The 144179-nt window shown below is 45.7% G+C and overlaps 2 long non-coding RNA genes across 4 annotated transcripts; both read left to right on the top strand.

The window, feature by feature from the left end:
* The first annotated feature begins 54880 nt into the window (after positions 1 to 54880).
* Positions 54881 to 95203, top strand: LOC311603775. Its single transcript, XR_014781256.1, has 3 exons — positions 54881 to 55008; positions 86460 to 86650; positions 95118 to 95203. It is a non-coding gene; the product is annotated as an uncharacterized lncRNA (long non-coding RNA).
* Positions 95204 to 109362: 14159 nt separating this feature from the next.
* On the top strand, positions 109363 to 132539 carry LOC311603716. Of its 3 annotated transcripts, XR_014781226.1 has the most exons (6): positions 109363 to 109804; positions 116485 to 116666; positions 119489 to 119595; positions 120664 to 120870; positions 123552 to 123662; positions 131887 to 132539. It is a non-coding gene; the product is annotated as an uncharacterized lncRNA (long non-coding RNA). The 3 variants fall into 3 exon arrangements; XR_014781225.1 differs by lacking the exon at positions 116485 to 116666; XR_014781227.1 differs by lacking the exons at positions 116485 to 116666; positions 123552 to 123662; positions 131887 to 132539 and adding an exon at positions 121899 to 122694.
* Positions 132540 to 144179: the final 11640 nt, after the last annotated feature.

Below are 144179 nucleotides of genomic sequence, written 5' to 3'. Positions count from 1 at the left end.
TCAGGGGGCTGACGGATTCGGCCATGGGGCCCAACAACTAGGTTCACTTTAATCAGGATGTTTATATTGGAAACATGTTGAAACACTGCTTTCTTAAGATGTGTAAGGTTAACTTGCTGCTCTGAGTTCAGTGTGGCCTTTACAGCTAGCTCAGCTGTGTAGATTCTAACCCTGACTCAGCTGGGTCTTTAACAGTGTCCAGTTCTTTACTGGAGTTTTTAAAGTGGTGAAACATATTTAAACTTGTTCCTGAAATACAGACAAATGGTCAAATCCAAGGATCCTAGTGGTGTTCTGGCCTTTACTTCATTTTGCCTTTTCAATTAAGAAAATAAAACAGATGCTTGCATTTCACTTACTACAATCAACTGTCCTCTCTACAGTTGTGGAAAAGTGAGCAAATAGCTTGTTATACCCATCATAGAAGGACCACGGGCATGTGTGTGTGTGTGTCTGTGTGTGTGTGTGTGTGTGTGTCTGTGTGTGTCTGTGTGTCTGTGTCTCTGTGTGTGTGTCTGTCTGTCTGTGTGTGTCTATGTGTGTCCATGTGTCTATGTGTGTCCATGTGTCTGTGTGCGTCCATGCGTGTGTGTGTGTGTGTGTGTGTGTGTGTGTGTCCGTGTGTGTGTCTATATGTCTGTGTGTGTGTGTTTAAGAAATGTATCTGTGCCACATTGTGCTTAGCTGTGGTGGCAGGGCCGAGAACATAGGAAAGGATTGTAACCATTTGAGCCCTACTTCAGGAAAGGAACTGTTAAGTCAGTGCTCAGGGTCGGGCACAGGTTTCCTTATTTAAAAAGCAGGAAAGGAAATAACTAACCACTGGCTACAGAGAGAGTTTGCACAGAGGATATTTTGGTAAGCCAGTTAAAGAAAAGCAAAATAATTCTTTCTCTTATCAACTGAAACTTGCCCTTAAATTCCAACACCTTTGAATTTTACATATGTACTATATTTTAAATAAATTCACATTGGAATTATTGGGTAGCATATTTTTCCAATACAAAGCACTCCATCCTGGAAGCAAGCTCACCAAGAAACCAGGAAACACCAAATAAGGCACATTAAACAGGAAATAAACAAGTGTAAGTCTCAGGAAGTCCCCAAAGCCTTCAGATGCACAAGGCTTCTTTCCTCCCAAGGTTATTCAAACAGTAAGGGCTGCTGAGAAGAGACTCCATTTTGTCCAAGATGCTCAGGAAGTTCCAGGGCTCCAGCTTTTGTGGCTCATCACGTGCCCATGCTGGTGATGCTGGCCTGTGTGCCGCACCCACACCTTTGTGAGTAACTTCTCACCTGTGCCCCTGGGAGTCAAAGCCATAAACTTGTCCGGAGCCAGCCCAGGGTCATTCAAGGCTAAAAGAATCTACTGGCTGAGGCAAAATTCTGAAGCCCCATTCCAAAGCTAAACTTCCTTATTTCAGCCTCTGCATAACTTCCTTATTTCAGCCTCTGCATAACTTCCTCCTTTCGACCTCTGCATAACCTCCTCCTTTCGACCTCTGCAGATGTTGTTTAGCCGGGACTTTCCAAGAGATAGTTAGCTAAAGTAAGATAGGAATTGTTTCAAGATGAATCACAGGATGTTCCCCTGCTGAGATCACCTGGAGACATTCTCAGACCCCCTACTGCCTGGCTCCTGCTTCCACCCCATATAAGCTTTTGCTTTTGATTCAATAAAGAAGACCTTGATAGGAGTTCTACTTGGTCTCGGTCTCCTTCTTTCTCGTCCCATCTTTTCAGGTATGGCTCCCCTCGCGACCCCGTAATTACTGGTCCTGCTGGACGGGACACGTGGCGCCCAACGTGGCCACGAGGTACGAGCCCTCTACCACGACAGAGACCCTTCGTGGGAAATAATTCAGAAACGCCGCGGTCAAGTATCTCGCCGAGGTCAAAAGTACCTCCGATCGTCTCGGGTGTGGGCCTGCCGCTCACAGGATCTCTCCGCACTTTGGTAAGTGTTCATCTCTGTCAATAAGATGGGTTAAAGTCTCTCAAAGGAGGCGTAATTTATTCGCCACCTTAAAATTTTTCTCAGGGAAAGAGGAGTTAGAGTTTTAAAAGCCCTTGTATGCATTAGCTTTTCTTACAGAGATTCAAATAGTCCTTCAGGACACAGGGAACTCGGGTATTGCTTTATAATCGTCATGTCAAATTTTATGTCTATGTCTGTAAATTTGTTTACTTTTTAAAATACTGTTTCATTTTTCTATGTCTTGATAGAGGGCTAAGCTTTACTCGCTGCCCAATTTTCTAAAACAGTGCAGCACAACATGGCACACACAGCCTATGAGACAGTAAGAGTATTGCCTCTGAGGCAGGAGCAGACCTGCCCTTTCCAGGGCCTGAACCCAGGCACAGTGGCTGCCTGTGGTGCTTGCCTCTTACAGAACAGGCATGGCTGCAAACATGTGACAAGTTGAAAAAGCACAATCTAAGAAATAGAGTTTATTGCCTAAAACTTAGAATTTTCTTGCTTAATTTTTTTGCTTGTAAGTGACTAAGAGTTTTTCAAATTGGTCTAGCAAATAGAGTTAATTCCAAATTCCTTAGCTACAAGGTGTTTATAATTTTCTTGTTTATTTGCTTAATGTTTACTTGAAATATTTCTAAAAAATTTTAGGTGCTCAAATAAGAGATATAAACTAGTTTTGTCCTTGGAAACAAACATTTACAGCTGAGAGTTTCCAGCTTAGATCCAACTAACTAAACAAGTCCAGGGCTAATATTTCCTTGAGCCAGATAATTTTACAGAAACTGCTCCTAGTTATCTGTGGGCTTGACTCCTACAGAGCAGAGATGGCTACAGACACGTGGCTAGTTGGAGAGGCGGAACTAGGAGGCTGATAGATTTCTAAACTAGGCTAGGGAATGTAGTTAACTACCTAGGACTTAGAATTTTCTTGTTTTCCTGATTAATTTTTGTTTGAGATGTTTAATAATTTTTTACTAAAATTATAATAAAACAATTAAACAAGTTACGGTGCCACATGCCTTTAATCCCAGCACTCCGGAGACAGAGACAAGTGGATCTCTGTGACAAGGCATGGTGGTGCATACCTTTAATCCTAACACTTGGAGATTAACAGAGACAGAACTCTTAAATTTCAACCTGATCTCCACAGAGTGTGATCTGCTGATAAGCTAAGTTTCTTACAAAGATGTAAGTTTTTAAACTTATATTAGACTTAAGGATTGTTTTTTCACTGTATCCCCTGCACCCCAGACAGATAAGATCTCTTGGAGAAGTGATGCCCCTGTCTGGGTAGACCAGTGGCCCCTGACACCCCCTAAATTACAGGCTGCCCTAGCTCGCGTTGAGTCTGCCATTAACAACCAAACTATCTCCTTTTTTGACCCTACTAAACTCTTACAATTCATTGTCCTTCCCACCCCTTTTACGCCCATGGGGGTGTTTTGGCAGGGCGCCCCCCCTTACTGGGTACACCTCCCTTCGGAATCGTCTAAGGTTCTTGCCACCTACCCATCTCTGGTGGCCCAGCTCATAAAGGATGGCCGCTTACAATGGAGAAAAACCTTTGGAAAAGACCCCGACATTTTTATCCTCCCCTATACCCCAGCTCAGATTAATTGGCTATTTATCAATTCTGATATTTGGGCCATTAATTGCATAGATTTTCAAGGCAAAATCGATAACCATTATCCCCCCGATAGGTTGCTTCAATTCCTTTACAAAACGCCTATTATTTTCCCTAAAAGGACGAAATTGTCCCCTATCTCCCAGGCTAGTTTAGTTTTTACGGATGGTTCTTCTAATGGTATAGCAGCTTATTCCATTGATGGAGTAACCACTCGTGTGTCTTCCCCTTTTCTTTCGGCACAGCTAGTTGAGTTATATGCTATAATACAGGTATTTACAGCCCTCCCAGACCATTCCTTTAACCTATATACCGACAGCGCCTACATTGCCTGTTCGGTCCCCTTGCTAGAAACAGTGCCTCACATAAAACCTACCACTAATGCTGCCCCATTATTTGCGGCATTACAAAGCCTTATCCATCGGCGCACCAAACCCTTTTTTATTGGACATATTAGGGCTCATTCTGGACTCCCTGGACCTCTTGCCGAGGGAAACCGGTTAGTCGATGCCGCCACCCAGATGGTCGGGTCTATTCAGGTTCAAGATTATCCCTCTGATCTAATTTCCCAAGCACAGCAGGCCCACAAGCTCCACCATCTTAATGCCCACACCCTTAGGTTGCGGTTCAAAATTACCAGAGAACAGGCTAGACAGATAGTTCGTAATTGTAAGAGTTGTTTGACCTTTCTCCCCGAAGCCCACTTCGGGGTCAACCCTCGAGGACTGGTCCCAGGCGAATTGTGGCAGATGGACGTTACCCATGTTGCCTCTTTTGGAAAACAAAAATATGTCCATGTTACCATTGATACGTATAGTGGCTTTCTTTATGCCTCCCTTCAAACAGGAGAGGCCACTAAAAATGTCATCAACCATGTACTGACCTGCCTCTCTGTCATGGGACAGCCTAGAACTATCAAAACAGACAATGGACCTGGATATACCAGCACCAGTTTTAAACAATTTTGTGCCCAATTAAACATCAAACATATTACTGGCATTCCCTACAACCCGCAGGGACAGGGAATTGTCGAGCGAGCTCACCAAACGCTTAAAAATATGCTGCTGAAATTACAAGGTACAGGGGGAACACTCTTCCCCACATTGGGCAATAACAAAACCCTTCTGTGCCATGCACTTTTTGTCTTAAATTTCCTTACCCTAGACAAAAATCACAGATCAGCAGCGGATCGCTTATGGCACGCTACAACCTCTCAGACTTATGCTCAAGCCTTATGGAAAGATCCATTTACCTCCCGGTGGCAAGGTCCTGACCCTATCCTTATTTGGGGAAAGGGACATGCCTGTGTCTATGACTCAAAGGAAGGGAACGCCCGTTGGCTGCCTGAGCGCCTAATTAAACAGATCGATTCACCCAGGGAAGAACGCCCTGAGGAAATGCTTTAATTGTGCCTTGTTACAGAAACATGACTTCACTTAGTCTCTTCCTGCTCCTGGTCTGCCTCGGACGCACAGCCTCGGCTGCCTCATATCAGATGTACAACTATACCTGGGTAATTATGAATGGGGCAGGGGACATTGTTAACTCCTCTTCCTCTATCACTCATCAAACACCCTGGCTTACTTAGGAAGTGGACTTATGTATGCTGGCCTTGGGAGCCAGCGAGGCCTGGGGAACACCCTCCTATTATATGCCCCAAGATAAGCCACTGGATCTTCGGCCTGAGGGTGTCCAAGCAGGATGTGATGGACAAGTGCCCAGGTACTTTTTGGGAGAAAAACCCATTTATGTGTGTCCCGGGGGACACAGGGATCGCTCCCTTGGTCACAAATGCGGCTTCTCTAGTGACTTTTACTGTGCCGCTTGGGGATGTGAGACTACGGGAGATACCTATTGGAAACCTTCATCTTCTTGGGATTATATAACTGTTAAAAGAAAGGATCTCCCAGAGACAGTTGACCCCTCTGGCACACGTGACTGTAGTAATTGGTGCAACCCCCTTGTGATTACTTCCTCGATTAACAGTTTATTCTACAGACGAATTTCTCAACTTCTGGACTCCTCCGGGTACACCATCCAGAGTCAAACGCGAGCCCATTACAGCCGCAACCATCGCAGTTCTACTGGGGCTCGGGGCTGTCGGAGCCGGGACGGGCATTTCATCTTTAGTGATCTCCAATCAAAACTATCACCAGCTTAGTGCAGCCATAGATAAGGATATTGCTGAAATACAGGTTGCTATGGCAGCTTTAAAGGATTCGCTTTCCTCCCTTGCAGAAGTGGTACTGCAGAATAGGAGAGGGCTAGATTTGCTGTTTTTACAACAAGGGGGATTATGCGCAGCACTCAAAGAAGAATGCTGTTTCTATACCGATAAAACTGGGATCGTAGAAGATAGCATGAGGAAGGTCAGAGAAAGTCTAGAAAATCGCAAGCGGGAGCGAGATAGAGCTGAATCCTGGTATAAAAACTGGTTTTCTGCTTCCCCTCTTCTGACTACCCTCCTTCCTTCGCTGCTGGGACCTCTTATAGGGTTCTTGTTACTAATTTCTTTTGGACCATGGGCTTTCAGAAAGATTACTGACTTTGTCAAACGCCAAATAGATTCTGCCATACAGGGACCCACCCATGTGGAAGTTCATTACCACAGGCTCGAACCACCTGACCCCGAGGCAGAAGACTGTGCCGTCCTTGATAATGCGGCTAAAAGTGGCCTCGACTTCAACAAGCTGAAACCTAAGGGCTTGAGTCGATTGTTCGCTTGAGAGGGTGCGAGGCTAAGCACTGCAGGGAACCATGCCAGACACCTCGGTAGGTTCCTGAGGGGCACGCCTGACTGCATATAGGCTGACGCGCATAAAGGATGTTACTATCCTTTTCCTGTCCTCCGCAAACGCGTCTGGGAGGTTGGGGACATGTGTGACCTGAAAAAATGGCCATGCAGTGACCTCTTAACGCAACGCCCATCTTCAGGAGGGTCAGGCCTCTACTCCCCCCTCTCTCTCTCTCTCTCTGCTTCTATTTAATAAAGAAGGGGCAGATGTCCGGAGCCAGCCCAGGGTCATTCAAGGCTAAAAGAATCTACTGGCTGAGGCAAAATTCTGAAGCCCCATTCCAAAGCTAAACTTCCTTATTTCAGCCTCTGCATAACTTCCTTATTTCAGCCTCTGCATAACTTCCTCCTTTCGACCTCTGCATAACCTCCTCCTTTCGACCTCTGCAGATGTTGTTTAGCTGGGACTTTCCAAGAGATAGTTAGCTAAAGTAAGATAGGAATTGTTTCAAGATGAATCACAGGATGTTCCCCTGCTGAGATCACCTGGAGACATTCTCAGACCCCCTACTGCCTGGCTCCTGCTTCCACCCCATATAAGCTTTTGCTTTTGATTCAATAAAGAAGACCTTGATAGGAGTTCTACTTGGTCTCGGTCTCCTTCTTTCTCGTCCCATCTTTTCAGGTATGGCTCCCCTCGCGACCCCGTAATTACTGGTCCTGCTGGACGGGACATAAACTCATCGGTTAACTACACTTGGTATATGCCAATTTGGCCTGTCATTATTTCCTTGTGTGATGTAAGCAGATCTCCCCAAGGTCAGTGTCATATGATAGGATGAAAAAAAAACTTAGAGTCTCCTTTAAATGGGGAGAAGATAGAAGAAACTTAAATAAAGACAACTCAATTTGGAAAGGATTTGACTGAAAAGAGGACGAAGGGCAGAAAACTTAAATTTTTCTTGCCCCTTGTTTGTTTTCCTCCCTCATGTATAAATGATTTCTGAATTTGTAAATTCTGACTTGCAAATTGCTCTTTTGATGAGAAGTAAGTTTTTATACACAATCTCAGCAATCCAGCTTATTTAGGGTTTATCTAAGAATATTTTTATTTTGCTTTTTAAAGCTTTTGAAATAGCTACCTTGGAAAATTTAAAAAATTTTCCATATTATATTTTATCCAGGAACATGATTAACCTTTGATTTTGGCAAAGATCAATTTTGATGAGATCCTCCATGGGGAGAGTGTGAGGATTGAAATCCTGTGTGAGGACAGTGTGAAGACTAAGATCCTCTGTGAGGACAGTGTGAAGACTAAGACCCTGTGTGAGGACAATGTGAAGGCTGAGATCCTGTGTGAGGACAGTGTGAAGACTGAGATCCTGTGTGAGGTGAGTGTGAAGGCTGAGATCCTGTGTGAGGAGAGTGTGAAGACTGAGATCCTGTGTGAGGACAGTGTGAAGACTAAGACCCTGTGTGAGGACAGTGTGAAGGCTGAGATCCTGTGTGAGGACAGTGTGAAGACTAAGACCCTGTGTGAGGACAGTGTGAAGACTAAGACCCTGTGTGAGGACAATGTGAAGGCTGAGATCCTGTGTGAGGACAGTGTGAAGACTGAGATCCTGTGTGAGGTGAGTGTGAAGACTGAGATCCTGTGTGAGGACAGTGTGAAGGCTGAGATCCTGTGTGAGGAGAGTGTGAAGACTGAGATCCTGTGTGAGGACAGTGTGAAGACTAAGACCCTGTGTGAGGACAGTGTGAAGGCTGAGATCATGTGTGAGGACAGTGTGAAGGCTGAGATCCTGTGTGTGGAGAGTGTGAAGGCTGAGATCCTGTGTGAGGACAGTGTGAAGGCTGAGATCCTGTGTGAGGACAGTGTGAAGGCTGAGATCCTGTGTGAGGACAGTGTGAAGGCTGAGATCCTGTGTGAGGACAGTGTGAAGGCTGAGATCCTGTGTGAGGACAGTGTGAAGGCTGAGATCCTGTGTGAGGACAGTGTGAAGACTGACATCCTGTGTGAGGACAGTGTGAAGGCTGAGATCCTGTGTGAGGACAGTGTGAAGGCTGAGATCCTGTGTGAGAACAGTGTGAAGGCTGAGATCCTGTGTGAGGACAGTGTGAAGGCTGAGATCCTGTGTGAGGACAGTGTGAAGACTGAGATCCTGTGTGAGGACAGTGTGAAGGCTGAGATCCTGTGTGAGGACAGTGTGAAGGCTGAGATCCTCTGTGAGGACAGTGTGAAGACTAAGACCCTGTGTGAGGACAGTGTGAAGGCTGAGATCCTGTGTGAGGACAGTGTGAAGACTGAGATCCTGTGTGAGGACAGTGTGAAGGCTGAGATCCTGTGTGAGGAGAGTGTGAAGACTGAGATCCTGTGTGAGGACAGTGTGAAGACTAAGACCCTGTGTGAGGACAATGTGAAGGCTGAGATCATGTGTGAGGACAGTGTGAAGGCTGAGATCCTGTGTGTGGAGAGTGTGAAGGCTGAGATCCTGTGTGAGGTGAGTGTGAAGACTGAGATCCTCTATGAGGACAGTGTGAAGGCTGAGATCCTGTGTGAGGACAGTGTGAAGGCTGAGATCCTGTGTGAGGACAGTGTGAAGGCTGAGATCCTGTGTGAGGACAGTGTGAAGACTGACATCCTGTGTGAGGACAGTGTGAAGGCTGAGATCCTGTGTGAGGACAGTGTGAAGGCTGAGATCCTGTGTGAGGACAGTGTGAAGGCTGAGATCCTGTGTGAGGACAGTGTGAAGGCTGAGATCCTGTGTGAGGACAGTGTGAAGACTGAGATCCTGTGTGAGGACAGTGTGAAGGCTGAGATCCTGTGTGAGGACAGTGTGAAGGCTGAGATCCTCTGTGAGGACAGTGTGAAGACTAAGACCCTGTGTGAGGACAGTGTGAAGGCTGAGATCCTGTGTGAGGACAGTGTGAAGACTGAGATCCTGTGTGAGGACAGTGTGAAGGCTGAGATCCTGTGTGAGGAGAGTGTGAAGACTGAGATCCTGTGTGAGGACAGTGTGAAGACTAAGACCCTGTGTGAGGACAATGTGAAGGCTGAGATCATGTGTGAGGACAGTGTGAAGGCTGAGATCCTGTGTGTGGAGAGTGTGAAGGCTGAGATCCTGTGTGAGGTGAGTGTGAAGACTGAGATCCTCTATGAGGACAGTGTGAAGGCTGAGATCCTGTGTGAGGAGAGTGTGAAGGCTGAGATCCTGTGTGAGGACAGTATGAAGGCTGAGATCCTGTGTGAGGACAGTGTGAAGGCTGAGATCCTGTGTGAGGACAGTGTGAAGGCTGAGATCCTGTGTGAGGACAGTGTGAAGGCTGAGATCATGTGTGAGGACAGTGTGAAGACTGAGATCCTGTGTGAGGACAGTGTGAAGACTGAGATCCTGTGTGAGGACAGTGTGAAGGCTGAGATCCTGTGTGAGGAGAGTGTGAAGACTGAGATCCTCTGTGAGGACAGTGTGAAGGCTGAGATCCTGTGTGAGGAGAGTGTGAAGGCTGAGATCCTGTGTGAGGACAGTGTGAAGACTGAGATCCTCTGTGAAGACAGTGTGAAGGCTGAGATCCTGTGTGAGGAGAGTGTGAAGGCTGAGCTCCTGTGTGAAGAGAGTGTGAAGCCTGAGAGCCTCTGTGAGGAGAGTATCAAGGTTGAGCACAGTGACTGTGGCAGTGGATCTTTTCATAACCTCTATGCACAGTGATCTGTGGTTACTGTTAATATAAAAAAGCATATAACCTTTGACCTAGAAAATCCTTCTCTAAGAATTAGAGCTAGATATTTAATTTCTTCTCTGGGTAAAAATGTATGTTCCAATAATACCCAATGACTTGTCATTTGTAACAACACATTTCTCAATACATACGTGGCTTTTAAAGAATAGATCAAGTCTGTATTAGTTTCATATACAATACCTCTAAAATACTACAGGAAAAGCTGATACAGTATGTATAAATGAATCAGGAATTCAAGATGGGAGGGAAAGTGTTACCATATTGCTTTTGAGGCCTTTTGAACTTTATATTCTTACAATCTATTTACTATTCAAAATAAATTTTAAAAATTAATCCCATAAGAATCTTATATGAAAAATAAACCTGAAATAAACAGGGTTAGTTAATTTGTGCTCAATGATTTTATCAACCCAAGAATCAAAAGTCTAAATTACCTATTTCTGAATATAAACTTATCACAGGTTGGGGCTGGAGGGATGGCTCAGCGGTTAAGAGCACCTGTTCACTCTTCCAGAGGTCCTGGGTTTGGTTCCCAAAACCCACATACTAGGCAGCTCACAACCTCATATAATTCCAGTTCCAAGGGGGTTTTGTACAGTTTTCTGGCCTCTGAGGGTACTGAACACATGAGGTGCACATACAAGCACCGAGGCACATACAAATATATAAAATAAATAAATAAGCCTCTTTTTTAAAAAGTACTTGAGCCAGGTGTGGTGGCACACTCTTCAGTCCCAAGAACGGGGAAGCAGAGCCTGCTGAGTGAGCGTCTATGAGCCTGAGGCTAGCATGGTGTCATGGAGTGCCAGGCCAGTCAGGAAAGAATACAAAGTGAGACTCTTTCCAACACCAAACAACAGCAAACAGGAACAACTTATCACAGCTCAGTTTACCTTACCTGAACTGCTTGGGACTAGAGGTGGTTTGGATGTCAGAGTTTGAGACATGTGGGTGTACCAAGTGGGATGTCCTGGGGACCAGACCCAAGTCAAAACACAGGGTCATTCGTGTTTTCTGAATGCCTTCTTCACAGAGCCCAAAGGCCGCCATTTTGTAAAATAGTTATTACTGAGCCTGAACTATGATGTCTGCCCATCCCATGTGTCAGTTCCTACTCATGACGCCATGTTGACATTCCGAATTTTTGTGAATTTAAGCACACTTCTGATTTGTATCTTTTGGTCTAAGCTTGCTCAGTCCACTTATACAAAAGGCAAAGGTCTATGATCCTGGCCCACACAAACTCAAGGCCAGAAGGCTACTGCTTTTTTTAAAAATCACATATTAAAAACAAAACAAAACACTAAAACAGCCATTCCCCCCCCACCCCCCCCCACCCCCCCCACCCCGGTTAAAAGCATGTCTCTGTAAAGTTAGATGAAGGAAGCCTTGTGGCCATCGTTAAATGTCTTCACTATGAGATTTATTGCCATAATTGTGACAGAGCAAATGATTTTTTTTTTCCTGGCAGCAAAAATAGTTTTTAAAGAGACTAGGTATTTTTTTCTTTTCCCAGCAAAGTGTAGATACCCCCAAAATTACATGGTGTCACAGAGCATGCCATAGTTAGAAAAAAAATGATGCCCTGCCTTTCCAGTCTTATTAAGAAAATTACACACTTAACTCTTTGTGCCTTTGAAGGGCGCCTCTGTCTGATGAACTTTGTTATTAGAACAGCATTCAGCTGGAAATTGTGTATTCAAACCAACTCATTTCGGAGTTAGCAAAGCAAGTTCTAAAATAAAGCAAAAAGTGTCATAGCAATGGATACATACCGTGCAACAGGCCGAACACTCTGAGGCTGTAAAGACTTCTTTTTAGGTTTATCCATTCTGTTTTATGGACGTAACTATTTTGCATGTTTGGAAACATTCGCTCCACATGTATGCCCGGTGCCCTCAGTGGTCAGAGCATGGTGTTGGATCACCTGGAGCTGTTGCTTATGAACAGTCCTGAGCCACCATGTGCGTGCTAGGAATTGAACTTGTGTCCCCTGCAAGAGAGCAAATGCAATGGCTGAGCCATCTCTCCAGAACCACATTCCAAAACTTCTAACAGAGCTCACGGTACAGGGGAAGAACAGGAAATGCAGAGCTTTTGCTCTGTTCCATGTGTGTGCCACCTGTGGAGGCCGTGGCAGTTTCTGCATTGCCCTCTGCACGCCTGAGAGGTCCCGGCCACACGTGTTCTCATGTGTTTTTCTTTTCCTTCCATTCTTTTCTTATCCACTGCTTGTGTCACCAGCTCCTGGTCTCATTACAAGGCACTGGGAGATAAAATCATAAACGCTGTGCAGTTCTGTCCTCCAAGAATGTGGACGTTTGTAGAGGGAAGGTTGGAGGGTGGTGAGCACAGAAACACACTGAGGCAACGGCGTCTGTTAAGTAGGATGAAAGAATAAACAAAGCCCTTGCGGTCCGTATGGAGGGCACAGAACTCAGCCTGAAGTGTGCGTGGTCTGTGCGTCTAGGGGCGTGTGGAGAACCAAGACGCGTTTGCAAGGAGGAAGTGTAGCGCGGTGGCAGTGTTGCCTGCCTTGCGTAAGGTTCGCTCTTCAGCAGAAAGAAGGTACAATGGAAAGAGGGAAGAAAAAAGGAAGGAGGTGAGGACAGAAGAGAAGGGGGAGGCTCACCAGAGGCAATACAGTACCAGAAAGTAGAAAAGAATTTGATTTGTACAGTCTCCCTCTCTCTCTCTCTCTCTCTCCCCCTCTCTCCCTCCCTCCCCTCCTCCTCCTTCTTCTCCTTCTTCTTTTTCTTCTTCTTCTTCTTCTTCTTCTTCTTCTTCTTCTTCTTCTTCTTCTTCTTTTCTCTCTCTCTCTCTCTCTTTCTCTCTCTCTCTCTCTTTCTCTCTCTGTATATGTGTTCAATAGGGCTTGGGTAACAGTAAAATTCCACGTACAGAACACACTAACAAGCTGATATGAAGATGAGGAATAGCCCGGTGATGGTTGGCGAATGAGGTCAGTCAGCCTCTTAATGAAAGGCAGGAAAGAGGGGAAAGGCAAGACGACTGAGAAGCAGCACCCACACAGGGGATTCCCAGCAAATGCGTGAGCCGAGGCAGACTGTGAGAAGTGTGTAGCGCGAACCATAGCTCCTCCGCCTCAGGTGCTAGCGAGCGGCTGCACGCTGCACAGGACAGCCAGCACGGGAACCGGAACTGTGCTAGGATTCAGGTGGTTTTTGCAGAACCTAGCTTGCGCAGAGCTGTAAGCCGGCAAGGCCACATCTGCCAAACACAGCTCGTGGCAACATCACCAGCCTTCGGGAAGGCAGGGTTTGAAGTCCGAGGATGAGCACAGAGAGGGCTTCTTCTCTTTGGAAATACTTCCCAAATCTGAATTTTTTTCAAAATAAAATACATAGAATAGACTACTGAAATTAATTATCAATGCCTCATAGAGTAAAAGTGTAATCATAACTGTAAAGCCAGTAACTGTATGAAAGTAAAACAGCCGTGATAGGGCAGACTGTTGGTCAGCCTTTCTGCACTATGGCAAAATATCCAGACAAAGCGAAGAAGAAGGGTGGAGCCAGAAAGTCAGAAGTCTCATGCCATGGTCACCTGCCTGCCTTGCTTCTAGGCCTCTGCTGGGCAGCCAGAACATCATGAGGGTGAGCCTATGAGCAAAGCATGTAGGAGCAGAGGGACAGGGCATGATCAGAACAGGGGATGCCTTCCAACGCTCACCTCCCACCAGGTGCCGTGGTCCATAACCATCCATCAATGGCTTACGTCAGAGCCACCGGACTCAACCACCTTTCAGTGATTGGCAGCCAGCTGAGGACCAAGCCTTCAGCATATCATCCTTTTAGGGGACAATGTACATCCACACTGTGTAGACAGGATAAAGTGTCTTCAAGTAAAATATTAACAGTTTCTCTTCTTTCGATATACATTACATCTGCATTTGTCGTCTCACCATGACCACCTTCCGTTTCTAGAACGTTCACGGGCATCCCTGGCTGAAACTGTAGGTAGCCATTAAGAATAAATAATTCTCCGCTTGTCTCTGCCACCCCAGCAGCCAGTGGTCGACTTTTGTTCTCTGTGAATTTGACTATCTTAGGTCTCTCCTGTCAGCTTTTGTTTTCGTTTTTGTTTTATTAGTTTCAGTGTAACATTGGTAACTCACCTTTGTTTGTGAGCATCACTGAGAACCCACACACACGCTCATGACTAGATTTGGCTGGAGGATGTGAAACTGTTTCTTGGTCTTAAAGTTTGGGTCACAGAAAAGAAGCAGGTAGGTAAATTTCAAACTCAGCAACTCCGTATAACTTAGTTTCTGGGTGGATTTGGTCTGCCTGTGTGACCCATTGGTGTGCAAAAGCCTTTCCTGATGGACAGGAACCTGTGGCTTCCATTTTTTGATGTCTAGCCTTCCTGTTTGCAGGAAGGACAAAGTGGCCACTGTTGTATACACTACCTACCTCACTCCCAGGAAGTGAAGGGCCCATGAAAATTGGTAGTACACAGAGAAACAATTTCACAGCTATTTCTTTTATAGCATAAGCCGAGCGGCTTCAAGTCTTTACTGTCTCCAGCCAAATGACATTGCTACAATTACGTTACAACAACACAATGCCCCAGTTCTAAGGAAATGGGGGATCTAAGCTGCTGGTTGTATGTGCTTTCAATCTCTCTTCTTTTTGTGTGTAAGAATTACTTACCTGCTTGTGTTGTTAATTCAGTTCAGTTAAGCAGAAAGGAATCCTCTAGCACGGTTGTTGCCATTAGTCTAATTAATGTTTCGCCTCTGCATCATTGAGGGAAAAAGTCCTTTGATGTATTTCTTGTGGTTGAAAAATAATGCATGTAAATTATTTCAAGTACAGATATTTAAAGTAGAAAATTTAAAAATTATTCATAGAACATTACCACCAAGGGATAATGAATGCTGATTTTTGTGGCGTTTTCTTATAAGTATATATTAAATATGCACATGGATCCTTCTCTTTGTACTAAAATCTGTCACATTTTCCCAAGTCGCCCATTGTTTTTTACAAGTAAAACATTAACTGTAATAATGTTCTATAACGTGGTTTGTACTTTAGTTATTTCCCAATTTCTCCTGTCTTAAGGAGAAGTGGCTTGCCTCTGATGGTCCCGGGATAAATCCAAGCATCCTCCCTGCTTTCCACGGTTACTAAGATCTCAGGCAAGTCTACCGTTGTATATTGTTCAACACACTAAACCACAAACAAGATGCGGATCACTTCAGAGCGTCGTCTGGGGATCGGCGGCGAGTGTTCCTCAGCTCCGCGTTGCTATGGCGAAGTACCCGTGACAATGAGACTGTAAGGAGGGCCCATCTGAGTTTACTAACCTCACAGGTTCCGATCCGTGGTCACTTGGTACTATTCCTTTGGGCCTGGGGCGGCTCCTTCTGTCACATCACAAGCAACTGGCCGAGGAGGCTGCTCGCCTCAGGGTGCAGATGGAAAGGCGATGAGTCCAGTGTTCCCATCCAGGCTATGACCCCAGTGGCCCAACATCCATTCACTGGAGCTCACTACAGCGTGGCAACCCAGCCTTCGACACCCATGGCTCCGAGAGACACTTGCAAACTGTATCAGTGTGTATGAGTGTGAAATACACGGCAGCCGTGGACGTGAACGCGGATTTTTTTCTCCTTTATTAATTTATTCTTGTTACATCTCAATGGTTATCCCATCCCTTGTATCCTCCCATTCTTCCCTCCCTCCCATTTTCCCCTTATTCCCCTCCCCTATGACTGTTCCTGAGGGGGATTACCTCCCCCTGTATATGCTCATAGGTATCAAGTCTCTTCTTGGTAACCTGCTGTCCTTCCTCTGAGTGCCACCAGGTCTCCCCCTCCAGGGGACGTGGTCAAAGGTGAGGCACCAGAGTATGTGAGAAAGTCATATCCCACTCTCCACTCTACTGTGGAGAGTGTTCTGTCCATTGGCTAGATCGTGAACGCAGATTTTGATACAGTGTGAACTGGCATTAAGAAAAGAGTTCATCAATTCAATAAGAGGAAAGTAACCCATCTGAACCAGCCACTGCTTTCAGGCAAGGCAGTCCACAGCGGAGACCTTGAAACATGGCTCACCATTTTCCCAGAGTCACGCGCACAGGTACACACAGCGCGCAGGTGGCCTGCGCCGGAAGATCCAAGAGAGCTTTTTCCTGTGTTGTCCTCAGTGGAAACTTTGATTCTTAGTCTTCTGGCCCTGTGCAGAAGGATCTTCTCCTTCAGGGCCTCTATCTACAAATGCCCTCCCTTCTAGCATGGAGTTCTTCAGACCAACGTTAAGCTGCTCATGGGGGGATGGGGGGTGGAGGGGGAGGGGGCAGGAGAGGGGGAGCGGGCGGGGGAGGGACGTAGGGGAAGGGGAGGGGGCGGAGGAGGGGGCAGGGGCGGGGGCGGGCGCCTATCACTCCATGCTTCAGAATGCAGAGGGCAGAGGCAGAGTTTGCTGAGCGTTTGAGACAGGCCTGATCTACGTTAACCAGAGACCCTGCCTCAAACAAACAAGCCTGACAAACACTGAATGCTGGTGAGCGCATCCTGGAATACTTAAATGGCTCTAGTTAGCATGTATTACCTCGTGCGCTCCTCATGCGGCCTGTAAGGGGCAGTTTCGAGTCTCCTGAGCAAACTCCTTTTTGCCTGATAGTTACTGTGACTGAGCACGTATCACTGCTGGCTACACACTATCAGGGACCGCTTAAAACCCGCCGTTAATTTTCAATAACAATACACATTGTTGTCTGTAGTGTCCTTGCTGTAGATTGATCTGGGGTATAGTCCTCCTGCTTGTGTGGAATATTGTAGCCTTTAATCAGCTACACTTGGGTGCTATCACTGGCCAGAAGCAAGTCAGGAAGAAAGTCACCGTGGAGACAGCTTCCACCTCTCAGGAGAAGGGCGGCAGAAATTCATAGCGGTCTTCTGCCACCACAGTATCTGTGTTTAAAATGTTAAATCTGCATACTTAACCTCAAACCACAACAAAACCCCTTTTGTATTACAGCTGACAAGGGACCAATGGAAAGGAAGCAACCTGTTGCTAGGAACAGTCCCTGCCTGCCCTGCCAGCCACACAACTCTGTATCTGTCCCTGTCCAAGCTTCCTGAGAGGGGCTTTCTTTCCTCTCTGTTATCCGCCACTCACACAGCTGCTCTCCTTCTGTTTTCTGCTATAGTGACTGAGAGTAGGAAAATATTTCAACTCTATTAGCTGCCTAAAAATGTAAAAATATGTTCTGAAGCCTGTATTTTATTCAGTATTAATTTCTAAATCAAATTTTTTCATCTGGACATGGTGGTGCTTGCCTGTAATCCTAGCACTTGGGAGGCTGAGGCAGGAAGAGCAGCTGTCAGGGCCAGCCTCAGCTCAGGGCCAGCCTCAGCTACATGGAATTGAAGGCCAGTGTGAACTCTGTGAGACCTTGTCCCAAATAAATAAAGACACTAATAAAAAATATCTCTAAGTATTTGTAACCTAGTTTAGGATTAAGTTGCTTTGTGTATCTTTTACATAGTTATTTATCCAGAGTTAGGCCTGGCTGTTTACCAATGCACTACATCTGTAGAGGGCATAGGATCCCCTGGAATTGGAGTGACAGACACATGAGCCATCTGTGGGTGCTGGGAATTGAACCTGGGTCCTCCAGAAGAGCAAGCAACAAGTGCTCTTAACAGCTTGCCCATCTCTCCAGCCCTTTTATGAATCTTTTCAAAAATCTCTTGAGTCTACTCTGTTAGCAATGTTTATCAGAGCTGTGGTTCTCAAAGTTTTACATCAGCTAACATACCTCTACAATTTGTTGCATGTCATAATCTGCTATAGTGGTTTTTCTTTTCTTTTCTCTTGGCCATAGGTGTCAGCCTTAAGGAATAAGAACCTACTCAGGAAAAACACACAGGGTCTGATGCTTTAAACTTTTTCCTGATTGCCTTGTTACAATCACTCACCATCCAGATTTGTTTATTTACTTATTTATGTATATGTGTGTGGTTCATGTGTGTGTGTGTATGTGTGCATGTGTGTATGTGTTTGCATATGTGTGTATGTGGTGTGTAGTGCATGCAGGCGTGTGCCTGTGCATGTGCATGTGAGTGTATGTGGTATGTAGTGCAAGTCTGTGTGCGGTGTAGTGTGTGTGCTTGTGCGGGTGTGCATGTGTGTGTGTGTGCCTGTGTGTGTGTGTGTGTGTGTGTGTGTGTGTGTGTGTGTAAGAGAGCTTGCCTGATGTGCACAGAGGTCCCAGTCCATCATTGTCTGCCTTATTCCTTTGAGACAAGGGTATCTCGGGGAACCTGGAGCCTGCTGGATTTTAGCTAGGCTGGCTGGCTGCACTGGCTGGCTGCTAGCACTGGGATTCCAGGCTTATGGATCCAAACTACACTTGCACAGCAAACACTCTTACCAACTAAGCCATCTCTGCAGTCCTCTGGGGAGATTTTCATACTCATCTCTCTGGCTTTTGAGTGCAGGGCAATCATATTCTTGTTTGTCTGTCAGTAAATACTGAAAAAGAGAAGCCAGAGTGTTCTGGTTGCTGCCCCTTTTTGCATAGTCATTAGACCATTTCCTTCTTTTTCTTGAGTTTAGATTTTATAATTCAGTTTATTCAGAGGCACATTCCTTTGCTAATAATTTTGCCTCAATCCTGAACATTCAATGCTGAGCCATAATGTTTTAGGGAGTTTTTTTCTTCTTCTATTATTTCGTTGGTTGTTGTTTTACTCATTGCTCTGGTCTCTAAATTTGGGGACTACTACTTAGTTTGATCTCATGGGTAGTTCATCACATTTTTCTCTCCTCTCACTTCTTTGCACTTTAACATCCACAAAGTTTCCCCTGTGCGTCCCTCAGGGACAGAGGGGAGGTTTTACTATTCTTCTCCAATTAGTTATGTTATTAGATTAAAGGCTCAATTCATCATCATTTGCAGTCCAAACAGTTCCTGAAGCTTGTGTATGTTTGTGCGTCCACTTTTATTGTACATTTGCTTTCTAAAGTCTTTAGTACATTTTTAATGGGGTCTTCAGGCTGCTGTGGTTAAGGCATGTCAGGAGAGAGCCTCTTCTTGTGGGTGCCAATGTATTTGAGCATTTAAATTATGGCTTTTTCTGTCTTTGAAGTCCTTTTCTTTTCTGTTGTCCTGTAACTCCAGAGTCCTTCTTCTTTTATATTTAGAGTTGTTGTCATCATTCTCGTCGTCGTCGTCAAATCATGTGATGAAAGGTGCCCTGATGCATAGATAAGGCTGGGAGTTCTGACCACTGAACAACAAAACCAATGCCAAAGAAACGTAAAGATCTCTCTCTCTCTCTCTCTCTCTCTCTCTCTCTCTCTCTCTCTCTCTCTCTCCTTCCCTCTCCCTCCCTCCCCCCCTCTCTCTTAAAACATGTCTCCTGTGCTCTGTTCGTAGACAGACTTCAGTTGGTTCATGAAATACATCTACCCCTTGTTTTCTAGGGAAAAGAAATTCTTCCTATGACTTGCAGCTGAGGGTGTGAGCACCACCCCACTCACACTGGATAGTTTTCAAGATATTACGTTGTTTACATCCAACATCAGAGCACATTTACATTTTTTTGTGCATAATTTTCTTATTTTAGCATACACCTCTGTATTTAGATTTTCTCCCCTCAGTGTTTGTCATGTGTTTAGGAGAAACTGAGCTCTTCCATTTGCTATGATCAGGAAGAAATTTTTCTTCATGTGCCTCTTACTTGGAATTCCCAGAAGTGTCTTTTTTATGGCCAAGGGCATAGGCAAATAACCAAGTCAAAGGCTACTCAAGTCTAGAGACAGTCCTAGCGTTAGGGGGTCCGAGAGCATCCCTGATGCTCTTCCTGAACTTCCACGAACTGTGTTGTCCTCAGCTTTCACAATAAAGAAGTTGTGTGGTTTACTATTGGCAGCTCTCATTTTGAGAGATACTTTTTCTGTTTCCATTCACTGTGGGACCTGCACCTTAACAGAATGTCAAGCCAGGAGTAGAGCTGACATTCTTTTGTGGCTGTAGAAGAGCCTAGAAAAACCTACGTGACTGAAATAAGAGGCATGTAAATGTCCTCTGCCTATGTGCAGTAGCTCCCCTAAGAGGCAGAATGCTGCTCGCTGCTCCGGAGCAGAACAAAGCTGGGAAACAAGCCAGGATGGAGCATCTAGCTCAGTGGATTTATGCAAGCTAGCACACATGAGGGCCTGGCATGTATTCTCTATTAGAAACGTTACTCTGTTTTAACACTCAGATGACAACCGAAGCCCCAGGGCTCTGCCTCTAGACCTTGGGTGGAAAGAAGTTTAGGGAGCAAATCTTGAAGACAGGTGTGAGGCAGCACTCCTTGGTCGCCGTCACCTCATCTCTATGAGGCTTTCGAGATGCCTTGCTTCGAGCAGTGCAGCTTTCTACCCTGTGCCAAAGCGAAGTGAAGCCGCAGCAACAACAAAAAACCTGTTGCTCAAGGATATTCAAAAGAAATGTGTGCTTTGATTACTAAACGCCGATGTCAAAATTTGGGGCACATAATACTAAGCAAGGTCATGCCTAGTACCCCAATGCCTCAGACCCACAGGGATGACCAAACCTTCTTCCAGGCCAAGTACAAACGTTAGGAATGATCAACTTTTGCCTAACACAAGTGTTCGTCCTCCTCCCTGGTGTTTGAAACCTCAGACTTCCCCTACCCAGATTAGCCAAGCCAGCCTGCTCATTTGTCCGTGTAAGGTGAAACTAACCTTCTCCATTCAGTTGTATTAAAAATAAATAAATAAACAAACACACATAAATGCAGCAGTCATACACACATGAATGAATGCCTGAAGGTTCCTGGGCTGTTGCTGTGCTTGGCGGGGCTGGTGGAGGGTGCTGCTCTTCCACCATGATCACTGAGTCTCAAGGGTGTAGTTCAACGTCAGCGGCCTCTCTTCCAATTATGTGACAAGGCAATACTTCCCAAGCACGAGCAACAAGATGCAGAAGGGCAAAATATCTTCTCACTTTGGCAGAGCTCAAAAGCCCATGCAGCTGCAGACATCAGCTTAAAAACATCAGCCCTGAGAAGGTTCCAAGGAGTAGAATTTTTTTTTTTCTGAGACAGGGTCTTTCTGTGTTAGTCTTGGCTGTCCTGGACTCACTTTGTAGACCAGGCTGGCCTCGAACTCACAGCAATCCTCCTGCCTCTGCCTCCCGAGTGCTGGGATTAAAGGCGTGTGCCACCATGCCGGGCTCCCAAGGAGTAGAATTTTAACAAGAAGGAAGGGTAAGCAGAAATAGGAACTTAGCACGAAACCAGCATGCAGGGTGCTCGGGCTTTAACACTGGAAATGCCCTTTAAAGAGGAAAACTCCCTTGTCATTTGTATCAGAGTAGATGGAAGCAGTCTTTAAGAAATAGTTTAGGGCTGGAGAGATGGCTCAGAGGTTAAGAGCCCTGACTGTTCTTCCAGAGGTCCTGAGTTCAATTCCCAGCAACCACATGGTGGCTTAAAAAGTATCTATAATGTGATCTAATGTCCTCTTCTGGGGTGCAGGCAGAACACTGTATATGTAATAAATAAATCATCTTTAAAAAAAGAAAAATGAATAGTTGAAATGTTTAATTTTATTTACATGCATGGGTGTCCTGCTTGAATGTACGCCTGTGTACCATGTGTCTACCTGAGGCCCACAGAGGCCAGAAGAGGGCATCATGTCTCACTGGGACTCACGTTATAGATGGCTGTAAGCTATCCTGTGGGCACTGGAAATCGATTCCTAGATCTGTTGAAGGAGCAGCTAGTACTCTTAACTGCTGAGCCATCAGTCTAGCACAAATAAAGTGATTTTAACAAGGCAGAATCTCTCAAAATATGAGAATAAGGAGTGCTTTAACAAACGGCAGCCTGCAGGCACCCAGCTCCCGTTCCTGACACTGCCTGAGCTTGGCATGCAAACAGATCATCTCCTCCCCATTATTTCTCTAGGCTGCAAGCAGGTACAAATCTGATCATCTGTACGGTGCACAGTATTTTTGTAAGTCAGCTTCGCTTGATGTTTCGGCACAAACAACAAAGTGCCAACAGTCATGACTGAGTGGTGTTGGTCTCCACAGTCTGACCAGACAAGGAGCCTCCGGAAGGCCCATTTCCTCCCGCTGGGGTGGTTTAATCAAATAAGTGTCAAGGGAATTTAATGGATCATGTGCTGGCAAAAATCAGTTAAGTGAGTGAATCTTTTCTTGATGTCTCTGGTCCTAAGAGAATAGAGAATGTTGGATGCTTATGGATTTGGGTTAAGATATTAGGGCACGGGCTGGAGAAAAACTATTCTGTAAGAACGTAGTGGTTTTAGGGGTTGAAATTTTGAAACAAATATAGGCTTCGGTTCCTGAGCAAGTTCACAGAGCCATGCCCATATTCTTGGCTTCTTGGAGGGACAAGGGGCCTGCTCTGAGCTCTGGAAGGAATGTTTTGTAAGTAGGGATGAAGGGAGGAACAAAAGACTTAGATCCCAGGGCACCTGGCTCTGCCCATGTGTGATGCTTGCTTCAGGAGTGCTTCATCCAAGTGAACCCAGAAAGACCAAGTTGGGGTGCAGGGCTTACAAATGAGGTTTCCACATTTGGCCTTGCTGTCTTTGCTTCTGTTTTCTGTCCAGTCACCATGATAATCATCCTCAAAACAAAGCCCCTAACATTAGCCCCCCTGGATTTCAACGTTGACTTGCTGATCTTCTGCCATCCTCTGTAAAGTAAAGCTCCTGTTCCTTGCCATTTTGAAAGAGAAATCTTCAAAGAAGGAGTTGGTTTTTTAAAAAATGAGCATTTTTAGTAAAAGAAAAAAATACTTGCTATTCCTCTGTCATTGCCCAAGACAGGAAGATGCAGAGTCAATTTAGTGGCTTCAATGGTAACTGACTTTAGAAGGAATAACACACTCAGGTCTCTTTGGATGCATATTACATAGGGAGCTGGCATCAGGGCTGTGATTTTGCAGACTGCAGCCTGATCAGACTTCCCAACACAGACAACTCAGCCTTCACACAGGGAGAGAGAGGCAAGGCCCTGCATCCTGGTGGCCTTTAAGGGCTTCCCAGTTCATTTCTGTAATGTATCTGGGAGGTTTCCATTTCCCTAATCTTCTTGTCACTCTCGAGGACCAGAGCAGGTATACGAGGGCCCAGTTAAATGGCGAGCAAGTCTGGCTGCTGCCTTCACTGTGCAGGGGACTCCAGGGAAAAAGGACAGCTTCCAGTCCCTGGTGTCACCAGCGGACACCAGAAATGGCAGCTGGAAGCCTGACTTCCAGAAGCCATTGTTCTTGAAGTCACAAGGCAGGAAGGAGTTCCTGTCCCCAAATGAAGTGACTGAGGGGACAGGAGCACAAAAGTGCACAGCCTCTACAGTTTGTGCGGAGTAGGCCTTTGAGGATCCTAGCAACAGACTACAGGGAAAGCACCAAATGTGCCCAGTTAATATGAACATTAAGTTGGAAAAGTTTGCATTCCTGGCTTATTTATAAATGTGTTCACTAAGTATTTATTTAGCATATGGTATGGGCCAGGCACTGTGTAAGTGATCAAGTGATTGCACAAAACAAACAAACCAACATCAGCTAGAGGAGGTGGCATAGTCCTGAGCTGAAGACTGAGTTCAAGATCAGCCTGGGCAACTTAGTGAGAGAAGGTTCTGAAGTGAACACAAAAAAACAAGAGAGGTGAGGGTGCATCTCAACGGTCGGACACTCACTTAGAATGTGTGTGGTCCCAGGTTCAGTCCCCAGTCGCACCCAAATCACCAGTTCTATAGGACATAACAGGTGATGATATGTTCATTATCACACCATGTTAGATTCCACTCTTGGCCGGTGTTGGAAAAAATAAGAATGCTACGATAATGTCATGTAAAGTCTGGGTGTTAGTCATTGTCTGGAAAGCAATGGAAGGCCAGTTCCTCAAGGAAACAGAGAGCCCAGCGGACATCTAAAGTGCATGCTGCAATCATTTAGGTAAACAGGGGAAGAGCAAGAGCATTGTAGGCAGAAGAAAATGCATGTAAGAGACCCTCAGTGAGTTCCTTAAGCCATAGGTAGAACTGAGCGCTGTACGTATTGTGCATCTGTGTGCGCTGCATTTATATACACATATACATACTTTACATGCAATACCAGGAAAGCCAATCTAGTGTCTCAGATGGTGCTAAGTGACTGGTGGTGGATCGTGTAGGCAGTGTGGACCCACAGGACACTGAGAGCAACTGGCCCCGAGTGTGTCAAGGTAGCATGGAGCTCAACTCCAGATGGATACATTCTTTGTTTCTGGAATCCTCCGTGTAACATTGTAGACTGTAGCTGACTTCGGGTAACCAAAAGCATACAGAGAGAGCCTCAGCTATTGGGAACTACTGTGTGTGCACAAGCTACGTGAGGTCATCACACCGGAGGGGATGAAGGGGATGAGAGGCAGGATGGACAGCCTCGGGGAAAGCGGCTGGCAGAGCCGGTCCGAATCCTTCCAGCCTCATAAGCTGTTTTAATTATATTGTTTGCTCTGAGATTAATAGGAAGTCTTGACATAGTTTTGGCTTCTAGGAACTGACGGTGCCATAAGCCGCCAAGATGCTTTCACACTCACATCCCACAAAGCGCATTTCCAGGAGACGGGCTAGATTCTGTGGTCCTCTTCAGGAGCTGCAGCTGTGTTCCTGTGTGCTCATAGCACTCCCTGTTGTGACTCAATGGGCATTGGGAAACCTTGGCAGGGCTTGGGGGGTGCTGTTCATATCCTGTCGGGTCTCTAACCAGGTAAAGAGGTGATTTGTCTGCACATCTTGTTGCTGAGAAAGTTAACACTCCATTCCTAGGAGTGTGTGTGTGTGTGTGTGTGTGTGTGTGCGCGCGCGCATAACAAAAATATTCCAAAGCAGAGAGACCATGGATGTCCCACAGTTAATTCTTCTGTCCTTGGTACCATGAAGAGGTCAAGTAAACATCAGATCTAGAAAAACAGAGATTTTTTTTGTTCGTTTTTTGTTTTTGTTTTTTGTTTTTGTTTTTGTTTGTTTGGTTGGATTTTTTTTCAATAGGGTCTCTCTGTGTAGCCTTGGCTATCTTGAACTTACTTTGTAGACCAGGCTGGCCTCGAACTCACAGCAATCCACCTGCCTCTGCCTACCGGAGAGATGGCTCAGCCATTAAAGGCTAGGCTCACAACCAAAAATATAAGAAAAACAGAGATTTCATGCCTTACACTAGGCAGTGCCCTATTAATGTTTTTCTTTCTTTTAAAAACAAAACAAGTCATACTCACAGCTATTTTTTTCTCTCTTCCTGGGAAGTTTAAATTTTTAATTCAGCAGTAGTATTGAGTGATTGACTTGTTCGTTTGTCATAGGGAACCCACTTCTGATTTACAGTGGAAGCTGAGCTGGAGGCCGCCAGGGACAGAAGCTGCAGCTCCCAGTGTGAGTGCCCGTTTCCCACTGAGTGTCAGCTGACAGCAGCCTTGGCTTCCAAACTCTCAAGATGTCTGTGAGTGTAAGTAAGTGGCAATAAGAACAAATTAAAAGTGCCTTCCGTCACAAGAAGAGGTGAGTTGGTGGCCTTGGGACAGTTGAAAATGAAAAGGAACTCTCCAGACAGAAAGTGGGTGTTTCCTACCCAGCCCTCTGGAGGCTACAAACAGCCTAAATGTTTTTCTCGCAGTTCAGGAGGCCACAAGTTCCAGATGCTTCTGCAGACTTGGCTCCCTCAGAGGGCGGAGGAGAGAATCTGTCTCACCCTTTGCTCTTGTTCCTGGCCCGCCGCTAGTGGCACCACTGCAACCCCTGCCTCCGTTGTCACATGACATTCTCCGTGTGAATCCTCTGCATCTCTGCATTAAAAATCCTCCTCCCTTCTCTGACCAAGGCACCAGTCATTGCCTTCACACTTGCCCTAATACACTACGGTGTCATTTCATTGTGAAGACCCTATTTGTGAATACAACCACACACACAATCATTAGCTATATGCTATACGCACGCGCGAGCGTTGTCCCGGTTGCACCGACACATTGTGTGGAGCAAGGCCCTGGTTTTGGCAACACAGCCTCGCAGGAAGAGCCTCCCTTCCCTGTCAAGGGCCCTCTTCTCCAACTCGACTAATTTCAACATAGTCATAAAGGCTTGAGAACTTATACAGCAGTTACATTTTTAATTTAATTTTATGTGTGTGTATGATATTTACATGTATGTATTTGAGTGTAGACCACATATGGAAGCTCTGAAGATGCCCTTGAGTGTTGGTTCTTGACTTCCGTTGGGCTATCTGGACCCACGGGAAGTGCTAGGATGCCACATGTGGGTCCTAGTGCTCAGCTTTACGTGGGTTGTGGACGTCCCATCTCAGGTCCTTGTGCCTACGTGCAAACATATTTTTTACCTCCTGTGACATCTCGGCCCCTACAGAGTGAGTTTATCCATGAAAATGTCCTCCCCGTTCACTGCTAATGAGCAGAGAGGAAATGTAGCTGGCACGTGCACCGCAGGCCCACGGAACACCCCAGAAGGACATCGTCTCTTCCTTCCACTGTCAGGAGGTGAGTCTCAGAATGAACCTGCATCAAAGGGTGTTGGAGAAAACTGGCATCGAGTTTAGAATGCGTGTTCACTGCTGTCTGCTTGCTCCATGGTAGAGGCTTAAAGTCAACTTGGGGCCCCCTCTGTTGCTTCTCTCTTTATAAACAGCGACGTGTCAAAGAGAATGACTAGAATTCTTTAAACGGACACTCTGTGGTCTCCTTTCCTTTCCCCAGTGGGAAACAGAAAAATGGCATCCTGTCCCCAGCAGCTGAGCTCTCATGGTTGTCTCTTCCCCATAAACCATTAATCGTTTTTTGTTAGATCACATAATTTATAGTATCCGTTTTGAATGTATAATGTAATAGTGCGTACTGGAGGGTAGTTAGTCTTTCTTCAAGTAGGTTATGGAAAATGAAATAAATACCTAGATTAAATTACCATATGAGAGGGAGAAAAATGAAACAATTTGCTGACTTGCAAAAATATGTAATAGACATTGTAGAGATAATCTAAGTTTTAAAACATCACTCATTCTTCTACTTATTGCAGATGATCTCATTGTAAAAGGCAATTCATGAGAAAATTTTTGTAGCAGTGTTGACCAAAACAATTATTTCTAAGTAAAAAGACCTGATACAATCTATACAAATAGAAGTGAATTTTTTTGAGAAGTTACAATGTAACGTTTAAAAGTGGCCAGTTTATTTAAGTGTCTCTAATTTTGTGAATGAAGGCTTCAGAAAACCCTTAAAATATATTATCAGCAAGAAGCAATTTTTTCTATCCATCATATTTAGTGCTATGTTTTGTCTTAAGAAAAACTTACTAGAGGCGTATTTCTAAAAGTCAATTTACATCTTCAGAGATGAGTTTTAGGTGTTTGTAAAATAAGAAAATAAAAAATAAAAGTACAGTTCATGTTTGTTTCCTGTTAAAATCCTGTACTAAAATGACTGCATTTTTTTCTACACCACCATCTGTTCCTCCTGGTATGGATTATAAATCAATCACATTATTCTTGCTATTATTATTATCATATTTTTCATGGGTCCAAACCCCCTATTATTAAGCTTTTATCTTCCTGAGAAACTATCAAACTTCATCTGTGGGACTGAGTCCAAGACCCTGTGGGAATCCCAAATAGAATTTTAATTTTCTCTGGGCATTGGGCACCATTTGTTGTTTATGCCTCTGAAACGGTATCATTTTCATTGTGATAATAGGATTATGTTCGTTGGGATGTGTGGCCTGCTGTAGTACATGCCCACTTGTGTCCTTCTGCAAAGCAAGGGCTGTGGGATTAAAGGAGGGATGTGCACAGTGTGGAGCGGTGAAAGCAAAGCAGGGGACCAGTGTCATTGGGGTGCTTCAGATGCGACTATGCTGTGTGTCAGAATACTTGTGAAATAATAAGCTTGGGTATACATTAACCGTTCCATAGAATGTCTTTCCTTCTGAGACATTGACCTATGCAGAATTACTTAAAATATGTAATTTTTTCCTATTGTTTCACTATTTCTATTTAGCTGCGATGCTCTCGAGCGGAACACTCTATCCGGGTTATTGATTTAGCATAACTCGTTAAGAGCTGTCTATCACTAATTATTTGGAAGTTCAGGACTCCCCTGCTCTACTCTGGACAGCAGCAAGCAGTCATGATTCTTTAAGATGGGGCTCCAGTAAAAATTAAATGTTGAGTCCATATAACTTTTTAATTTCCTTCCTAAGTAGCAGGTTGATTTACAAAGCCTTGGTGATTTGCCGATGTTTCTCGTGCTTATAAAACTCATTCTAGCTCTAAATTTAGAAACCATTTGCTAATGTGATTAAAATGTTTCAGAGTCCTCAGCACCAGCGGTCTTATGCAGGTTGCGCCCAGGACCGGGCACTCCAGCCAGAGCAGCGCTACGGAGCCTTGATAAGCCTCATAATGCTAATGCTGTTTTGATAGAGAAAACCGCAAGGACAGCAAAAAGCAGCCTCCACTCTCCAGTACAGGTGTGTAATGAGCACGTGTAATTAAACCGAAGATACATAATGGTTTGTTGTTGGATACGCATTCACAGCAGCTGACTACCCTCTTAATGTGCGCTTCCTGAGTTAGGTAATTTTCTTCTGTCTCCACTCCTTGAACAGGATATTCCTCACGGACTCATATACGAAATGATCCTGCGCCTTTTACACAGCAGATTCCCACTGCTGCCTGTAATTTAGCATCTCTGCCATCTCAGCATTACCTAAAGATGATTAAAAAAGAGCATGTAAATTCACAAACAAGTCATTTTATTCTTCAGCTTAAATAATTTAGAAATGCCGCCCGAAAAGGAAAGTTATGAGAATGCAGGCCTTTCTCCATGGTTCTCATCCCAGGGGCATATATCAGCCTTGCATTTAATCACTGTTATGCATAAAATACGGCCCATGGCTCCGCTCTATATATCAAATAAACTTCTTTGTATATGATGGGTCTGAATCTTTTCAATGTTGTGAAGCAAACGTGAAAAGCTAAAGCTGCTCTTTAAAAATCTGTGCAGAAATAAGCAGTGACACCAGACTGTTTCTGGCAATTTCAAATTCTCTATTTCCACTGAGAAATATTTTTAATAATTCAACACACACACACACATATACATAAACATTGCTTTTTTAAAATGATGAATCTGCATAGATAGTATGTGGATTTCTTTATTTTAATCTCCTTGGTTCTTTTCCTTCCACTGTGACTCTGCGGTGCCATATTACTGTAGGAAATATGTTTCCATGTATGCAGTGGGGCTGGCCCTTCCCAAGTGTGGTTAGCAGGATCTACCTACTGAGGTTCATAATGTGAAAATAGATAATGTAAATTTGTTTTGTATTTTCTAGAAGTGGTAATATCTTATGCATGTATTGAATGACAGTGTGTAGTTAAAATGGTCATGATAACACCCAGGCTCAATAGCAGTTTTCCATAAATTACCGTATGGGAGCCATTAATCACTGCATTTGGGTGCTGGGCATCACCTGTTTAATTCAGCTGCTTCTTATTTATACTTCATTCTGAAGAATGCCACGGGAACAGAAATGAAAAGTTTCCACATTGGCTACACAACTCACCCAGCTACACCTCAGGCGGGAACTAAATAGTCAACTTCATTTACATGGGCAACTTTCAAAGCTTTGCTCGCCTCTGATTTTAGGGAAAGATTTTGTTTTAATTGCATCTCTCTCATGAACATAAAGGAATGGGACTCACTTTCCCCGCGTCCTCGTAGTTATGGCGGCATATTTTATTTTGGTTGCTCATAAGATGAATGAGCTTACTTCCTCATCACCTTCTTTCTTTTATGACCTTGAGTCAGTGTGATTGTAACTGGGCATGTTAGGTAGGGCAGGATGCTTTGTGTAGTGCATTTTGTTAGTAATTGTTGTGGGGTGTGTCTTTTAGAAAGAGAAGTCATCAAAGCGAGCTCATGAAGACCCACCTGCTGGTTTTTAAGCACGCATCTGTCTCTTTTCTGAGGTGCAAATTCACATTTTGCTTTTTTCCTCTCTGAGTGTCCTCCACCCTTCCTCTCTCCCTGCCCCCAGCCCCACCCTCTCTCCCTGCATCCAGCCCCACCCTCTCTCCCTGCATCCAGCCCCACCCTCTCTCCCTGCCCCCAGCCCCACCCTCTCTCCCTGCCCCCAGCCCCACCCTCTCTCCCTGCATCCAGCCCCACCCTCTCTCCCTGCCCCCAGCCCCACCCTCTCTCCCTGCATCCAGCCCCACCCTCTCTCCCTGCCCCCAGCCCCACCCTCTCTCCCTGCACCCAGCCCCACCCTCTCTCCCTGCACCCAGCCCCACCCTCTCTCCCTGCATCCAGCCCCATCCTCTCTCCCTGCCCCCAGCCCCACCCTCTCTCCCTGCACCCAGCCCCACCCTCTCTCCCTGCCCCCAGCCCCACCCTCTCTCCCTGCATCCAGCCCCACCCTCTCTCCCTGCCCCCAGCCCCACCCTCTCTCCCTGCATCCAGCCCCATCCTCTCTCCCTGCCCCCAGCCCCACCCTCTCTCCCTGCATCCAGCCCCAACCTCTCTCCCTGCCCCCAGCCCCACCCTCTCTCCCTGCACCCAGCCCCATCCTCTCTCCCTGCACCCAGCCCCACCCTCTCTCCCTGCATCCAGCCCCATCCTCTCTCCCTGCCCCCAGCCCCACCCTCTCTCCCTGCCCCCAGCCCCACCCTCTCTCCCTGCCCCCAGCCCCACCCTCTCTCCCTGCATCCAGCCCCAACCTCTCTCCCTGCCCCCAGCCCCACCCTCTCTCCCTGCCCCCAGCCCCACCCTCTCTCCCTGCACCCAGCACCACCCTCTCTCCCTGCACCCAGCCCCAACCTCTCTCCCTGCCCCCAGCCCCACCCTCTCTCCCTGCCCCCAGCCCCACCCTCTCTCCCTGCCCCCAGCCCCACCCTCTCTCCCTGCACCCAGCCCCATCCTCTCTCCCTGCACCCAGCCCCACCCTCTCTCCCAGCATCCAGTCCTATTCTCTCCCCTTTCACCCCCCTCTCTCTGCATCTTCTGCTGCCTTCTTCTAACTGAAGGACATCTCCCATAAAGTGTATCTTCCTCTCTTTCAGGCAGTGCTACTCCTTCATGGCAAAACATTTGAACCCCTGAGCCTATTCCTATTCAAACCACAGCTGAGAAAGGTGGAGTCTCCTTGTAAATTTTTCTTGAGTTACTAATTATTAAAATAGACTCAGAAAATATAAACCTTGTGCTTAGCTTGGTATGGAAGGTGCAACTGTTGAGAGCCAAGGCATCCTTTGGAGCTTGGAAGCCCCAACACAGTTCTTCTTAGCCTTTTCTTTAGTTTTGTATGCTACAGGCTGAATGCTCCTAATCTGAAAAAGCTGAAGCACTCTGAGATCCAACACTTTTTAGCAGTGGCTTGACTCCTCAAATAGGACATTTCATACCTGGTCTCCTATGACGGGTGCAGTTAAAAGGCAGGTGCAGTGAATATATTATGAAAAAATACAAAATATCAAACACAGTATGTGTGTAAGGTATAGTAAACACAGTATGTGTGTAAGGTATAGTAAACACAGTATGTGTGTAAGGTATAGTAAACACAGTATGTGTGTAAGGGATAGTAAACACAGTATGTGTGTAAGGTATAGTAAACACAGTACGTGTGTAAGGTATAGTAAACACAGTATGTGTGTAAGGGATAGTAAACACAGTATGTGTGTAAGGTATAGTAAACACAGTACGTGTGTAAGGTATAGTAAACACAGTATGTGTGTAAGGTATAGTAAACACAGTATGTGTGTAAGGTATAGTAAACACAGTATGTGTGTAAGGTATAGTAAACACAAGTGGATTTTGTGCTTAGACCTATGCTCCACCCGGTTATATAATTTTATGCATATGTAAATACTCTAAAATTTGTTTCTTATGTCCCAAATCTGAAACATTTCTCACCCTAAGCACTTCAGAAAGGAATATTCAACCTGGTTTTGATTGATATTAAGAACCATCACAGCCTTCCACTATCTTGATGTGGCAACCTCGTGACTTTTGGCTGAACTGCTTGTGACGAGGTTCTGATGAGAAGGAAGGAACTGCTTTGACTGCACCATGGTTTTCCGTATCTAGTGGCCGTCGGGTGTTGCACCTGTGCCCAGTGCTGCTGAGGAAAGAAATTGTAAGACAGCCAAAGAGTCCTTTTCTACATCAATGGCTTTAGAATTTGAAAGAACCAAACCAAAGTTATAGTTTATATTAGTTGATTTTTATAGTTACATCTGAACATACGTGTCTTATTTATTTATCATGAAGACAAATAAAATTATGAGGCCATCAACTAAGCTAACCGAAGAGAGAGAGTGGCAATTCAAATAATAAGATTAGAGATTGGGAGGGAGATATTATGTAAGATTCCAATAAAATCAAGAAAATAAGTGCATAGCTTAAAAATGTATATTCTACCAAATTGGGGGAAAATCTAAGATAAACTGATTAACTCATGGATATATATGACTTACCAAAGTTATAGCAAGATGAGATAAATAATTTAAACAGGTATATAACAACCAATGAGATTGAAAGTGTAATGAACGGGCTGGGGAGATGACTCAGAGGTTAAGAGCACTGTCTGATCTTCCAGAGGTCCTGAGTTCAACTCCCAGCAACCACATGGTGGCTCACAGCCATCTATAGTGAGATCTGCTGCCCTCTTCTGGCGTGCAGGGGAACAGACAGGTAAAAACACTGTATACATCATAAACAAATACATCTTTAAAAAAAAAAAAAGAAAGTATAATGAAAATGCTTAAAAAAAAAAAAAAGTCCGGGCTCAGATGCATTTACTGAAAAATCCTACCAATTCTTTAAAGGGGAACTCACATCAATCCTTTTCAAGTTAGTCCATGAAAAACAGTAATAAATGCTTCTAAATTCATTTTATGAAGCCAGAATTTCTCTGATACCAAAATGAGATAAAGACACAACAAAAACAAAAGAAAATTACAGACCAACCTCAACTAAACACTTGGAAAATGAGTTCTAAACATGTGGGGAAAAGCCACTCATATGATCAAGTTTGTATTATTCCGAAGATTCAGAGATAGTTCAATATATGAAAATCAACACATTTAATACAGTACACAAACGGACCCAAGGACAGACATTACACAGTGAGAAACTTTTGACAAAATCCAATATCCCTTCATGATAAAAGTTCTGAAGAGACTAGGACTGGAGGGAACATAATAATTAAAGAGAATAAAGGCTCTTTGTCAAACCTAAAACCAGCCTCATGCTAAATGAGAAAACCTCAAGGCGTATCCACCAAAATCCAGGACAAGACAAGGCTGTTCACTGTCTACACTCCCTTCAAGAGAGTCCTTGAAGTCTTCGCTAGAGCAATGGACAAGCTGAGAAAGCTAAAAGGACACAGGTAGGATAAGAAGTGAAAAGGTCCTTATTTGCAGAAGTCATGATCCAGTGTATGAGACCCTAAAGACCATCAGAAAACTCTGAGAGTTCATAAACGTTTTCAGCAAGGCGGTAAGACACAAAATTAGCACACAAAACTCAGCAACCTTCCTGTGTACGGATGACACACCCTGAGAAGTATCGTGGGAGACGGGACAGGAAGAATGTAAGATCAGAGCAAGGCGGGGAGTGGTGCGCAACGCTGACTTCCAGGCAAGACGTGGCTGCTACACTCTGGAACTCACAGTTGGCCCTGATTACCCGCACAAGTTCTGCACTTCATCGAAACAATGCCAAGGGAAATGAGGAGTTCATTGTTGGGGATTGGCCTGATATATTTTTATGCTAATTTTTTTCGAGACAGGGTTTCTCTGTGTATCCTTGGCTGTCCTGAACTCTCTTTGTAGACCAGGCTGGCCTCGAACTCACAGAGATCTGCCTGCCTCTGCCTCCCGAGTGCTGGGATTAAAGGCGTGCGCTGCCGCCGCCGCCGCCGCCGCCGCCGCCGCCGCCACCACCACCACCACCGCCTGGCTGATGCTATTTAATTAAAAAGCCGTCACACCTGGGCAGGACAAATGAGATCGGCGTGGCTAAGGTCCCCGGGGCATGGGGAGACAGAGAATCTTGGGGAGGAGAGAGACTGGAGGAGAAGGAAGGAGAAGGAAGAAGAAGGCGCTGCGCCACCATAGGTTAGGTGGAGGAGAAGCACATGGCCAGCATGGATGGAGGCTCGGCCCAGATGAAGAACATTAGCAAGTGTTTGGAATTATGAATGGGAGGTAGCTTGATAGAAGTTATTGGAAGCAGATGGCATGGGGTTGGGACAGGTATCTCATACCTGCCCCACTATGGGAAGTAGTTTAGGGGATTGATATTTGCCCTGCCCTAGGTTAACTAAGGATATTTTAAAATATAACAGGTGTCTGCATCTTGATTGGTTGCTAGCAGGTTATACTGCTGTAACAATAACAATAGGCCTGACAATAAGCATTATTAGGCCGTACTGGTAACTTAAAAACAACAGTTCGTAGAGTCCTTCCTCTCTCTCTCTGAGGATTTGACGGATTTAAAGAGGGAGCAACATTTTCTTCAGTGACGTAGCCACTTCACCCACACCTGTGAGCAAGCCTAATAAAGTTCACTGGGTAACAAGCCATCCGTCCACAAATAAATAGATAAATAATAGAAAAAAGACATAAAAGTAGAAAAGAGACTGACTGGGACGAGGAAAAGGATTGATGAACAGATGGGAGGGGACAGAGGTGATGAAGCGTGAATGTTTGAAATATAATATGAATATATTCTGTATATAAAACATTCTAATCCAATCCATTAGTGTACACAGCTAATAAGTGGCAGCGCAAATACTTAAAAGGAGCAAGCCACTTATTTCAGGGTATCCAATGCTCTGTATTATGGTCACACATGTACCACAGCACGCAGACTGCTTGTGCCTCCCTGAGCGTACTTTAGATTGCTTTGTCTGACATGAGCCACTGACGGGAGCTAGACTTGGTCACAGTGTTGATGTCTAAGAAACCTGGGCTTAGAGAGCCAAAGCCGGAGAACCATAAAGGGTTAAAGATCCTCCTTGAACATCTTGAAAGCCCAGGCACTAACCTGATGCCTCTCACTGCTCTTCTATGTGAAGAGGGAGAAGGAGCCTGTGACACAGCAGGGTTCTCTGTGTCCATCCCTTCCCCACGTTAAATGAACTTGACTCTACTTAATGAAATCTAATCAAAAGTCTTAGACATTCAGAGCTACTAAGAGTAGGCCAATGAAGGGTTATTACTGTTAGTTACTATTATTTTGCTACAAGGAAACACCACAGTCGCCAGTGAGCAGACTCGCCACCATCCTTTAGCAGAGTGAGTCTCTGACTCCATTTTGAGTTCAGTTTTCAATGGCTAAGTGATTTAGTTATTCTTGAAGAGAAGTGTCTTCCAGCTCTCTCTCTCTCTCTCTCTCTCTCTCTCTCTCTCTCTCTCTCTCTCTCTCTCTCTCTCTCTGTGTGTGTGTGTGTGTGTGTGTGTGTGTGTCTGTGCAAATACAATGCATATATAGTATATATATAAATATACATATATGCATAATATATAATGCATATATCTATATGAATGTGGCCGCCAGAGGACAACTTTGAGTGTGATCCCTCAGGTGACATCTACCTAATTTTGAGACATTATTGGTCTCATTGGTCTCACTGACCTGGATCTTAACAAACAGGTCTAGATGTCTGGCCAGGAATCCCTAGGAAACTCCTCTATATCATTACGGAAATAATGTAGAGTGTGCTGCATCTGCCGACGGTGAACTCCAGAAGCAAACAACAGGTTGCAACCATGGCTACCGATTATGATGCCTGCCTTACCTGCCAAGCTACGTGCCTACATCAGAGCCGTTTGTTGACACTCAAGTTGGTTTTGGAGGTTTTGTTTTGGGGAGATTTTATGGGGTAATGTTGAGTTGACTAAGGAACAGTTTCAGGATAGATTAGGTATGGGCGGGAGGATGTAAAGAATTCCAGAGCAAAACGGTATTGATTACGCTCCCTGGAACAGGTGAAGGCTTCTCAAGAGAGAAAGTTGCCTGTTTTTATGATTTTTAAGAGAAAGCTCTGGAAATAGAATTTTTGGCAGCTGAGAGGCTAAGTAAAAATGTTTAAAAGTAATAACACAACAAGGAAAAAACTAGCCAGAATTTGCTAGTTTAGCGTGGATACGGGCAGAGCTTTAGTTTGAACACAGCTGTGATTCTACCAGCTTTCTTCCAACCACAGCTGACGGTCTTTGTTTCCCCATCCAAGCAGACACACAGGTAGCTTTACTGTAGTTTCACTTTGGGTTGGTGGTAGGGTGTGAAACTTTCAAATGTTTTCAAAATCAAAATTCAATCTATCAAAAAAAAAGTATAGTCACACACACACATACACACACACACACACACACACACACACACACACACACACACACGCCAACATGACATATATACATACATGTCAAAATGAAACCCTGTACTTGCATGCTAATTAACTTTTTAAACCCTTAATTGGTTCTTTCTGATTTTCACATCATGCACCCCAATCCCTCTCATCTTCCCATCCCTTCACACCCACCCTCCACCCTCGCAACCTCCCCCACCAAAAGAAAATATAAAGCAAGCAAACAAACACCCCGAAAACATCTCGTGGAAGCTGTAGTGTGTCACAGTGTGTCACACAGTGTACAGTTTTGTCCACATACCTTTACTTGCGAATGTTCGTTGCAGTGCGTCACTGGTCTGCTTCTAGGCCTCTGGCTTCAGCTACACGCTGAATAATACTGGGTTCTCACTGGGACTCCCCTGGGTTGTCCTACTGTTGCCCCGTGTCTTGGAGAGCCTGCATCCTTGGATCTGCAGGACTGGCTCTTTCATGCATGCTAGCAGCTCACAGACGTAGTAGATGTTGGGGTAGGCCAACCGAAGCCCTGGATCTCAGCCTGGGTGGTGGCTGAGCGGTCAGCACACCAGCTTTCCTGCGTTCTCATCGCTGGGGTGGGCTCTCCAGCACTGCCCTGCCTATCTCACTCAATGGTGCAGCTTTGCAAAAGTCAGGGCCAACTCTCCTGCTCTCACGTCCTCAGGGGTCACACTCACTCTACCAGGACCAACGCTACTGTGCTGCCCAGGTAAAGTGCAAGGCCCACTCTCCTGTTCTCGTGACCTTGGGCCCAGCTCCTCTGCCTGCTGTAGGTGGCAAGGGGCTGGCAGGGGCATTTCTCACAGAAGACAGGAAGAACAGCTCTTTGGGCTGACCCTCTGGGCCAGCTCACCCTCATGCACCAGGACCAGCTCTGTTATTGTGCTGCCCACCCGAGGCTGCAGCGATCGAAGAATGGGGCCAGCCATCCTGAGTGCCTCAGACAGTGAGGGACGGAGCCAGCTCAGCACAGCCCTTGGATATCAGCCTGGTCCAGACAGCAGCCCAGACCAAGGATGTTCTCGTGGCCTTGGGTGATAATACGAGCCATGGTCTTTGACATAGACCTCTGTTTGTTGTGTGGCCAGGGACCCAGGCATCGCCCCTAGCAGCAACATGGGACTTCGCCATTGCCTCAGGTGGCAGCACAGGACACTCACATCAGCCCTCCACCCTTGAACCTCCTGTTCCACCTCTCTTCCTAGTGCAAAACCATTCCACTTCTCTTCCTCCCCCACCTCTCCACCACAGCCTTGCACATTGCAGTGGCTTCTGCTGTGGGTGGGCCACGTGGTTAGTGGGCCTTTGGGTGTCTTGATAGCTAAATTTTTCATAAAAATAATATATACTGTCTCTTTTTCTTTACTCTGATTTTAAACTATTCTTCTATATACTCACAAGTGCATGTAGACACAGACATACATGCATACACATTCATGTTTATACATATTTTCATATGCATGTATTACTAGTATGTGTACGTTTGTGTGACTCACATGTGGTTTTGCATATATGTGCATGCATGTGTGTGCACATACACATTATTATAAGAGATTTTTTTTAGAATTGTGACCTCAAAATGAGAATAGTAAGAAAATGCTGAAGAGGAGGCTCGGCTGTTAAAAGCTCTTGCCGTACTCACATGGGACCTCACAAGCACACATAACTACAGTTTTAGGATATCTGACGCCCTCTTCTGACCTCTGAGTGTGCCAAATGTGCACACAGTGCTCTTACACATGCACAGGCAAAACACTCATACATATAAATAAAATAAATAACTCTTTGTAATAAAAGGATAGCACAAAAGAGAAGTTCTTGATAATACAAATCATTTAAAAAATTAAGTTCAATTGGAAGATATTGTAAAACAAAACAAAAAACAAACAAACAAAAAATAATAATAATTTTCTAAATTAGGCCAAACCTGAGGTGGGGAAGGGGAGAGAGATTTCGTGGAAACTAGAGGAATCCAAGAAACTCAGTGTGTGATGTCATAGTTCAAAAAATGGGGCGGGGGAGAGGAAAAGTAGAAATTGCCAAAGAAATACTAAACTAAAGCTAAAACACTTAGAACTGACTGAAATATCCTGCAGGTCAAGAGCATTTGACAGTATCTGAGCTAGAAAAAGGATTTTTTTTATGAATTTCAGAATGTTAGGATTAAGAAAAAGGTCTTTTTTAAGTTTCACAAGAGGACACACAGAAGAGCCCAAAGCCAGGATGGTGGCAAAGTTCTAAAGGCTGACAGGCTGCTGGAGAGTAAGGCGTACCTCCCACTCCCACTTCCGGGTAGAAGAGTTCCTAACTGCATTCTGTCACCCCTGCGCTGTGGAGAGTGAGGCTGGGCAGTGGCCGGTGGGTAGGGCAAGTGTGGAGCATGCGCATAGCAGCAGGAATGATGCGCATGCCAATAATCTCAGCCCTGGAGCGGTGGATGCAGGAAGAGTTTGGGGTCCTCTTTGGCCGAGTTCATGGCCAGCGGGGGCTACATCAGCCCTTGTCTCAAAACAAACAAACGAATGAACAAACGAACAAACAAACAAACAAAACCAGCCACTCTGGAGAGAATAAAGTCTGCATAGTCACAGAAGAAAGGGAGCCTGTGTGTTTCAACGCGATCTCCGTCTTGCTTCCTAGTAACTTAGGGAAGTATTGGCTTGGACAAAGTAAGTAACATACAGAGGGCTAGGACAAGCGTCACGAGGAAGGATGGAGGAGCTGTTCTTTGAGCCACGGGTGTGGCCTGCGGAGGACACAGAGCCTTCCTTCTGCTCGCCTTGGGACGGTGAAGTGCCCTGTTGAGGAGGGACCACTTTTCTGGAAACCACAAATATCTCTTAGGAGCTCAGAAATCACCAGCCACAGCTCCCCAGTTGGCAGCCAGTAAGAACTGCACAGCTCAGAGGAGAGGCTGACGCCCCCAGTGGATTGGAGCCCCGGAGGACACTTGGTTTTTAGACCAATAATCTCCCAGGCAAAGGACAGAGCAGCCAGTGCCCCTAGCCCACGGGAACCGTGTGACAGTACGTTAGCAACATTACAGGGCTCAGGTGGTGACTGGATGTGCAGAAGTAGAGAAAGACACATCGCCACTTTCCAGCGCTGCCTGGAAGCATCCTGCTTGGGTTTAAATGTTTATCTTCATGTTTGTCCCAGATCCCAGTCCAAAAATGACCTCTTTTCACTTCTGCCAGATTTAAAAAAAAACAAAACAAAACGATACTCTCTGTTTTCATGACAGCTGTTAGTGTTTATGGACTTCTTCTCCTGAGTTATAAATGGCTTGAAAGCAGCGGTGGCGTTGCTTATGAACTCGTGAAGACGTTTTAATAAAACCACTGCGCCAAGAGTTCACTTCTTTCACCTCACAGTTCTTCCTGGGCTTCCTGGGCTTCTAAAAGTTAAGGCATCGACGTTCAGCTTCAGCCCGGACTCCTTCTGCTTAGCACAGGTACAGGTCCTGCGATCTGGTGGCCCCTGTCACCCATAAGGATGTGCGTACACCGTCGCGTGCCATTTAGACGTACACCTTTGGACATGCGCAGATAAGCGGGGTGGCCCCGCTAGCCACCCTGGACACCGGTCCTTGTAGGATCCGACATTGGGTCAGACTACACAGTGACTATCTGGAAGAGTCAGTCTTCTTCATAGCATCTAGGTGGCTTACCCTTGTGAGCGCTCAGCTGGGATTAAATAATAAATTCCCCCAGGAGCCCAGGCTTAGAAAAGAGCTTCCCGCAGCAGCAGGGACGTTCCAGCCAGATTTGGTTAATTGAAATCATGCATCGAACTAAGTTGCCCGTCTGATGCGATCTGACAAAAAATGATCGTAGGATGAAATTGCCTCTCGCTGATCCTCACCTATCTTGCATTTCAACTTGCGGCAAGATTGAAGCAAACTGCTCCAATTTACTGCTCCCGACCTGCTGATAATGGACACTTTGCTGTGCACTCTCTCCCTTCATTACTGCCCAGGTCAGGGCTGTTAACAGGGACTCTTGCCACTTTTGACAGATAGTCACTACCAAGATGAATGGCGGTAGCCACATGACCACTTAGGACCAGGCCTCCCCTCTTCAGCACCTTCAAAAATGCCTTTAAAAAAAATAAATAAAGATAAAAGGCCATGCTGCTCTGTTTAACTCTTTATTAACTAGCAGAGTCGATAGACAGCAGGCGCCGTGACCCTGTGAGCCCCTGGGTGCTCAGCTCTGAGACTGTTTCAAAGCCACCACTTGACAGTGTCTTTAAAAGAAACTTCTAGTGAAGCTGTCTGGCCCATTTTGTCCTCACAGGGATAGAAACTGGCCTGCAAATCGAGAAAGGGTACCGGCCAAATGTTTCAACTGCGCTAACGACTGCGAAAGAGCAGTGACTCGTCAAAGCGTTAAGTGGGGCTATTTAAGAGTCAGAATTGCTTATTAGGAAGACTAGGCTGCCACGTTCAATACTACCAAGATGGGTGGAGCTGAGAGCTGACTCGCTTCTTCATGAGTCTATGACAGCCTCTCCCGGAAATAATCTCATCCCCAGTACTTCCAGATTATTTTTACTTGTATTTAGCAGAGACGAAAGCACTCGTCCTCCCATGTTGCCATCTTGAGTGAACAGACTTCGCTTTAGAGGATGCTCGGTGGAGGAGTTTTAAGAGAAATGAGGGAGCCAGTGAGGTGGCTCAGCTGGCGAAGATGCCTGTCTTCAAGTCTGACTACCTGCACTTGATCCCTGGTACCTACATGGTGGAAGGCGGGGCCTGACGTCTGCAAGTTGTCCTCCGCACATGCTCACACACACACACACACACACACACACACACACACACACACACACTACAACAGTGTAGCAAATAGTTTATAATAAAAGATTTAAATAGCAAGCTAAAAAAAAAAGTGAGCAGTTATATAATGCTTTAGTTTGTGTCTGATTCCTGATGTGGCCATTCATTTTTGCTTTTGACAACTCTTTGCTAGATTTGCGTCACGTTGTGTTGTTCACTTGGCCTCGTGAAATCAGATGAACTATTAAACACTGTAATCTGCTAATTGATTTTCTATGTCCCTTCAGAAAGGGATGCATTGTCTGGAGACAGCCTCAAAAGCAGCGGAATATGGTGGAAAAGCTGTTTTACTCCCCCTCATTTCTGGTGAGGTTGACCAAGCTGAATGCTCCACTGTTGTTGTTGTTTTTTTTCTCTCTCTCTCCACATAAGTCTCAAAAATGTAATTATTTCAACACTTATTTTTATTGCTTTATGATCATGCTTACAAATGGCATGGCAATATTCGATAATTAGACTCAATGGATAAAAGCCATGCTCATGAGAAAGGCTCCAAAGATGTGAGGAGCTCAATGGTGTCCTGGGAGACATTTTCTGCCATATAAGGACTTTTCCATTAAGTACAGTCCTGCCATCAGGACTGCCATAATATAATTTGAATGGACCCGCCCTTACAAAGAAATAAAGTACAACCAGATAGGAATACTCACAACTGAAATGCATGGGCAACAATTTATTGTGTTTCCTAAAAAAAAAAAAAAAAATTTATTTTCCATTTTGCTTCAAACATCACAGAGCTAGGTGATAACTTTAGCACATGTTTGCTGGAGCACTCTTCTGTGCTATATATATATATATATTCATCACGTATGTATCCGATACATATATTTGACAACATAATTTTCTTGTTAAATCTGCAAAATGCTACCGTGAAGCAGGCTTTAGTTTTACTCTTCTCTTACAGGTGGGGAAACTGAGGCATAAGACAATGAAGCAGCTTGTCCAAGTGCATGTAGGTCACCACAAAGCTGTTGAGATGTGAAGCAAAGCAGCCTTATGCCCGTGGCAAGCTCCTGACGGTTACGCTCCACGAAAAGTCACTGTGACACATGGCGTGAGCGGCCTACACGCTTAAGTAGTTGTTCGCTGCTTTACCATGTTAATAAAGTTTGTTGAAGAGCGGGGCTAGGGCTGGGCTATAACTGTGTGATGGAGCACATCTTCCCACGCACGAGTCCAGGGCCCAATCTCCAATACAAACACGAATTATACTTCTATATAAACAGTTTGCTCATGCAAGGGTTAGATCATTGCTGCTTTAAAAGCTGTCAGCCAATATCAATGAAATCTCTCCAGGAAACTCTGTGTGTGTGTGTGTGTGTGTGTGTGTGTGTGTGTGTGTGTGTGTGTGCATGTATGTGTGCTGTGTGTATATGTGTGTGCTGTGTGTATATGTGTGTACTGTGTGTGTGTGCGTGTGTGTCCTTGTACATATATGCTTGCACATGGAGGCCAATAGCCATTGAGTATCTTCCTCAATTGTTCTCCACCTTGTTTTTTTTTTTTATTTTTTACTTTCTGTGTAATCAATTGTTTGTGTAATTTAATTTTTATTTTTTGTGATATATATATATTATATATGACATTTGGACATGTATGCACACACATGTGGAGCCAGTGATCAATGTTAGGTGTCTCCCCCTTGTTTATTGAGGCAGGGCCTCTAACTGAACCTGGAACTCCCTGATTAGCCAGCAATGCCTGGAGAACAAATGCACCAGTCTCTGTCCCAAACAGTGCTGTGGTTACAGACATGTGCCATGGTTACAGACGTGTGCTGTGGTTACAGACATGTGCTGTGGTTACAGACATGTGCCGTGGTTACAGACATGTGCTGCATGCCTGGCTTTCTACGTGGGTGCTGAGGATCTGGACTGAGGCCTCCCCTCCACCCCCCCTCCTGCTAGCACAACAAGCGCTTTCCTGGCACAGGCACCTCTGGAGATTCTCTCCATGTTACTTTTTGAGACAGGTATGGGGACGGGGATGCAATCTGCCTTTGGCAGCGGCTTCCCCTGGGCTTGTGGGCTGTTGTCACCTATCTCTCCTGATCACCTGCCATGTGGAGTTTGGATTTGTAAGGCCGCCCCGGAAGTGTTGAAGCCAATTCCGCAAATTCAGTCACAGCACCTACCTGCTGCTTGCCCTGTTCTCTGCTTCAACTCTGGGTGAGGCAGGTTGGTGCCTGCCGAATGCTGACACACAATTTACATGCACCCAGGCTCTCTCTCCCTCCCTCCCTCTCTCTCTCTCTCTCTCTCTCTCTCTCTCTCTCTGTCTCTGTCTCTCTCTCCCTCCCTCTCTCCCTCACCCCTGCCTGCCACCAAAACCATATCAAGGCTCCCATGACTCCCCTATGCATATTTTGCACTCAATTCTTTTTGAAGGATGATATGTGCCCTTTGCTACATAGGGAGACTACAAAGATGGATAAATAAAATACAATTTGTTTCCAAGACTTTACTTCTTACCCCTCAGTAAAGAGTGTTCATGAACTTCTCCACTGTATGAAAGATGTGGAAAACTGCTCAACCCGGCAAAGGCCACACAGATCTTAATGTATGTCACGGAGGCCACATCTGCAAGTGCTAACACATGAGCCTGGGTGCTCTTTTCCTGGCCTCCAACAGGGAGGGTAAAGACTTACGCCTACATGTCCTGCCTCACGCAGTAGCCAGGATTTTGCTGAGGGGAATAAAATCAGGCTAAGTTAAAAAGAATAGGCAGAGCTGGCAGAGCTCATCAACAGGAGCACATGTGCTTAGTGTGTCCATGGAGCACATGCCCTCAGCGTGTCCATGGATCTGGGCTCAGGCTCCAGCACCAAAAAAGAAACAAACAAAAAGATTCCATGTAAAATCACAAGAGGCACAGACAGACTCTTGGCCAGGACTATGGAACTACCCCAGCCGTTGGCCCATCGTTGAAGCCAGTCTTGCGAAAGGTTTGAATTCCACTGTATTAACTGGAGCTCCCCTACCTCGCAACCAGGAAGCTGTTGCTTGCTGTCACACCACATCGCAGTCCCTGATCCTGAGAAACCAACATTGTGCTAACGACACTTGACAACAGAAATCCAGGAATCCGTGGGAAGGTGTCTTCCGTTTCACCCACTGTCTAAGCCTATGGCGAGTGTGTGGACTTGGCACCCAGAACTCCATCTGTGAGGAATTCTGGGCAATAAAAGGCATTTGGCCTCTCAGCTGCTTGCTGTTGGGGAGGATCAGCAGACACCAGCTGCTCACAAATCCCACACAGGGGCCTGGAGGGATGGCTCAGTGGTTAGGAGCTCTGGCTGCTCATCCAAAGGTCCTGAGTTCAATTCCCAGTAACCACATGGTGGCTCACAACCATCTATAAGGGGATCCCATACCTTCTTCTGGCCTGCAGGCTCTATAGGCAGCTAGGGCATACATAAAATAAATAAATCTTTTTTAAAAACAACAACAAATCCCACACCGCTGCTTGGTTTAGCCTGGAGGGCACTTTACTTGAACACAGCTGAGGACAGCATGTTAATGAAGCCCGATGCTGTCCTAGCACTTCATGGCCACGAGCACAGCCAGAAGCTCCTGTGAGAGTTTCAACCAACAACGAATCAAAACTACTCTTCAAAATTCACATCTGGGCTACACTCAGGGAGGCGGAGGCAGGCAGATCTCTGTGAGTTGGAGGCCAGCCTGGTCTACAAAATCCAGGACACTACACAGAGAAGCCCTGTCTTGAAAAATAGAAACAAATCAAAACAAAACAAAAACAAAAAAACAAGAGCAAATTACATCTGGGCCGTGGAGACGGCTAACTGGGGCAAAAGCCTTAAGTAACCCAGGCAACCTGAGTTTGAGTCCTGGATCTCACATCGAAGGTGAAAGGAAGAGCTGGCTTCACAAAGCTGTTCTCTGACCTCCACTTATACATCATGGCAGCTATGCGTGCGCACATGCACACACACATACACACACGCACAAAGAAAAATATGTTTTAAGAATTGCACCTGGCGCCTGAAGAGATGGCTAGGTGGGTAAGAGCACTTAACCATGAAAGCAAACAGAAACGAGTTCAAATCTCCAGCATTTTCGTAGAAAGCAGCATACAGTCTCAGTGTTGGGGGCGAAGACAGACAGATTGCTGGCCAGCCAGCCAAGCCGGAAGGACAAGCTTCGTGTTTGGTGACAAACTCTGTCTCAAAAAATAAAGTGGGTAGTGACAGAGGACGATGGTTGGTTCTCCTCTGGCCTTTGCATACGTGTTCATGTGCGCATGCACCCCCCACCCACCCCCCCTACACACACTTCTGCACACATCATTCATACATCCAGTACGTACACTATATATATATATATATATATATATATATATATATATATATATTACTACCCAATACTGAAGGGTAACTGTGTATTTTGAGTGGATGGATGAAACAGAATTGTAACTAATTTATTTATTCTGACAATTGAAATTGTTATAATTTGTCATTAGTTTTCCAGCTAATTGTGAAAATAAGTCTTAGGTAATGGCAATACAGAGCCTCTGAGTCGGGGGCACTCAATAACTGTTTCCTGGGCAGATGGGTCGGGGAATGCCCGCTGCCAGAGACCAGGGCCTGGTCTTCATATCTCCAGTCAGCCTGCACACAGCCAGTGTTATTGATTCCCCAGGGCACAAAGCCGCTGGACCTGAAGGTAGGACCTACTTTTTATATCACAGAAAAGCATAATGAAAATATTGCCTCTTAGCCGGGCACAGTGGCACACGCCTCTTGGGAGGCAGAGATAGGCGGATCTCAGTGAGTTTGAGGCCAGCTCGGTCTACAAAGTGAGTCCAGGTCAACCAAGGATACACAGAGAAACACTATCTCAAAAAAACAAAAACAAAAACAACTAAACAAAAACAAAAAAGAAAAAAAAAAGAAAATACTGCCTCTGTGTATTTTATCTACATGGCATTATTTATTACTGAGCACATCCTCCTGCAGTTGCAGCTTACTGAGAGCAAATGAATTCCATAGAAAAGCGGCTGGGGTGGGGGTGTGGCTGGGGCTGGAGGTGTGGCTGGGGCTGGGTCTGTAGCTGGGGCTGGGGATGTGGCTGGGGCTGGGGGTGTGGCTAGGGGTGGGGGTGTGGCTGGGGTGGGGGTGTGGCTGGGGTGGGGGTGTGGCTGGGGCTGGGGGTGTGGCTGGGGTGGGGGTGTGGCTGGGGTGGGGGTGTGGCTGGGCTGGGGGTGTGGCTAGGGCTGGGGGTATGGCTGGGGCTGGGGGTGTGGCTAGGGCTGGAGGTGTGGCTAGGGCTGGGGGTGTGGCTGGGGTGGGGGTGTGGCTGGGGTGGGGGTGTGGCTGGGGCTGGGGGTGTGGCTGGGGCTGGGGGTATGGCTGGGGCTGGGGGTGTGGCTGGGGTGGAGGTGTGGCTAGGGCTGGGGGTGTGGCTGGGGCTGGGGGTGTGGCTGGGGTGGGGGTGTGGCTGGGGTGGGGGTGTGGCTGGGGCTGGGGCTCCACAGCAGGAGTTCCTACCACACAGGCCCAGGACTCTGGGTTCTGCCCACAGCACAGCATCAGTGTGCATGGTGACATATGTCCATAATCCCACAGTGGTGGAGGCAACAGGAGGAGCTCTAGGACATCCTTGGCTACATAGTGAATTTGAGTGTTCAACACAAGGAAAGAAAAGAAAGCAGTAGGATTGAATTTGACGCGCGCGTGTGTGTGTGTGTGTGTGTGTGTGTGTGTGTGTGTGTGTGTGTGTGCACACGCCACAAGGGGCAGCTGTATGAGCTGCCGCCAGCAGGAGCCTCACAGGCTTTGTGTAGGGCAGGCAGGCCACAGAGCCGTCCAGTGAGCCAGGTAACCATCATTAGAGAGAGGGCATCTGTGTTATTTTTCATGTTCTGGTAAGCAGTGCTGCTATGTTCTCAAGAAGTTCTGACAACTTCCTTAGACATTTTTATTTACTAAAATGAGTAAAAAATTTGTTTGAAAAGGCTTCTCTAAATCTTTCTGAAGGAAGTCCCGGCTGAGAAGGCTCCTTGGCTGTCACTCACCACACGTATTCATAGCTTCCTAGATTGCTCCCTGTCCTTGCACTTTTCTACCTTGGCACACAGTACAGGAGATCATGAATCCTGGCAGCTGTCCTGTGCCTTCCTGCCTGGCTCCTACACAGCACTTAGTTGCCTGGCAACAGTGCCCTTCCACCATCTGATAACCAAAACTATCTCCTGGTCTGAGGATGGGATCCAACCATAGGCCGTTTGCTCCGGGTGCCTGAAGTCCAGTGCTCCATCCTCAGAGTATTGGAGGGTGAGGGGCAACAATGTCTGTAAATTGCTAAACATGACTTGGTAACTAAAATTGCATTTTGCTGAGGATTTGGTGCTGTATGCAAAAGTTTTGCTGTGGTATCATGAGGGCCTGTGTTCAGATCCCCAACACTTCGTAAAAACTTAGTGTGGCCATGTGTACATAATAACCCCAGTGCTAAAAGAAACAGAGACAGGCACATCCCCAGGGATTTGATTCACAGCCTGTGTAGCTGAAGCAGCAAGCCCAGGTTCAGTGACAGAACAGATCTCAAAAATAAGGTGGAGGACACCAGAAGTGGACCTGCATGCACACCTGTGTTCATATGCATGTAGCAACATATATACTACATAAACAATTGTACTTTCTTAGCAATTGTCCCCCTAACTGTTCAACATCAAGATTCCTGGTGATCAAGTAATGGTTGATAGAAATTAAAATAACCAACACTGTATCTTCTTCCTATTCAAGAACAATACCCTTTCTGTCTTTTTCCATGAGATCAGGCACGATGTGCTTGTTCAAATCAGGTTAAAGCGACTTCCAATGCTGCTTTTTCATTACAGAAGAAGATAGTCCTGGGAGCCCTCACGCTCCCTTTCTGCATCAGATGACTTTGTAACTCCACAGATTACGTGAATTGGTTTTACCTTTGAAGATCTTACTAAGCTTTATACAGACCTTCATCTTGATTCAGACCGAGAGGACTCAAGTGTGAGTCAATCTCGTAAGGCTTACTAGGAAGGCAGCCCACACCATGATTGCAGAGGCTTGCTGATTCTAAAACCGGAGGTAGATGCTCATAGCTTTTGTAGCTTTTTTTCTTCTCCAGTGCTGTGCTGATAGCTGCCGCAAATGCCCAGTGTCCCAGGTCACTAAGTGAACGCGTCACTAGCCTCAAGCCTGTGGGGGCACAGGTGATGATTTTCTGAGGGTGTTCTTGGCCATTCCAGACAAGCAAACCAAGCTGGCGCCCTCTGCATTAGCACAACCCAGACGTTCCTTCTTGCTTTCTCTGCACTCGATGGCCTGTGTCTCCCTCTAAAAAGCACAGGCTTCTTTGTTGTCTGGGGAGCATGCCAGTGAGGTGCCTGCTTCTTGCCTCCCTCGTCTATGTTACCTGAGCACAGTGGTGCCTCAGAAGCTCCGGAGCAACCCAGTGGCACATGCTTTTCCCACTCACCAAGTGACTAGGTGACTAAGTGACAGTTTCTGAGAGATGAGCACAGAATAAGTCAGTGGTTCTAATGCATTCTTTTCTTTTGTTGTATTTGTTTTTGTTTTTCAAGACAGGGTTTCTCTGTGTAGCCTTGGCCGTACTGGGCTCGCTTTGTAGACCAGGCTGGCCTTGAACTCGCAGTGATCCTGCCTCTGTCTCCCGAGTGCTGGGATTAAAGGCGTGCGCCACCACCGCCCGGCTTGTAATGCGTTCTTTGCTTATACTAACAACCCATGCCACTTCCCACTGGCCACTAGGAGCATTCAGGAAAAACCTACCTGTTTCCTTCGCAGCACCTAAGGAAGTGAGAAGGTATTGGCGGGGATGTCCCTGGCTGGACTGAGGTGGCCCATGGCTTCTGAGATTCCCCTGCATGGACAAACACTGCAGGAAGTCCTTGGTCTCTCCTGGCCCATGTGGGGAGCAGCCAGATGGATGATGCCTGGCTAAATGGCAAAGTATCCACTGGTCCATCCGAGGGAGCTTCCCAGAGGGGACTGGGTCATAGCGCAAGCCCTCAGCTAGGCTAAGTCAACCCCAAGCATTTCTGTTCCCCTTTATTGGCAGCACAGCCACCTGTGGTTCCCCCGAGGAGCTGACTGTGCAGAGGAACACAAGGGGTCAAGTTTTGTGACAACTCAACCAGTTGTCTAAAGTAACCGTGAAGAAAGCATGGATCCCCTAGGGAGGTGAAACTGTGGGTTAAGAAAATTACACGTGCACCTGGCACCTGTTGCATGGTGCCTTTAGGGCATCTGTTGCAATGAATTTAGAATGAGTGTCATACTCACATATTGTGTATTAGTGCAATATGGGGGGAAAACAGGTTTTAAAATGTCTTTGAGAAGCCAGGGGATCTGGCTCCCTTAAGTTTCTTGGGGAAAGTTTTCTGTTTCTAACGGCTTCAGTGCGTTAGACACAGCTGCAGTAAGAGTCTGCGGCAGACACCCCCCAACTCCTGCTGTGGAGAAAACACAAGAAACAGCTCCCGGCAAAGCAAAATTGAGCAAGCAAGCAAGCAGGCCTGTGTGGATGTGAGGACAAGAAGAAAAGCAAAACCGATGCTGTGGGTTGTGCATTGCTTTATGCAGAGTAGTGTCTGGCAGCGAAGCACCCTGAAGTTCTTTCTGCTAACTCCTCCACACACGGCTTCGTAATAGGACCCCAGGTCCTGTGGAAGGATTGCGGTTTCCTTAGGCTTAAATCAAGTCTCTTTGGTTAGCTGGTGCAGAGTCCCCTGCAGTAAATACTCCTTGGCACCAGCTGTGAACCTTCTTGGAGCTGAAGGCTCAGCTGGGGACATTCTGAGCTCTTACATGGGCTGGGTGAGCTTTCAGCCTTTGTTTTGCTCTGTTATTCCAGCCCACTCCACCAACTCTGTAATGGAAAAACTGTTGGTCCCATTTCACAGGTGTGGAAACTGAGACTAAGCCAGGTGCTTAAGCTGCTCTGGAGTCAGCAGTCACAAGCGCACTGCCTTCTTCTAGAGGACCAGCAGCGACTAGGAAGGCGAGGTGAGTTCCGAGCGGATTTGAAGACCCTGGTGCTGATACTACAACACGTAAGTGTTAGGCTTCAAACCTGTAACCGATGACTGAGGTGGCTACTTAACATTCCAAAGCAGACTTGGCCACGAGGTCCTCCCAGCATCCTTCAGTGCCTGTCTGTTACTGGGTCCTCCTGGCTGGTATAACCCACCCTCTCTCCTGAACTTCTCCAGTCCAGGGGCTGGCCTGCCATTCCCGCAGAGGCTCTTCTCTGTGTAAGCCAGCCATGTTGGCTGCCCTCCCTCTTTGTACCTTTGGGCCTCCTGGCTGCTCTTCATTCTCCTCTTCCAGCCCCATCTCCCTACTTAGCTCAAGGGCTTATTCACTTGGCTGGATGTCCCTGCCTCTTCCCACTTGTGTCATAACAAACTTTCTCCTTCACCTTTTTCTTTCCCTCCCTCCTTCCCTCCCTCCTTCCCTCCCTCCTTCCCTTCCTTCTTCCTTTTCATTCATCTGGTGACAAAACCTGGGACAGTCATGTTTGTTTTTGTTGTATTTCTTTCTTTCTTTCTTTCTTTCTTTTTTTCATTCACTAAGGCGAGACCGCACTTCTCCTCACCTGGGGAGCAGCACCCGTGGCCACCGGCCTTGGAGACCAGAGCTCCTTCACTGTGCTGTCTGGTGTAAATCTGCCCCTGACACTCTTCCGGGGACCTTCATCTGTTCTCTCTGTGCCTAGGGAGGGAAGCTGTGTTCCAAGGCCCAGTGCTTGTTGGACTCCCTCCTCGGGGGAACCTGTTTATCAGGAAGCAGAGCGGAGAGTTTTACATGATATCGTTGCAGGAGAAAAATGTCAAGGAGGGAACAAAACTTGTAGGGCTGAAACAGCCATGAGTTGATAAAGCAGAAGGCCTGCGCTGAGGGCACCACCCAAACCCCAGCAAACGCTATCTATTTCATGTCAAAAGAACAACAAAAACAACAGAAATGGCCACACACAGAGGAATACATTTGCAGTGAGAACAAAGAAGGCCATAAATATTCCAGGGAGCCAATAAAAGAAGATGAAGAGGAAGGAGGGGAAAAAAAAACCCCAACCCAGAAGTGGTTAGCTCTCCAGCGTAATGGGCCCCATAAAAGCTTTCATTGTTACAGGAGTCACTTTAGTAAGAGGTATATGAAGAAAGCAGAATGAATGTGAAAAATTGCATGCAATAACCAGGGCCCAAAGATGATTATCAGCCTCTGAATCCTGTATTTTGGAGCAAGTCAGTGCTGCTATTAGAAGATTGCCATTGTACGTTAAAGAAAAGCTTGTGTGCCGCTTTCCTCCCCTCTCTGGGGAAGCAGAAAGTCAATATAGGCTTCTCCTCTGTGCTAAGTCCATTTATGCGAGCAATTATTGTAAAGATGTAATCCAATCTCACAGTGTTGCCCAAAGTCTGAACTCCTGTAAACTTTCCCAGCACAAGTCTGCACACACACAACTTGCCCAGCCAGGAGCTGACTTGCTCCCCTCCTCATCTGCCCTGCACCCTGCACCTCGTTTCTTCAGCCATCTGTTCAGGCTTTTGTCCCCACTACTGACAGGACAGTGGTGACATTGAAGGTGCTTAGCGTGTCTGCATCTCAATCACTCAAACACTGGTCAGTTGGAATCCTTGAGAACCAGAAAACAGGGTTGATGGTTGTTGTTTTAACATCAGGCTTTTAGTGTGGTTTTCTTGTGCCCTGTGGGAAGAAAGCTGCCCCGTGCTTTCCTCAGCAGGTGGCAGCAGCGAAGTCTTCCAGAGTGTCTGTCTCTGAGGGTGGGGTAGACTGTTGACAGAAGACATTGCTGAGCAGATGGTAATGACTGAGGCTTCTGAAGCTGCAGCTGATGCAAATGAGCATCCTAGGAGAACAGTTGCCTTCTCTGGTGCAACCCAGGCTGGCCCCGAGGTGTATCAGCCTCGGGCGACCTTGAGACCCAGACCTTCCTCCCTCCACCTCCCAGGGCTACAGTGCCCGGTGTGGATCCCACATCTGGTTTGTGCTGTACTAGGGACCAAAGCAAGGCTTCCTCCACACTAGAAGTGAGCCCTGTCCTGGCCGCAGCAGCTGTTTCATTCTTGTTGGAAGTTGCCCCTGATGGGGAGTCTCCTGGGGATGTGGCTGAAAGCTGGGAAGGTCCATGTGAAATCAGGATGAAACTTAATTTGGTCAGAGGGTGTTTTCAAGCCTCTTCTAAACAGTTCAAAAACCTCGACTTGGTAGCAGAATTTGTAGCAGGGCAGGCAAGATAGCTCAAAGGGGAAGATGCTTTTCTGCAAGCCTGATGGCCTGAGTTTGCCAGGACAATGGAGGGAGAGAAACACTGTCTGCAAATTGTCTTTTGGCACACACACATGCTCACATACCACACACATGCACACAGGTGTGTATACACACATACCATACACACTGCACACATGCACCATATACACCACACACACACACACATGCACAGAGGTGTGCACATGCACATACACACACCCATGCTTACACACCACACACATGCACAGAGATGTGCACACGCACATATAGACACCCATGCTCACATACCACAGACATGCACACAGGTGTGCATGCACACACACCCCGTACACATTGCACACATGCACCATATACACCACACATACACACACCCATGCTCACACACATGCACAGAGGTGTGCACACACATACACACACCCATGCTCACACACCACACACATGCACACAAGTATGTACACACACACCCCGTACACACTGCACACATGCACCATATACACCACACACCCACACACCCACACACACACACACACACACACACACACACACACACACACGAACACACATGCATATATACACACATGCACTCATACACAGATAAATGTAATTAATGTTTTCTTAATTTAAAAAACAAAAGCACAAGTGCCTACTTCCTCATTGCAGACACCCACTAGGTGCTCTGGGACTCCTGTCCTCTCGCTGTCTCACAAGCCTGAGCAAAGGAAGGGGCCTGAGGCCTGAGGGATTTTGGCTTCACTTGAGGTCTGCACTTAACTAGTTCTTTATGACCTGGGAACCCCAGGCTGTGATGAAAGAAAGAATTTATTGTTGCTAAGGAAGGATGAGAAGAAGCTGCTCATGACTGCTTGATTTCCCAAAAGGAGCAGGAAGTTCTGGCGTGCTGCAGCCTTGTGGGGTGAGTGTTAATTACAAGCACTACAGTGTGCATTTCAAAAAGGTAGGAATAGGCATTGTCAATGCTTTTCCCACAAAGAAATGATGGATGAGCCTGAAGAAGAACGTGCCCAGTCAGTGGATGCCTGCTTAGCCGGGGTGAAAACTGGTTCTGTCGAGCACCATGTAAAACCCAGGGCTCACACCTGCAATCCTGGCACCCAAGGCACGGATGATGGAGCGTTCAAGGCCATCCTCGTCTACAGAGCAAGTTAGAGGCCAGCCTGGGCTCATTGACAAAACAAGAGAGCATTAAAAGGGGGGAAAAAAGGAGGAAGGAAAGAAAGAAAGAAAATGTTTGGGGAGGTAAATAGGTTATGTTTGTCCTGGCATGGGTGTGTGGTGTGTGTGTGTGTGTGTGTGTGTGTGTGTGTGCATGAGGGTGTTGTGTGTGTGCTGTGTGTGTTCTGTGTGTGCATGTGTGCATGAGGGTGTTGTGTGTGTGTGTGCTGTGCATGTGTGTATGTATGTGCTGTGTGTATGGTATGTGTGTGGTGTGCATGTGTGTGTGTGGTATGTGTATGTTGTGTGTGTGTATGAGTATGTGGTGTGATTGTATGCATGTGTATGTGGTGTGCTGTGTGTGTGGTGTGTGTACATGTGTGTGTGTTCTGTGTAGTATGTATTGCGTGTGTGGTATGTGTGTGTGCTGTGCATATGTGTGAGCTGTGTATATATACTGTCTATGCATGTGTGTGTGCTGTGTGTGTGGTGTATGTGTGTGTGCATGTGTGTATAAATAGTTATGGAGGTGAGAAGACAATTTGCAGCCATATATATATGTACCCCCATAATATACACAACTTTTATATTTTTGCAGTCAGCTAAAACCTGATTATCAAATGAAGTCTGAGCTATAAGGCTGAAGGTAACTTATCAGGGAAAGGTTGCACTAACAGTGACTTGTGCTGTGGATTCCTCGGGAACCCAGACACTAGGGAGTGTGCAACAGGAGCCCACATTAAAGCAGGGGACGCGAGACTCTTGCTCCAGTGTGTGAAGCTGGTAGGCTGGTGGGCGGAAGTCTAGGAAGGAGAAGGAGTGGCTGCTGCCGGGCGACACAGCGCCTCCTTTCCTCCCTGTCCTGTGCATCAGGGGAACCTGTGTGCGGAGGTTTGGATAGGAATGGCCCCCATAGGCTTGGCTCATAGGGAGTGGCACTACTAGGAGGTGTGGATTTTGGAGTGGATAAGGTCTCCTGGGAGGAAGTATGTCACGGGGTGGGGGGGGCGGGCTTTGAGGTCTCCTATGATCCAGCTATGCCCCGTGGGGTACATAGTCTCCTGCTCCTTGTGGATCAAGATGTAGCACACTCTCGGCTCCTTCTCCAGCACCATGTCTGCCTGCGCGCTGCCGCACTTCTCACCGTGATGGCAATGGGCTACACCTCTGAACTGTAAGCCAGCCGCAACGAAATGTTTTTCTCTATTAGAGTTGCAGTGGTCATGGTGTCTCTTCACAGTAATAGAAATCTTAAGGCAGCCTGTTGTTACAGACGTGTAAGTTCGTGGATTCTAAGGAGCAGGCACTGCAAGTATCTCGTGGACGTACATCTGTCTGTCTCTCTGTCTGTCTATCTGTAAGGATGAGGGCCTAGGGACCACCTACCCACTGGTGCTGGTGTTTTGGCTGGTTTGATCTTGTACAGGTATTCACAGTAGCTTTGAGTTCATGAGTGTGACAGCCATATCACATCTGGGTGACAGCACACTCCTCCGCATCCTATGGCTCTTACATTCCATAGTTTTGACCTGAGCTGCAGAAATATGGGGGTGCCATTTGCTGAGCTGGGGAACACAGCTAGGATGGGTTGGGTTGAGACAAACCTCCAAAGGAGGCGGCGTTCTTATGTATAAATCCGGAGTGCGGTAGGAGAGAGGAGCGTGCTGGGTAGCATTGGGCTGCCAGGAACTGGAGGCAGAACCACTCCACCCTGGCTGCCGTCCAGCATAAAAACAGTCATGGTTAAGAGTGTGTACATTCCTGCTCCTGCAGCCGGCAACCCGGCTCGGGCATGTCCCTGAGTCTCAAGCATAAATTTAGGTATTACCAGCATGTAAGTGACTCTGAAAGCCTTGGAGCTAGACGGTTTGCATGCACAAAGTGTTGAAGACAAGTAAGAGAAGGAATTGTAAACCGGGCTGTGGGCAGCGCCACGCGGTTATCTAAAGAGGCGTGTCCTCCGCAGACTCACGCGTTTGAGTGCTTGTCCTCCGTCGACTCATGTGTTCGAATGCTTGGCTCAAATACTTCATAGGAAGTATGGGCTTGTTGGGGTAGGTGTGGCCTTGTCGGAAGAAGTGCGTCACCCGTGTCACCTTGGAGGAAGGGCTTTGCGGTCTCTTACGTTGAGTTTCACCAGGTGTGGCAGGCAGTCTCTTTCTGCTGCCTGCGGACTCGAGATGCAGACCTCTCAGTTCCTTCTCCGTGCCTGCCTGCACCCTGCCGCGATTCCCACCCTGATAACACACTAAGCCTCTGAAACTGTAAGGCATCCAGGACTAAAGGTTTCTCTCTGTAAGGGTTGCCTTGGTCAGCCGGGCGGTGGTGGCGCACGCCTTTTAATCCCAGCACTCGGGAGGCAGAGGCAGGCAAATCTCTGTGAGTAAGGGGCCAGCCTAGTTTACAAAGCGAGTCCAGGACAGCCAAGGCTACACAGAGAAACCCTGTCTCGAAAAACAAAAACAACAAAACAAAACAAAACAAGAGTTGCCTTGGTCATGGTATCTCTTCACAGCAATAAAACCCAAACTAAGACACGAGAGCAAGAGACTGAGAAGAAATGGCCGTCTGGCATTGACTTTGGCGTTACGGAGTGTGAGCCTTGTGATGTGGCAGAAGCAGCTCAGAGTAGTGAGGGGAGAACAACAGCCTAGAATGCTTCAGCACCGCCCTGACCCCTCAGAATAGCAGCACCCGGAGGTAGACTGAGTTTGGCAGCTGAGCCCTGAGTATTAGAACTTTAAGAGTGCTCTCGGAACACTCAGACTCCAATTATGTCAGCACTGGAAAAGAATCACATGGGTCCTTTGGCTCAAAGGCCTTGGAGGAACCAGGGGAAACCATTTTAGGGACATCATTTGAAAAGGTGCTTAATGCTGGCTACAACGCCCGCCCCCCCCCTCAGTCCTGTTAATTGCTTGTTTCCTGGGGTTCAGGAATAAAAGCCGGGGGAGGGGGGCTTTCATCTGGAGTCACTGACCAGCACTTCATTTCCAGTACAGATGTTGAGGAGGACATTTTCTGCTGAGCATCTGACCTAGTGTCCCAGTGCTGTCTGTCTGTCCTCAACATTCTGTAGATACAATAGCAGCAAGGGACATTCAGGACACATGGGGCTGCAGGACGAGTCTCAGGAGAATCTCTCTCTCTCTCTCTTTTTTTAATTTTAATTTTTAAAAAAAAATTTATTTTTTATATATCTCCATTTTTAAACCCTCATTTTAGGCAGATATGGTCGTGTGATACCTCTCCACTGACTAGTTCTTCTTGGCATAGCTCTTCGCTCTCTCTTGATTGATCAGTCACACATCCATTCAAAATCTGGCCAAGGGGCCCAGGATGTAGCTAGCTCACTTGGTAGAGCTCCTGAGAAGCATGCATGAAGTCTTGGGTTCAGCCCTCAGCATCTCATAAATTGGGTGTGGTGCTTAAGGCCTGCAATCTGAACATCTGTGGTGGCTGGGGGAGCTCAAAGGCATCCCTTGGATATGAGCAACTTTGAGACCAGTGCAGGTTACATGAGACCACGTTTCAAAAGAAAAACCAAACAACAGGAGCACCAAAGAAGTCATGTGGGAGAGAGAGGTGAGGAAAGTATTTCTAACAATGCAGAAACAGAGAACACAGCATACTTCAAAACCAGTTTATGTAAGTGAGGCTTAGGAGGCCATCAGCACTGGGCAGGCCTAGGTTCTAAAGACTTTAGAGGCAATGTTGAAAGAATAGGTTTTATCCTGGAGGCACAAAGGACTTTAAACTCAAGGGACATCTTGGTCTGATTTGTGTTTTCATGCTTGAGGCAGATGGCCAGGTTTAAGGGAGTTAATTACTAACTTTAATAGTGCAGGTGGCTAGGTCTGGACAGGGTAGTTTTTGAGATACCACAGAGGAAATCTGACTGGGCTTGGGGAACAAACTGCATGTGCCCAGGAGAGAGGTAACAGGACTCTCACTCCCTTGGTCACCTTCCCAGCCAAGGGATCATGGAGGCTCACTCCCTTTTAGTCACTTGACTTATTGTCTGTGTACTCCTGTCACCAAACACTCTAGGCAGTGTGATGTGTCAGAAAAGAGACCCATTTCTTAAGTGCTGGAGGTGGTTCAATGAATGATCCTGTACATTCCGTGTTTGGTACGACGGTGGGACTCTGCTGTTAAGGTCTAAGTCTCTGCCATGACTGGCTAGCCCCTGAGCTCAGCGCAAAAAAAAAAAAAAAAAAAAAAAAAAAAAAAAGACTGGCTCTCCCTTCTCTGTCTGACCTGGGGAGCCTGAATCCCCACATCCTTTACCTGAGGAATATCACTTGTAGTCCTTAGGGAAACAACAGGCTCAAGCCCCTTTCTCCCATTAGAACCTGTCCAACAAGCCCTGGAGATTCCTGGAAATAGCCCATCCTGTGCTGATGAGACCTGAGCTTTCAGCAAATGGCCTTTAACTGAGACAGGATTTCTCTGCATAGCCTTGGCTGTCCTGGACTCGCTTTGTAGACCAGGCTGGCCTGCCTCTTCCTCCTTGAGTGCTGGGATTAAAGGTGTGCGCCACCACACTCCGAGTGCCTGGAGTTCTTACCCCACTCATAGGAATAATTGAGTACTGTGTTTCCCTTCTCAGATAGGACCGTACCACTGCATGCAAATGAAGTATCCCTGGCACTCCCGGCCCCAGCGAATCAAACACATTCACCTTTGTAACCCCTCCCACTGCCCAAGGCTTACAATGTCCCTGATTCATGAAATAAGCTCTCTCTCTCTCTCTGTCTCTCTGTCTCTCTCTGTCTGTCTCTCTGTCCGTCTGTCTCTCTCTCTCTCTCTCTCTCCACCCCCCTCCATTTTCCATGACCTCCTCGGAAAAGATTGGCTCCCCTGCCCCATAAAAATTCACCATTAAACTCTCTGGGATTGGCTGCTGGCAAGGCATCTACAGCTGCCTCAGTCTACACAGAAGAGGAGGCGAGCCGCTGACCTCCAACGAGGCAGCTGGCTATGGACTGGCAAGGCACAAGAGTCCACCCACAACCTCTGCTGTGAACAGGGCAGCTTATCCAAAGGGCCGTAACACTGCAGTAGCATCAACAGCTCTAGAAAGCCAGAGTTTCCACTGCTGTTGGGTACCGGTGATCTCATTAAAAAGAGAAAGCTGCAACACCCTGTGAAAAACTCTTTTCCACACACCCACAGTGAGATCCAGGAGCCTTACTCTGAGCCACTCCGGAGGAAATTGGAACCTGAGATGCTGAGGTTACACACACATACACACACACTCCTGCACCCCACAGGAACTGGGAAGTGCAGAATGACAGTAAAAGTCACCTTCTGGGTCATAGAAGCAGAGTATAAGTAGAGCCCAAGGTTGCTCACTTCCAATTCCCTGCCGTTCCCAAGACGAAATGACTCTCATCTCCTCCCCATCCTTGTCTTCCCTTCTCATCTGCTCAGGCCTTTCCCAGCCCTTCTGTGTGGTCTTGCCTCCATTGTGCCTGGGGGCCTTCTCTGTGTTAACCATGTCCTGCGTAGTTGCTCTGTTGCCAGCTTCCAGAAGCTAACACCCTTTGCTGAGCTCTCCAGGGACCTGATCCCTTCTTCTGTCTTCTCCCCACCTGTCTGGAGCTCTTCCAAGGCCTGCAGTTGGCCCTCACAGTCCTCAAACCCTCTCCCCCTCCCACCCCCTACACCCCCCAGCCCCATCTCTGATGACCTACCTGCATTTCCTAAGAGAGCACTCACCTTCCTAGAGGCAGATACTTGTGTCCACCCCCTGCCAGTCTCACACCAGTGACTTAAGCCAGGTTTATGGACAGCCTGGGCTTGCTCGTTTTTTATCTACTATACACAAACTTAGACAGACTTAGGAATAGGGGGTTGCAATTAAGGAATTGCCTCCATCACATTGGCTTATGAGCATGTCTGTGGGGCACTTTCTTGATTGATGACTGTTATGATTAATAAAAGGAAAATAAGATGATAAGACGCCAGGCAGAAGATATTATGTTGTATGAAGTTTATTAAGTGAGCATGGGGAGAGAAGGAAAGGGGAGAGGGGTACCCCAGAGAGAAAGACAGACAGACAGACAGACAGACAGACAGACAGACAGACAGACCCACAGATAGACAGAGGAAGAATAAGAGAGTAGAGAGAGAGGAGAAGCCGGTAGAGGGGTAAGGGAGGGACCTCAAGGAGAGTCTGTTCGTTTATAGGACCCTGGGCAGGGCCACGCCTCCGTGACGTCACAAGTAGGCGGAGTGAAGCAGAATCTTAACACTGACTGCTGTGGAAAGGAAACTAACCAATGTTAGTGGGCCCATCCTGGGTAGTTGGCCCTGGGGTGTATAAGAAAGCAAGCTGAGCAGGCATGGGGTGCAAGCCGGATGAACAGCTCTCCTCCATGGCCTCTGTTTCCGGTTCCTGCCTTCATATTCCTGACTCACTCAGTGGTGGACTGTTACCCGGAAGTTTACCTGAGATAAACTCTTGGTTTATTTCATGTTGGTTTGGTGTGGAGTGTGTTGCCACAGCAACAGAGCTAGAGCAGGCAGTGGCCACAAAGCAGCCAGGCACAGGCAAAGGTGTTTTCAAAGGTTGGTATATAGCGTGTGATGATAAGTCAACCTGACTACAGAAAATTCCTGACTCTCTCTTAGGATTTTATGATTTTTAACAAATCGGACCACCTCCCGGCATTCCCAAAGAAAGCAATTTAACAAGCCTTTGACTAATTAAAAATGGGGAAAATGTGTCACCAAAACATAGCAGTCTATGTGCGCTGGCCCAGTACAACATGGAGGCCTGGGATCCGCGTATCTGGAAGCGGGGGTCGGATTTGGGAGAGGCCTCGGCTTCCCGGTTTATGGTGATTGGCAGGCTTCATTGTGTGCTAGAGATTAGAGAAATAAGAGAAATACCACGTGACAATTAGCAAACAGGAACCCGAAGAAACACATGACAGATCAGTAGATTTATGAAAAACGGTGCTGACAGGCCCATTTTTCAGAGTTCAGCTGCAGAATGTAAAATAAAGAGAAAACTCCCGAGATTCATCTTGACATTTCAGACGCTTCGCTTAAAGAAAAGGAAAGCAACAGTGAAGCACGTTCTCATCGGTACCCACTTCCGGGAGTTGCCTGGGGTAGCTGTAGATGCCGGGACGCAGTTGACTTCGCCCCAGCTAATACTTCCAAAGCTCTGACAACATGGAAAACGGGCAGAGATGCAGCCAACCTCGGGGTTCAAGTCAGCAACAGCCCCAGGCAAAACATGAAAACTTAATGGTTTTTAGCTTTTCTTTGAAATTTTCTTTCAACCTTCAGCTTTTTTGTCTTCCTCCTCCCATTCTCATTTTCTCTCCGCATTTCTCTACAGAGGGGGTGGGATGAGGGATCCCGATCGTGTGTTTGTGTTCATGTGAAATGCTAATACTTGCTACGTTCTGCGTCTCACAAGACTTCACACTTGGTCACAGTTCAAAAAAAAAATGAGTGAAGCGGGAAAGTGCGCCAAGTACCAAACAAAAAGTGATCTGGTAGAGCAAGCACTCCATTTCACCTTAAAATCACCTCCTCCTCCTCCTCCTCCTCCTCTTGAAGCAACGATTTATGATGTCATCATTGAATTCTTCTCTCTTGGTTCACGCCATCAGCTTAGTTACAAAACATCTTCGCACATCTCAGGGACACCGTGAACTGTGCATCCTCCGTGCATCCTCCGTACGCTTTTCCATCTTCCTCCACAGGGAAAAGCTGCAGGAACAATACCAAGAAACCAGCTAAGAACACAACCCTGACCAGGGAATCTAAAACCTAGGTAGTGTTGCTGAGGAACACCTCAACAGAAGACCAGCTGCCCAGCTGGAGGGGGGGGGGTCAGTGCACGCACTTCCTTCCTGGCTTGACCTGGGTCACCTGTTGGATCCGGGGAGAAATTTGTGCTCATCAGGAGACCTTACTGGGTTCGGTGCTGGAAGCTTTTCAGCTTCTAATTATGGTGTTTAGAAGACAATGGAGACAGCTTAAAATAATAAGAATGCTGCTAAAAGGAGTAGAGGTGGCTGTGTGACAAGGAAATGTTGGCTCTGTGTACAGTATACATTTAGCCTGTCAGCAAACACGGAGCTTTCTGCAGGTACCATGGGAGATGCACTTAGGAGGAAGCCATGAACCCCGGAGGGTCTGAGTTTTGCTTTCACAAGCAGCTGCTGAAGTTAGAATAGCTGGCGGCTTAATAGAAATTAGAGTTTATCCTTTTGAATGCCCCAGCAATTTGCCTCTGTTGGGCCGCAGGTCATTATGATGCAAAGAGAAAGGGTCCCGGAACAGGGGGTGATTCAGGCCTGCATTCTTGCTGCCCCGTCCAATTCAGCTGAAAGCCAGAAATACAGTGAGTGCATTTCCTGGTCTTTGACCCTTCCTGGGAGCTTTTGAAAAGCAAGAGTCTGTGTAGAACACTAACATCCTTCCCCACATGCCATGCCCACTAAAGTTAGTAAACCCACTCAGAGGCTGGCAGAAAACCGATTGTTTAAAAAAAAAGAAAAAGAAAAAGTACCTCCTCATCCCTCCTAACTTACTTAAAAGCCTGGTGTCCACCTTCCTGTTTCTCTCCTCAGCAAACCAAAACACTTGCCTGTGAAACCAATGTTAAATGTCCCAAAGCATCTCTTGTGCTTTGACACAAACGGACCAGTGACAAAGGAGAGTTGTTTTATAATTGCTAAGCTTGAACAGACCTTAGAGAGATAACCCAAATGCAAGGACAGTAAAGTCCATTTCATGTGTTAACTCTGCTGTAAGTAAGCCTTTCATCTGCACAGCGGTCCTAAGGGCACCCCCAGTTACAGCAGGCGACTTGGGAGCTGAGAGATTAAGCAACTTGCCTAAGGCCACCCAGCCAATTGGGCAGAGTGGGGGTGATCTGAGCCCAGGAAACTTGAATTCAAGTTGCCACCCCTGACTCTCTGGATGGGAGGCCAGCTGGACCTGGGAGACTGATAAAAGAAACTTACAATGCAAACTGCAAAGCAGATAGATGACTTACAGGAGAAACATAAATATAACAATGGATTTGCTTATGCACTTTTTTAAAGGTTATTTAAAGTCAAGTTCCGAATCCTTGAGGTTGAGTTAAAAAACATAGATGGACTCTGGCTACTTATAAAAACTAACACTTGGTAGGGCCAGCAGTAGCCAAAGGCCCAGTATCTGAATGCTGTGTTTAGCAGTTAAGGTGAAGGCTGGGAGGGGAGGGGGCATCACTTGCCCACTAAGTTTGTCTAAACTTCCCTGGAGCAGTGGCTTCCGGCTTCTGCAGACGGTCGGCGTCATTACTGAGTGGATGGACCTGAACAGACTAACCTATCTGCTAAAATACTGTCAAAAACTGCACAGCAGAGCAAACTCACGAACTCAAACCAAACGGCAACCCGCAAGGAATCTTTAGTTCCCCAAACACCTGCCCTGGGGCAAAGCAAAGAAGCTAATTGGTGTGCTCTGAGCTTGCCAGTCAGAGAGGATTTCCACCCCCACCCCATACCGCGGCTCCTGGCCTGACCAAGCAGCAGTAGGTAATTCCAGGCAGTGAAGGGGCCCCGGAGGAATTGCCCAGGAGCACAAAGAAGAGTTTCTGCTCTGGGGTCACTAGCCAGGAGCCTCTCTGCAGCCAGGAGGGAGCTTAAGTACAATGAACTGAATAAAGGAACTGCAGAACCCTCCATCATCGGCTTGCTGGAGTTGTTGCAGGTGCCAGCAACCCTGCTTAGGTGACTGCAAAATCTGAATTAAAAAACAAACAAAAACACCCCCCCCCAAAAAAACCAAACCCAAAAAAACCCACGGAGATGTGGCATTAGCTCGGATGAGATCGGCTTTGAAACAAGGTGCTCAGGTTTGAAAAGCGAGGTCTGTGCCAGGTGTGATGTCAAATAGTTGGAAACGTCCCACGCACTCTGCCGGACACGCGGCACTGATGGATTCTGACAGTCGCCTTGCACCAGATGCTTGAGAAGGAGGTGCTCAGCTGAGTCAGCCAGGCACCATCCCCTGCCGGTCCTTCTGGGCTGTTCTTTGAGGAGAACAATGAGCGAGGAGGGTCCGGAGCCAAAGCATCTGCAACTCTGCTTCCTCACGGGACAAACAGCGCACTGCAGTGTGGGCCCGAGACTCGGAGAGGGCAGTTTTTGTTAGCCACGTGGAAGGAAATGAACAGTGAAGGTGGGATAATAAAAAGGAAGAGCCGAATGATGAGTATATCCTGTAGTGTAACTGGAGTTCCAGGTCAAATGTCACTCCTGGAGCCCCGTGGGCTACACTCAGCACCCAGTTAAAGAGAGCAGTGATGGTGAACTGCACAGAAAACGCTCAGTGAGACACATTCAGAAGATAGAAAGGATCCAGTGTGTGTGTGATTGTTAGAGTTCAGAGCAACAACAATGGAAACACACCAGAACTCTTGGCTGAGAGAGTGACCTCTCTGGTTGGGTGGACACTGAACACTGCAGCTGTGTGCCTCAGTCACCCTGACTCAGGGGTCGCCCTTAGGAAAGATGCTGATCCTCATCGTCACACTCAACAGGGATGGGTGGAATAATTATTCCTTTAAAAAAACCAAAGTGTTTGTGTGTTTTCTTTTTCAAAGATTTTATTTATTTATTTTGTGTGTGGGAGTGTTTTATCTGCAGGCCAGAAGAGGCCATCAGATCCCAGTGTAGATGGTTGTGAGCCACTCTGTGTTTGCTGGGAACTGAACTCAGGGCCTCTGGAAGAACAGACAGTGCCCTTAACCGCTGAGCCATCTCTCCAACCCTAAATAATTAGCCCTTTAATGAGATGAGGTACTTTTTCCTTCCCAGAATTCCTACCTCTAGGGCAGTAGCTCAGACTTAGCCTAGTAAGTCTTAAGTTGCTTTCTGAGTTACTCAGAAAAGCAGAACGCCCCCTTTTTGTCTGTTTCCTTTCTAAATGTGATTTCCCTAATACTTTGGGCTCCCCACACCCGCTACCGCTGGGCAACATTCTGGGTTCCCTTGCTGTCTCTAAAGCATGTGGATGCATGCCCACTTCACCTCGCGCCACATCAGCTCCAGTGGCACGGCGTACCTCCATCTCTTCCTCCTCTGGGCAGCCGCTGAACTTCCCCACTTGCCTGCCCTCCGGTCCTTCTTTAAACTCCAGTGGAACTTTCCTTGAGCTGCTGCGTAAGTCCGTTCTTAGAGCCTTTTCTTACTGAGACTAAGAACCCAAGAGGGCATCCTTATCCCCGTATCAGTGCGCGTGCATACGTGCGTGCGTACGTGCATGCACATGTGTACAGGAGGCCTGTGGAGGCCAGAGATGTATCCTTGGATCTGAAGTCACAAGCAGTTTTGAGTCTCCTGACATGGGTGCTGTGAAACAAACTTGCATCTTAAGCAGGGAGCCATCGCTCCAGCCCCACAAAGTCCATCTTTGAGATGCTGGTGTGAGCTTCAGATTTAAACAGAGAAGGCATTAGGAAAGGGGGTTGTGTGACCAAACAGTTCAAGCAAACGTATGGTGTTTGTGGTTAATTTACCAGTATGGCCTAATAATGTTTATTATTAGGCCTACAATTATTATTACGGCAGTATTTTCTAACCTGCTAGTAATCAATCAAGACACAGACACCTGTTATGTTTTAGAATAGCCTTAGTTAACCTGGAGCAGGGCAGATATTAATCCCCTAAACTACTTCCCATAGTGGGGCAGGTATGGGATCCCTGTCCCAATCCCATGCCATCTGCTTCTAATTAATTTCTATCAAGCTACCTCCCATCCATAGTCCCATACACTTGCTAGTGTTCTTCATCTGGGCGAAATCCTCCATCCACACCGGCCATGTGCTTCTCCTCCACCTAACTCATGGCGAGGCCTTCCTTCTTCCTCTCCTCAGGTCTCCCTCCTCCCAAGAGTCTCTCTGTCTCCCCAAGCCCTGGAGCCTTAGCCACGCCTATCCCATTTTGCCCTGGCCAGGTGTGATGGCCCTTTATTGATCAAACAGGTTAGGCTCTTAGGCAAGGTACAGGTGGGTCACAGAGACAGCAAGCAGTAATTAGCACCAAAATACATCAGACCAACCTCCAACAGTATGGTCTTGGGAATAATTGCCATAGCTCTGGTGCTGCAAAGCAGTCCTAAGAAGTCATTTTGGCTTGAAGGGAAGCTGATTCTAATGAGGTAATTATTTATTCCCTACACAGGAAATGGCCTATCCCGGTAGCTCTTCCTAGAATCCAAGATAACTACAGATTTAGGACAATGACACCTCTGTGCCTTCAGCCTGACAGGGAGATGAGCTAGGTCAGTCAAAATGATACTGAGAGCTGTTATCACACCTGTACAGAATTGAACAGGTGTCTGATCTCAAAGTACAGGGGACAGACACAAAATGCAGGCAGAGATGCCAGGCCTTCACCCTACTTTTAGTTTCTCTGTGAGCCTAAAAGAGGAGTCAGTCAGTGCTGCCTAGCAAAGGCAGGGTCCCAATGCCTGCTAATGGAAGAGTTGTATATGGATACCAACATGCCTCTTGCTTACTGCATTTGTAAGAGCCCTGGGTCAGTATCCAAATGCTGAGTGTCAGCCCCAGGTACAGCACTTGCCTGGTGAGTGTACCTCACCTTCCTGAGACCCTAAGGCACTTAGCAAGAAGCAGCATTATATTTTACAGACCTAAGTCCAGTTCTGGGGAACAATCCTCAAGAGGGAATCTTTCAAGCAAGAAGTTTATGGGATGGGCTCTCGGGAGCTACACCTTTGGGGATGTGCAGACAAGGAAAGCTAGGTAGGCACAGGGGGTAAGGAGGCTAGCTGCATGGCTGGTTCCCAAGCCTGGTGCAACAGCTGCACTCCTCCTCACACTGCTGGAACCTGTCTGGTTTATCAACGTGGCTGCTAACTGTCCTTTGCTGTAATATAATGTCATTCCCCCACTTTCCGTCTGACTTGATGACACACTCGAAGAAACCCACATAAGGACAGATGAGGAGTAAACCCTAGGCCCAAAATTACCCAGTACATGTTTCTGAAAAGGACTCCCTCAGGCTCCTTAGCTAGCCATATCGAACCACACGCCACAGTCTTCTGACAAAAAAAGAAAGAAAGAAAGAAAGAAAGAAAGAAAGAAAGAAAGAAAGAAAGAAAAGAATAGGGTTACCCTGTGCCGTGAGTAAACAGAAGACTCAAACTGCCAAGCAAGACCAAGAAGTGCCCCAGGCAGTTCCAGAGAGCTTTGGGGCTGAGGTGCTTTCATGCAGGCTGAGTGGAGGAAAGAAGCCCAAGCCTGCAGAAGGGTAAGGGAGGAGTCTAGTGTCCAGGAGAAACAGATGTCAAGATGCTGATTGGCTAAACGCTAATCCTTTAGTGGGCGGGGCCAACCTAACCCAGCCACTTCGACTCCTGCTTCCTGCTTCCTCTCATATGTAGCCAAAATTCAAAGGCAAACTTGGTTCTTCCCCTCTGCTGTGTCATTAGCCATGACATTAACTGGTCCCTCAACACTCTCTCATGCCCTGTGGTGCAGGAATAAGAGAATAAGGAATAAGGAACCATATTCCACCGGTATAGAGGGTTTAAACCCCCCACTGGGCGAGGGCCTCACCATGAGGGAGGCCTTTCTCTGGAGAGGTCTTCATCAACAGAGCCTGCAGCAGCCAGAGTTAGCGCCTGATCCTGACAGGCAGCTGCTGGGGCCAGCACTCTATATCCACCACAGTAGGCACCATTAACAAGATCATGACTAATAAGCATCTCATACACAATGAACGCACTATCCCTGGTACCCATTAACAGGGAACAGATTTCCAAACTTAATGGAAGTCCTCTTCTTGAAACACTGAGATCTGACTCCCCAGGAGTTGTAGGATGACTCCGTGTGATACATGATTTTCTGAGAGTCCTTCTGCTTTTCAGACAGTGTCTCCTGTAGTTCGGGCCTCCAGCTTGCTAGGATGCAGGACCTAATCTGTGGCCCCTAAACCACCTGCATCTGCCTCTCCCTGGAGTGTGAGCTAACACACAGGATTTGCTATTCTGAAAGTATACATTGTAAACCACCAGCCCACCTCCCATACCGCGCCTGAAGGAAACGTCTAATCCCCAAGGTCTTCTTGGAACAGATAAGGCCTTTGACTGTTTCTGTTTTAAGGCTACATTGCTACTGATGTTTATTCTTGAGCAAAAATGATGGCCGAAAGCAAGAAGAAAGACTGTTTAAAGGTCACGTGATTGACAGAAACAGGCTAAAGTTTAGAATTTATCAATTCGGATGTTGCCTTCTGGCAGTCATTTTAAGGGAGGGAAAGCCTGTTTGCAGTGATCTTTACGATGTTTGGGGGATTTTGTTTGTTTGTTTTCATCATTCAAAGACATAAAAACGCATCCTGCCAAATCTTCTTTTCCTCTAAATTGAAGCCATCCAAGAGGGGCCGTGGTGTTTGGCCAGGTGACTGCCTCTCTAAGAGTTCCTATGCTGAGATTTCTGAAAAAGCTGATTGTAGTACTTTAAAAAAAAAATGCTGTGCATATTGTCTTAAAGTTACCTTTGAGGCTCCTGGGGGTGGATTAGCTATCTTTCAGGTTCCCAAGATTCCTGAGAGGAAGCTGCCAAGCCGACCACAGAGGGTGGGTGTCAGCAAGCAGTGGCCAGAGCCTCCTTGCCAGGTGGAGGAGGAAGGGCGTGGAGCTAAGACAAGCACAGAGGGAGGCCCAGCTAGGTGCCCATCTCCTCTGCCATCTCTCAACAGAGATGCTTCTAGCTCCTGTGAGCGCAGCAGCTGCTTACTTCCGTTTCTTCAGAAGAAAGCCCAAGTGTAAGCTGGGAGTAAACCACCAGTCCCCGCTCCAGATTCACTATAACTTCTGCCAATTGCCTAAAAATAAAATGGGATATGAGAGAATAAAAACAACAGCAGCAGCAGCAGCAACAACAACAACAACAACAAAAACCTCCTCCAGCGATCTGGCAACATCTGTTTCCTGGTCACATAACACTGTTCTCAGAGACCTTAATGTGACAGAACAACAAGTCCCAGGTGACTAGTCCTGTCCAGTGGGCTCACTCCATCAACTGTGATGGACGTTTAGAAATTGTCTTTTGGCCGCTTGAAGATATTTTCATTTCTGATGGGCCTGTAATCTGCAAGAAATGAACTTCAATTGCTTTTTTTTTTCTTTTTCTTTCTCTTTTTTTCCTGCAAGCACTAAAAAGTTACTCTTACATCTTGGAGAGCCCCAGCGAAGCACATGTCAAGGACTGGTAGGTCAGTGGGACTGAAATTACAGCTCTGCGATGAGCACTTGATACTGTATATAAATTGAATGATCAGCTGGGTGATTTTGGGACTCCCTGGGTGGAATTTATGTGTCTTCTGGATGAGATGATGGTTCTAGGCCAGTGGGAGTACCTGATGCGCGGCACTGGCTGCAATCAGCAGGTGCAGCGAGAGGAGCTGGGCGGGAGAAGGCGGGTGAGCAGCTTGACCTCGGCCCAGTCTTCTCACCCCTCTCCTGGTTGTCCTCCAGCGTGAGTGAGTGTGGCCACTTACAGAGCGGTTGCTCCAAGAGCACAGCGTGGCTCAGCATTGGCTTGCTCTGTGAGAGGTGGTCAAGTGTACCTTGACCTCCATGTGGCTGGCGGGCTGGGAGATCTGAGAGCAAGCCTGACAATTTGCAGCCTTGGTTTGGAAAAAAATGAATCATTACTGATTGATGATGTCTTTTCTTTTCTTTTCTTTTTTTTAAAAGGGGGGGGCGTTGGAGAGATGGCTCAGAGGTTAAGAGCACTGACTGCTCTTCCAAAGGTCCTGAGTTCAATTCCCAGTAACCACATGGTGCCTCACACCCATCTCTAATGAGATCTGGTGCCCTCTTCTGGTGTGCAGGTGTACATGCAGGCGAAAACACTGTATACATAATCAATAAATAAATCTCTAAAAAAAATAGATGGCTAATATTCATACACCAAACTCCAATCTTTCAATTTAGATCCTGGACTTTCAGGAAGAGATTGAGAGGAAGAAAAGGTTCACGGGGGCCGGGGGGGACATAATGTAAGAGACAGAGACTGATGAAACTGTAGAAGAGTGAGACTGAATCAGCAAGGTAAGAGGCAGACGCATGAGGGTGGTCAGGTATAGCTGAGCCAGGAAGGGAAGGGGTTAACGGTGGAGTAATTCCAAGTGTTACTCGAGACAGTCCAGCTCCCATAACTGTGTGAGAGTGCTGAATCCCTTGGAACTGGAGTTACAGACAGGAGTAGGCTGCCACGTGGTGCTGGGACTCAAAGCTGGGTCCTTTGGTAGAGCAGCTAGGATTCTCAACTACTGAGCCGTCTCTCCAACCTCTCTTTATCATCAATGGTTCTTGGTGGGAATAACCTGTTCCCTTCTTGGCTTCTACGACAAACACAACTAGAATTCCTTTAAAGGTGGCATTGGGAAAAACGGAAGTGAGAGGATGCATGAGGCCCAGGTCTGTGCTCAGAGTGTGTTCTCCACAGAATTCTCCAGAAGGATCAGTGCCATGAGCAATCTTAGCATTCAGACTTTCCTCACGCACACACAGCTTCAGTTGTACCCGACCTGCGAGATCCCCTGCGAACACCCGGAGAACACTGGCTGCAGAGAACAAGTGCGTCCAAGAGCACAAGACTGAACTTCTGGCGTTCCCACGCATGATAGCGCCCTCGTTCCCACATTAACTATGTGCGCCTGGCTTCTCATTTTCTACAGAGCATCTTCGTTTGGCTAGTTGCCAGCTTCCATCTGTTGCCGTTCTTGGCCCCAGAAACGAAGCATGGGCTCCCCGTCATTTTAACAAGTCGTTTTAACACGGGCCGAATAGGAACAGCAGCGTGTCAGCTTTGGTTAAGACCTCGGATACCACACATCACAGCAGAAGTGACTGAGGCACACTAAGAAGTTGTTAAAATTTTCAGTCCAGGCCAGGCGGAGAGAGAGAGAGTCAAAAGATGGCTACCCCAGGTGCAACCCAACAGATGAACCCGGAACAGACTCCGAAGGCTTGTGGGCCTGCACAAGCAAACTTGGATTCACGCTCAGAATTACTCGATTTGCATGAGGTAATATTTCATCTCACTGCCTTTCTACCGCACCCTCAAAGGACAGAGGGACCTTGGAGAAGCAGATTGATGATGTTCCCTGACCTGTAAACACATTTGGACCCAGCCGCTAGCTTGTGCTTCGCCCTTCATGCGCCATGCTGCCCTTACCTAGGGACCTGCGTCGCGCGGATTCCACACTTACTACCTGTACCCAGCCTATCACGCCCCAGCTCTGGGTTGGGGCATCCAATGCATAAACAGGAGCGGCGATTCTTAGGCCACTAATCCATTTTGATTCTGTAGTTGAGAATAATTAAGTGGCAACTAAAATAAAAACACATTGAATAGTCAAGGAAGCAAACCCGAGTTTGCTTTTGTCTTGAGGTAGCTTCCCACCTCGCCCCGCGTCTTGCCAGTGGCCGCGCAAGCCTCGTTGGCAGGTACGTAAGAAACAGGACGAGAGTTATAAATGTGCACCCAGTTAACACATTTCCTTTCCGGAGACCAAAGCTGCCCCGGCCAGGATAACAATGTCAGTCACCTCGTGTGTACAGAAAGGGGACAGAAGCGCACTTTCTCGTCTGTATCCAAGCCTGACTCCCAGTTCCGGTGTGCAGCTCAGCACGGCAAAAACGTTGATGCGCACAAACGCTGCCATCCCTGGAGAGGCCGCCTCGGCTTCTCTTAGATAAGCTGTGGCTTTGCGCCCCTGGGAGTAATGAATACAACACACCGACGGATCTCAGTCTGAGCAATTTTAACTTTTCCCATGTCCATTAGGCCTTCCAGCCTAATCTCGCTCTGCCAATTGCTCCCATGGTGAGATCATTAAGTAAATTATTTTAAGATCAAACACCCTGCAGTGACAATGGCGTCCCGTGTAAGGTAAATGCTTCAAAGGGCCCCCTTTCAAATTACAGCTCTCCGGAGTTCCTCGCTGCCTCTTGTAGGGCCTGCCTCGCCGTCGCCTGCACCGCTTGGCTTGTTGCCCCAGGCAAAGGTAGCACTGCTAATTGGCCTCTGTAACAAAACTGACCTGTGGACAGGATAAGGCTTGTTTGGAGCTTAGAGACAAAAATTATTCAAGGTTAAAAACACATGAATGCCCCAACTACGTCACCAAGAAAGCGGACTGAATGAACGTCTTCCCCCGCCGTTCCTGGTGTGAAAGAATGCGCTCCCGGCGCCCGGGCGGAACAAAGGCGCCTTCAGGTAGCCCGCGCTCGCACCTTCTCCGCGGGGCTCCTCCTCATCCTCTTAAACCCCGGGCCCAGGAGCCCCATCCTCGCCGGGGTTCCAGGCCCTCTCCTGGGGAGGGCCTTTGATCTCCCCGGCTAGTGGCAGATGGGACAATTTAACTGCTTGGAACAGGTGCAGCGAGTTTGTTTGACAGGTCGGGGCTTTTATTTCTAGCACATTAGCTGGGCGCATACAAATGGGTTTTTTGACAGATTCAAGCAGGTAAAATAGCACTGGGGCTCTGCGAAAGCGCGGTCACACCTGCCGAGGTGGCACAATTGCAAAAATGCTGCATAAATTAAAGACAGGTAAAACTTCGGGCCTCCCTGCAGCAGGAGGCTCTGGGTTTGGGTTTTTGTTTTTTTACTACTTGCAAAGGCGGTGTGCTGTGGTGGGAGTTGGGAGGACACTCTCCAACGAGTAAACACCAAAACCCTTGATCTCTTTGGGCTCAAAAGAAACCGGGCTTGGTCGAGATGGTTCCCAGCCATCATCCTGTGGCGGTGGCTTGTCACACTTCGGTGATACTCGCCAGGACTTTTGGCGGGGGGAGGGGGGGAGAGGGGAATAAAGCAAGCACCCCGCCCGGCTGCCCTGGGGCTACACTTCAGCCCCCGCCCCTCCCTCCCTTCCTTCCATTCTTCCTCTCCAGGTGAAAGATTGGGATCTACAAATTGTGCTTAGCAAATGAAATAGCTCACCCATTGAGGAAAGTTTGGTAAACAGAGGTCTTCTAAGGTCATCCACAGAATCAGGAAAATGGCTGGTTGCCCTAGCCAGTCTTCTCCGCTGTGGAAAAAAGAACGATTTTTGGATACTCAACCCTTGGTCAGTTACTTTCATTTTTGGGGGGCGCGGGGTAGAGGATGTCGAGGAGGAACAGGACTTGTGCTCTTCTAATTGTAATATATAACGAATTTTCTTACAGCAAAAGCGTTCCAGAACGTTCTTTTTTTGTGAAATGGCACATTGAAAAAATTTATAAGTTTCAAAATGTGATTCGGCAGTAATTTTTCTTTAGTTTTACATGTCCTATGTCATAAAATTAAATTGCAAATTAATAATTTAAACTCATTCCCTTTCCTCGTTCTCATTTTTAGCTTCTGAGCTTTTGAGAGTGCTTTTTAATTGTCAAGAACCTTATAGTAAGTCATCACAGTTAGCCTCAGCAACTTGGCCAGGGCCTTCTCCTTCCTTGACTGTGCTTGTAGACCAAGAAAAAAATTGATTGTCACCTATGGCCTTTTTCCTGGGCTGGAAGAGGCAGCACTCAAGAATACAGCCTGGGGGGCGGGGGGGGGGCGGGGAAGGAGCCCTCCTAACAAAGATGGAGGCCACAGCATTTTTCTCTGTTGAAATCACAGTCCTGAGCCAGGATTATGTCTAATGACTAAGACTTGAGAGGACACTGAAGTCAGCTCCGGGTTTTAAAGTGGAACTCTAAAGGAGGGCATTCAAAGAGAAGATACTTAAAGTAAGTTGTACTCAGTGTGCTTTCTATCTGTTTGTCCACTGGGTGAATTGACCCAGCACTGCAAATGTGGACGGCACTTGGGGCCATGCAGACAGTCTGTTCAGGATGGGGTCCCAAAGACCTCTCTGGGGCAAGGGTGTGAGCACGAAGAGACATTATGGGGCAAAAGAACAGTGAGTGGGCAGTACGTTAACCACTGGTACCTTACAGGGCACAGAGTAGCCAGCGTTCACAGGACTGAGTTATCATCAAGTGCAGGAAGAGGGCACTTGTTTGTTTGTTTCCTCGTGACAGGGTTTCTTGTGTATCCCTGGCTGTCCAGGAACTTGTTCTGTAGACCAGGTGAGCCTTGAACTCACAGAGATCCCCGCCTCAGCCCCTGCCTCCTGTGTGGCTGGGACTAAAGATGTGCACTATCAGACCCAGTCCAGGAAGAGGGTTTTAGACAAAATTCTTAATATAACAAATAGGTGTTTACCTGGCCAAGGAAGAGAAGGCACATATAGAAAGCATGAGATCTGCATCTACAAAGATGACAAAGAATTCAAATTGTTTGAACAATGGACAAATATGTAAGGTGGAGGAAGTCTTAAGGGTGAGCTTGGAGAGAAAAAAAAATGTGCCTGGTACTTGGTTGTTACAGAGCCTGCACTCTCGGACTGGCAAGCACCTCCATGAAGACGAGACAACAGTCTGAGGGTGGTAGGCTGGCAGTACAGACAAAGCCTGTGCCCCAGGCTGCGGTTTTCTTCCATACGATTCTTGGAATACTAATTCTGAGGTTCACAGGGGAGAAGCAACTTCTGTGTTGCCCTGGTCCCTGCGTTTTGGTCACCGTCATGGCAGCTTGAGCCACCTTCACCGGTCAAATGCAGCAGTGTGTGCATGTTTGGGTGACTATGGCCACTGCCAGAATCCAAGAGGAAAACTGCTCTCAGAAGTGTGGTCTGGTGGCATCTGTACAAGGCACCAAGCTGTTAGTCCTGTGCTGTCCTGCCTTGTAGCGACTCTCAGGAGCCTATTAGTTTTTCGGTAAAGCTCATTTAAAAAATTTTGTTCTGGAATTTCAAAGTACCTTTGCAATACTACTTTTTTTTTAATTGAGCTTTTTAAATTTAATTTTAAACATTTATTTATTTTTTCTATAAGAGAGAGAAAATCAGAGAAAAAAACTTTAGATAATTTGTTCTTTCCTTCCAAGAACAGAACTCAGGCGGCCACACTTGGCAGCAAGTACTCTTTCCCACTGAGTGTTTATCTCATCAGTTCCCTCCTCTTGCCTTTATTTATTTTATTTTATTTTATTTTTGGTATTTCGAGACAGGGTTTCTCTGTGTAGCCTTACCTGTCCTGGACTTGCTTTGTAGACCAGGCTGGCCTCGAACTCACAGTGACCCGCCTGCCTCTGCCTCCCGAGTGCTGGGATTAAAGGCATCTCCCGGCTCCTCCTGCTTTTAAAAAACTGAAACATGTACAAGGAATCTTTGACTGAGATGTTTTAAACTGCTGACTTTAGAAATGGTGTGATTTTAGAAGTTCTGAAACTTTGAAATTATAAATTTTCTAATGTGTAACTTTGGAGGGGTGGGTTACGGTCATTAGGGGTACCCTGGGTAAAGTATTTGGTGCTCTAGCTGAAAGCGCTAAAACTCAGACAGTTGAGCAGACACTACCATGTCAGAGACTGAGAGCCTGAGAGCCTCTGTCTAGCATGGGGCCACTGGGAAGTCCCACCCACTCTGCCTTGGTGCGGAGGCGGGAGGGCTGCTAATAAGACACCCTCTTCTCTCTGTACTTGCTTCTATGACCTAATCGTCCCCTTAACCCATGAGGACCCTGGTCTTCCTCACTCTGCCACCTGATTTTATTTTCTCCTCAGCCCTGCCACTTGTCTGCCCATCACTGGAGTGTGTGACCTGCTTGCTTTCCAGCCTCTGGGCTCAGGGTGGCCTGACATAGCACAGACACCCAACTATGCTTTACTGACCAAGAGAAGCCACCGGGCTGCAGCGGCCACAGTGCATGCCTGATGCTGCCGTGGTCTTCCCACCTTCCTTTGACTCTGTCTTATGGAAGCCAATGTGTTAAGAGCTGTGGGCAGGCCTAACTGTCTGTATGTATTTCCATCTCTTTCTACTTCTTTGATTTTTTTTTTTTTTTACAGTGTCGCCTTTTTTGCTGTCAGGTAGAATCACCTTGCCACAAGCTAACACACTGCCTCAGCCACAAGCTAACACACTGCCTCAGCCACAAGCTAACACACTGCCTCAGTCACAAGCTAACACACTGCCTCAGCCACAAGCTAACACACTGCCTCAGCCACAAGCTAACACACTGCCTCAGCCACAAGCTAACACACTGCCTCAGCCACAAGCTAACACACTGCCTCAGCAGGAATCACTAGGTAGTGACATTAATCTTAGTGATGCATCTTGTTGACTTCAGATGAGCCGCCTGCCTGGCACCCATGCTGTGACAGGTAGTAGCCCTGAGGAAGCTCCTGCCCTACCCTCTTCTGGGAGGAGGACAGACACCTGACCTTGTGAATAGAGAAGGGCATGCTCTTTTCAAGGGCCCCTGAGCACCTGGCTCAGCCCCACAGGTGAGTCTACCTGCTGGTCTCAGCTGGAGAATCTCATACTGTTGGAGGCTAAGAATCCATGACATGACTCCTTTCAGAAAGGAACATTAGAAATGCAATTTTAAAAAGTTAAGTTTTTTTTTTTTTTACAGTGGATTAATCACCAAATTAAACTCTGTAGCCTTTACTTGCCCTACTCGGGTTCTCAATTCCTCAGTCTTAACTATTGCCATATACCAGCTTCTTTCCCTGGACCTGACTCTGACACCTTCAACTTCCTCTGGATCTAGATAGACATCTTTAATGGACATTTCCCCTCTATAGCATCTGTATTTATGTGTAGAATCTGATTTGTTCTCTATGTACTGATAGTCTCTGAATTAAGCTGAATTGAAGTGTCCCCTGAAACTCGTGTTAACAGGATTGGTCACCACGCTGCTGCTATTGGCTGGTGGGGGCAGCTTTGGGGACTTGCGGGACATATTAGGACTCAGCCCTCCTTCTCGCTTTGCCTCCGTGTTTCTACGAGGTGAACAGGTTCACTGTGCCGTGCACTGCCAATTATAATGCATTGCTTCACCATATGTCTAAAAGCAACGATGCCATCGTCTACAGACTAAAGCATCTTGAATAAGCCAAACAAAGCTTTGGCCTCCTTCGGAGCTGCTTGCCTCAGGTGTTTTGTCATAGTGAAGAAAAACTAACACAGTCACTTTCAGCGGGCATTTCTTGGACTCGCTGATGCACAAAGACATAGAGACTTATTATTTATTATTATTTTATTACAATGTAGACACTATAGCTGGGCAGACCCGACAGGCCCTGGCCTATGTCCCACCACCTGGCCTGTTACCTCTCACTCGCTCAGTCCCTACTCCATCGAATCTCCAGCATCTGAGTGTTCCCAGAGAGACCTTCTCTCAAGCCAGAAGTCCCGCCTTTCCTCTCCTGCCTAGATATTGGCCGTCAGATCTTTACTAAGCCAATCAAAAGACGAGAGAGGAGGAGTGTTTGCAAAATATGAGGCAGGTGCTGAGCCACACGAACAGCAGTACCAAAGCCTGTACAATAACTCAGCTCCCTGCTGGCTTAGCAAGCAACAACTCAGCCAACAAAGACCCCTTCACACAGTGCCCAAAAGATCACCCCAACAGTCTCTGACTTGTTTCCCACTCAACTCTCCCATTAATTTCTGTCTTCGTGCACAAATTGTCTGCTTAATGTGTCTGCGTAGATGTCCATGCCATCCAAAATGACAACGTAGACTCTGTCGTCACCCCAGATCTCCCTCCAATGTTCCCTGTTCAGAGATGGCACTTCTAAGTGGCTGAGTCTTCCCCTCCCCTTTCCCTCATGATCCACATCAAACCAGAGTCCAAGCCCAGCTGTGCTTGCCTTCCAGATGCTCCCTGAATCCTAACCTGGTGCGCACTTCCGCCAGCCCCTCCTTGGCCTAACAGCCGTGTCTTTAAAGTAGCGACCTCATTCTGTCAAATGCCTTTCTTCAGGACGCATGAGTTTTGTTTCCCCTCCAAATGGTCTGTTCTTATAAAGATTATTCTTAAAACAAAACAAAACAAAACAAAAAAACAAAACAAAAAACAAAAAACCAAAGAAAACATGATTAGAAATTTTTTTGTTTTGTTGTTTTGTTGTTGTTGGGGTGTTTTTTTTTTGAGATTATAACGTAATCACTTCATTTCCCCCCTTCCTTTTCTTCCCTCCTAGCCCTCCGTGTACCTTCTCTTGTCACTCACATATTTATGACCTCTTTTTTCTCGCTGTCGTATATGTTTCTAAATACAAGTCTTCTCAGTCCGTATGATGCTCCTTGTGTGCACACGTTTTCCGGCCTGGCCCTTGGTATTGAATAACTCAGTAGGTGCGCTTCTTCTCCCTGGTGCGCTTTGTCCTGTTCTTGGCTCTCCTCGGTTGCCTGTAGGTCTTTGTCTGGGGTTGGAGCCTCCAGCTTTCGCCTTCCCTGGTAGTATGTCCACTGCTATCATCCTTGCTTAGGTCTTGTGTAGGCAGTAACGTTGCGGAGGCTTCGTGGGTGCAGCTTCTCCGACATCCCAAGAGACACGCTCTCCCTGCGAAGTTCCCAGTTCCTCCGGCTTTTCACAGTCCGGCCTCATCTTCCACAATGACGGCTGAGCCTAGGTGCAGGCGTTGAGTTTAGATGCGTTAGTTGGGCAGGCTCTCTTCTAAATTAGGGACATGACGAAGACAAAGCCTTAATGAATGCCTTTCTTGTTTACCATGGCTTCTAAGACAAAATGCAAACGCCTTGCTCCCTCTTACTCTGCGTGCAAGCACTGCTCAGGGCCACTCTCCGGACTGGAGTGCCAAGAGTTCCGTTCTCCAAATGCTCTTCTCCATCTTCTTTCCTGGCTTAAATATTGTGCGCCCCACAGGCCTCGTTTAAAATGTTGCTTTCCTCAGGGAGGTCTTGTCTGGCCAAGACTACAACTTTAGTCTTGCGTCCCTGGTTCTAGCTTATCCCACTTGTCACCACCACGGCGCTGCAGCTCAATGTGTGGACTCAGAAGGCTTTGATGGCATATGACAAGAGAGTGAAAGATGGGACAGTTGAGCCTGAAATAAGTCACACCATTACTATGGAAAGTTTATAATAAAAATAAATATGTTCATACAAGTTGTTGATGTATCTGTCTTAGCATAGCAGGATATCACTAGAAATGGCTAGGAAAAAAATCAGTAAGGTAAACTAGCCATTTACAGAACATAAATGGGTTTTTAAAAATCCTCCTTGCACATGAACACAAATGCACTCAAAACAAAGAAATACTTAAAACTAAGTCTAATAAAAGTGTGTGTATGGTTGGTGAAAAAAGAAAACTATGTGAAATTAGAAAACTAAAGAATACATGAGAATGTTTGGATAAATAGATATCCCGGATGGACATCAATCTTATAAAATGTTATTTTTACTAAATTAATGTGTCTTATAAATCACACGCAATCAAAACCCATTTGGGGGAGACTTTACATCGTGCCTTTGGCATTTGCCTGGAAAAAGGAAGAGCATCACCTAGAAAGAAGAAGGCAGGCAAGTGTGATGGTTATGTTAACCATCAACCTGACGGACTCTAGGCTCACCTGGGAGACAGGCCTCGGGGCTTGCCTGTAGGAGATTCACTTGATTGTGTTAATTGATGTGGGAAGTTTTAAATACCAATCAAATATAAAATATGAAATGTGCAATATGTGCAATGTGCAATTAATGTGAGATATTAATATGTGCCATACAACAGATGATATGGAGAGGTTTATATATGAGCATGGAGAGAGAAGGAGGTGGGGGGGGGGAGAGAGAGAGAGAGAGAGAGAGAGAGAGAGAGAGAGAGAGAGAGAGAGAGAGAGAGAAGAGAGAAGAGAGAAGAGAGCAAGAGAGCAAAAGAGCAAGAGAGCAAGAGAGCAAAAGAGCAAGAGAGCAAGAGAGTAAGAGAGAGAGGTAGGTGGGTTTGTCCTTTTATATACTCCTGGGCAGGGGCATGCCCAGTGGCAGGTAGGCAATGACATCACAGATTGCTAGGCAGACTGGGGCGGTATCCTAACAGGAAGACCCTCCAATTATGGGTGGAGGCATTCCTTGCTTGGGGGCCTGAACTGAAAGAGGAGCCCAGCAGCAGCAGTATTTATTGCCAACTTCTGACTGACCAGCTGCCTCAACTTTCCCACTGTGATGCCAAACCTTGAACTGTGAGCTAAAGTCAACTCTTTCTCCCTGGAGTTGTTGCTTTTGTCAGACACAGAGCATAGGTAACACCCAGGTGGCGAGGTAAGTAATACAAATAGTACAGTTATTTGTATTACAAGGCAATACAAAGAGTACAGTTAGAATTCTTGAAACAGATCTGCAGAGGAGTGGCCCCACGGAGCTAAGGCGGACACTAAAAATCAATGCCAGAAGTGTGGTTTCTTTTTTTTTCTTTTAACTTAATTTTTCTTTTTAAAAATTTATTTATTTTTTGGTTCCTTTTCAATAAATGCTGCTGGGTAATTATTTAACTGTTACAGATCATTAAGGTAAATTCTCAGCCGTTCTTTATACCAGATGTGTTTATTACAAATTATCAGTGAACTGTGAGGTGTTGGAGAGATGGCTCAGTGGTTCAGGGCACCTGTTGCCCTTACAGGGGACCAAGATTTGATGTCCAGCATCCACATGGTGGCTCAGGACCATCTGAAACTCTGGTTCCCAGGGAACTGATGCCCTCCTCTGAGTTCCGAGGACATCATGTATGCCCAAAGTGCAGAAATACTGAAGTGGGCAAAAAATTAAATAAAGACAAATTCAAACAAAATATCTATAAGAAATCACGAAGACTCTAATACTTGTAGCATCACTGTGTTTAGAATGCCTTACTCCTGGCATTTATGAGGAGGGACCTCATATGTTACCACTTTGGGTAGTTCCATGAATATTTTTAAAATGAATATGCTCTCCCGTATTAATATGGATTTCAAGTACTTAGTGTGGATTTCTTTAACAGCATTTAGGTAATTACTACTACTACCAATGTGTCTTAAAAGTATTAACTGGGGCTGGAGAAATGGCTCAGCAGGCTATTTAAGTCTCAAAAGCTAGATTAAGTAGACTGAAATAGGTATATGTTTATTTTTATCTCACTCTTACAGAGAATTTAGCTTAATGCTGGACATCTGGGGTTCACCACACTCACTTAATTCCCAGGATATTATCTAAATAACCCAAACCTCTCACTCTTGACACACATTTAGGTGGAGTTTAACACAGTCTCTGTGGGGTACTTAGAATGGCTTCAACAGAACTTCAGAGTGGGGAGTGTCCACCTGGAGGCCGACTGTGGTAGGGGTCAGCTCAAAAGCTGCTCTGGTGACATTTGGTATAGATTTGAGCACGTTTTTGTAACCTAGACTAGCCGTAAGCTGTGGTCCTCCTGCCTCAGACTCCTGAGTCCTGAGATAGCATTCGTGGACCCTTATACCCAATTCAATGCCATGCGGAGGTTTGAATTGAGGGCTTCTTGCATGCTAGGCAAGCACTGTACCAACTGAGCCATGTCTTCTGCCCTTCTCTCCAGATAGGGAAAGTCACGTGTGAGCTATAGTATCTGTTAAATGCTGCGAGTCTTGAGGCAGGGACTGTTTAAAACCACGTGGTGTTTCTGTTCATTAGGGTTTGCATGTTGAGAGATAAAATACACCTCACACAGCCGTATTTCTGTGAAAGCTGCTACAGGTTTATGGGGTGCTAAAATGGTGCCACAAATATGGAAATTACTGTCGGGGCATCTTATCAGATCCTTTATATATGGCTCTTATTTTAGGAAAACATACGATGGTTATTTTGGCACTTTCAGATAAGTAGGTTGGTTTTTCAAATTTTCAATTCCTGTCAGATCCCCAGCCAATCTATCAGTCAGCTTTCCACCGCCTCTTTCCTAGACAAGCGCCCGTTAAGCACTTCAGAAATATCAGATTAACATTAATACCTGTAGGATTAGGGGCCAGACAAAAGTGGGCTTAGAAAAACACTGCAGGTAGAGTCTGAAGGTAGGTTTACCTCAGCTCAGTTTCCTGCAGGCCGAGCTCGGCAGGAATGCGAAGGACAAGAGGTGGCTTAACAATGTCTGCCTTCTTGAGGCTGGAGACTGTGAAGCTGGCGGAGGAGAAACCTTTGCAGCTCTCCCGGGAGGGGCGCTGACAGTCCAGCTGGAGGATTTCCTCTTCTCTCTTCCTTTGTCCTCCACCCAATTTCCCTCTTCTCTGCCCTCTGCATCGAGTCTGACTATGGATTTTGAAGCTGCTTCTTTACTGCAGCCAGAACTCCAGAATGCTAAAGTCATTGTCTTCTGATGGGACAATGACTTTGGCTTATAGGTGTTGGGGGAGGGGTGCGGGGGGCGGGAGGAAACGCCATCATGTCAGCTATTCAACACACAAATGGAGACAAAGTAGAAAGCCAGCCAACACACGCACTTGTCTCTGATGTCACTTGTGTGAGTTTATGACTCCCAACAGTCTTCAGGCATATGCAGATAATAAAATTCTAACTGCAATTTTACTCCTGTATAAAAATTCCTGTAAGGAGTGTTCATCTGCCTTCCTCGAAAGTTTTTCTTTCCAGCCTCCTCAGATGCTCTAGGGACTCTTATTATCCAAAATAGAACACTATTGCATTTAAATATGCCCAAACTCATTCCATTTTCCCAGGCACTCCTTCTCCTCCTCCTCCTCCTCCTCCTCCTCCCCCTCCTCCTCCTCCTCCTCCCCCTCCCCTCCTCCTCCCTTCTTCCCCTCCTCCCCTCCTCTTACTCTTGCTCCTCCTCTTCTTCCTCCTCTTCCTCCCCTCCCCTCCTCCCCCTCCTCCTCCCCTTCTCCCCTCCTCCCCTCCCCTCCTCCCCTCCCCCCTCCTCCTCCTCTTCCTTCTCTTTGAAAGGCTCTCTAGGGCTCTTACTAGAGTTTATATCATTAAAACTGCCTCAGATCATTATTCTTATATTCTAAAGGCTGCTCAAGTCAATGGGAACTTTCCCAGGATCTTCCTGGATCCCTCTGTCCCATCAGTCTAATATATGCTAGCATGTTCTGCTTCATGTCTGTTCTGTCTCTCGCCCTCTGTCCATTTTATATCATGTACTAGTCAGAGGGGTGGGGGGGTGGAGAAGGGGGGCGGGAGAGAGAGAGAGAGTTGTACCATAAGGACAAAAGCCAAGCCAGCTGACAAGAGTCTTGTCTACAAGATGAACACCAGCTTGTTAACGGTTTAGACATATAAATAAGCTGCTAAATTGAAGTTATCATCCCAAAGTTGAGTCTTCAGCAGGTTGGAAGCTCATGGTACAGGAGACCTGCTCCCCTCATGCAGATATAGATGAAAATCTACAATGTTTTTGGTCAGGGATTTTGTGGGGGAACAAAGCTCTGGTTCCAGGTTCTGAGCTAAGTGGTGTGTCTCACACTAGCTGCTTGGGGTCAGTGGTTCATCCTTGAAGTCACAAGATCTCAGTGAGCACAGATGGTAAAAGGTTGTGAGCTAGCAGCCACTTTGTCTTGTTTCTCACTGACATGTTTTATTCATTTCATACAATACCCAAAGCGTATTTAGAAAATCATCCAGATTTCAAAATCAGGGCAACCATATTTAAAAACAAAAACAAAAACAAAAAAACCCAACACTTTTAGATCGTCACTGTCTTGATGAGTTTTGTGAAGCATTTTGTTTTAATTTAATACAAGTTAGAGTTATCTAGGAAGAGGAAGACAAGGTTAGTTGAGACAAGACCTCCATCAGATGCCTGTAGGCAGGCCTGTGTGGCATTTTCTTGATTACTGATTGATGTGAAAGGAAGCAAGTAAGCAGTGTTCCTTTATGGTCTCTGCTTCAACTCTTGCCTCAACAGTTCTGTTGTGAGCTCCTATCCTGACTTCCCTTCATGATGGATCATAAACTGTAAGATGAGATAAACTCCTTACCCTCACCCCAAGTTGCTTTTGGTTATGGTATTTTATCCCAGCAATGGACACCAGGCCAAGACAGCGTCTCCATGTTTCTCCGTGCCCACCCTAGCTGCTGCGTGCTCTCCCTGACTTAGTCTGTTACTGTAACTTCCTCAGTCTTCTATGCTCCTGAGTCTGTGGATTATTAACTTTGCAGTCCTACTTCACCAGGTGCCAGCAAATCAGTTTAATCTTCCCTGCGTTGTTGATGCCTCCTCATGACAGATGTAGATGTCAACATTGAGAGGTCCCAAGTTTGACTGCTAATGGCTCATCTTCCTTTAGGAGCCATCTCACCCACTTTGAGTCATCTTTAACAAAAGGATGTCCTTATAGTCTTTAATTTGGAAAGAACACAAATGTTTTGACTGTGTGTACTTTGCAGAGTTCCCAACACAATCCCAGGCCCATAGAAGGGGTTTTGCAAGAGCCAGGGATCTGCAGCATCCACCTCAGTTGCCTTTCTGTTGGTCTCCCTTTGTACAGACCCTTCCTTTGTCGGGTGTTTGTGGCTTTGCTATGTCTGGGTTGTTTGTTTTCAGAGAGTGTCTCTTGGTTGTTTTGCTTTTTGTAAGATATGGTTTCTCTATGTAGCCTTGGCTTGGTTTTTAGACCAAGCTGGCCTCAAAATCACACCAATCCACCTACCTCTACCTCCCTGAGTGCTGGGATTAAAGGTGTGCGCCATCACATCCACTAGATAGTGTCTCTTCTAACTCTGGATGGCCTCAAACTTCCTACAGGACTGAGGATGACTTTGAACTCCTGACCCTCCTTCCTCTACCTCCCAAGTACCTGGATCACAGGTGTGTGCCACCACTTCTTGTCGCGTCCTCCCGCCGGCAGGAACGACACAGACACCAGGATTCTTCTCAATCACGCTTTATTGGGAGCATCCTTTGAAGCTGAAGTGAAAGACCCCGAATGCCTGCGAGCACGCCGCTTAAATACTGTCTGGATGTGGCGTGTCAATGTCTCATTGGTTACATTCGGATGCCTCATTAGCATGTCTCATTAGCATGTCCCATTACCATGCCCGCATTAGCATGCCCGCAGATGAGAGGCTGTGTTGGAGTACTTCATTTGCATACCCCTGTCGGGAGGGGTGCATTGAGAGGGCTTATGTCTGCGCATGTGCGGGAGCTGTAGCAACTGTAACAGTTGCCACCAAGTGGTAACGGTGGCTGCCACTATCGGGTGTGGCCACGCCTTACAACTTCTACTTTACGTGGTGCTGGAAATCAAACACAGGGCTTGATATATGCACTCCACCAAGTGAGCCCCACCTCCTGCTTTGACTACTCAATTAACTTCATGACATGTGCAAATTGTTTCCTTGATTTTTGATGAGAACTTCAAAAGTTGTCCAAATAGTGAATCTTGAGGAAAATAAATGAGACATTCAGAGAATGAATTATAAGTCTGCAGTGGTTTGGATAAGAATGCCTCCCATGGACACATATGTTTGAATGTTCCCAGTTGGTGCACTGTTTAGGAAAGATTTGGGAGGTATGGCCTTGTTGGAGGAGCTGTCACTGGTGGGGTGGGTGGGGGGCTTTGAGCTTTTAAAACCTCAAAGCCTACACTAGGCTCAGTGTCTCTGCCTCTCTGCTTGCTGCCAGTGGATCAGTTGTAAGCTCTCAGCTCTTACTCCAATGTTGTGCCTGCCTGCTTGCTACCGTCTTACCAGCCACATCGGTCATGGACGAACTCTCTGAACTGTAAGCACAAGCTCCTAATTAAATGCTTTCCTTAATAAGCTGCTTTGATCATGGCGTCTGTTCACAATAGCAGAACCGTAGCTAAGACGGATTCTTCCTCCGAGACCTACAAAGTAATGATCAACATCGCTTACCATAATCCACTGGCTTAAAGTCAAAGCTACAAAATGACTCAGCCAGTAAAGAGACTTGCTGCCAATCCTAATAGTTTGAGTTTGATCCCTGGAGCCCACATGGTAGAAGGAGAGAACCAACTTCCACAAGTTGCCACCCCCATGCCCCCACTCCACATGTGTGCTGTGGCATCTTGTGAAAAAAAACTTTTATTAGCAATGATATAATTGTCATCTCAGAGGCTTACTGCCTCTGCCTGCTAACCTAGCCCTAGTTTGGAAGCTTCTAGCCGCCATACAATCTTGTCTAGGCCTAGAATGTTTTCAGCCTCCGAGACTTCCTGCTGAGTAGCTCACCATTTCTAGCTCTTTCTGAACTCTGGCTGGCTGGTTCAACTCAGGTGTTCTGGCTCAAACACACCTCCAAGCCGACAGATTCCATCTGGCTTCTCTCTCAGCCTCTGACTTAACTGCTCCGCTTGGTCTCATACTAACTTTGGCAAAATGTTCTAATCTCCTGGCTTGTTCTGTCTTCACTTTTGTCGAACTTGTTCCCTCTCTGCAACCTGTCTCTGTACAACTGTCCTGCTAAAACTGCCTCCTCCCTCTGTGCTGCTCTTCCTTAAGAGTTGGGCACATCCTATCCCGACAAATCTTTCTCTGGTTTGTCACTTTTTCTGACACTCCATTAGACATCACTTTCAAACACGGGTGTTTCCTCTGCAAACTTCATGGTTTGGGATTAAATGTGTGTACTAATGGTGTAGCTATATTCTAGCCAGAGAGATGAAAAGTATGTACTTAGAGTGTGCCAGTATTCTAGCCAGAGTAGCCATGTTGCTGGATTAAAATCCCTCTACAGCATGTGAATGTGTCAACATATATGTGTGAACACAAACTAAGTTAAAATATGTTTTAAAATCTAGAGCAGAAAACACTGATGAGAGGAACGGGTGGTAAACACGAGCATTTCCAAGACTGGAAGGAAACGGCATGGACCAGCCACGTCCCAGCTTCAGCATCTAGGCTGACAGCCCTGTCTGATGCTAACATACTCAGCAATACACTAAAACGGCTAGGCATGCCTAAGAAGAGCGAGCTCAAAAGTCAACTGCAGGTAGGTATCTGCATGTGATGCTGTGCCAGAGACACAGGACATCAGTCACTGTCACACAGCCTTCCCTCCTCGGGATCACAGTGCTTCTAGGGCTGGGATATTCTTTTTGGGCTACAGTTCTTTGTGAATCTTCATTATAAGGCTTTTAATTTTTTTTTTTTGAGACAGTGTCTCATGTATCCCAGGCTGGCCTTGAACTCACTGTGCAGCTGAGGAGAACTGAGTACTGGTATTGCAATTCTTGTACCCACTGCCCCAAATGATACTACTTACATGTTTGTAACTTCTCATGTATTAAATAAGGTTTTAAAGATGTCTGGGTTTCTCTGTATCATCTTGGCCATTTAGGAACTTGCCATGTAGGCCAGACTGGCCTCAAACTCAGAAATCCACCCTGCCTCTGCCTCTTGAGTGCTGGCATTAAAGGCATGTGCCACCACTACCTGGCATAAAAGTTTTACATTTATTTGTTATGTAATTATGAGAGTTGGGAGAATGTATGCCATGGCACACATAGGGCAATTTGAGGGACATGGTTCATGCCTTTCACCATGTGGGTTCCAGGGACTGAACTCAGGTTGTCAGGCTTGGTGACAGGAAACCTTGGTCACAAGAACCCTTACCATGATCCATTTCACTGGACTAACAGCCATCTCTTGAGGAACTACCCCAGTGCCAGGCAAGCGACATTCATCTATGGGCATGGAGTTATCTTCTAAAGGTCCTACCACTTCTCAGCTTAGTACGCAAGAAGCCACATTTCAATAGGAGTGCTAGAGGAGAAAATCCATGCCTGGACTGTAACAGTGTCTACAACAATGAGTCAACAGTTGATTCAGTGATGAACTATTTGAGAAAGCGTAGGCTTTGAACAACTGCTTGGAGTTCTTGCGCTTACAGCCTAAAGATTAGCGTCTACCAAGAATTTTGGTTTTTATATTTGCATTAATGTTCAAAATTGATTAAATATTCTACTTAGCTTAAAGTTGTTTCCATAATACTTCAAGAGAAGACTGGAGGAAGAGATGAGTAAATGTTAGACTTCCCACATGAGCAAAAGTAGGCAAAGCCCATGATGTGGACTCCAGAGCAACAATAAAACCAATCATGGGAGAAAAATCTATTTTAATTTGTGATCCAATTTTAGGTTCCCTGTGTCTTATGTCCACCTGCCTTTTAGATCATAGGTAGCTAACATTGGCACGTAACATAATCACTGAAGTGTGTCCTCACTAATCCATACACTTACATGGCTCTGCTAGCTTGCTCTTGCCCAACCAGCCAACCAAGCAACTTTCTAACCCAAGTGGTTTCCTGCTTTCCAGAAAAGGAGAGGTAAATAGCCTACCCAAGGATGAACACTAAGAACAAAAGATTTAGCATTTTATAATGCTACGGGCCTATTTTTAATATGACATGCTGCCTGACACTGAAAACTAAATATTCAGAAAGACACTGTAATTGGTAAAAAGGAAACTACTTCATTCCTCTTTGGGATATGGAATAAATAATGTGTCTAATATAAAGCTCTCCTATAGATGCCAGAGCATCTGGTCACATCATCTGTTGAGGATGCGGTGTGTCCGTTTAAGGAGCTCCCTTGAGCTACATAGGATGGCAATCTGGCTCCCCTAGAACTTTCCACCTGGGATCGAAACTCCTGACCCACAGCAGCCTGATCTGTTTGCTGATGTAAACTGAGGTCCTGGGTTGGAAATATTTTGAAGCTTGTTGGAGAAGCCCCCACACACTATACAAGGCATTCACCATAACCACTGGGTGTGTGTGAGGTCAACAAATAGCATTCGCTGGCCCTGCCAGGAGTGGTTATGGATCCATGGCTGGGCAGTGTTAAGTGCTGGCATAAAGAAGCTGGCATATTCCAGCTTGACTGAGGAAAAGGGCATGTCCATCCTAATGTCAGTGGCCACTGAGACTGGAAGGTCCTAGAGGAGAGAATCTACAACAAAAATCTACCTCAGAAAACTCGGGATTGCTACAGTTGGATCCTGAGTGTCCTCCCATGACCATGTGTAAATGGCCTGTGACCCAGGGTGGTACAACGGGGAAGTAGGAGAAAATTTACAAGGTGAGTACATTGAAGGGTCACTGAAGATCAGCCTTTGGGGGATTAAGAGCAGAGGCCTTCCTCCTCGCTCTCTCTTTTGATTATTGGTTATAACTGGGCAGTTTTGCCCAACCATATACTATAACAGTGATGTGTGACCTTCCCAAAGCAAAGAAGCCTACCAGGCGGTGACTGGAACCTCCAAACTGGAAACACAAGTAACCCTTTTCTCTCATACATTAAATATACTGGGCATTTTGTTACAGTGACAAAAAAAAAGCCAACAAAACAAAACAGAAACTCTTTTTTAAGTACTTTATGCAACAAAAGCTGATAGACCCGTGCTAGGAAAGAGACAGACCTGAGGACTGTTTCTTTGAAATTAATTACTGGGCACTTTGGTGACAAAAGCGTGGACTATGTGTGTAATTTTACTCTACAGCGTGGAAACCACAATCTATCTCATTTCATTCTCTAGAATAGTTTATCTTTCTCGTCCTCCAAGACTGTTATTCTCCTCTATCAATTAATCCTCCTGAGGGGAGGTGGTCATGAGGCCCAACCCTTCCCTGTGGGACTATTGGCAGTTCATATTGCTCTGTGTGTGTGTGTGTGTGTGCGTGCACGTGATTGTCTTCAGTTGTGTAGCCACTGGTAAGTTTCCCAAACTTCTTGGGAGGAAGAAGGGCTTCAACAGAAGTGAGACGGGCATGAAACACAGAGTGAAGGTGAATAGGACTGAAATCAACTATATGCACAAATGAAACTATCAAAGAATAAATACACAGCCATGTAAATAGTCACCTCTTCCTTTTGGCAGTACTGGTGATGAAGCTCGGGCCTCACACACACAGCAGGTGCTCTACCCCTCAGCTCCCCACACTGCTAGTTTGCTTATATATTTAACATCTCCACGTTTACATCTATGGCCACCACTCTACTTCCCTTCTAACCTGCTGCTCTCATAACAAAAGGCCGTTTATGCGTTATCCTCTTTATGCCTTCGGTCCCAAGCAGAGATCAACAGGCAGTCGCAGTCAGGGATGCTCTTAGACACCGACTCCTCTTGCTTTTCTCAGCCCCAGGCCTCCGCTTCTCTTCCTCTGTATATTCTGTTTTGTTTCTTTTCTTGAACTTCTCTGCTTTTTCTGATGCTTCACAGTAGATTTTAGAGTTCAATTTTCTGTCATCCTGCTATTTTTTTTTTAACTTTCTTTTATGTGATTTGTTAACACTTTTGCTGCAGAAACCCTTGTCTGTATTTCTGAGTCATTTCTTTTTCTGTTTTTTTTCTTTTTTTTCCTCTTTTTTTGGGGGGTTTTTCGAGACAGGGTTTCTCTGTGTAGCCTTGGCTGTCCTGGAACGCTGGAACTCTTAGTCTAGGCTGGCCTCGAACTCATGGAGATCCACCTGCCTCTGCCTCCCAAGTGCTGGGATTAAAGGCATGCGCCACCACCACCCAGCTGAGTCATTTCTTTAATCTAGGCAGAAGTCCTTTGTTGATTCTATTCCAAGAGCCTTCAATATCAGCATCTTGCAATCAGTCTAAACTCAAGATTTTCAAGACCGAGTAAGCTCTTCTTTAAAAAAAAAAACTTTGTCAAAAGCTTCCAATTTCGTTTTACCAGGTTAGAATCCCCAAGCTCCTTTTGTAATCCTTTTACCAAATATAGTTGAATCAATCTGAGAACTCTCTCCCAACCGCTATCCTAGCTAAGGGCCCTATCAGCCCATGCTGGACCACGGAAGCAGCCATCTCACTGGTCTTCCCTGACCTGACCCCAGGCTTTCTATCTCTGCTCTCAGCTTTCTGCTATGGGATTAAGTTCTCTTCAGTGTTAGCACCCTCTGGTCACTGTCTGTGTTTAGTGGGCCTTTATCACACAACTATGAGCATCAAGGGCACCCCTGGGACCATTCCATGCAAAGTCCCATTTCTCAGATGAGGAAACTGAGGCTTACTGGGAGTAAGTGTCTACTCAAGGCAATGCTGATATGCTACAAGAGTGGCATTCAAAGTGAAGCTTCCTGCCACAGAGGCTACCATATCTTCCTTCTCTGCTAACTTCCAGCCTTCAACATTTTTGTTAGATTTCTATGTTGCACATATCGCTTGTTACCTTGTGGATTAGTCTGCTCCTTAAAAGAAAATGAGGCTTCAAAGTATCATCCTATTCCAGCCATAAGAAGTTAACAGCCGGGTGGTGGTGACACACACCTTTAATCTCAGCACTCGGGAGGCAGAGGCAGGCGGATCGCTGTGAGTTCGAGGCCAGCCTGGTCTACAAGGCAAGTCCAGGGCAGCCAAGGCTACACAGAGAAACCCTGTCTCAAAAAACAACAACAAACACAAAAGCAACAACAACAAAAAGAAGTTAACGACTACTACTGAGGGCAGCCAGATGAAACAGTGAATACAAGGAGGGCACAGCATTCCTGACTCATAGGTTGGTTACCTCATCTGCTAACGGTTTTCTTCTCCAAGTTTTTCTGCTTTTTGTACCGAGGTGATTAACAAAATGATGGTGGGCTGTTGACTTTTCATTAGCATAATCAAAAGCATCAAAAGGTAAATACTATCTTAATAAAATGACTCAGTGATCCTTAATGTGACATCCACAGACAGAGCTCTCCCCAAAACCTGTTTCTATGTTGTTGCTGGGGGGTTCCCGCCAGAGAAGATCACTCAGATACAGTTTATTAGCCAACTCAAAGTCTTTATTCCAGCTGCCTGGTGACGACTCCTGGAGATCCCGAACTGGAGTGCAGGCCAGAGCCTTTTTCAGAGTCCTTATTTAAGCAAGAAACCATATCCTGGCTGAAAAGTCTCCAAGGCTCTCTTGCTGAAGCTGCAAGCTAAGCAGATAGTCACAAAAGGCAAAGTGTTTGATTAGCAGGGAGTGAGGTCAGCCTGATGGTTGCTAAGAGCCCAAATCCTTGAGTTGTTCTTCCAGGAATTGCTTTTTCTGAAGCTCCCCCTTGCAATTACTGGCACTTTTCTCAGCAAGGCAAACTTCTTCTGCGGTACCAAAATGGAGTCACCACAGTCAACTTGCAGCCCTTGTCACAACAGCACTTATATGTCTTGTTACAGCACAGGGCTTTGAGCAATCCAGACAAGTGTTCTCCCCTGGAGCTCCACACCCCAGCCACACCCTATCCCCCTGGCATCTGTCACAAGCAGCTCATGCTTTGAGGAACCTCGATCCCTAATGCTTTCTTTTTGGTGTCACATGACATTTACCATGTTTTCTGTGCCTTGGTATCTGATCTCACCTAGTCCAGTGTGTTCCCCACAAACTGTCCCCATGGGTCTCTATGACAAGGATGCCGTGCCCCTTTCAGCATTCCAGGCCTAGGGCTCATGTTCTGCTTAGACATCTTGTTTATCTCCTCCTAACCAGTCAGCTCTGTCTACAGAGCCCAGTTCATGTTCTTGAGGTGAACTCCAGGATCATCATCATCATCATCATCATCATCTTCTTCTTCTTCTTCTTCTTCTTCTTCTTCTTCTTCTTCTTCTTCTTCTTCTTCTTCTTCTTCTTCTTTCTCAGGATCATCTTAATTAACAACAACGACAACAACTACAACAACAAAAGATTTGTTTTATTTTTAAAATTATGTCTGTGTGGGGGTATGTATGGGTGCAAGTGCCCACAGAACCCAGAGTATCAGATTTCTCTGGAGTTGGAGTTACAGGCAGTTGTAAGCCCCCAACATGGCTGTTAGAGACCCTTGGGTCTCCTGCAGGAGCAGTGTTTGTTTCTAATCACTGAGCTATTTTGCTAACTCATCATAACCCCTTCTGTATCACCCAGGCCTGTAGGCTCAATTTTCTTAACAAATATATTTTATTATGAACTTATTAACTGAGAGCACCTCACTTATAACCTGATTAACCTAAACAACAGGAAATGAAGATTAAAGAGCACAATAACAAAACCGTAAGGATATCAGTTCTGAGGAACGATTCTCCTGGCGTAATCAGCAGGATTTCTTCTGCTGGAACCTGGAGCAACCAGAACTCAGAACCTCAGCTGGAGCCCGGAGCCTGAAGCCTTCCCTTGAGCGGTTCTCTCTAGAAGCGTCTTGAAGTGGAGCGATGAACAGCCAAAACTAACCCAAGTTTCCAAAGGCCCTGCCTCTTGTTTTTGGCTCACTTTTATACTGCCTCTCAGAATTTGTTCAAGGATGTTTTTCAGCTGGTTAATAGCCAATCTCCCCCACATGGTGGTTCAATTTCACCTGCTCTCTCACAAGTCTTTTTCTCATCCCAGGGGATAAACATCACCTGCTCTCTCACAAGTCTTTTTCTCATCTCCAAGTTGTGATCTAAACAAAAAACATGTTTATCTCTCCTTCACAGTCCTTACTGATTTAGCCTTTCCTAAAGTTACAGTATAGTTTTAAAGCTAAACTCTGGAGTTAATTTTTGTCTTCTTATGACATAGTAACTCAGGAGTTACTTTGTGTTAGTTTTATTCCTCTAATGACAAAACACGAGGGCAAATACATGTCTGTTTGTGTTTGTCTTTTGAGACAGGCTCTCTCTCTCTGTAGTCCTGACTGTTCAGAGCTCCCTGTGTAGACCAGGCTGGCCTTAAACTCACAGAGATCGTCCTCACCTCTGCTGCCTCAGTGCTGGGATTAAAGGCATGTGTCACCAAGCCTTCCATGTCCCAATAGACCTGGACTGAGCTAGACATGCACACATGTGATCCCAGCCTAGTTAGGTCCATGGAGCTGCAGCGAGTGCTCATGGGGCCCAGGGATAGTCTATACAGTTAAACCTTGTTAGGAGCCGGGAAGGGATCAAAGCTTGCCTCGGTAAACCTTAGTAAAGGGAAACTATTAGTTCTGAGTTGGTCAGGAGTTAGGAAGCAGGTATGTATGGTAAAATACAACCAGTGAAAGGATGATGACATTAAACACTTTCAAAGCATTTGATTTAGGGTCAGATTTTTTTCTTCTCCCAGTTCTGGCAAAATACACATGAAATTAAATTATAATCTTACCCATTTGAGGTATGCCTCCATCCACTTTTCAGAGCCCTGGATCTGTTTAACAGTATTTTCCTATCACCTTCTTCCCTACCTGTCAGTCCAAGGCCAGCAGAGACCTCTGACATTACAGGTTATTTCATTTTGTGGGTAAAGAGTGAAAAATGAAAGGAGCAGAGGCATGGCTTAGAATGCACAGCCATTTAAAGGAGAAGGTTGGGATCCATTGGCCTAATTCAGAATCTTCTGCACTGTCTGTAGCCGAGCCCTTGCCCACCCTCTCACTGGTATTACCTCTGTGCACATATCCCTAGGTCCCTAAATATGGTCAGACTACATGTTTCTTCAGTCCATTTTTTATTGCATTAAAATAAGGGATTTTTTTCTTTTTTCTTTTTTTTTTTTTTTGCATTTTTATGTTAAATAGCCTCTTAAAGATTTTTTTTTTGACTGTGCTTTTAAACTCCAGCTGAGCAGCCGATGTCAGTGAAACGAATGATCCTTTAAATAAGACTTGAGACAGAAGCCTGCAGTTTTTCAGTTTCTGAAGAGAGCATCATGCATGTGGGTCTCCCTGGCAGTGACAGCTCTGTGAGCCGGGGGCGAGGGATGCGTTTTCCACAGCTGAGTTCCGTTACTACACTAGAAGCCGAGGTCTACTGTGCTTCTGCTGCTGCCAGGGAGGGCGAATGACTTATTACAGTGAACAAGAAAACTCTTGGCCAGAATTTATAGATTTTTGCTCTTTTTAGCCTAATGAGCATTGCAACATATTATCACTTGTATCATCTTAGATTGTCCAATCATCCTGCATGGTATTACTCCAATCCATTTTGAAACAGGTCCAAATTGTCATTTTTTGTTGTTGTTGTTGTTGTTGTTGTTGGGGTAATGACCAACTATCGACATGCCTTGAGTCTGTGCAAATGGCAACAACCTCCTTGTACACAGCCTAGTCAATAGGGTCTGATGCTCACATCAGGGATTTGGAAATCAATGTCATTTTCCTGTTATTCTTTTATGATTAAATCAATTGAAGTTATTTACTCATAGCAGAGAATATGGGTGATTGCCGGCCCTCTGGCTTAGTGAAATCGCTTTCTCACTACTGCTGCCCTGTAATGAGAAGGTCCACGTCTGCTTCAGGGGTTGACTAAAACCTGCTCATGTATAGCAGCAATTTGAGATGCAGAAAGTGTCTATTATTAAAGGCTAAGAGTTGCTGAATGCCAAAGGGCATCTTTATCATTTGCCATTGCATTAACATTGACAAAAGGAGGAAAAGATGCTCAGAAAACTCACCATTGGTCAAATGGTGCTCAGTTACAGTAGCCAGGCCAGACAGCAGCCAATGGGTGTCTCTCGTCACCTCCTCATCCATGTGTATACTGCTTTTCAGGGACTCCAGTTGAAGACGGCGGACATGTCAACTGAGCTGGATGGACAGCTCTATTTGCCGACGAGTGTTCTCTCTTTAGCATGCGGTGAGTGACCTACGCTGTTTTCATAGGACAACAAATAACAGCTTGTATAACATGGACTGCACTTAATGTATTTAATGCAAGATGGCATAAGGATAAAAGCTGTTAGAAACGGCAATGGAGATGGTTGGAGAGCCAAGGAGGGGTCACATGGAAAGCACCGTGGAAGGGAGCCCTTCAGCCGAGAATGTCTTGGCTCCTGTGCTCTCTGTCTGCAGCGGGTGATAAATTCTATTTTAGACTGTTCGTTTGACTTTAGGTTGGTCTGCTCTGCACCATGATAGGCCAAGGCCTTTAGAGACCCTTGAGCTGTTTGTCTTTTTCTTTTTTTTTAATTCTTTTTTTTCTTTTCTTTTTTCTTTTTTTCTTTTTTTTTTATTTTATTAATTTATTCTTGTTACATCTCAATGGTTTGAGCTGTTTGTCTTTTTCTCAGTTTGATGAAAATTGCACAGAAACATAAAACCAAGTGGCTTTGGACACCTTTCCCTGAATGTTCTGACTTGTTTATAATTATGAAATAATCCTACTTGGCTGGAGTGCTCAGAATGGGTGCATCTAGACAGAGGAGGCTATGCTACCCTGCAGTACCAGGGGTGGGTGGCTCCTAAAAGTTCACAAGCCACGCCCACTGGCATGTGCTGTCACCTAAGACTGGTGAAGGAAGCAAGTCTGATGGCTGGGACCTACCCTTCTGCCTTTCCCCTCAGGGGAACACAGTTCTGGAAGCAAAGGTTGTGGTTTCCTCTGAAACCTTTCAGTACTCACTCAGCTACTGGGTGAGTCCTGGGCCAGAAAGACTCTCTGTCTCAAAACTAACAACAAACAACCCTCAAACAAATGAATTAAAAAAAAAACCATTAACAGTGACTACAGGATGTACATAAGATGTCTCTCAGATCAGTGTGTGGTAAACCTCTCATGAATGCTAGCCCTCTCCCCCTCCCCCCTTAAGGCAAGGTCTTATATATACCCACACTGGCCTCAAACTCACTTTGTAACTGAGAATGATCATTAAACTTTTGGTCTTCCTGCCTCTGCCACCTGAATGCTAGGATCACATGCAAGGGCTGCCATACCTGCCTGGAGGGGTCACTGTCACAGGCTGTAGGTGAGTGTGGGAGGAGGGCCTGATCTTGCTTCTTCCCTAGCAGGTACGGAACCCTTCTGCTGAGGTCTTCTTAGCAGAGAAAGGAAAGGAGGGGGCTCCTACTGGTGTCACTGAGATAAAGCTCTGTCCAATGCTTATCAGCTTGAGATTAAAGCATTAACACGGCAGTAGCTTTGATGGCAGCCACCTCTCTAAGCACAGAGGCATCCTGGGTCAGCTTCTTATATCCTAGTGGCAACAGTGAGCTAGGGCCCTCAGAACCATGGCTCAGAGAGGGAGGAAGGAGAGATGGCAGTGAAGTCGTGAATACATACAAGATGCCATTTGGGATATCCAAAAAACTTGCACAGGGAAGGAGGCAACTCTGAGGGTGGGCTGGATCAAGGTTTTAAAATAACATAGATGTGGGCTAAAGATCTAGTTAAGTCTGTGATTCCATGACAGGAGAGTACATGGGAACCTCCCACCATGAGGCCCAGGGGTGGGTTAAGCTAAGTGTTGTTGGTTCCTCTAGGGTTATCTGAGTTCTGGATCCTGTGCTCCTGCCCAAGGGCTTAAAGCGATGGGACCCATTTGTTAAAATTGCTTCCTGTCAGAATGTTCAGGAAAGAAGAAAGCATAATGTCAGTTTCAGAGATTGTCAATTTGTCTTCATCCCAAGGAAGACATAAGGGAAAGGGAAGGGCCCGAGGGAAGGAACTGGAGAATTTCCAAAAGAAAAAGATGAGGTGGCTGTTGGCATACATAGCAGGATTTCTGTCCATCTGCCAGTTTCTTCCGTCTCTGTGCCAAGCGGCCACTCTGGAACAAAGCAGTGAGAAAAGGTCCTTCAGAAACAAAGGATGGAAAACATGGTGGCTCTGGATGGCCAAAGGGTAAGTTACTATGTCAGATCTTTGACAAGACAAAAGAAGGTGATTTGAGGATAGCCTTGTCACGTTGACAGGATCTGGGATGACCAGGAGACACGCCTCCAGATACACCTGTGAGAAATTATTTAGCCCCTGGGCATGTCTAGAAGGAATTATCATTAGGTTAACTGAGGTAGGAAGACTCGTCCACTGTGGGTGGCACCATTCCCTGGGCTGAGGTCCCGGACTGTATACAAAGAGAAAGTGAGCTGTATTTGTTCATCGCTCTCCGCATCTTGCAATGTGACCAGCTGCCTCAGCCTCTTGAGGCGATGACTCTCCCACCACGATGGGCTACAGCCTCAAGCTGCTAGGCAAAATAAATATTTCCTCACTTGCATCATTTTGTCAAGATGTTTTATCACAGGGACAGGAAGAATAAGCAATGCAGGTGCCCTAGAAGATAGAAGAGGAAGAAGAGGAGGAGGTGGCTGATATCCAGTGGTGTAAGAAGCCTTGTAGATGTGGCCCTAAGACTTAGCAGGCGTCAGAAACTGAGTCTCCCACCAGCAGATGAAAAAAAAAACCCCAACCCTGTTTCACCAAGGGCTTCGTCACAAGAGACGCAGATCATCCCACCCGTGCGTGGGTCCTGCTTGCTATATTTGTGGTTGAGCTCTGAGTGCTCTTCTTATGCGAGACAGTCACTACCTTTAAAGAGAGCTACAGATCATCTGAAGGGACCTCAGAAGGAGGCCATCGTATTTGTAAGCCACTGTAGTTCAAGGAAGCCCTCCCTCACAACCCTCAGAGGCAAAGTTGTGAAGCAGGCCTGCTCCCAGGTGGTTTAATTGAAACAGAGACTATGCTCTTCATAAAAGGTGACATGGCTATTGTGTCTGTTACTTTTCTGTTGCTGTGGTAAAGTACCGTGAACAGGGTAACTTAAAAAGAAAAAAAAATTATTTGGGTTTACAGTTCTAGAAGTTTAGAGACCGTAACAGCAGCACACATGGTAGCAGAGACCTCATGTCATAACTGGAGAACCGTTAAGCAGAGAGACTGAACTGGAAACGACGCAAGGCTTTTAGTCACACCACGCTTACAGACAGAGACACACTTTCAGCAGCAAGGCCATGCTTCCTAAGGTTCCCCCAGCAGCACCGCCAACTGGGGACCAGGAGTGTTCAAATATTGGAGCTATGGGGGCATCTCTCATCCAAACCATCACAGTCAAGAGTATCATGATCCTCTGGAAGGCTGACAGATGCAAACGGAACTGCGTATAGAAACAAAACAAAACAAAACATGTTCCTAAGGGAAAGATTGCAAAATTAAGGACGGCCATTTAAAAACAGAGGGAGAAACTGAGGCTTCACTATACCAGGCCATCACTATTAACTTATCCCTGGCTTGGTTCCCGTTAACATCCGGGGTGCCTCAGTAAGGAATGAGGGCAAGCAAGAACAGAGGCTGCCCCACCATGGCTTTGTGGGACCAAATCCACTGGGGGACACAGATGTACCCGCAGGAGCGGGATGCAGGACCCACACACTCCTTTAGCCTGGTCTCGGTTTCTGCTCTTGACAGAATCAGGGGCCAACTAGATTACCCGGACAAACAGAAACAAACAGGAACAAACAGGGAGGTGCCATCTTTCTGCAACTAGCTGATGCTTTCTTAGCTTAAGAGTTTGCAATTGTGTCCAGGAAGGAGGAGACGGTAGAAGGAGCCTGGGTAGACAGCCCCGTCAAAGAGACCGAATAAATGCCGAGAGACTCTGGTTCCCAAGGCCACGCAGGGCGGCCCAGGAGATTTCTGGGTAGAGACTGTCGCCCAGTAAAAACGAGCGGATTTCAGTTACCAAGTAAGAGACACCACACTGAAAATGAGGACATTAAATAATAATTACTTAAGGGAGAGGCTACGTGTGTGCACGGCTATACCGGAAGGGCAAAGTACCACAGTGGTCCAGCACCAAGCATCAAGGGCAACCCTTTGTGGAAGGAGGCGGGTGCCTGGGAACTGTAGCTGAGGAAAATAGCTGCAATACCTTGGTCAGGATGGCCAGTGAGACTGCAGACTTCTTCCTCACTTAGTCTCCTCTTCTATGCCACGTGCTGAACGCCTGGCGACTTACAAGGCAGAGACAGAAAAACCTAGGAGCGCAAGCACCTCCACGCCGGCAGCCAAGCAGGGAATACATTTTCTGTCTCTCTTGCAGTAAATGCATACCATACAGCGAGAGCTACCTGGTCAGCCTTAGATTCTAGAGGCTTACAGCCCTGGCGTGGAGATTAGACACCTGCCCAAATAATGTTCCAGCGCCCGAAGTGGTAAGAGCCACACGTAATGTCCAAATGGTGCCAAGGTATTTTTTGTTTGTTTGTTTTGTTTTGAGCTCAGGGTTCCCGGAATGCATTCAGGTCAATTTTCAGCTCTTGTGCAGCTACCCAGGAATCCGTTCAGTATAAAGCCAGGTAAAAATAGTCTAATGGCCCCCATTACGCTCTGAAAACTGTTGAGTCTCATTTGGTCACTTATAGGATTGAAAAACATACAGCAAAGTCATGAAAGTGGTAGATTTCCTTATTGAGCACACGGGGCTTCCTGCTCAGGGCAGTGTGGTGCCCACGGTGCTCTGGCTTGGGGCTTTCTGTTTGTTTGTTTGTTTCCTTCCTGCACATTATCTGTTACCTGGATCTTTATCAACACATGTGACCCAGGATGCAGGATTTGGGCTGATGGTCCAGGAGAAGTAGCACATCTCTGCAGAGGCTCCGGTACCTGAAGAGGAGCCGAAAGGCGTCACAGCTCAGCTAGAGTGAAGGGCCATTAACCCCACTAACTCCAGCCCACTTGCGTGTGTTGCTGCCAATATATATATATATATATATATATATATATATATATATTTTTTTTTTTTTTTTTTTTTGAGGCAAGGTCTTGTTATGTAGCTCTGGCTGTCTTGGAACTCACTATGCAAACCAGACTGGCAGCTAACTCACACTCACAGAGATCTGCCTGCCTCTGCCTCTAAGGTGCTGGGATTAAAGGCATGTGCCACTACTCCCAGATGAAAATGTGGCACTGGGTTTGTAAGCTAATCATGTGGTATAAAATTTCTGTATCCTCAAGTTTATCATACATGTGTGTTTAGTTTTTATGAAAACAATAGATGGACAATCTGAAGTAGAGAAGTAATATGTTTGATCCTACAAGTGTAAATAAAATATGATGTATAAACCAGTATTCAGGAAACACAATATAATTTTATGATTTTTTTTTATGAAAAGCAGTGACTGAGGCCTGTATTCATTCAGTGATGGCAAGTCTCAGCAAATCATACATTTTATGGCTGTGTGTTTAGTCCCTTTAAAAGGGTGTGTCATGGAAACTGTGATCGGCGCTAATTACAATGGTGCTTCTTGCTGTGGATATAATAGATGTGTGGAGCGAGTTCATAAAACACTCCCAACTCGTCCCAGAAACTCACGAGGAGTGTGAGAAGTCATTAAACAGCCGTGTCCTTTGAGTTTGTCTGGGAAGACACTGTAGAGGAAAATGCCTCCAGCTTGGTTCGCTTCTTCTTGACTCAGCTCTGTGGCGGAGTCCCAGGGCTAAGCAGAGAGGCAGGACAGCATCGCCCCGCAGGACCACGTGGTCTCAAGCGTATCTCCCAGTGGTCCCCAGCTGGTCCTAAGTCATAACAAAGCCAGTACCTTCAGAGAGGAGATGCGCCTAGGGATGTTCCTCATTGACAGGGGCAGTGTGAGTGGTAGAAATCTGCAGAGGACCAACAGGAAGGAAGCTGCAGTACTGGTAGGAGAAGGGACCAAAAAGCACCAGAATACCCGGAAGATTGTGCCAGAGACACAAGTTGCAGAAGAGATGAGAAATAGCATAGCCTGATTCGGTCTGTAATCTGTGGGTTACATCATGTGCAGAAGAGACAACTTCAGGTCAAGTTCAGAGCTGGAGGGCTGTAAAAAATCAGGAGAGGTCATGTTTATTTAAAGGAAATGACTCAACTTTTCCAATAGATAAGAAAAAAAATTGGGATATTTGGTGACAAATACTCAGCCCCGGGTCATTTCTGCAGAGTGAGTTCTCGGTGTGCCGAGAGAACCCAGCACAGCAGCAGGGTTAGCGCACGTGGGCCAGGGAAAGACTTAGATCCAGATTTGGGGCAGCGTCTGGCCGCCTGGCTACCCAGGGGATGCTGATGTGCTGCGGGTCTACAGACCAGCTGTGAGGAGCAAGGGTACGAAGAACTCCGTGTCAGGATTTTTTTCCACAGGCGCCTGACCTAGTGGGGAGCAGGACCTTCAATGTTTCTGTCTCCTCCCTTCTTCTTTGTTTGGCTTGGAGCCCGTTTTCTCTAAAGTATCAGATTTCTCTTTGGTGCTTGCCACAGAGTGTATATTAAGGACCCATTGGTTGTTTCCTTTCGTATGGTCTCCCATCTTCTCAGACTCAACATGATTTAAACTGGCTCCATCACATTCTTTACAGTACCTGCTGCTGACCTTGGCCCTGTGCGTGACGCTGCCAGCCTTTAAGCAGCCCAAGCAACAACTTAATCTGCATCAGGTCCAGCTTTCCTCCACACATTTGCCAATCAACGTCATGTTTTCTGCAACCACTTAACTTTCTATGACTTGACAGTCTTCTCCAGTATCCTATGTGGTCACATTGGGCTATCCCCTTCACCATCCTGCTGCCCAGGCTAGCCCATATACTTCGGTAAGGCCGTACTTCTTAACGTATGGATCTAGCCATCTCCTTTTCTGGCTCAAGGGCCCCAGGAATGACTCACCGTCATTACACATTTGCTGCCCTTAAAGGTTCTCTGTGGTCCCATTGGAACTGTGTTTTCCTGTATTATCTTCACATCAACTTGTTTTTAGCCAAATCCATCTATTTTTGGGTAAGTTGTGCTTTTCTGCTTGTAAACTTTTTAAAGAAATTGTGGTAAGAATCACAGAACATAATAATAAAATTTGTCAATTTAAGATGGGTGTGATGGTGCACATCTTTAATTGCAGCACTTGGGAGGCAGAGGCACGCAGATATCTGGGAGTTCAAGGCCAGCCAGGACTGTGTAGAGAAACAGTGCCTCAAAAAACAAAACACAGGGCAGGTGAGGTGGCTCAGTGGCTAAGAGCACTTTCAGCTCTTCCAGAGGTCCTGAGTTCAAGTCCCAGCAACTATGTGGTGGCTCACAACCATCTATAATGTGATCTGATGCCCTCTTCTGGCATGGAGGTGTACATGCAAGCAGAACACTGTATAACTAATAAAAAAATAAACTTTTAAAAAACAAACAAACAAGCAAACAAACAAAAAGGAATTTGCCAATGGTTTTGAGTGGACAGTTTACTTATGTTAGGTGCATCCACTGTCATCACCAGAATCCTTTTCATCCCCTCAAAACGAGATTCTCCATCCATCAAATCCTCCAATTTTCCATTTCCAGCTCTGACAACCATTTTGCTTCCTGTCTGCACACAATATCTTATTTCACTTGGCATCACATTCTCAAGGTTTGCCCATGTTGTGTAGAGTTGACACATATTGTTTTTACATTTTGGCCATTATAAGATTATGCATCATACAAATTTTGTGACATTGATCATACAAATTATATGATTATGAGCATATAAAAATTAACATTGAGCTTTGTACACATCATCTCTCCATTGCAGGAACAGCCTTCTACTTCTCCATTGATTAGAATTCTACCAAAAGCTCACATTCTTGGTTGAAATGACTTTTCAGGTGATGCTGCCCTAGACCCGCAGACCTATCCCAGCTAGCAGTCACGAGCACATTCACTTGGCACCTACCTTGTGGGTACTCGTACCTAGTTTGTTTTCTTTCGGGAAGTTTGTGAGCCTTGTGAGGTTATTATATAACACGGTGGGTTATTCCTCCCCTTGTTTATTCGGTTACTGGTTTGCTGTAGGACTTGGTTTAGTGACTTTTCCATGATGTCACTAGGACATTTTATGCAGATTATCATGATGGGAAGGAAAAGACAGAGAAAAAACATGGAGAATTCAGAGAGACTGGTTTCCCATTAGCTGTAAATCAGAACATCTTTTGAGTCGAGAGCAGCAGCAATCTTTTCATTTAACCTTTCCCAGCTATCAGATGTGCGTCATTGCAGAATCAGCAATCGCATAAGGTCTAGATGCAGCATAAATACTACCGGGCTCAGAAGTGATCGCGTGCGTTACCCAACGCCACACAGCGGGCGACTGCTGAGCCCTGGACCTGAACAAAGTCTGTTTGTCTTCCCATCCCTAGCTACTCAGAACCGGTGTGGCTGGGAGCTGACGCCAGAGCCTGAAGAGCAATTTGCTCATTTCCCTTCATGGTCTCGCTTCTCACCTGTGTTATCCCTGCTTTATTCTCTCATGGATACACAGAACACAGAACCTCAAATCTAGCTTGAGAATTTAAATTGGTTTTGACAAGCTCATAATGAGGCTTAGAATAAGCCAAATGAAAATTCAATATGGATGAGCATAGCCCCGCAAATTACAGAAAAAAAAAAAAAGCTGCAGAGAATAGAGAATATTACGCACAGCAGGGAGGTGCTCAGGAGCCTGCTGAACATGGCTGAACATGGGCTTCAGGGCAGAAAGTTGAAGCAACAGTAACAAATTGATTGTGATAGGAGACCATAAAGAAATATAATGTGAGTGACCTATATTGTAATTCTTCGACTCACACCAGCCAAAGTGAAACGAGCCATTATCAGGCAGAGGTTTTTTCCCCCCTCCTGATATTGGAGATTTATGATTCGTGAGTGTATAATAAAGACAATAAGCATAACTTATCCATTCATTTAGTTAAGAATGCGTGAAATACCCACCAGCCATGCATTATGACAGGACAGAGAAAAGCACAGTTTCTATCTGAGGGGGAAAATCTAAAATGTGGCATTAGAAACGGGAGGCAATTAAAACTGAAATAGCTACCCAAACAAGATCCTTAAGAGAGAGCAAAGACCTTAACCCCAATTTAGCAACCAGATTTGGTCAGAGAATCTGTCTATCTGAGCTTTGAATTGTGAGGAATAAAAGGGATGAGGTGGCCTTTTCTGTAGGGAAAATCGCTTGAGCCAACTGTGAAGACTATAGTAAATGTGGCTGCATGTAGTGGCTGAGGATTGTGGCTCACACACACACACACACACACACACACACACACACACACACACACGTGACCCTGGAAAGGAGGAGGAGGAGAAGGAGGAGGAGGGCGTAACTTTCCTTGTAAGTGGTGAGCATATTGATAAACAACACATTTTAAAAAATATTTTTTATTAATTTATTCATATTACGTCTCAGTTGTTATCCCATCCCTTGTATCCTCCCATTCCTCCCTCCCTCCCTCCCATTTTCCCCTTACTCCCCTCCCCTATGGCTGTGACTCAGGGGGACCGCCTCCCCCTGCAAAACAACACATTTTAAACTGACTATTGATAATCAACATGTATTTACTAATAGGACAAGAAAATGGAGGCGCCTCAAAAAACTAAATGAAACAAAACAGAAGTCAAGATGATTGAACTTGAGAGCAACCAGCTTCCATATGTAATTTATGTGTGCGTGTGCTTATGGCAGCCTCTTTCCCTCTTTAAAGCACCAGACACCAACGTAACAAAACTTGAATTCTGTGCAAGAGAAAACCTGCTGTCAGGGGACAAGCTGACAGCCTGAGAAGTCTTCCGTTCTTCCCGGAAGAGTCTGGAAGTATGACCTCGGCAGGCTCTGGGGCAGCGTTAGGCATGGAGTTGTCTACATGTGACCTGGTTACAGCTTTGGCGTCAGTTGTGGGGAGCAGCGACTTTCCACCAAGACGCCAGCACCATTCTGAGTGCAAGTTCAGGGTTAACATAACTTATTTCTCCCTGCTGCCTCCTGACTGGTGTGATTACAGTGTTACTCTTTTGACTGCTTTCACCGTAACCTTTTCTGCCCTTTCTATGTATTGAAGACAGTTGGCAAGTGGTGCCGATATTGCTTTGTAGTCGCCCTCGAGGGTGGGAGAGTGGAAGGGAGGGACTGAAGACATTTAAAGAAAGAGCTGTTTGCTGTGCCCCTTCCAAACACCCTCTTGTTTACCCCTCGCTACCTTTATCAACATTCTGTTTCCGTGGAGCGAGCCTTCTGCCTGGGGGAACTGAGTGGTACTAGGCCTGCCAGTCTGTCCCTAGGAAGTCCCTGGTAGGGCAACCGAGCGTTTCCCACTCACAAACTCTCAGCCCATTGCAGGAAAACCTTCCACTTCACAGAAAGGCTCAGCACAGTTAAGCCAGCACTTGGAGCACACAATCTGATTTTCATGATCAAAGGCCATTTGCATAGAGAACCATGCTTCACACCTTTGCTAAGGCTGACAGATATCCAGAGCTATTTTGCCTGGCCTGGTGGCAGCAGCAGGAGTCAGGAAAACGTGTGCTAGGGCAACTGCAGCCAGGATTTGCTAATAGAGACAATACCTTGCCCCAGAGGCTGCTTTCCAGCTGCAGCCTGAAGCACACACATTGAGAATGTATCACACAGAACTGTCAGTCAGTACTGGAGCCAGAAAATTGTTGTTTCAAATGTTACAGTACAGGAAAATCGCCTCTCTGCACTCGCTGCCAAAAAAATGACAGCTTAATTTATGCCACACTGAAGCCACATTACAGAGCCATTCAGCTTGGCAGTTAAGTACGCTCCACGCTCACATCTTCCCCCTGTGCAAGTGTGCTGGGGAGAAATACACAGTGGCTGTAATAAGGACAATTGGCCGCAGGGTTTGCCATGTCAGTGGGACTAAACGCAGGTGAAACAGTATCAGCAATAAATTGCCTCACTCCCCCATCTCATTTGCAAAACCCACTTCGGCTCTGTACTTGCAAATCCCCAGGAAGGCTGGCCTCAACATTGTTATGCGCAGGACAGATTAGTGAGAGAAGTGCTGGTGTCAACCCCTGGGGTTTTATGGAGAGGGAGGTGCCACAACATTATGGGTGACTTTGAAAATTATGTCAGTATCCTTGACGCAGACCTTCAGAACTTGGCCGCGTTTGCCCTTCCCCAAATGAAAAACCTGACAGTATTGTACAGTAGCCAAGAACCCGTGTTTTTTCATCTAGATTGACATTAGAGTACTAATGATATAGTAAATATTCTTTTTTTTAACAATCCGAATAACTGTCATCAAGGTGGCATTGCACACTTATTTCTGTTAATTTTTGTACACACACACACACACACACACACACAGAGTTTATTTGAATACAAGCTATACAGTCTGGAAAAGTTGGAGATTAATTGGGCCTGCTCTTTCCTTTACGTTCTCAGCTGTGCCACCTCCCTCACAACACCTAGACCCTAACAGCCTCACAGCCTAATTTATACTGGCATTTCAAAGAGTCTCCTTGTGTGCACACACTTAATGTGAGGGAAGCCATCTTCCCGAGTCCCTCTCATAAGCACCCTCTTACCCAGAATGGCCACGGAGAATGAGACCACTAACTGAGCCCCAAGGAGAGATTTATGAGTCATTTACAAAATCTTTATAAGGCAGCTCTTGTAAAATATTACAGCCCCGAGAAAACAGGTCTGCTTACAGCTGGTCCCTCCCCCCCTTCCGCTCAGCAAGCCCATTCATAACAAAGTGAGCAGTCCTCAAGGAGAGCGGGTGCATTTGCAGTGGCTGTTTGACGTGACGTGAGTCATCCTCAGGAAAATAATGCACAGAAATAAATGATAACACATCTATTTAATAATCCATTACCCCAGATAAATACTCCACCTTAAAATAAAGCAAATGTGCTTGGCCTGGCTGCTGATGTGTGAGAGTGGCTCGGCTGATGGTAAAGTGATTTGTAAATCAGGGTGCCGGCGTGGGCCTTGTGTCCTGTGTGCACTCATGGTAGATTAGTGTCTTTGCACATCGCACCAAGAAATGCTTTAACATCAATGGCACCAAACCAAAACTTTCCCAAGCATCTGTGACCCTGCTCATCGGAGATTCTTTTCTGGATGGTTTTGTTATCAGAGCGTCAACTCAGTGTGGGTCTATATGGGTGTATCTTTAGAGCTGTACACCTATATACCTAGGCTACTAGGCAAAGAAAGCGCAAGTAGACAGATTTCTCAGCTCCAGTTCAGCGAAGACCGTGGGCCACTGTGAGGCACACCAGAGTCTAATGAGGAAAGCGCACACTTTATTTGTGTGTGTTTATTTGTAATCTTGGGGATCAGGTCCAAGGTCCTGAGCATGCTAGACACTATCATCACTGGGCTGCATCCCAGCCTGTGCCTAAGGCTTTGAGCAAGAGAGGAGATGCGGAATTACCCGAACAATGTGAGATTTTTCCATTTTAGGTAGACTTACCTAGTCTTCCCTCCAGACGCTGTAACAGGGGTCCCCCTTCCAGCACCCTCTTTTGTGTAGCCCTTGGATCAGCTCTGTGTCCTCTGGCCGTAATAATCACTCTCTGCTACTTGCTGGCTGGTCACACCCCCTCTGTGTCACTGGCCTAATGCTGGTCACACCAGTGCTGTGCCACTTGCCTGCTGGTCACACCCCCTCTGTGTCACTGGCCTAATGCTGGTCACACCAGTGCTGTGCCACTTGCCTAATCCTGTTCACACCAGTTCTGTGCAACCTCCCTGGTCACTTTTCACAGAGGACGAGGTCTTGAATAATCATTAGAATGTCTTTCCGGCTCACAGACACCTTGGCTTCTGAACGCTCTGTTTTCTTTTACTATCCCTGAATGACTATTTTTTCTTTGCTCCACGTCTCTTTTGATGCCTTTTCTGTTTTCTGTTTACTTACTTATCTATTTTTAATTCTAAACAGTGAGGGCTCTTTTCCAGTTCAGCCGAACATTTAGGCCACATGGATGGAATCTTAGAAGGGTGGCTCTCGTCCTAATTTAAGGGACAGGCACGTCTGATTTGTTATTTGAATACTCTAATTCCCAGAGCAAACCAGAGCTTCTGTTTTCCTTTTGCCATCGCCAGCCCAGCTTAAGGGAATCAGCATGGTGAGGGGGCGCTGTCCGCTGGTGTTCCCTGCCCGCCTCCGCGGTCTGCCACTCACAGTGTTGCCTGTACCTCAGCCTGCCTGTCACTGAACTTTGGCCTAGAGTTGGAATGACTAGTGCAGTCTGTCTGATTAATTGACAGCTCCATAAACCCTTTCCACACCCCTGTGTCATGTGAGACATTCCCAGTTTATGTGCCCAGGTTTTAATCCTCCCTAATTGGAACATGTCTGTTGCTGTGATGTCTTAACAAGCCTGATTGAGAATTTTCCTGGTAATCAATGCCCCGTCTAAGCCGTCCACCCTGCACTGAGTCACAGGGAGTTTGTTAGTGTTTGTTAGTTTTTTTCCCCCTTAAGGCTACATCAACCTGTGAAAAAGAAGAGTACACTGAAAAAGCAAAGTGTGTTGTCCCACAAGAATGCGTTGGTAACGGCTGTGGGCCGAGGCTGTGCACGGCATCGGAAGCTTGAGGCCTGGGAGACTGTCAGTGTCGTCGGCTCCACGGGCACCTTCTCAGCTTTAGCAAGCGACTGAGTTTTGATACAAACAGCACATGACTCACTTTCTCACCAACAATAGGGAACGTATGGCTTTGGGTTGGTGCCTGTGCCAGGCCCTCAGTCCTCACAGAAGGTAGTAAAGTGTGGCTATCTCTCCATTAAAGTCTCAAGCTCAGGTTTTTCATTGAATTGTCCTGATGTTGAACGCAGGCTCCCAACTCTTTAAGACTGAAGGTTCCCAAAACTATGGAGAGAACAGGTGTAGCTCCTATCAATTATCGAGGCAAGACACGGAGCTTAAGTGCCAGCTGTGCCACCTGCCTGATGCTTCCCGGGTCCTGCTGGAGTCCCTCCTCCTGCCCCGCATGACTTCCCAATTTTACTCTGAAAAGGCACCGTCTTTTACCTCTACCTGAACTACGTTTTTCTTTTTAACTTGAGAAGTTAACTTTTCTTTTTTTAACTTCTGAAGAGGAAAGCAATCTCATAAAGATGACCTTTATAAAATATCTATTGTTAGGACTCTGTTTCAGTCCGCCCACCTGTGATGTCATTGCCTACTTGCCACGGGGGCGTGGCCCTGCCCTGTATATAAAAGGACAGACCCCACCTGCCTCTCTCTCTCTTATCCCCATTTTCTCTCATCTCTCTCTCACCTCTCTCCCTCCTCCTCTCTCTTCTCTTCCTCTGGCCCACCCCCTCTTTCCCTGGGGTACCCCTCCCCTCTTTCTTTTCTCCCTATGCTCATATAATAAACTTCCATATAATATAGGGTATCTTATTATCTTATTTTTAAAATTAAATTGATGGCCCATACGTGGGAAGGCTCTTCCAGAATTGCCTCGCTCTGGGATCCTTTCTACCGAACTCATTCTGCCTAACACACTTCCATAACAATTCCCTTCTGTTTCTAACTTCGCCCTAAATCCCGGTTCACTCCCTTCTGATCCCATCGCCACCCGGCCTTGAGCCCGCGATTCCAAGCTGGCCGCCGCTGGCTTGGCCTCGGAGTAACCTGGCTGTGGTCTCCACGCCTGCTGTTAGATTGCCATCGTTCCCGACAGACTCTCCATTGTTGGTAAGCAAATGCCCACCACAGAGTGTGACCAATTCGAGGCCCCGCTGCCTTGGGCCATGGCGTCGCTCCAGCCTCTTGGTGGGTCTGCCTGCGCCAAGATGTGTGGGCGACTTTGAGCTGGCCGTAGGCCTGATGCTTCAGGACCCCAGCCCCAGGCACTAGGGAATTTTGGGTCGCTCCTGCTGAGCTGGCAACATTTGGGTGGCACAGAGCCATGATTGGGTCAGCAGGGAAGAAGCAGCTACCGCCACCTCAGCACTTCCCTTGTTGCTAAAACACTGTGTAGTCTGGTCATGCAGCCTCCTGTACTGCCCTTGCACTGGCAACTACAGCAGCTAGACATCACGGCAGCCTGATAGCATTTTCAAACCTGTCCGCCACTGGTTGCTCCAACATGGCAGTCACCATTTTTGTTAAGGACAACCACATGGCAGTCACCATCTTTGTTAAGGGCAACCACGTGACTTCCATCTTTGTTTTCATGAAAGTTGATGTTGAGAAATGACTAAGAAGTGGATCTTGATGCATAACAATAAGGATTTAGCTCACTCTCTTGTTAGAGATAGATGGAACATTAGAGACTTGCCCTTTAATGGGAACCCAAGTCGTAGTCCATCAGCAAGAAGTTCACAGGGTGGCCTAAATAGGGGTCACTCAGACTTGGTGTCCCAAGAGCTCTGTCATGTATATTTTATATTTCAAACTCTTCAAGTCCTTGCAAGAAAACCACTGGTCGCTAGAACAATGTACAGACATGTGATAAACCCTGTGTTCCAGGAAGTTATAAGGCAAAGGTTGTCTGGGTCCTAACTCTGACCCACACTGCTCTGCCAGCCCTGAGAGAGTACCCACTCCCACAACACTTGTTACAACTCTGATTTTTCTGATCAGAGCGAAGCTAAGGGTGCTTGCAGGATTTTATGGTCTGAGTTGAGTGGTTTCAAAGTAGATTTTTCAAAGGTGGGTTTGTATTGGGATTGGGAAGTTAATGATGCGCTATCATTGAATTAATAGGCATAGCTAGAAGAGAGTCCTCAAGCAAATTTTGGTTAGCAGGCTACTTTGGTAAGATTTCCAGTCCAGCTGCCCAAAGCATGACTTTTCTTGAGCGAGCGGTTGGCAATGTATGGGCTCAGCATTCTGCATTCCAGGCTCCCTTGGCGTCCACTCCCAGCTTCATCGCTTCTCAGGTTTTACAGCCATGGATCACTCATCTTCTGCTCGCTTTGACTTCTCAGGAGAAGTGACTCAGCAGTCCCCAAATGGACATGCTTACCCTGACATTCAACACAACCCTCCCTCTGCCCTCCTCCCATAATTCTCTTGGCTGAGTCTTACATTCTAGGCACATACTTGTTTAGGATATTGTTGCAGTGTCACTCACCTGGAGACCTTTGACCCCCATGTATCCAGATTCTTCCCACTGTGGTATGAAAGCCCGTCCTGTGTGGAGGCTTCCTGTCCATTCATGCCTTAGAACCAGAACCAGCCCTGTGCTGCCTGGCTTGTGGTACTACGAGTGTGAGAAACTCCCTAGATCGAGATTATATATGTTGTTTTTGTTTTCCTTCTGAGCTCTTATAAGGAACTTTCCCTACCCTGTCTTCCTGCTCATACATTACTTATGCCTTCTAATCATTTTGTCCATTTACTTTGCTACCCTCTGATTCTTGGAACTCACAATGTATTTGTGTTGACTCTCCATGGGCCCTGGTTTCTCAGTCATGATCTCTCTATATGCTCTTCCACCAGTTTTAAACTTGTTGTTGTTGTTGTTTTGTAGCCCTTTGGTTTCTGTGGTGCCTGTGCCACCGAGGTACCGAGTCAAGGGCAAGGGACTGTGGATTTAACACACAATAAAACAGCGAGTCCTCCGTGCTAAGAGAGCAGCGGCCTTTATTCAGCGTCCAAAGAGCCTTTTTATAGGCAGCAAAGCAGGAATGCCACTCGCAGGTGAAATCCTTCAAGAGGTGATTGCGCACAGGAGGGAAAGTCTCAAAGAAGGGAGGGGTGTGTTCTCAGAGCGGTAACCATGGCTACCTAACCAACATAAGCACAGACACGAAAGCTGCTAAAAACAGGGCATGCAACAGCAAGACAGGCAGGCAGCCCAGTCAGGCCTGGTTCCCGCAGGTTTCACATGAAGAAATCATCTCCCTCCCTAGTTCTGGCATGCCTCTGTCACTGTGTGTGACAACAGGGCAGTTGCTTCCTGAGAAGTTGGTTGAATTGGTAAGTTATGATCCATTCTCCCAGGAATTACTCCTATTTAAAGCATGTAACATACAAAACTGTTGCAGCAATTTATAATTTTTAAAAAAATACTCCAATTCCTGTTTTAAAATGGGAAAGCTCCTGGAGTTGGACGTAGTTAGCAAGAGAGTGAGAGGGATGATCTTCATTTCAAAGTGAACTAAGGAAGATGCACCCCAAACAAAGATGGCAGACACAAGGGAGCTGTAGAGACTTTAATGACTTAAAAAACAAGATGCCAGAGATGTCAGATATTAGATGGGGACGTTTATTAAATGAACATGGGGAGAGAAGGAAAGTGGGGAAGGGTACCCCAGAGAGAAACAAAGAGACAGAGAGATAGGGAGAGAGAGGTGAGAGAGAGTGGTAGATGAATTTGTCCTTCTATATGGTCCTGTGTAGAGCCACGCCCCATGGCAAGTAGACAATGACATTACAGGTAGGCAGATTGTAGGGCCATGCCCCGTGGCAAGTAGACAATGACATCACAGGTAGGCAGATTGTAGGGCCATGCCCCGTGGCAAGTAGGCAATGGCATCACAGGTAGGCAGATTATAGGGCCATGCCCCGTGGCAAGTAGGCAATGATATCACAGGTAGGCAGATTGTAGGGCCAAGCCCCGTGGCAAGTAGGCAATGGCATCACAGGTAGGCAGATTATAGGGCCACACCCCGTGGCAAGTAGGCAATCACATCACAGGTAGGCAGCTTGAAGCAGAATCCTGAGATTGACCATGAATCAATACCTCACTGAGTGGATTGAGCAATCACTGCATTTGTTTAGCCACAGCTGCAGTTTTCCTTTTGGCTTCTTGTGAGTGTCCTCAGCAAATTGTTTTTTCTCACTGGGCTAGTCTTGCTGGGTGCTGTACAAAGTCTGTCTTTCTCAGAGCCAGATTTTCTCGGGGCTGTGGTTTGGCATAGGCAGCCGCCAACACTTGTGGGTATTTTCAACACATGTCAGCAAGATGTCACTTTCTGCTTGTAAAAGTGAGGTTGGATTTGTAACTGTGCAAATCACTTGTGTTTCTATGACTGTTCATACACCTGGTTAAGGACTATGAAATTTATGTTACTCAAAGGAATAAAAGTTGCACATCCAAATTTTTGGTGCTGTTACAAGGACAAGATCCATGTTTTTCCAGACTTGGGGGCTGTCTGTGTTACTGGTAAATGATGCAAACATTTGTATATTCCTTGTGCTGGATCCTAATTTCAGTTTTAGGCAAATCTAGCATTGGCTTGCTGGATTTCTTTTCTTCCCTTCATTGGTTACTAAGCCAACAGTATTAACTAAGTTAGGCTTTGTTTCTGCTCAGTCCTCAACCTAGCAGGTAAGTAGCACTGCGGCCCTTGGTTTGCAAGCAGGGAAACTGAAGAGCATGCAGTCTGTTATCATGAGCATATAGCTATGAATCCCAGGGTACTACTGGAGCCCCCACAATCCTCTCCAGAGTTGCTCTTGACCACTGGACAGGGCTGCATAAACAAGGCAAGATGAACATGGCCTAGAAGTCACGACCAGGCAAGGCTTCTTAAACTCCTTCCAGGAGCAGAGAGTCCCCAGATAACCTTTTGGAGGTCCTTTTCATGGGCCAGTTTCTCCATTTCTGTGTCCTAGCCTAAGACAGTTCCTGATGCAGTGGAGAGGTTTATCAGTCTGTGGTGTGAAACTGAGAAAAGGCTACAAGATGAGGGGCTGATATTTTGATCCGGGTGTTTCTAACCCTCTGTTCTATAGTAAGAGTTTCTTGGGATTCAAGTCTGCCTGTGTACTGGGCCACTGTGATTCAGTGGTTAAACCCAGGAAGTTCTGGTGGGTAGAGTCCTGTAATCTTTGTCAACCATCCACTTCCTAAGCCACTAATATTTAGTAGGAGAAAAAAATGTCTGCTGTAAGATAACCCTCCAGCCCTTTCTCATTTGTAAGATCTCCTCAAGAAAACTGTCTCCTCCAGGCCCTCCCACGTTGTGTGGTCCATATGATATTGATTGCGGATGAGTTGTCTGTCTTTCCTTAATCTCCGTTTTTGCATCTTGGAAGTGGGAATTTCAGCCAGGATGAAATAAAATCACTATGAAAAACACAACAGTAGCCAACTAACAATAAGCATGTGGTAGACACTATTCAATCTGGTTTCCTCATAAGGGAACAGACAAGATTCATACACTCTGATCAATACTTTATATCAATGACCATTGCAGATTTATTCCCAGGAAAGTTGTTTAGGCCTAAACTTTAGATATGCTCACTTTTGCCACTATTCTAATGTAGCAATATTTATTATGAATCCTTCATCTTAAAAGTGGAAAAACAATTGCTGCATAATGTATTTTCATATATAAAAATTACCCAAGCATTCTAATTAACATTGGCTTTAATATTAAATGTTATTTACTATGGTAATAAAGTGTGACCTTAAGAAGTATTTAGGGAGCTGGTGAGGTCAGTGAGCAAAGTGTGTACAGCAGAAACTTAGCACCCACATAAAAATCTTGTCATGGTGTGACTCCAGCTCTGTGGAGAGGGAGGGGCAGACTCATCTGAGGGCGTCATCATTGGCCAGCTAGTCTGGTTTAAATCAGTGAACTCCAGGTTCAGTGAGAGACTCTTTTGCAAAAAATAAGGTGCAGAGTGATTGAGACACTGGAGGCCATGGGTACTCTCCTCCCCCAAAACAATAAAATAATACTATTTACCAGCACCAACTTTCACGAGAACTTCATAAGCACCATGAAGAACACGTGGTTAAGGTCTAGCATGTGGCTCTATGGTGACTGCAATCATATCTATAAGGGCAGACACATCAAGAGATATTGATTTGTCTTTCTTTTGACTGCACTTTTGTCCTTCTGCTCCAAATACACTTGAGGTTCCTTGTTCCGGAGGCAGAGGTAATTGCCATGAGAGAAGAAGAAACATCCACTCTGAGTCAGCAACATTTCTGGGCTTCTGTACAAGTCTAAAGTCATCAGTACCAAGACTTACTTATCTTGGAGGACAAGAAAGGAATCAATTTTCTCTTCAGCAGGCAGGAGAGAGAAGAAAGAGATTCGCTCCACAATGGGGAAAAGATGAAGTCTATTGGTTGCAATAGCCATCTATTGGTTGTAGTAGCCTGCTGTGCCCTCAGTGCTCTGCTGTCCTTCATCATTTTGAGAAGGTAGCTGGCTATCTGGTATACCTCAGAAGACCACACAGTAGGCATCAGGTCAGGGTCTTTATTTCATGTAAAAGTTTCTGTTCAAAAAAATTCATGGCAGACAGATTGCTGTTAGAATTCAAAGTACGTTGGCTTGTAGATGGTTTGAGCTCAGTGGCTCAGTGTTTCTGCTGGTTTAGGTTATTAAGCCATTAGTGGACTTTTCTCTGATGAAAGAGGGATAGAGGTGGTCAGACTGGCTACTATCTTAGGTATGAAGTTCATAGTCAGATTGGGATTTATTTAGATCTACAAAGAAGGCGACAACTTGCAGCCTAGACAATTCATAGACAAAATGTGCCCCTGCTACGCATGACTTAGCAGACACTTTGCACATTTTAAGTGCTTAGTAAATATTTTCTGAAGTGCTTAGTAAATATCTTAGAAAATATTTTCAGGTATCTAAATACCTGAAAATTCCAGGTATGAAATTGCACCTGGAAATTTACAGAAATATTGCTAATTAAGGTTTATAGAGTCAGGTAGACACTCCCTCAACATATCTCAGAAACTACTATCTGCCTACGAAGCCAGCACTTCAGTGGTTCACATGATGTTGCGGGGAGGCAAGAGCCAAGAGGCAAGCATGTGTTACAGAACTTGTAGAAAGGGTAAATAAAATAGTGTGTCACTTGCTAGCTGAAAGGATGAGTTATGCCCTTGTTTAATTTGTCAGCATTTCAATTAGAACATCATTGGTGACCCTTCCTCCTGACACAAGCCATTTTGTTCTGGCGACACACTTGGCCATTGGCCACATCTCCCATTATTGATGAGGCGAATTTATGGATTGTAGATATAAATGATTTAATTGCACATATAAATGATTTAATTGCAGATTAGATAAATATGATGTAGACATTCCCAATCACGTAATTATTCAAAAGATGATAATAATTTGATCCCATTTGTCAAATAATGTTATTGCATTTTTAATTTACATTTTAGGAAGATTTAATTAACCAAGTTCTAGGAACTTAGGCAGAATGGGCTGCCTGAAATCAGTCCTGAAACAAGGCAGGAAATAAATAAATGAGCAGACAGCAGCAGATGTCTCTTCACCAACATGATTTCTTTCCTCCAAAGATTTTTTTTCCTCCTCCCAGAGAATGTGGCATCCTTAAGATGACCCATCAAAGTCAAAATTAATTAGAAAAAAAAAACAGGTATATTCTGATGTGGGACTAACATTTAAAGATTCACTGTCTTTGAAAACTGTTCCTAGACATTAAGTCAGACCAGACACACTTTCCTGAAGTGAGAGTCCTCCAGCGATGGGTGAGGAAAGAATTTCGTCTTTACTTAGCTTCACTTGACAAGGAAGCGCATGCGATCAGTGTCATGGAGCACGTCACTGGGCAAGACCCTGTTAGATTTTATCCTCACAAGTGGATTGGAGAAGGATAGGTATGCATTTTTATACTATAATGATATGTTCTTAATATTGATCTGTTTTACAGACCTATGTGTGTGATGTCACATATTTATAAGCATTCAGAGAATGAGGCATGGGCAGCACTGAACTACCGAAAAGCTCTGTGGCAGAGAATATTGAATACTCGGCTAGGATGTGAGGCTTCTGGCTGAGATTCCGTGTCAGGGAGGGGCAGGGACCAGGCTGTATAGCTCCGTATTCCCAAACATAGAATAAATCTTGTGCATAGTAAATGCTTATAGAATATATTGAACAAATATACATATACATTTCAGTGTATGATGCAACAATGAAAATTAGACTTCCTGTCTCTCATTTAAAAATAAATATATATAAATACTGTTTATTCTTTCTTTGAGAATTTCATACCATATAATGTGTATTTTCATTATAATCCCCTCCCCCGTCTCACTCCTCCCAGAGTGCCTACCCCTTTCCCGACTTTAGATCCTCTTTTGTTTATTTTTCTTTCTTTTCCTCTCTTACATGAGTTCTAATTTCTTTGTTTGTTTTTTGACACAGGGTTTTGCATGTGTGTGTGTGTGTGTGTGTGTGTGTGCAGCCTTGGCTGGCCTGGATTCACTTAGCAGACCAGGCTGTCCTTGAACTCACAGAGATCTGTATCTGTCTCCCTGAGTGCTGGGACTACAGATGTGTACCACCATGCCTGGCTGAGTTCTAATTTCTTTCTTTCTTTCTTTCTTTTCTTTTCTTTCTTTTTTTTTTTTTTGAGTTCTAATTTCTTAAAGACACTGTGCATAATTTTTTTTTTCTGACCAGAGAAAAAAATTCTTTAAATTTCATCTTTAAAAATTTATATTATGTTTATGCACATATCTTTGAGTGAGTATATGCACATGAGTGGAGGTTTCTTTGGCATCAGACTCCCTTAGACCTGGAGTTACAGGTGGTTGTGCGCTGCCCACTGTGGGTGCTGGGGATTGCTGGGTTCTTTGCAAGAGCTGATATGTGCTACTAACTTTGCTCCTAACTGCTAAGCCATCTCTCCAGCCCTACACTTTATTTATCCTAACACCAATACACATATTGCAAGTTACAAACACTCCCAACAGATCAAATCATTTGTATAACATGAACCATAAGGAGTGAGAAATAAATAAATGACTAAAAAGTTCTTGGTAGAGATTTCCAGCTAGACCAATATCAATTTAAATATTTGCCACAGTTTTTGTGGGTCTGAGCCATGCATTTGTCTCCCAGTGTTCAGGAAAGAGGGGAAGTTTTTAATAAGAGAGAACAAAGAAAGCTTATTTAGAAATTTAGGAAGAGTCTCTATCGCTCTGGGAGACAAGTTCTTGCTGGGACACAGTACTCTTCCACCTTAAGTCAAAAGGCCTCGGTATCGAATGACCTTGAGAAATAACCGCTCTCTGAGACTGAGATGTGCCCTGGGCTGGGGAAGCCAGCTCAGCAAGCAGGGCCCTCAAAGGCTAAGCAGTACACACTTGTGACCAGCTGTGCTATGGTGGGAATTCTTTCTGGGTTTGTCTGAGCTTTTTAACCTTGCTATAAAAACTGGCCACAACTTGGTGGCTTGAAACAACATGAATTTTCCGTCTTAATAGCTCTCTGTGTCAAAGCTCCCAGGGGTCTCCTTGGCTTGGAAATCAATGCAGCAGGGTGGAGAGCATAGCTCAGTGATGCTGGCCTGAGTGAGGACCTGAGCTTGATTCCTAGCCCTGCCCAAATAAACAGAAAGGTAAATAAATAAACACCAGTAGGACTTCATTCCTTTTTGAAGGTTCTAGGTTAGGTCTGTTTTCTTCTCTTTTCAAGGCCAGCAGCCGTTTGTACCCCCGCTCCCCGCCACCCCTCCACCCCGCTCCCCGCCACCCCGCCACCCCGTTCCCCCCCACCCCGCCACTCCGCTCCCCCCCACCCCGCCACCCCGCTCCCCCCCACCCCGCCACCCCGCTCCCCCCCACCCCGTTCCCCGCCACCCCGCCACCCCGCTCCCCCCCACCCCGCCACCCCGTTCCCGGTTCTGCCATCTATAAAACTCTCCAGGGTAAATTGATTCACATCCCAGCACTCAGACCCCCTTTCTGCCTCTCTTCTGTGTTTGAGGAGACCTCTGGAATTTGCCAGGACAACCCTGGATGACCTCATCAGACAACCTTTCACTTCTCACGCTGGTAAAAGTTAGTTTTGGCTTTGTTTGCCGCACTGAGTATCATAGGCGCTTCCTTTCTCTCCTGCCCAGTCCACACTCTGACTTTCTTATTTTAAAAAAATCCTCAGAGCCCGTAGGACACAACAGACAAAGAGAGCTCAGGCATGGTGTCTGTTCTGTGTCTCCTTCCTGGCTTCATCTTCGGCCCTGTCTGCCTGAGCATCACACGGACAGTCTGTTTGTGTTTATTTTGAGGTATTAATTCATCCCTTGAAGCCCTTAGAGTCTAACGGCCATGTCAGGCTCCTTTTACAAGCGGAGGCAAAGTTCATAGAAACCACACACACTTCAAATCTGGCTGAATCGTTTTTTTCTTATTTGCTTTCCTCTTGGGCTTTTATATGCTGTAACATCTCGGTAACACAGATGCTCCGCTAGTTCAAGGTTAATGAAACCAGAACACTACAGCTCCACGGAGATTCCAGAAACAGTCAGATGACAGTTTGGCATTTCAGATTCAGAAAGGACACCCTTTTCAGACAAATGACATCAGCAGCATCCCTGTGTAAATACTACCAGCTATGCCCTAACTTTACAAGAGGGCAGGGCCCAGGTTTTTAAAGGTTTTTCTTTCTGTGCTTTTTTTTGTGTCATTTCCAGTGGTGTGTTTCAGGAGGAAACAGCAACCCCTGCTCATGTTCCTTCTCAGACATTTCCCTTACTAACTTCCGGACCTTCTGGCAGACAACAGCGGCACAGCTGATCTTGTAAGTAACTCTTCCACACTAAATTTACTTACAATAGGCTGGACTATAGGAATCAGACAACAAACCATTAAGCTAATGAAACAAAAGGATGCTGTGAAAATGTTTCTTTTTCTTCTATTTAAATTTTGGGAAGACAATTTCTATTTAACCTTTGAAGTTTTAAAAATAGGAATATATATGGAATATATATATATATATATATATATATATATATATATATATGTATCTTAACACATCCTAGTAACCCTATAAATTCTCTGCTGATAATTAGATGATTATTTAAAAAAAAAAGTTTGGCTCCAAACAAATTTAAAGTAAAACCAAACATCAGATTGTGAACAGAGTGTTTTCTGTGACAAAAACAAACAAACAAACAAAACCCTATTCAGAAATGAAGCATGTGTTACAGGACACGAGAGTGAAAGACGCCAAGCAGCCAAACACACTCGCTGTTGAGCGGGGCCAAAGACTGTTCAGCAGTGTGTAGGTGCTGAATGGAAGACGCTAATGAGAAAAAGAGTGATTGTGACAAGCAATTATGTCACCTATGTGAACAGCTTAATTTTCTAAATTAGCCACTTTGATAATTATGACATCTCATTTGTCTTTTAATTCCATGAGCCCTGAAGTTTACCTTTGATTTTTTTTTCAATCAGATAAGAGGCTTTGATAAGCCAACAGTCTATTATGTGTCTAAAAAAAATTCAGATTTCAGGCTGGCTGGCTCTGCTGTTTGCTTCCATGAGAGCAAATGGCTCTCTCTGTGAGAACTCTCCCAACCTTGCCTTCCTTGATTCTGTTTGCAATAGTGATGTGGGAGAAAAGATGGAGAGAGAAGGACTGACAAGCTTCCAAAGCAAATTAACAGTGTCAATAGGACTGAAGAAAAAACTGTTCAGCCTATTTGGGCAGGGAGGTCGGGTTGGGGGGTTGGGGGGTGCGTGATAGACTTGGGGAGGCCATCTGGCTTTGAGTACATTAGAAATCATTTTTTCAGCATCCGCTCTGCATGCATACCCCTAATCACTAAGTTAATCAAAACTTTCCCTTATCTGTTGGCTGATGTAGTTTCAAGATCTCGGAGGGTTGTGTATTCAATTCTCGAAGCTGAGTTACAGTGGAAGTGAGGAGCAGCCCTGACCGTTTTTTCGATTCACGGGCACATCTGTGAGATCTTTCCTTCTTGACTAAGCTACACTAGCAGAATGCCACCCGGATGTGTCAAGTGAGGGGAACGCACAGTTGCTTTTATCCCTGTGCTACGGCTGTGCAAAGGTGAGGACCAAGGTCGGAAGCTTGGGGCACAGTCCTGCTCCCCAAATACTTAGGAGCGCCAGGAAGATTATGCAGAAGGACGGTACGTTGCTGTGTGGCAAAGCCTAGGGCATCACCTTGGGCAAGTGCTCTTGGGAATTAAGGGACGGACTGACTGCTGACGCACGGACACTGCCCCACCCCTCACATACCATACACATGTGATTGTCACACTCATTTCCAACCAGTGCCAATGAGTGGATGGCACTTCTTCACCTTCCAGGAGACAGAGCCTTCCCTTCCAGTTCAGAGCTACCCCTAAGGTTTGCTTGAACCTAATATCGCCTGGAAAAAGAAAATTTCATGCGTGCACTGACCGTTCTGTATTTTAGAATTGGTGCTACCTTATGTTATTAGAGGCAGCGATTCCTAACCCTGAGTGGCTGTACGCACCTTTTTGGTGGTAGTATCTTGAACATTTCAGCAATGGTGTGTAATCCTCCTGTGTTTGAGGAATTGTGCTCAGATTTTTTTTTTTTTTTTGGTATTTATAAAGCACTCTGTCCTTTGGTTACTAAGACTACAGAGTAGCAGGCTTTTCAGTGTCAGCACCAGTGACATCAAAATGAAATATTCTGCCAGAAGAGGAGCCAGGTACCAAAGTACAAATGAGGATTTATATATATATATATATTCCCCCCCATGGAGTTGAAGAGATGACTCCTCAGTTCTCTTCCAGAAGACCCAGGTTCAATTCCCAGCAGCCACACTGCAGCACACACCTCTCTTTATCGAGTTCCAGGGGATCTGACACCTTCACACAAGACACACAGGCAAGCAAAACACCAATGCACATAAAATAAAAGCAAATCTTAAATACAAAAAAATATAAATAAAATTAATTATCAACCATCCTTTAAAAAATTAGTCAATGTGTATAGATTCCTTATACATATATGTATTGAGCTTATTATCAGCCGATTTACATATCTTTATTCTTACACTTATAAAAATTTATGTATGTGTATGTGTTGTTCACATATCTGCAGGTAATTGCAGAGGCCAGAAGAGGGCGTGGCATTTCCTGGCGTTACAGGTGTGGGAGCTGCTTGATGTAGGTGTTGGGAACTGAACCAGGTCCCCGCGAGAACAGCAAGTGCTCTTAACCACTGAGCCTTCTGTCCACCTCAGTTGTTGTTTTTTAATGAAATGAATTCTTAATGTTTTTTTAAACTGAGGTAAAATTTACATATAACAAAATTCACCCTTGTAATGGTGTAGTTTTTCAAGATTTGGCAAACCCAGTTATATAACCATGGCTGCGGTCTAAAGTTCTATTGTCTCACAGAGCGCCATTTGCCTTCCCCTCCGACTTTTTATCGATTCTTCGTGAATTTCACATCACGCGCCCCAATTCCACTTATCTCCCTCTCCCTTCATATCCACCCTCCTCCCTCACAACCTCCTCCTCAAAAGAAAAGAAAATAAGAGAGAGAAAGAAACAAAACCTTGTGGTGGAAGCTGTACTGTGCCACAGTGTGTGCCACACCATACAGCCTTTCTGTCCACAACACCTTTACTTGCAAATATTCGCTGCAAACAGCATTTGGTCTGGCTTGAGGCCTCTGGCTTAAACTACCAACGCTGGATCCTCACTGGGACTCCTCTCAGATGCCCTGTTGTTGCCCTGTGTCATGGAGACCCTGCAGCTTTGGAGCTGCAAGACTGGTCCTTTCCTGTGCTCCAGCAGATCATAGATGTTGGGGTGGGCCAGCTCTAAGCTCTGGATCTGGGCCTGGGGTGTAGCTGAGTTGTTCAGTGCTCCAGCTTCTCTGCTTCCACAACACCGGGGTGAGCTCTCCATCACTACCGCTGCTGGCTCACCCAATGCCAGTGCTGGCAAGGGTCAGGGTCAGCTCTCCTGCTGTCTTGTCTTTGGGGCCCAGTCACTTGCACCTTTGCCACCAGGGCCAGCTCTGCTGTGCCGCCCAGGGAGGGAGCAGGGCCTGATCTCCCTCGTGCTGCGGTCCACCGTGTCTTCTTGTAGTCAGCATCCACCTTCATTGACAAGTTCTAGTCTTTTTTTTTTTTTTCTGCCTTAGAGGTTTACAGAATTCCATAAAAAAACAAACAAACAAAAAAAGCAAAAAAAAAAACAAAAAAAAACCAAAACAAAACTCTGAATGTCCAGCCTTTCTGACCATTGTGTGCATCAAACATGCACTCTTTGTAGTTGATGAGTATTTTCTGTTGTGTAGGAGAAACAGCATTTAACTTTCTATGAACAAAAAAAAAAAAAAAAAAAAAAAAACCACGTAGGTTGTTAGATGGTTGGGGAGATTGCTTCACAGAGCTCTGAACGTAGTTTTTGAGCAGTGGTCAGGACACAGCAGAGGTAGTGATATCCAGGGTGATTCTAGAAGCTGCTCCAGGCTTTGTGCTGAACAAATTCACACACATGTCCTCAGAGAGTGAGTCACCCCGGAGCTCCGCCTTCGTCTCCTTCCACACTGGTCCCCAAGGTCTCTTGGAGAGAATCCTTTTAGTCCTTGTACAAGCGTCCTACAATTCACACTATACACAGTCATGCCCTCTCTTATCTTTTTAATATTTACATTTGCTATATGTTAATTAATAAATGTGAGAATATATGTAATATCTTTGACTGCCTTAATTATGTTAATAAACTTCTTCCTGGCCAGGCATAATTGTGGACGCACACAGTCCTTATATCCAGGAGGCCTAGACAGGAAGATTGACTTCAAGGCCAGCATGAGTCAAACATGAAGGAGAGGAGGGGCGGAAGGGGAGAAGTAAGTATTGATGAAAGCAAGTCCTTGCTTACTGTGTGAAGATTTCTTAACCCGAAGCTTATCTGTCTTCCTTTTCTTGGGTGCTAGAATGTGGGGTGTGCCCCTGACATTTGCATGATGGCCACAAAGAGAGACATTTTGTCCTTTCTTTGGTTTAATAGGTTTTCAGTTTTTAGGTACGACGACAACTTTGCTGTTTCTGGCAGGCACATAAATGGCAGCAGAGAGAAAGTAAATGTCACCAGAGAGTGCTCCCGGATGGCCTGAAAGCTTAGAGCCATACCTCACGTTCTCACGGGCGACTCCAACAGGAAGAAAGGGCAGTGGGCGAGAAATCCCAATTAATACCGTACATATTAGGCTGCAGACAGTTGCCCCACAGTCATTGCTCTCAGAGAGCTTTTACCACCGGCTTGCATTTGGAGAGAAGCCTTCTCACTCTCCTGGTGTGCTCTGTGCCCTGTTCGCAGGCATACCGATTGCTTCTAAACAGAAACAGCCGGCTCTTATTTTTATGCTGCTTTTGTTTTATGTTCATCTTCTGTGTATATGGGAGAGACGCAGTGATGGGATAGTAGAAAACGGTAAAGCCTGTTAATTTTTTCATAAGATCATTTTTCCCTTGACATGCAATTTGATGCTTAACAATTTTTCTGAAAGTCAAAAGGAATACTGCATTCTCTAATTTTCACAGCACTATAAATAGCCCACACAAAACATAATTGTATAAAAGAGATGACACCTCTTTATGGAAGAATTTCCACTGGAAAGATAAAAGGAGGTCAGAACTCTTATGTGAGGCATGTATTTTCAAGTATTCATAAAAATAGAAATCATCAGCGGTAGAAAAATTCTTCATGATGGGCAGTCTCACAGACGATACTGGAGCCAAAGCCATTTTCCTAGGCGCCAACTGTAGAGAGAATGGAACTCAGCCAAGAAGGGGCTGCTGGGCTCATGTGCCAATAAAAGGGAGGAGTGTGGGTGTATACACACATACACACACACATAAACACACATACAAACACACACAAACACACACACAAACACATACATACAAATACACACACATACATAAACACACACAAGCACACACACATAAACACACATACAAACACACACAAACACACACACAAACACATACATATAAATACACACACATACATAAACACACACAAGCCCACATACAAATAAAGTACACACACAAACACACACATACACAAACACACAAACACATACATACAAATACATGCACATACACAAACACGTACATACACAAACACATACACAAACACACACACAAACACATACAAATACGTACACATACACAAACACACACATACACAAACACACAAACACATACATACAAATACATGCACATACACAAACACGTACATACACAAACACATACACAAACACACACACAAACACATACAAATACGTACACATACACAAACACACACATACACAAACACACAAACACATACATACAAATACATACACATACACAAACACGTACATACACAAACACATACACAAACACACACACAAACACATACAAATACGTACACATACACAAACACACACATACACAAACACACAAACACATACATACAAATACATACACATACACAAACACATACATACACAAACACACATACACAAACACACACACAAATACATACAAATACATACACATACACAAACACACACATAAACACACATACAAACACACACAAACACATACACACACAAACACATACATACAAATACACACACATACATAAACACACACAAGCACACATACAAATAAAGTACACACACAAACACACACATACACAAACACACAAACACATACATACAAATACATGCACATACACAAACACGTACATACACAAACACATACACAAACACACACACAAACACATACAAATACGTACACATACACAAACACACACATACACAAACACACAAACACATACATACAAATACATACACATACACAAACACGTACATACACAAACACATATACACAAACACACACACAAACACATACAAATATATACACATACACAAACACACACATATACAAACACACACATAGACACATACATACAAATACCTACACATATACAAACACACAAAGAAACATACACAAACACACACATACATACATACAAACACAACACATACACACAAAAAATACACATACACACATACACACACATGCAAACACACACATTCACAAAACATATACACACAAACACATACATACAAATACACACACAGACACAGACACATACATGTAAGCACACTCTACTTTGGGAAGGCATTTGCCAGAAACATTTTTCAGGCCTCTGCCATCTGGCCCTACAGCTAACTCTAAGGTTCTGCAGTGACTCCAGTGCCCAGAGGTGAGAAAATTGGGATGAAGGAGGAAGAACTCAGAGAACCACCTGCATCGCTGGGAAATGGCAGCTACAGAAGCGTTCGGAGTTCACGACCCCAACTAGCATGTAGTGATGTCCATGTGGTAAAGCTCCGTGGTAACTAGCCGGAGGTCATCACTGTGCGTTGGCCACTTATCAGCCACAGAAAATGTGTGTGTGTGTGTGTGTGTGTGTGTGTGTGTGTGTATGTGTGTGTGTGTGTACATGCATCTGTGTATCCAACATTTACAAAGCATTTGAAAAGACCTTGACTCTGTTCAGCTGCATTTATAGGCTTGCAGACACTGTAAGCAACTTGTGAATTGCTTTTTATTTAATTATTTATGTGCCTTCAGTGTTTTGCTTGCATGTATTTATATGCACAGCGGGTGTGCACATAGTCACCACGGAAGTCTGAAGAGGGTGTTGGATCCCCTGGAACTGGAGTTATATAGATGGTTGTGAGCCACCATGTATGTATCAGAAACTGAACCCGGGTCTTTGAAAGAGCAACAGACGCTCTTAACCACTGAGCCAACTCTCCAGTCCCATGTGGATGATTTTGAAAACCACTTGTAGTCATGACATTGAGTCAGTATGTCTGGAGCCCTTCCTATGTGGCAGACACTGGGTTAAGGCTTTACATCCCCGGAAACTTCTGATTTTAGATCTCACCACACCTCGGAAGGAAAACATTCGTAGGCAACCGGGTCACTTGTAGTGGCCTCATTTCACGAAGAAACAAAAGCTGACCTTAGAGAAACTAAGTGGCTTGCTCAGTGCTCCAAGCTTGTGTGATGTGGACAGGATCCAACACTCACGTGTCTTCCTGCCTTTGCATGGGAGAAAGCACAGTCAGCCACTCGAGGCTTAAAAACAAATGCCCGTAACTTGCCCGATGTCTTGAATTTACAACAAGGGGCAGCTGTGGCTCTGATTCGCACTCCCTGTGCCAATGCATCTCCGGGACGCAGCCATCCGTCTGTCTCTAGAGTGCACAGAAGCACAGGTTCCTCCCTGGATGAGAATTTGCCTTCCTCCCCATCCCTTATCTGCAGGGCTTCCCGTGATGATGAGACCTTGGGGCCCCCAGTCCCTGCAGAGAGAGTAAAGCAAGGCAGTTTACTTCTTCCCAGCATCCCTAGGAGGATGAGTGTTAGGGCTGCAATGAAAGCTGTGTGTTAAGATTACTTTCCTGGCAGCAAACTTTGCCCCCGACATTGCTTCCAGGCGCTGAGCATCTCTGTTGATTACTTCCTGCTGCACGCTCCTCCGGTGATTACACACAACAAAATGGAGGGAGGGAGGAAGAAAAACTCCGTAGGGTCAGGTTCTCGTTCACCTCATCACTTGGTTCATTTCTTCCACGCTCAGAACTCTCTTTGTCATCAGGGGGAAGAAGGGAACTGGGTGGAAGTGAAAGAGAGCTGGGCCCGCGGTAATTTACAACCCCCAGGCAACCAGATCATTTTATACCAAAATGGTACTTTCTCAAAACCTCATCATTCGTACCACAAGTACTTCTTATGGAACGATATTCCTGAGCTTATGAAAACACTTCTGTGCAGCTGAACTCGCTTAATCTGTGATCACGTTGCCTCTCCGAGGATTTGAGGGAAGGGTATTATGCCATTATGGTGTTAAAACGCATCACTGACTCGATCATTTGAAATGCTTTAATAAAAACGAATTCTGTTAGCCGAGTCTGATTATCCAGTGCCAGGTTTATAGGCTTTTAAGACATTTTCCAGTTGCTGGATATTTTCCTCTGAGACATTTAAATATTTAGATTCCATTATTTCTGGGAATTTCAAATATGGGAAACAGAGATCTTAATATCAGAAATATTAACGTAACTTCTCTGAGGACTGCCTTCCCTAATGGTTTTTTAAAGACTCGAATCATGTCCCTTGATTACGAATCAAATCTTTTTGCTTGAAGTAAAGTAAGGGGTGGAGACCTAGGATTCTGTCGGGTTAAGATGAGGTGCTGGTAAAAAAAAAAATGATTATTATGGCCAATTAGAGAGAATAGAATGTGGCTTACAAGTCTTACCCAAAGATTTCTGTCACAGAGGTAACTGTGAATAAAAACTGTTCTGTGTGATAATAAAGTCCGTGTTCAAATGTGCAGTTAGCAAGTATTCCTTGCTGCCTCTCTCATCTGCATACGTGGATGTGCAAGGCACGTGGACGCCCCTCCTGCTCATGACGCCCTTGCTGGTGAAGTGTTAGGGATCCCGCAGGCAGAAACAATAGTTTTACCTACTAAGCAATTATGTCTTTCCTTTGACAAGTATTTCCATCTCGTCCTCCGGGGGCTTTTCTCCCATTATGGCTATATTACTAAAAGTGTTTTCTTCAGAGGAGAAGCAGTACCACAGCACATAAATAGGAGGTTTGTGGACTCAAAACACACACATTGTTAGATACGTCCCCTATAGCCTCATGCCCACTCCAAGTATCTATATGGTCTCCTGTGCCAGAGGAGGTATAGAGAAAATAAAAACCAGGTCAAGATAAACAGAACCCATACAAACTCCACCCCCTCCGCCCCCACCCCATGCCCAAGCCTGGCAGCTTCAAGAGCTGTGACTAGTGGATTTACATGGCAATACCTTAGAATTACGCCTTCCATACAACAGGTATGAAAGGTTTGTCCCTTCTTATAAAGAGCCTGCATTCTATCTGAGGGAATAAAATGAGCACTTCTGCACTAAGGAGATGTGAAAACAGCCACGGCTTTCAGGGAGATAGCCTCTTGTCCTTTGCTGATGGCTATCTTGAAGGGATTACCGCAGGGACTACCTGTTTTGCACCCATATATAAGTAAGGAACCATCCCTGTTGTCGCCAGGACGGTTTCGTGAGTTACCCCTTTTAGTGACAAAGATCATCCCACTTTATAACTGTCCTGTCCTGTTTCCTTGTACCTGGCAGCCCCCTGGAGGTAGCTGGGCCCAGTGATTTTGCTGTCTTTATTCTGGGTCTGAAACTGCTCCTCTCTGGGACTCATGTTTAAACACAGGTAGGATGAGAGTCTAACTGATTAGGAAGGCCTGCGAGCAGGCTCACTACAGAGGTCTGTTTGTCTAGCACCATGAAGCCAGGTTTAGGGGAAAATGGCAGCATCCGATGTGACCTAGAGGATGGACACAATTCCTGTGAGCAACGTGGTAAAGAGGCAGAACTTCATGTTAACAGTGGTATAAATTCTGAATCACACTGAGACAAGGTGGACAACGTGTGAGAGACAGCTAAGCGTCTGCAAGCTGAGATAGCTCTACCACCCCAGGTAAAGAGGACTTACAAACACTATTTATTTATCTGTTATGTGTATGAGTGAGTGTTTTGCCTGTGTGTGTGTGTGTGTGTGTGTGTGTGTGTGTGTGTGTGTGCGCCATGTGTGTGCAATGCCCACAGTGGCCAGAAGAGGGCGTCATACCCTCTGGAACTGGAATTAGAGATGGTTGTGTGCCTCCTTTTAGGTCCTTTACAAGAGCTATTTCTCCAGCACCAAAAGGGACTTCAACACAGACAAATCGTTTTATATAAACAACTCAGCTTAACTCACTCTTAAGCGCAAGATGTATGCAGTTTGATGCCATGCTTTAGGTCAGCAACAGCACTGCAAAGACTGTTATTTCCTTTTCTGAGGCACTACTGTCACTCAGGAGACTTGTACCAGAACCTCTCTATAGTTGGTAGCTTCTACAAAGAATCTCAGAATCTTTTAGAGGAAACTTATTTTCAAATACACCCCCTGCCCCAGGGAAGAATGGAAGAAAGACCCTGAAATAACACGTCTTAGGAAAGGTGGTCTGCTTATGGTGAGCCGTGCTGCATTATAAAATGGGCTTTAAGCAGATGTTTCCATCTTGGTTTATCTAAAGAAAGCCAGCAGAAACAGAATCATTAACTCACATAGTGCCTTCTAGAATTCTAAACCTTATATTGTGTGTGCTTTTGCCAAAATCTCTATCCCTTAGCTCTCTGAAAACCTTTTCCTCCACCACAGATTAGAACTTACTCCTTATTTTTGCTCTTTTGATAATGACTAAGTACTATCTACGGGAAAAACAAACAAACAAAAAACTCACTGTGTTAATGCAATGATAAGCATAGACCAAGCACATCTTCCTTCCAACTTACAGGCCAAGTATGGCTTTGCTATTGGACATCATTATCCTCTCAAGCCTGGTGAGACGTTAGGTGTAAACAAAGCTCGGTGCTGTAAACACTCACCTTTCCACTTAGGAGTCTGTGGAATGATCTTTTCCCCAGAATTGATGAATCTAAGACTATTCTGGTCTCATTTTAAACCATGTGGTCTTCCCTCTCTGTCCTCCATGCTGTCTATGGGGGATGGAATCTAGCATGCCGATCTTTTTATTTGTAGGTTTTTTTTTTCAGTTCATTGTTGTCTTCTTGAGATAAACCTCTCCCACTGTTATCAGCTCTAAAGACTGTTCTTGGCTAAAGATAATAGAGGTGTTTCTGAAACACTGAATGCAAATTGGATTTTTTTATAAACTATATCACATTTATACTCAGACTATAATTTCAGAAGTGCAGCACAAAAGAATGCACTTAACTTCGTGAAATGGTCAAATAATTTCTGATATCTACTTTCAATTCTTAAATGGATATGATTTCATCACTTCAATTTATACAGGACGCAGCAGAATAGAGTCAATAAAAGGACTTCAGCAAAGTTCGCCGTGTAATGGAGTAACACTTCACCTGAACACTGAGCACACTGATTTGGAGACCCTGCCTACATTCGAAACTTAGGGTGGTGAATTAGAATTTATTCTTTCTCTGATTTTCAATGATTTCATCCACAGAGGATAAGATTGGAACAGAATTCTCTGCAATTTAAGATTTGCAGCTATATTTAGTCCATAACTGACCTCTGCTGACCTTTGGGAGAGCTTCAACTTCTTCCTTTCAAGACAGGTAAATGTATTTCAGGGTAGAAATTCTGTTGGGAATGGAAACAGGAACCTGCCTCCAGACGGAGAATCGAGCTAAGTCTCTTCCATGTGTCAGGTTAAAGCCAGGCATGTACATGTGTAGTTGTCATGTCACCCCACATAGCCAGGAAGACTGTCCATGGTGGCTTTGAGAAGCTGAGTAATTGCCTGAGGACACGTTATTGATAATATAACTGGTGTAGTCTGGAGCTAGGAACAGGGATGTGGGTATCACTCAGACACGGGATTTAATTGCCTGGATAACACTGAGAAAGATACTTAACTGCCCCTGAGCTTCAGCCTTAATAGAAAACGAGGCTATTTCCTTATCCACCATGAAACCAAAACCATGGCCAACATCTTTCCATACCAGTTACAAGTCGATCCCAAGTCTCACCTGCCTCTCAGCCAGGGTTCTTCCTCCCCGTCCTCTCCCACATGGGGTGGGGACACGAGCTTCAGAGCAATCCCTCAGACAGTGGGGTCTCAGAACTGAGATGTCTGCTTTTACCTCCGAGGTTCCCCTAACCCCAGACCGCCTCACTCAGTCAGGGGCTGTGTGACAGGGTAGACGCGTGTCATCCTGCCAACACACGTCCCCTCTTCTTCCTTTAAAGGGCGGTTCCAGAAGGCATATACAAGCTGCACGTTTCCAGCTCTGCAGGGGGCTGCGACATAGCCCAGGGCCCGAGAAATACATCCCAGCTCTGCTTTACACGGCTCCTTCTTAATAATTCTGTCAGGCAGAAACTGAGATAAAGAAGCAAATGGCCAGTTGGTCATTTTGAGTCCATTTCCTCATTCTCTGTTCCATTTATCAGGGATCTTGTCGTTGAGAAACACGCGTAAGCTGCAGCCGGGGCAGCTGTAATAGACCCACTTTCAGCCGAGACGGTGGAAATGCACCAAAGAAGTTGATGACAAGAGATAACTGCTGGTCTACATGTGTCACGGGCCATGCACCTCTCCGCGTCAAATTAAAACTTGAAAAGGCTCTTTGAGCAGGGAAAGCGGCTTTTTTTTGTACCTTCAGTATCTGCCATCAGGAAGCAAAATTAACCATCTGAAACTCTGTCGGCGGCGGAGGCTCCGTTTTTTGTTAGGTTGCGGTGGGAGCAAGGGTATGCTGGCGCACCCTGTACTCAGCCGCTGCGCTTGTTTGCTAAGCCCGAAAGTGAAAAGCTATCATTTATTAAGCATTATCTTGGCACCTGACAAGTCCTCCGTTCTTATCAGTTTTCGTTTTAAAGTGATTGGAAACTTTAAGTCAACAAATGTTAATCAACTATCTGAGATTGCCAGGGTCTAAGCTGAACCTTGTGAGATCAGGGAAAAGAAAAAGCGGCTAAAACATAACGTTTGCCTTCAAGAAGCTGATGAGTGAATGATTTCCCAAACAGCATGATGTTTTGAGCTGTAAGAATTAGACAAACCAAAAATAAATAAATAAATAAATTAAAATAAAAATCAAGAACCTGTTTGATGTTTTCTAAAAGCTTAAAATACGCTTTCACTACAGATGGCAGAAGTCCAGCTTACTGGAAGAGATGCTGAGGGGTCTGAGGTGGTCTCTGTTGCCCCTCACCTCTCACAATTGCTAGTTCTAACCACATTTTGGGTTTCCTGATCCCAACCACAGCAAGACCAGAGCATGAGCGGATGAGGAGGACTGAGTCGGCTGAACCCGCGGAGCCCTCATGGTGAAGATGCTGTGCAAGCACGCAGCCAGCAGGGAGCTCAGAGTGGATCTTTTGGCAAGATCCGGAGGTGGAAGTAGGAAGGGTGTGAAGGGTGTTTTTCTTCTTGTCACAGTGCTTAATCGTGAGTGAGAATTCCACGCTTGCATCTTATGACCCGAGCTCAAGACTGAAATTTAACTTAAAAGCTGGTATTCTGTGATGTAAAGATTCTCCGTCCGGTTTCTCTGTTCCTGAGGCATCAATATTGAGTCAGTGACCTGGATTAGATTACAGATAGGCTCTGAATTTTTATTTTACTGGAGACGATTTTGTAACAGTTTCCCATGAAACGCAGTGAGGAAATACAAACGTTTGTATGAGTTTCCACAGGCAAGATACCTGAGAGTGACTGGGGTATAGCATAATGCCCCCAAAATTCACCTGACCGCTCCATCTGCCCAGGAGTCAGGTAACTTCCTGGAATGTTGAGAACTGTAACAAAGCTTCATGGGAAAGTACAATGGCTGATAGTTTGTTCTTACAAGCCCCAGCAACACGTGGCTTGAGGCCATTCCAGCTGGGAAGATCTGGGGGAACAGTCCTGACTAAAGTCCATTTCTTCATCAGTATTTAATATTTAGTAAAGTTTGCATTAAAGTTGGCCCAAAATGATGGAGTTGATTTTCCAGTGAATCTCAGGATTAACAATAGATCAGTTAGCACATTGCCTACTTAGCATGCTATGGAGCTGTCCTTAACCCTGCGTAAGCTGAGCCTATGGTTTATGCTTCTAATCACAGTATTGGGAGGGGCGGTGCACGCAGGAAGATCACACAGGAAGGTCATTCTCTGCTACATCAGAGTTTGAGGTCAGGATGGGGTCCCCATCTTGCTCCACCTCTTTTTCTCTCCTCACTCCTGGCACCCCAATTACCTTATGGCTTCTCTCATCTCTTTCTACTTTCCACTTTAAATTCCCTCCATCCCTCACTGGCCAGAGTATTAGTCTTGGAATTACCTATCCTTTTTAAAAAATCATTTTTAAAACTTTACAAATCTTATGATAAAAAAATCTTGCAAGTAAAGATGAAACATCACCAAGCCCAAGGTCTGTATAACTCGATAAACTTCTGTACAGATAGAATTAGCATTCAGAATGGAAATTGTGAATCTTCATATTAAATTTTACACTTCTAGTGTTGAATATATTTTTATGTACTTATCCATCATCAAAGCAAACAAACAAAATAATCCCCCAAAACAAGGGAAACAAATCAATGGCCGAATTCAAAGTAGATTACTAATTAGCTTTATAAACACCCAACTTCCACACTGAAAGCTTTTGGGCTCTGCTGTACACGTTCAACTTTTCTCTCATCAGGTCAATCAGGGATTCACCACAGAGCGGTTTCTGGATGGAGATCTAGCCAAATATCTGTATTTGAGGCTCTGAAGAATTGCCTCTTTAGAGCCTCAGAGAAAGCCACTTTTATCTTTGCTCTTCTTATAAAGATGAGGCAAGGACCATAGTGTCTGAATTCCTGTGCGCATGTGTATAACAAGAGAGAGAACAAGAAATGTTAAATATAAGGGAAGGAGAGACCGTCCGACTCCTTGTCACACTTTTCCCATCCAGCCCTAAACCCATAGCCTTCACAGGTGACAGGCAGGCCAGAGCAAATGTGAGTGTTTCTTGAGCCGATGAAGCAGGAGAAGGGCAGTGCAGGTATACTCTGGAATAAAACAGGATATTCTTTCAGTTTAACAAGGTATAATTTAACTATAATGTGTGTGTTTATGTATATATATATATATATATATATATATATATATATATATGTAAAGTCATAGTACGTCTTAACATTTTATTGATAGAGTTTTTAATAATAGATGACGTTAGAAATTTACACAGCAAACAAACTCAAAAAAAAAAGAAATTTACACAGAAAAGTCACTTCTGTGCAAATATCCACATGTTTGGAGAGATAATGCTATTAGCAGTGAACAGTTTAGATAACTTGCATAAACAAACAAATCCTTGCTTTCGTTCTGTGTAAATCTCTGAAAGCAACCATTTAGCATCCTTAAACATGCTCAGTGGGAGCCAATGTACCGCGAGAGTCTGCAGTGCGCATGGCAGTCTGTGATACCTGGGAGGAAACCCCTTGTCCTACCACGGAACCCTCAGGTTTTCCCCCAGGAAGCCCCTTAGCTCTCCAGGACTCAGTCTTCCCATACAGAGGGCAATAGGAGAAATTAATGAATGGGAAGAGTTAGCACAGCGCAGGCCTGGCCTAATGTGTGAGAAATGGCGCCCTCCTTTTGACAACGGGGCCTCCTGCCACCACTCTGTTCTAGTGCACGGCTCTCCGCTTAAACCCAGAGGCCACAAGCGGCTGGCATGCGACTTCAGAGGCTGGCCTTCCTTATTTTACAGAAAACAAAAATGGAAGGCTGGAGTTGCCAGCTGTCTGGTGTTCGCTGGGGAACATGCCCCCCTCCCCGCCTCCTTCCCCACCATTTTTTCCATAGTTCACCTATGCTCGTGTGCAATTGCACGCCTCTCCCGCACGTGCTACTTGCCAACTCTATCTCCAGTAATTATTCTGTTTTGGTCCACAGCAATGTACCTGCCAACAGTCTGAGCGGTGCAGGTGGTGAGGCGCTGCTGGCGCCCCCATTTGCATGCACCCCGCGGTGGCTACCTAAAGCAAAGCTCTGATACTACGCACAAAGAGGACAATGACAGAGGCCCGGCTTGTGCCAGCGCTGCTCACTTTACCACTCCCATAGTTCCCTTCCCTTTCCCTTTCTTTCCTTCCTGTATGTATTTACTGTTTATTCATTTTTAAAAAACACTCCTGCCCCCCCCCCCTCCGCTTTTTTTCTTCAGGGAGGTAAGGTAAGAGCCACCACTGTGTGGGACACTGGGAAATTAAAATGCTCTCACCTTAGCAATGGGCATCCCCTCTTTTCCCAGCATGCACCCCGAGCAATCAAACAACACAATCCTTTGGCGGCTCCTTTGGACTAAGGAAGAATATTTTTTTTCCTCTTGACTTTTGACAACAAATGTATCTTTTTAAGTGTATTCTGAATTCCTTTAGGGAGTGTGACAGATAACAGCTAAAAGCGATGTATTTTACCTAACACACCATTTTTGCTCATCGATTTTTTTCCTTTATTTTTCTAAAGAAAAAAAAAAAGAAAAATACTTTGGGGATAGAATTTTCTAAGATTGGACTAGACTTAACCATTATCTTTTTTTTTAAACTTCATTATTTTAAAATTGGTGAGCTACATTCTTTCAATTATTTTTGAATTATGGAAAAAATACAGTTTTCCCATTCGGACAATGGCCTTCAGCCATTTACTGGTCTGACTCAAACACAGCGATCAGCTCCAATCTGAGCAACCTGGCGCTCTGTGGATAGTGAAAAGGAATCCAAACTTGAAGTGGTGTGTTCACAGCTCTCTACACCACGGCTTTCTGAAATTACAAGGCTTGGTGTGCAATTATTACATTTTTGTCTCAATCGTTTTTAGAGTGCTTCTGCTAAAACTCTCATTTTCGAGCAGCCAGATAAAGTATCACTGGTAAAAAGGCAAGAAGGCTCTCTGTGGCTGCTCGCTAAGTGAGGTGGGGTGCAAGGCTTGGGAGCCCCAGTGGGTTTCCAGAGCGCCATGTGACCATACTTGCTTTCTTCAGGCAGCATGCCTTCCTCCAGCGTGTTTGGTCCCTCCTTATGTCTTGAGAGTCTTCTTGGCATTAATTTGTCCTGGCCATGCCAAGGGCAGAGGCTGTGTTTGCATTTCCTCTTCTGCCTCAGATGCTCTCTGTCCTACTAAAGGTACTTAGCTACTTAGCTACTTTTTAGATGAGTACCCAGCATTCAAAATGACTGCCACAAAGCTGTGGTGAATTTCGCCTTATGGGTCTTAGGTATCCTGTGTGCAAAAGGCAAATGATAGACAATTTAGGAAACAGGGATTTATTGCGCTAATTTTTTTTTTGTTTTGCAAATGAAACCGAGGACTAGAAAAAGAAGAGATAGTTGATCCATTCATATATGGACAAGATGCTTTATTGAGCACCAATTATGGGCCAGTTACACTAATCAAGCTCTGAATACACAGAGCTGAGCAAAGCCCTCTACAAGTCCACCTGTGAAGGACTCGGGTAAACCATGGTATCGCACATGGTGTACACACCAAAGGACAATGTACATGGGAAGTCAAGAGATGGCAGAGAGGGGGTTGGAAGGCAGGCTGATGCGTGGTGCGGGCTGCAGAAGGAAAGCTGCTGTGTGTGTGACCTGCTGATGGCAGAAAAGTATCTGGGAGTCAGCTTCCCAAGACCTGTGCTTTGAGATGGACCCTTCTCCCTCTCCCCTGGAAGCCACGTAGGAAAATTAAAGCTGTTCTTTGAGCTTGGACGTGCTTCCTTCTGGCTTCCTCTGGACTCTTGGGAGTCAGTTCCAGATCACACCTGTACTGAATTGGATGCACATCTGCATGGTCCTGTCAGGGCGGTGGCACCAGGACTGTGCTGCCATATTTTGTTTGAAAGATGGCTGTTTTTACCATAGTAGTGCCAAGCAAAGAAGGAATATAAAAATACAGCTATTCATGTCATAATAAATACACAGCTGAATTTCTGGTTTATTTATTTCTAGCCAGATTGATATCTAAAAAGATTCGAGGTGAAATGCAAACACCACAAAGGGGGGAAACGGGATTTATAAACTCCAGAGTGTGTAGTTAGAAGACCAAGCGCATTGAACGTCTGTGGTTCACACAGCAATCAAGACAAGAAGAAAGTTAAGGACTAAAATGCAGTTCAGTTAGAGAGCTTGCCTAGCGTGCAGGAAACCCTGGGCTCAGACATGTGCCCTCCTTCACCTGGACTGGGTGTGTTGGCTGACACCTGTGAGCCCACAATGAGGAGGTGGGGGTCGGGGGTTGGGTGGTGGGTGGGTGGAGGGTGTGGAGGGCGGGGCAGGAGAAATTCAAAGTCCTCCTCAGTTACTTAGAGAATTGAGATCAGCCAGGAGTACAGAGGCCCCATCAGAGAAACTAAGGAAGGAGTTTACAATGGGAGCTTATCTTCTGAGGAATAACTCAGTAGTGTATAGGAGCTACAGGCTGTAGAGGCCAGCAAAGAGGGACTTGCTTCACAAGCCTAATAACACATTTCTCTGGAAAAGGCATCTTCATTTTCCTTGTCCTGTTGTTTTTGTTTTATTTTGTTTTTCTTTTCAGTTTGAAAACAAGTATTTTTTCCATACTAAGTTTAATTTTTCTTCTTAGAAAACTCTTCTCTTTGAAAGCATCAGGAAAGGCTACTTTAAAAAATATTTTTAAGTGTCTAACAAAGTGGTCACAATTCAATTCATATTTAAAATTTCCTACAGATACCATGGACTTGATCCAGCAGTAATATCATTTCTTTGGTGGACACAGTGGTAAAAATGAGTTCTTTGTTATTAATCATTTACCTATTTCAGTTGGTTTATGTGTTAGTTGGTGGCAGCAGAGAAAAGAAATACGTCAGGTCTACAGCGCGGGGATCTGTAACTCCAGCTCTGGATGACGCTCAATCCTGCATCCCCTCGCCGAGTGGTGGTTCTGCCAACTCAGGAAGCTTCCAGGAGATGCTTGCCTATGGCGGCCGGACATGCTGCTGGGTGCTAGTGAGCCGCAGAAAGACACACAACGGGAAGCAGGTGAGGACCGAGGTGCGTTCACAACTGTGTGCTGGGGAAGCCGCACATTTCATGGTCAGTGGATTAAAAAGAGAGTGGGACCGAGTGAGAACGCTGCAGAAATCCAGGTAAGTCATAGAGAGATGCAATAAGGTGGAAGATGAAGAATCCGTGGGGATGACACGGCCAGGAAGGAGAGGGAGGCGCTGACGCAATTTAATAACTGATGGGTAAGACGCCTGTGAGCTGACAAAGCAGCAGCAGGGGATGCTGACTCCAGGTTCCCAATACAGCTCCCCGAGGGGGCTCTGAGGTACCCAGACACGAATACAGGAGCAAGAACTAGGCATGCGAGGATCAGTGAGGTAAGGTACACAAACGGCTTGATGGTGCGTTAACGTCTATGCTGGCAAACACTAAGACTTGGGGTCTTAGGAGATGAGGAGACGACGCGGTTACAGGGGTAGGAGGAGGCAGCAGAAGAGCCGCTTGCGGAGGCATGGAGTGACAGACAGGGCCTGTTCCTTCTGAGGCCGAGCTCCACTGAAGACTTAAACTGGATCAATCGGACCAAATCGGAGCCAGCAAATCTTCCTAAGAAGAAACGAAGAAGTGAAATGGAATCCGGGATATGACAAATAACACCACCATGTCTCTCTCGATTGTTCTAGATCCCAAGTAAGATGCTGTCCCCAACTCCCTGCCCCTTGCCTACTCAGGAAAGGCAGAATGCCTTCTGTCCCTCCCCGCCCCCCTTTCCTGCTAGCACCGAGAGAAGCTTTGCTCCTTAATAAAACCCACTCTTCTTCATCCTACACAGCAGTGAGCAGCCATCCTTCATCTCTTTGTCAAATCACTACAAAACCCTATCTTTATTTGTTTATTTCAAAGAAGAAAATCCCCTCGCTGTTTAAGCTGGTTATGAAAATGCCACCGTCATTACTTAGCAGCTAGCCAGCAATACAGAGCAGGGAAAACAGAGCTCCCCTTCTACAAAGTAGTGCCTCTCAACATGCTGGAGCCCCCACACACTAAGGTGGAAAGCTGCCCTTATAACCGCGCCCTGTTTGTGTTGCGTTCCTGTGATAAAAGGTGCTTTTTTTTTTTTTTTAAGGGGAAAGGATTTCCCAATCATAGCCCGTCCTTGAGGGGAGCCAGAGAAGAAGCAGAAGCAGAAACTGGCAGGTGCTGCTTATTATGGGATTGCTCCACTTGCTTTTTCTTAAAACTCAGACCCACCTGCCCAAAGGGTGTCACCACCCACCATTAGTGGGCTGGGCCCTCCCACGTGAGTCAATAATCAGGAAAATGTCCCATGGAGACACCATTGGCCAGTCTGATGGAGGCACTTCCTCAACTGAAGCTCCTGCCTCACAGACGGCTCTAGTTTGTCAGGTGGACAAACCCGAACCAGCATACCCCATCGACTTGATGTTAGTAACACCATACGGTCAAATGCTCAGCCTGAGAGTTCTTCATGGGCCACAGAGAACGTCAGGGCCGTCACACGACGCACTGGGGCTCATCGCACGTTTGCTGTCGTGTGACATCACTTCCTGCTGTCCTGTGACGTCACTTCCTGTGCTCTTGATTTCCTATTCTCTTCTTTATCTATCTACCTTCACACCTTTCTATCCAAAGTTGGAGTCCAAGGATTCTGTTAGTAACAGGGAAGACCTTAGAAAAGATGTTAGCTTAAACTCCAGGCATCTTGTCCACAAAGGAGGGACCAATGATCGATTGACAAGTGAGATCTCTTGGACTCACAGTCCACCAAGCCTAGTGAGCTTCTGTGACTGACAAAGTCATCTGGTTCCTCGCCATCCTTAGAGCAGGTTGTTAACTGTTAGACTATGTAAAAGGCAGCTGTAGGGAGATAGAGGTGGAAAGGAAGAGAGGCTTGGTCTGACTTAGGCGGGATCATGTTTGCCCACAGCAAGGGAACATCTTTGTCATCCATATGTGCAAATGGAATGCTGCTGCTTGTAAGGGCTGAAATGACTTCTGTAAACAAGGGAAGTTGGGAAATGTAGTCTTTCAATAGAAAAGTACCACTCTTAACTCTGAGTGTGTGTGTGTGTGTGTGTATGTGTATATATATAGTTTAGAGCCAGGCATGGTGACTCAGGCCTGTAATCCCAGCACTCAGGGAGGCAGAGGCAAGTGGTGGATCTCTGTGAGTTGGAGGCCAGCCTGCTATACAAAATGAGTCCAGGTTAGCCAAGTTTACACAAAAAACTCTGTCTTGAAAATCCAAAAAGCAAAAACAACCAAACAGAAAACCCCAACCAACCAAACCAACCGAAAAAGCAGAGTAGGGGTGTTATACCTGTTTTCTTCTGAGGAGGGTCTTTGTTGGAGGGGGGTCCTCTGTCATGGACCAGGAAAGTCTTAAATTGACCAGCTGTAATGGACTAGGAAATTGCCGATCTGTATTCCTCATGAGACTTAGAAAATAGTTACTAGAGAGCTGTGAGCAGATGATTTGGTTTTAAACTGAGAGATTTCCTGGGAAGGTTGAAGGAGAGGAGAGAAAGTGGGGGTCAGTGAGAGGAAGTGAGCATAAAGCTGATTCAGGGTGACAGTGACTGGACCCGTTGCCAGGACTGCTACACCAAAAACGAGCGAGGGGAAGTGTTGGGGAGCTACAGAGCCTCAAAGGAAGGGCACAGAGGGAAATAGAGGACTAATGTCAGAGTTGTATCTGGTCTGGGGTGAAAGGCTTGAAGGGCCCTTTTGGCCACACATAACTCTCCGCAGCATCTAAAAGGCCTTTGCAGATGTGTCAGGAGCAAACGGAGCTGTCGGAGGGTGAAAACTGTTGGGAGAGCTGGCATGGATCATATTTAGTTTGAGTGGATGGTCAAGTTCAGCAAGAAAGACATTTAAAAGACAGAGTGAAAACATAGGCATGAGGATAACAAGGAGGAAAGAGTAACCAACAGGAGGAGCAAAGTGGGAGGGAACCGGAAATCCATAGACAGGAGGCGTGTGGTTCTGGTCTCCGGTCTCCAGGCGAGGGAGCCCATCTCCCTATCGTGTGAGATAAGAGGATTCATCTTTATATAAGGATGAGGTATTTTATATTCTGGTTTTCTCTACCTCCCTGGGCTGGTCAGGCCTATGCAGTCAGAGCTGGTCAGGCCTATGCAGCCAGAGGCAGAAGCAGCAGACTTCTGATGCATCCTTGTACTATAGAGAGGCTGGCATGCAGTTTATTCTGGTGGGATGGTCCTCCACCCAAGGGAACTACTGCAGGTTTCCTGCCAGGCAAGTGCATTGTAAACTTAACCCGTTCTACTAAATTATTCAATTTTTATAGCCAATTTAAAATTTTTACCTGACTGAATATTAGAATGTATTAAACAAATTTAAGTTTACTTTAAACCTGTTTTGACTTACTTGTTTCAGGCTTAACTTTGCAGCATAGGCAGAAGGCTCTGCAACTCTGCAACGAGAGATATAAACCCATCTTCCTCTCGCTCCAAATTTGTCTCTGTAAATATTTGTACTTAGGATGACTTACCTTATCTTGTATATCTTAGTTATCTTTAACAGTTTACAGTCAATTATTAACTCCTTTAAAAAATTGGGATTTTATAATTTTTTTCCTGTTAAGCTTGAGCCTTAAAAATATAATTCTTAGCTTGTTGTGTGGCATAAACCTTTAATCCTAGCACTCTGGAATCGGGACAGCTAGGGCTACAAAGAGAAACCCTGTCTAGGGGAAATATATATATGTGTGCATATATATATAATATATACATTATATTAATATATTTGGTTATACACATAAAATTCTTTAGTATTAAAATAAACTTTTAAACAATAAGTAGAATCTACAAAGAGAATGGAAACTTCATTTTTCTGATCCTTTTATAATGTACTTTTACAAAACGCTAGTTTTTATATGACTCAGTTTTGAAAACAAACCATCTTGGAATCCTGGTGTTGTCTCTTTAGTCTAATAAACCAGAGACACAATGATTACCAGAGGGCTTATTGTGATCAAAGGCCCCAAGGTCCCGTTTGTTGCTCAGGGGAAGCTTAGAGTGATCAGGGTGAGGCTCGTCTCTCCGTAGGAGGTGGAAAAAGAGTTTTCCATGGAGTGTTACAGTTTAGCTCTTTTAGAGTGAGATGACTGGTGCCAGGGGGCAGTGGAGGGAGCTCCGCAAGCCCATGATGATACCAAGTGTCGCAGCCCTTTGTGGTGCATGGAAGGCAGGTCCAATGAGCCCCAGGCCTGGTGGCTCTGAGCAGACGCCAGCTGATCCCATGGCAGTCCCATCATCGCTGGGCATCCAGCAGCCATTTTTCTCCAGAATAAATAGAGTCTCAGACAGTCATAGCGGAGGAATGGTGAGTGCCTGAGAGAGCAAGTAGGACAGCCAGCCTTTATTTATCAACCTTGGGCAGTGGGGAGGGGTTTGTGGCTGAACGTGGCTGATTCACTAGGGCTAAGGGTGGCCGGATACTTCATCTACACACAGTGGCACAGTGCCTCGTTGACGTGCAGTAACAGGGCCCTAGCACAAGAAGAAAACAGCGCTTAATTATCCCATGGGTGTAGGGATGACTTAAGTACTTAATAACTTAAAGGTCATTTGTTTTTGAGGCTTAGGATCTCCTCAGCATAGCGTCTGGTACTTCCAGAAATCCCCTGTGCTTGCTGAACAAATTCCTTATCAGGAAAGGGTCAGGCTATGGCAGATTAAGAGTATCCATACATAGAGTCTTAATGGGTAACCCTTTTTTTATTATAGATTTTCAAGCTAACTTTTTCTGCTTGGAATTTTTACAGCCTTTTACAACCACACTTACAGGTTTTAAGATAAAATTTATACTTTAGAAAGGAGTATTTAGAGAATTAAATAAAACCAAGAGGACTATGCGATAAGCCACAGCAATCTCTATCAGAATAGTTTACCTTTTAGCTCTTTTTAAGGCCATGGTGTCTTTTCCTGGCTTTCCGTTTTCCTCTCCTTGTCAAAGAATCAGGTGGCCAGCTTGACCCAAGACAGAGACTATGAAGAAAACTTTTAAACAAACATGGTTGGGTCTGGAGCAGGCAGGCCAAACACCAAATCAAGAGCCTGCCTTCTCAGTAGAGTATAAAGATGAAATAAGTTTTCAATATCATCCAGACCCAAAAGACATCTGAACCTCTGTGACACTGATCCCAGAGATCGACATATCCATAAGCGGTTTGTGCATGTCTGTGGTGGATAGGAGCAGACAAGGTGAAACACTTTTACCTCTTAGCTGTTAAAGATACAAGCAGGGCTTTTCCAGACTTAGAGTGGCAGAGACAGAAAGAGGCCAAAGGAAAAGGAGAAAGAGCTCCGTGCCATCTCGGTTAGGAGTAATTCTCCGCAGGCGCAGCAGAGATGTCGGCCAGCTGGCGTTCTGGCTCTGGGCTGTAAGCCAAAGCCTTGAGAAAGATTTAAGTCATCTGTGAGTTTTTTTTATGGGGAATACACTGCCATTCTGTCATACGGAGTTACCTAAATCAGTTTTAGGTATTAGAAGTCAATAGTTACAAACTTGGGCAAGCAGTAGCTATTTGTTTAATGTATACTCAGGCCAGATGAACAATCAATCTCGGTATGGATTAGCCTACAGCCCAGCTGAGGGTGCATATTTTGGAATGGAGAGTTTGGGCCCTGTGGCTGTGCCCAGGATCAAGGTAAATACAGAGACCAATATTCTGTTGTTTATAGTATCCTCTAA

Source organism: Acomys minous (genome assembly GCF_964271855.1).
Source record: "Acomys minous genome assembly, chromosome: 8".
Classification (NCBI taxonomy): domain Eukaryota; kingdom Metazoa; phylum Chordata; class Mammalia; order Rodentia; family Muridae; genus Acomys; species Acomys minous.
This window is presented reverse-complemented; position numbering and strand designations above follow the sequence as displayed.